Source organism: Limanda limanda, chromosome 8, assembly GCF_963576545.1.
Source record: "Limanda limanda chromosome 8, fLimLim1.1, whole genome shotgun sequence".
NCBI classification, from domain to species: domain Eukaryota; kingdom Metazoa; phylum Chordata; class Actinopteri; order Pleuronectiformes; family Pleuronectidae; genus Limanda; species Limanda limanda.
Window position 1 is genome coordinate 18165303 of NC_083643.1, and position 121896 is coordinate 18287198.

Here is a 121896-nt window from a genome sequence, read left to right on the forward strand (position 1 = left end):
AGTGTCACTGCAAGATCCTGTCGGCATCAGTGCCAAGTTATGCCTCTGCCAGCGGATGCTCTTAACAGTTGGATGTCCTACCCCCCACACCCCAATGCACCTCATGCAGAAACCCTAACCCATGGGCACAAACTACTACAAAACATTCACACAGATTTGCTTCTTTATGGTCTCTTCAGTTTATAAAGACTTTTCACTTGATTTATCAAAACATGCTTTAAAGTTTTGATGTTGTCTAACAAGTGGAAATAATAAACTTAATTTAGGGCTATATAATTTTGACAAAGGAGCAAATTTGGCCTGTGGGCCCTATGCTCTCCTGTTCTAGGGTTCGGACTGACCTTTAACTTCACATTATATAGTTTTCCTCTGTGTATGTAAGGCTTTATTTTCTATTGGGTGTCCTTGATTAATATGTAAACATACAATTTCACTTTCTTATCTCTCCGAGAACAAAATGATTTCTCCACTCGAGTACTCCTATAATCTGTTTATGTTTTGCTTCAGAGGCAGAAGATAATGGTGATTCTTTAATTGCTGTTTGGCTTTTCCTGCCTTTACTGCCCATGTGCTGCTCCAGGTCAAACAACCTACTGTGACGTCAGATGTAATGGGATGGCCTAATAGCTTGTTAAATAGCTTGGCGTAAATGATGGCAAGTGAAAGGGTTGGTGGGGGTGAATGAGCCTAACCTGGCCCTGTGACAGCAACGCTTAGGCTCGGGACCATCATTTATCAGCTTCTGCCGAGGACGAGATCCCCTCTCCCAATTCATGATTCGAATTGCCATTTAATTGCACGGAAAGTTTCCACATGGTCCAAGCAAAAAGGGTTTGATCTCGTTCACTGTTGTGTGAACACTTCGTGTCCCAGCTTTATCTCTCTGGTCGTCTTTTAATATTGACTCTAATAAAGAAAAGCATAGCTTAGGGAGCAGGTTAATTGTGGGAGAGCACATTGCTCATGTTTAATTATTGCAACTAGATTTTTTTCAGCAGAGAAAAATGTTTCCTCCTCCTTTCATTGTGGGGAGTGGAATTAATGGTGTGATTTACAAATTCAATGATTAATTTCATTTTAGCTGAATAATATTTTATTCACTAATACCCAAGGACTAAATGAGCAGTGCAAAGCATTTCAAGTAAATTACTGTTCTGTTAGATCTCTATGCACCGTCACTACGCGTGTGTGCGTGTGTGTGTGTGTACACATGAACCGATTAAGACCAAACATTGTGTGATTATTCCTTGGGAGGATATATCCAGATGATTTCCAGTTCAACAATACTGTGGACAGAAAAACACATTTCCGATACCTCTGTAACTAATAGGGCTATTATCTCAAGCTTATCATATCATATGATTACTGACATCGCAAAAAAGTCGATGAAATTGTACAAAGATACATTTTCCAAGGTACCTCTACTTCATATCGAACTATAGATGCAACCTAATGCTTACAAAGACCCTGTTGACTTTTTACAACCAATAACAATAGAGAGACTACCAATAATTATGAAACGGCATTATTACAAAATATAAGTTTCCATTGCCTGAATGTGGTATAGAGCACACATGCAGAGCATGGCCAAAGTTTTTCATTTTAATGTATTTATGCTTGGAGCAGATGGACCATGTGTAAATGATTTTTTACCACTAATACGTAAACCGTATGTGTCAATGGACTCAGTGTAGGTTACACAAAGACTTTGCTCTGCATTGGCTGTCACTGAGCTGCCAGGGTAGGACTTGATCATTAGCTACCAGTCATTAGTAGCTTGTTTAATTGAACTCATTTGCAGGCTATGCTAATCTGCTGAGGTGACCTTGATTCTGCGTCTGGGTAATGCTTATGCCAGTGTGTCTCTCTCTCTGTGTGTGTGTATGCCATTATGAGCACAAAATGCAGTTATCCCCGTGTTTGGCCATAAAAGACTGCACTTCATTAGTCATAATTACCTTTGCTGTTGCCCACAGATGTGATGAGTTTTTCGCGCGCTTACCAGACTGATGCCAGGAGAGCAAAACTCATCAGCAAAGGTGCTGAGGGAATGAAGTGCTAAAATCTCAGTCCTCATCTCTGCCTCTTTTTCTTTCGGGTCTTTTTTTCCCCTCTTTCACTGCTCACTGTATATCAACCTAACCCCCCTGCCTGTGAACAGAGAGGTTGTAAATACGGGGCGGGCATGCAGCAAATGCATAGTGGAGGAGAGGAATGAAGGTGCTTGTTGGAGTGATGGATTAATGAGGCATGGCCTTGTCTGCAAGGGGTGTGTCACTGCCTCTACATGGGTTTATATTTATATCTTCCGACTGCAGCCCATGGCTCCTATTCGCCCTGTTTCTGTGGTTATAACCTACACCAAGGAGCTAATGTTACAGTGCCGTTTTGTCTGATTGTTTGTCCGTCAACAGGATTAAGCCAGAACTATTGATCCGATCTGCTTGAAACTTAGCAGAAGGTCGGAGTATGGGCCAAAGAATAACCCATTTAAATCTTACTTGGACAAAGGAATCCGGGAATTTTATTAAATCACATTCTTCAACATTACAAGATTGGGGAATGTTTGATATTCTCACTGATTTCCCTTGATCTATTAATCCATGGATCTTAAAGAAAAATATTCTCATGAGTCTTGACTGTTTGGACTGTTGGCGGAGGTGTGTGGTCTATGGAGTGCTATTGTAGTTTGGATTTTTAAATGGGTTGTTTGTTTGTTTCTTATTTTGATAGATATTGTTGCATCTGCAAAGGAGGTTATGTTTTCATTTTGTTTGGTTGTCTTTCTGTTAATTAACAGGGTTACACAAAACTACTGGACAGATTTCTCCATAAATGGGAGGATTTGTCTCCAATTTGTGTTTCCCACAGAATTCAGCAGTAGTCGGGGTGTGCATGCAGAAACATTGATTCCGAGTGACAGCTGCACAGATTAAAAAGTGAAAGACAAGTTCTTGCATGAGAGAAAGAACTGCATTGGTCTGACTGTCGGTGTGGATGGTTATAACTTTATGGATCAAAGATGTCTTATGTTATTATGAGAAGTGTAAATACATATTTGGGGTTGTAATCAAAGTGCGGCTGGACAAAGGTATGTTCTCTTCTAGTTCATGTTAGAACAGATGATTTGGCTCAGGGCTACTAAATACAATTATAAAAGCAGTAGTGAATGACCAACAAATACTGGATAGCGAGTAACGTTACTGTGCAATGCACTACAAAGCAAGGCATATACTGTATGTTGACACAGTGACACAGTAACACAGTGACTGCTACACACACTATTGACTCTTCTGGCTAGTTACCAAAAACAAACACAGTGCAGCGACACAGAGGGAGAAATAGATTTTTATTCTCTCCAGCTCCCTGAGTTGAAAGAGAGAGCTTCCCTCAGGCCAAGAGCCAGAGACTTACCATGCAATGGGGAAAGAGAATAAAAGATAGAGTAGGAGAGAGATATGGTGAGTAACAGTGGAGGAGCGTAGGAGAAAAAAGCAGGGAGAGAGGGCAATGACTGTGAAGAGGGCAACCACAGAGAAAATAGATTAGATGTACAAAAAACAACCACTGGAACGGTATGGAACGCCAGAAGAGGAGAGCAATTTATGGCAAAAGGCTTTAGATAAGAGAGATAACATGCTACTCTGTCAGTGCTACAGAAGCAGAGTTGTCCGTTTCCCTTACGGCTGGTGTAGGACTTGGGAAGAGCAGGGTAGTGAATATACAAAGAACATAAGCCTGTGATTGGCAGACACATTTGTGATGGAGACAGACAAAGAAGGGAAGCTCCGTGAGCACAGTCAATAGCGATTTGGAGGAGACGAAGTGAGAGATGACAGCTGAGCAGAAGGGTGTGAAGAGAGGAGGATGAATGAATGAGGGAAACGCTGGGAGGATGGGGAGAAGGGAGTGGGGGGAGGTCCTATTGTATATTGTGGTAGGATGGGACTGTCTTGTGACCTCCGACCTGTAATTGGATCAATGAGTGTTTGGAGCACTGTGCTGAAGGACCTACAGTGAAGGATTGGACAGGGTTTTACATTTTTTGTTGTGAAGGTGTGGCTGTGAGTTTGTGTGTGTCTGCGTGCGTTTGTGCACGTGTGTCCACTCCAAGCTGTAAATTACAGCCTCATCATCGTGATGATGATGGTGGATGGTGGTGAACAAGGCACTGCTCTCTTTGTCATTGGTTTTCATAATTAGACATTTAAAGTGCGCAGTGTCCTTTTTATTGAAGGCGGAATATAAAGTCAGGAAACAGATTCCACGGAGAGACGGCACATTATCATCATCCGCTCTGCTGTTCAGTATTTCTCGGTTATTCACTCGTAAATCAGTGTTACGTGCGGAAATTCACAACAACAGCTGTGTGTGCGTCTGTGTCACATTTGCATGTTAGCGGGTTTCGCTTTATTAAGCAGGGCCTCATCATTGATTGAGTCCCTTTTAGTCAACTATAGCTGTCTGTGCATTTGTTTGACTTGTTGATCCCCTCCATGTGGGACCACCAGCTCCTGCTCTGCTGACCCATGTAATTGAGGGCAAAGGCCTCCCTCCTCTATTCATTGGGTGAAGATGAAGGCCAAATTAACACCCCTACCACCTCCACCACCATCGCCGTTTGTATCATTTCGTCTGCTCTTGTTGGTGGTTTTTGACAGTCTGAGTGTGTGTGCACGGTTTGAAAGATATGTGTCATGTCCAAATCCCTTTGGTTTACCCAGCCATGGGCAGGATGTTTATCCATCTGTGTGGGGTTTACATGCCAAAACAGCCATGATCCGTTGTGTCTCTACAGCATCCACACCCATGGAATCCACATGCCCACAGCCACTACTTATCTCCACTTGTTTACACAATGCAGCACAATATGGATTTGGCTTTCAGCGTTTGTTGCGTTTAGCCTGTGGAGCGAAAACCTTGATGGTAATAAGAAGGCTGTGGGCCAATGTGGTGTCTGCTATGGAATTCATAAACTCCCATGACAACCGGGCCTTCCTCTAATTGGCATCATTCGACCTGCCACAAAGTCCAGCATAAAACAACTGTGGAATATAAAATAGAGACAGTTGAATTTGTTACAGCAGAGTCGCACCAGCACACTGAATTTGCTTTACAACCCCTGCCCCCTCTCCAGGTTGATTGCCAGGTGTCAGGTACCGGTGTGGTCCAAAAAAAATGAAAGCAGAAAACACGGTGGGCGCAGAGCTTCTCGTCCTGGTCTCAGGAGGCCCGGTATCGGTGGGATGGGTGGAGTTGAAGAGATGGATGCTGCACAGCCAGCTCTTTGTGTTTCTCCAGAGTGAAACCTTGATCAGGGATATGGGAAGGAGGCGGGGAAGGAGAAGAGCTGGGAGGAGGAGGATGGGCTCTGAGAGGGGGTGTGAAGCTACTGGTTTAAAATGAGATTTTCACTTATTTATTTATTTAGCTGAGCTCATAGCTCAAGGCTGTCTTCTTGCTTTTTGTTGTGTGCTCCGTGGCCTCAGTGCCCCCTTTCCCCCTCCCCCTGCTGTGTTTTTAATACGAGTGTATCCGCAAGTGCAAATACTGTAATGTGTGTGCACTTGCACATTTACACGTCTGCTACTACTCCATGTGTGTGTTTGCACAGTGCGAGTAGAACAGTGTTTCTGAGTGTGTATTGGTATTTTGTCTCAGCTATCACTGCGTGAGTCCGTGCACTCTCCTTGTGAAGCGAGGGCCTGAGCTGGTGTCTGGGGATGAACGGCATCTTTTGGGATATATCTGTTTTATTATGTGTATCTGACAGCCAGACATTCTTCCCATCTATTTCACACACAAAAAGGCATCGCTCCCAGTCTGCTGCTGAGCACAATGCCTGCAAACAGCTCAGATTATGCAGGATATAGCGGAATGAGAACAAGAGCTGTTTTGTATTACTTTTTCACGGACATTTGCACCGACTGCATTAAAATCAATATCATACCTGTGAGGGTTTAAGATTTTATACGAACACACAGGGGTTTTTGGGTGTGGATTTCAGATGGTGGGTGTGATGAGCAATTCTCTATCATCTTCCTCATTGATTTTCAGCCAAACTCAAAGCTTGTGTCCTCTTGAATGCAGATAAGGGTTTGGGGCTAGGATGCTGACAGTAGGAAAACTCATTGATCCCTTTTTATACAGGAAACTAGTGTCACGTCAGAATCATTTAAACAAACGATACTTCAGGACCAGAAATACACGGACGCCCCTCTGAACAATGAAACAATTTCAGTGATTGCTTCCACACACTCTGCTCTCGAATGCCTTTCAAACACTAGCGTTCCTGTTTTTCTTGACTCTTGGCTGTGTCCCACATAACTTCTACCTCCTGTCCCTCCTAATAGATGGCATGCTGGACATTAGAATTGGTAAACAGCTTTCCGTGGTGTCAAACCACTCAGCACTCGCTCCGTCTGTCTCTGTCACAATGTGGCCATGTGTCTGTCATCTCCCATGTCTCATATTCCTCAGCTTGTTCTTTCACAGCTCTGTTACCATGACTGCAGGATGCGAGGGGGGGTGGTTGCTGTGATGACTGTGAACTGGGAGCTGAACTGAAAACGTGGAGTTTGGAGAACAGATTTTGTGTCTAGCAAATACTAAAGAAGTATGAGACCAAGAGTGTGTGGATGCAGGCGGCCCTCAGCGTGCACTTTGCCATGCTCCGAACTCAGAAAGAACTGTATGACTCACAGCTATTGAAAAAAGAACCAGACTTAAATGATGCCAGGTCATGGGCCTCCACCGTTTAAACTCAGACATACACAGACAAACATTTGCTGTAGCCACTGCAGACAGTAATGTTTGTTAGAACCACTTTTTCTTAAGAAAAATCATGGGTTCAGAATTTTGCGGCTTAGACCGAGCTGGAAGAAGTCCATCAGGACCACAATGTGCACGTATGCACTCGTTCAACCTGTACTTCCTGCAAAACAGAGCTCCTGCAGTGAATGATGAAAAATGCACTTACCTTTGTCTGGCAAGAGAGAAAGCCTAGATGGAATATGTGCACATGGTCTATACTCAAACCTGCTATAATTAATATTTTACAATATCAAATGTTTTAAATGACAATGGGAAAACAGTGTGACTGAAATGGATTTGCTCGTATGCCAGAATTACGATTGTATCAGTATGAGTCAGTGTTTTAAGCTGTGTCCCCATTCTTCCCTGTACACTGATCGATTTGGAACTTTGTACTTTACTACTCATAGATAAAGTTAAAAATAGTTAAAAATGAATTTATCCTAAAATGTATTATTAGAATATATTATTTGTACTGCATTTACTATTAATTAATATCAGAAAACTATTTTTAAATGTTTTTAACTCTTTGGTAACTTCAAAGTTAGCCACTACATTAAGCCAGTAATGACAATAACGTGCCGGAAACCATTTTTGAAATGAGAAAAGAAATCACAGCTCAATAATTTTGTCAATTATTAAGAAGAGAATGAGATTATTTAAACAAAATGTGTGACATATTGTTTATGTTTTTATTCAAAGAAGCTTACACATCTTTCACCAATCTTTGAAATGTTCATAATTAATTGATTCTAATAATAAATGTATAATAACAATAACATATCTCAAGTCATCCTCTTACATGAAGGACTGGCAGTAGGGCGAGTGCTAAAAATCTGTGCTGTCTGTTGTATGTGTGTCTTTGTTTTGTATTTCTTTTTTAAAAGAGAATTAAAATCCAAACTTGAGGAATTGGGCGGTGGCTGCAAAGGCCAATGCTGACCTCTGAAAATCTTGGGTAATAGATGACCAGAAAATCAGTCAACACATTGTTGGTTCTTCAGAAGAAGACTTGTGTGTTTCATTAAATAGTTGTAGAAATGCTCAGTGAGAAGCAGTCAACTTGAAAGTGTGACTCATCTCTGTAACAAATGAGTCTTAACCACAGACTAAAAAACTTGCTTGTCTCAACACTGTCGAGTTTTCTCTGAAAGGAGACATGTTGTTTTTGGCTCCTCACAGGCTAGGCTACTCTACAGGTCATAATATTTAAACTTTACTCATGGCCACTTTCAATTCAATTATGAATATTTTTTTCAAACAATTTATTGTTTCAATTAATTTATTGAAAAATAACATTCTTAACACAATAAACAGAGTAGACTTAACATTGATTCAACGTGATGCCTTAACAATTTTTATTTATTACCTGTTTTCTTTAGCAGAAATTATTGCCTCAGTAATTAAAAACAACTGACGCACCCCTTTTATCAAGATTTCTGTCCTGTTAAATTCTCAGACACACAGTCACTTAATTGTTATCTAATTGTCTCAGCAAAGAAGCAGCGGTCTCACTAAGACAGCTCCCTGGCCTCTCACGTAGCACTCAGTGAGTTAAACCTGTCTCCTACAAACAACAGATCCGAGTCTGCAAGTCAGTTAGTTATGTGAGTGTGTAGAACCACAGTCTGCGGGCGAGGTTGATCCTATTGTGTTTCAAAGGATGATACTCCACTCAATCTACAGGACAGCTTAATTTGTCAATGTATCAGTGTAGCCACTTCCAGAGGCTCTCAGCCTAATCTGGGGTGGAGGAGACAGGACAGGGGCCTCTTATCATCCAGGGCGGGGGTCACGTGTGGAGCTCTGGGAGCCTAATGACTGGTTTTCTGCCTCCTGGAAGAGCAGAGTGAACTTTACAGTACTATCCTGTGATCACTTTTCATGTAAACGTTTCACTATTTTTAGATATTTTAAAGCATAATTATGTTTTCACTCAATTTGTCACTTAATCCCTCAATAACTGAACAATGCTATTATGTGATCAACTGCTTTAATCATTTAAGTGTGTGCGAAAAATGCAGAGAAATATGTATTAATATTAAATAAGCTCACAAAATGAAATGAATAATTTTCCAATAAAAAGCGTTCAAGAGTTATACATACCCCAGTCAGGCAATCCTAACTTTCTTTGCCTCGCCGCCGGCCGGGTTCATCACTTATGAACGTGGTATCTCAAGAATTTCCACAAATTTAGTAGAAACATTTACATGTCAAAATATCAAGGTCACATTACCTCACATTGTAGTGAACATGATATTTCAGGACACTTGGACTCAAGGATGATCTTATTAGATTTTGGCGGTCTAAGGTCAATGTCACTGTGACCTCAGAAAGCAAATTTTTTTGTTTAGTGAACATAATATCTCAAGAACTTCTTGAGGGAATTCTGTCACATTTGGCACAAACATTCGCTTGGACTCAAGGATTTAATAATTAGATGTCGGTTTGCAAAGGGCAAGGTGACAGTGGCCTCTTGAACATGATATCAATGCTGTCTAGGGAACTTCTTTGAAATTTGACCAGTTGTCACTTGGACTCAAAGGTGAACTGATAAGAATTAATTGGTAAAGGTAAAGTTAATTGTGAGCTAATATGAATCTGGAAACAGAATTTATGTCTATGGAAACTGCACTGGTTTGGGCGGAGGCATACATCTACATTGTGGTATACCTTGTATTATAAATGCCATTTCATAATTACTTTTTCATGATTTCCCTGCGCTGTTTCCAATGAATTGCCTAGTCTTTGACAGCCTGCCGTTGTCTTTGTCACACCATAGGTTTAATAATGATGTGAAATTTTTTTACACAAAAGATCTCTTACTTTCTTGCCATTGTTTACTTGTAGAGCTGTGTACAGGGCTTTGACCCGCAATCCCTGTCTTTCTGTCACAGTTAGGCTGACCATCAAAAGCACTGGGAGACATCCCACCTGGGCTGGCTGTCCGTTAAAACATCCATAAAGATTTCAGCGCTCTGAGCAGGCAGGTAGATTTCAACTTAACCCCCCCCCCAAAAAAAAGACTGATCAGCTCCAAAACTTGATCCTTAACCCCAGCACATAATGTAATGATATCAAGTGATTTGGGCTGGATGTTTTAGTAGAAGAAATAAAGGTTTACACAACATTGACGAGGCGCAACAGTTTAAATCCATCCAAGACCTTTTACACGCCTGTGAACCCATTTTAATACATTTTAAATTATTTTGGAACTTTTTACATTCACTCAGAGAAGAAGTAGTAAATATTTAGTATTTGTGTATGTACTGACTTTGAACCATTGTTTCGCAAGTTTAAAACTGGTGGAATTCTACAAGTTACTGTAAGATACTCATTTGATTTTATGTTTCAGGAATTTAAATTCTGTGTTTTTATGGAACAGTTTTTCGTTGGGAGCAGTTCACATGGAAAAAGACTCTCCTATGTGTAGTGATTTAAACTGGCTTGGTCACAATGGAAAAACACAAGACATGAACTTCTGTGTCAGCAAACCTGCTCATAATAATATATCTTGCTTTTTCTTCAGCTGTGGTGTTGTGTGCAGTCAGATCTTATATTTGCAGTTATAAAGATAAATCTGTTTAGTGTCAGTCACTAAAGCAACACTGTGTCTCTGTCATTTATCGTATCAAGTCACTCAGATGTCTTTGTGTCAGTGATTTCAGTGCATGTGCCCACTGCTGTGACCTGAATACCATAAGTTCTTGTGTGCTGCCCAGCGAGACTCCTGATGTCTGTGACTGCAGCCCTCCATCTGTGACAAGGCTTTGAGTTTTTTGGGGTGATCCTGGCTGGTTTTTACACATTGAGCACCGCACCCCTCCTTAAACTCCTTTCAGGGGGGAACGAGCTTTTCATGGGACTAATTGGAGTGTGCAAACCATCACAGCTGAAGTGCTCCCGCAGGGCCTCTCTTTCTCTTTTCTTTGCCTTCTCCCCTCCTCCAACACCCATGCTTTTATTATCATTTGCCATATTGAATAAACAACCTGTTAGTGTAAATTAGGGTCCAGTGAGTGATGAGGCGACACATCCATCCCCTCTTGCCTCCTCTGCCTCTGCTTTCCCTTCTTCCCCTTGCCGTCACACTCTCCATCCCTTTAAGCTCTTTCCTCTTTTGTGCCCCCGCCCTCTGTTCTGCCTTGTTTGGCACGCAGCCTTTTCAAAGACAGTGGTAGTGATGATGTTGGTGATGTGTGTGTGTGTGTGTGTGGATGCAGGGGGTCTGAAATGAAGATTGAAGCGGACAAAAAAGCCCTAGCGCAACCTTGAGGTGGAAATTAATAATGATAAAAATAATTACTGCCCCACTCCCCTCGCCCACTCCTCCCCGACCTAGTTTTCATAATGGAGAACGATAGCCCCCAGTCGCACACTGTGTGTGTGTGTACGTCTAAGTGTGTGTTAGTGTGTGTGCTCATAGGGGAAGGGTCTGCAGAATCGCCATGGTCTAAAGGGAATGGATGTAGGACAGGACCTACATGAAGGAAACACAGAGGCCACCAGGTGCCGTGATGTGTGTTGGTCTTATTAAAAACCTCTACAGGTAAAACAGATGTTAGCCGCTGCACCCTCTCTCAGCCTCTGGTGCAACAGAAACACCGTGTTTGCTCAAGTGCCAAGGTTCCTCAATTTCGGGAAAATATATTTGTGTGTGCTGTGTGTATGGATTTTTTTGTGTATATTGGATATTCATATCTGATATCAGCCAATATATATATGTTTTTAGAAAATCTAAATGTCCTAGAATCTACAAGATCCTAAAATCTTGTTTTCAAAACCCTTGACAAAGAAATGTAACTAAGTTTATATATATATAAGTTTGTCTTAGTTTATATAAACTTTATTATTAATAAACAAAAAACACAATTTCAACCAGATATATAGAACATGAATTAAGTCATTTTACAAGTCAACACACAACATCTCTTCATTGTTTATTCTGTAAAAACAAATCTGCATAATACATATCGGCAAACATAAATGCTGATACAGCTACGTTTATTGGGCAGATGATAAATTGGTCAAGCTCTGCTGAAAATAAACACGCATTTATATACAGTTTATTTGGTGAATTATAGACTTCTGTATGTGTGTTGTTGTCACAGGATAAAAGAATAATATCTGAGCTATGAGGTATTCATCCTGAAAAACAGGCTTGCAAATATTCATGTAACTCGTATAAGATGACAGTGAACTGCACTGTGGAGAAAACTGAGCCAGGATCAGCGTGCCTGACAAACCTGAGGATTTATACATCAACAAACCCATTATGTCAATGCAGAGGTTTCCGTGAAATGAATGAAGAGACTTTGACACAGAGCTTTTGCCTAAATAAGTGGGGCTAATTAAGTATAATGAGCTGCGTGGGTTGTGAGTGTACCAGCCATGGAAACTACTGTGGAAATAGTGGTCATCCAGTATATAAACATGCTTTTGTACAAACAAAATAAAGAGGCTGCACTTGATTGATTTGAAAGTTTACTGGACTGAGTTGGTCTGTCACAAGTAAACATTACACTTTGTAGTTATTGAAAAATATTGGGAGATTTCTGAAATGTTCCAGTGGACCTGTTTATGTACTTTTAAGGGCAAGGCTGGTCCCCTGTGCCGACCTGTCAATGCTCTAGCAGAAACTCTATGATGCCAACCAAAGGTTAAGATGGCCCCTGGCTTATCCTAGCCTGAAGGACTTCTTCTTTAGCTGGAAAGCTTTATCCATCACTGTGACAGTTACTGAAAATCTTCTGAACATTATCTATTCAAGATTCATTTTTCCAACGTCTCTACAGGGAAAATCCCCCATGGGGCCCCACACAGTTGCAAAAGGAAACACTCTTATTCTCAGAATGGGCCACAGGACCATAGGACTAACAGCTGGGAGCAGAGGCTGATGTGTTAAGTGTTAAAAGGTCTCAGGTCAGTGTAATACAAGGAACACTTCTGACTGACACACCCTCTGTACGCTGGCCTATGCTTCTGGAAATGGGCCGACCATACTTTACGCATTCCGGGTCCGCTGAGGGTTGCGTAATTATTCCAGTCACACGTACATATACGGTTCCCTTCATACTAAAATGAGGGTCTGCATCAGTAGTCGTCCAGGCATACCTGATCTAACATAACATTCCATTCCAGTTCGTTGATATGTTGTAATAAATATTGGCCTGTATGTGGTCGTCTGAATGGGGGTCCATTTGGACCCAGGCATAGTTGAATGGCGTCATTCACGTCTTGAGGACCATTGTGGACCCCGGCAGACATGGAAACTTTGACTTGTCCTTCAAGGTAACGAGCTCCACTGTGTTATGGTAATGGTCCAGTGTTGGGAAAGATTCACATTTTAATGTTGAAAGATTTTTAGACTCTCTTCAATGTCCCATCTTTTCAGTGTTGTGTAGAGGTCAGTGCCGTTTCACCAGCAGAAAAAGATTGTGCAGTGCTTAGTTTCACATTCTTCTCTATTATAGATTTTAAAGTCTCTTTCATCTATTCAACGATTAGTTCAGACATGATATCATATCTTTATCACTTATCTGTAGCTCTCCAAATAAAGGTTAGACGATTTGTGTGGTGTGGTGCATTGTACTGTATTGTGTATCACTAGCTAATAATCAGTGGAATAGTCTTCATACAACCACATCAACATCGACACATCCAACACGGCATCAGTATATGGTGATGTAACTAGACATGTTGGATCCAGCTTGGAATGAACAATTCACATTTTCCATCTGGAAACTAGTGCATACTACCTACTGTACATACCTTCATATCTGGGACTGGAATGCATTGATGTGCTTGAAGTGACTACTTGCAATTGGATTTAATGGCCCCATTCCAAGTGGTTTTATCGGTGAAAACCTGTCAACACCATGTACCTCAGTTTGGCTTGGATGTCAAAACCATACACATTGTGATTTGTCATCTTTAACTAATTTGTAAGAAGGTGCCTATTCTCAAAACATCTCTCTGTGCCGTGTGGTTTTCATTTTCCCTTGAAACAACTTTACGTAAGTCTATTGTAAGAAATACATTTAACACAGAGTCTATGTCAGAACTTAAAAATTTAGGGGTATTTTTTTGTCAGCGAAGGCTCAATGCAGTAACTACAGTATGGCAACGTTTACAGAGAGGAACGCTATCAAAGCTGCACATAAGGACTTAAGCTCTTTAGGAAGTCTCACCGGTGAGTTAATGCAGTTAGATTAATTAAAAGTGTTTGATTAAGGCAATGAGGGGCTGGAAGGTGACTGTGCACGGGTGGAGAGGAACAGCAGAGGAGGACTTAGATAACCCCTGACCTCACTCTCCAATCTCAGCAGACTGGTCCACAGAACTGACCTCCTAGAACAACCGGGGAGGACACACTGTTTCTGAAAAGTTACTGACTGAGGAGGGAGTGGACAGAGTTTCTTACTGTACTTTCTTTTTCAATTTCTGCTCTCACAGTGCTGTTGTCCACATGTTGACATGTCTTAAACTGGCGTATTAAAACAAACACCTAGCAATACACGTGTTTCTTGTGAAGCTGCTGCCATGCTTTTCACATCACTTTATTTTCCAACTGATGTTTTGTTGACCCAGAAGCAGCAGGGGTCTGGTCACTGTATTACTAAGACTTTTATATGAGGAGGAAAATTGCATTCTCTTTTCAGCAACTGTGAGGCCTTAGCCTCGTGTGATTCTGGGTGAAAGCTTTTGCTGTATGTGGTGCCCATGAGGGCATGAAAAAGAAAAAACAAGAACTATAACATTTGATCTCTGTGGAGAATGGATTGCGGCGAAAAATATAAAGATAACGAGGAGAGCACTGAGCAGTCATTTTGCATTTTTGTTTCAAAGGTAGGAGAATAGTCTTTGAAACATTCTTTTTTATTTCAACAGAAATATGTGTGTTATGGTGACAAAATCTGTCAGATTACAGACAGACAGAGTACACATGAACACAAATGCAAACACACCAACACAGGCACACACACACTTTCAAACCCATTGTCATTGGTCACCTTTAGACACATTACATACTAGACTTAAATTAATTTAATTGAGACTAAAGTCACTTTCTTTGTTCCGGACTTTCAGTTTAGTCGGAACCAAAATGCCAGGCGTGAAAATTGCCTCGGACTATGGTCCTGAAACCACCGATCGAAATTTCTTCTGAAAAAAAGAGGTACTCTATTTCGAGATCAAACTGAACCAGGTTTGGTTTGTTGACAGTGTGGAAACACTTGTTTAGATTGATCTTACTTTGGGACCAATTGCATCCAATTATATACTGTTTGACTGACAAGGACGTTCCTTTTGACTGCTGGTTCTTATACAATAATAATATTATAGTGGCAATGTAATACACATAATGAAACTGTTCAATGATTTCTCAATTTAAACAGAATGACTGCTGCCCACCAAATTGACAACATTTATACGTCGACGCACGCCCATGTACAAACTGATCAATGTCACGTATGCCTGAGTCTTAAGTCTGCTCCCTAAATTGCGATGTGGAACCAAAACTTAAAGGATCGAAAATAAACAATGATCGGATCATCAGATTTGAAATAGCTCTGACTCTAACCATACACTTAATATTAATAATAATGGACACAACGTTCGTCACTAGTTGACAGGAACTTTGTCAGGAATATGGAACACACACACACACTGTGTTAACAAAAAAGTGAAAACAATATCATTCAAACTCTCTGGCAATAATACAGTTATGATTATTGAGAACTTAAGCAATAATTTAGCAATGACTGGTGTGATCTCATTGCAAGAATGTGCGCAGTTTGTAAGTTTGTAAACAAAAAGCACAGATGCTTCCACAGACATAAATTCGAAAGTTGCACAATATTCTTTGTCCAGCCCTCTTGGATGCCTGCACCTCTGTGTGGATAAACATGCTGACTGCAGCTGGAATGGGAACAGCAGCTGTCCTGGCAGGTGAACTACACCGCTTGAGCCAAATATAAATCTTTTAAATACTTCTTCTGTGTCTGCAAGTGAAGACATGCAAGAAATACTATATGCATTTTATATGTGTTTATTTGTAAATAAGAGCCCACGTGCATTTTGCTGCTGTGTGCATCTGCTAGTGTGTGTGTGACTGGGTTTAGTTTGTGGAAGCATCTGGCCGTGCTGTCCTGGCTGTGTGCTCCTGCTGTGGGTCAGACAGGCTGCTAGAACACGATGCACGTGTGTGTGTGTGTGTGTGTGTGTGTGTGTGTGTGTGTGTGTGTGTGTGTGTGTGTGTGTGTGTGTGTGTGTGTGTGTGTGTGTGTGTGTGTGTGTGTGTGTGTGTGTGTGTGTGTGTGTGTGTGTGTGTGTGTGTGTGTGTGTGTGTGTGTGTGTCGCTCGCTGGCTTGTGACTGTTTACGGCTGTAATGGGCACTTAACCACACAGACCCAGCAGGCTGCTAAAGAGACCAGAAGAGATGCTCAGTGGCTTTAACAGCAAGTTCTGTGGATTCTCCTCTCCAGCCCGATAATTTATTTAATGTGACTTTTCTCTTTCAGCTTTGTACCCTGGACGATATTGTGTCGTTTTTAGTGTGTGTGTGTGGTGCACTTGGAAAATTAATATATTTGTTTCCACAAGGTCTGCAGAGGGAATAATCGAGGGGGTATTAGTGTATCCTCTACTCGCAGAGGAAGAATTGGATGAGCAGGGAAAGTCAGACATGGAGGTAGTACATGAATGAAAAGTCTGAGCTTTTTAAAGATGTTTTCCTGGATGAAAAAGGAGATAGTGAGACAGGAGGAGTGTGTACAGATTCCTAGAGAAATACTGATCCATCATTTAGTGAGCAGGAACTGGTGAGGGAGAAACAGCAGTGTTACAACTGGTGTGTTCAGTGTAGTGGTGGGTTAATCTAGAGCGGAGAGGTGGCGCTCTGACAAGGGGAAAAAGTTGGAGAATCTTGTGGAAAAGGAGATTCTGATGGAAAACCCATGAAAAAAAGCAACCGTAGACGAGAAGAAAAACAAATCTTAGTACCGCCGAAGACAAGAGGAGTAACTGAGAGGTCTGGATTTGGAAAAAGAGGGAGACGGAGATTGAAAGAGGGGAGGGGGACTGAGGGAGAGACCAGCAGAGAAGGAGGGGAGAAGAGGGAGGTGAAGAGATCGGAAGAGGGAGGGAGAGAGGAGGTGTGATAGTGGGTGGGAGAGGAGGAGACAGTCTGGTGGATGGGCAAAAAAAAGACAAAGGAGAGTGAAAAGGATCTGTCAGAGGGCTGGTTAGGGATGAAGAAACTAATAGATGCATTGAGATAAGACAGCCAAGGTCTCAGGAGAGGGATACAAGAGTGCACAGTGGAGTAACACAGTCATTTAGTGAGAGGTAAAGAGAAGGAGAGAAAAGAGAGAGGTGGAGGAAGAGATTTAGGAAAAAAAGCAGAGTGATAGACTGGCAGAGAGGGAGAGGAGGGTGGAGAGAAGAGCTGGATGAGAGAGAGAGGAGGGGAGGCCGTCTCGTAGAGCGCGTACAGCATGCGTGGAGCTGGTGTTAGAGCGAAAGACAGACTGAGAGAAGGGAAGGAGGGAGGGTGGGAGGAGAGACGGAAACAGAGGGAGGGGTGAGGTATTTAAGCGCCGGAGCAGGACAGCACAGCCGAAGCTCTGAACTCCCCTTGAGTGAGTGAAGGTAGGACAGGGAGAGGGAGCAGAACAACAGAGAGCTTACAGTTTTCCTCACAGCCAAGCCCACACACTCACACCCTTAAATTTCACACACACTCTCACGCACGCAAACACTTTTGGACTTTTGACTCATCTGTGGACTCCAAGAGCTTTTCCTTTGGGAACTCTACCTGTGCCGTCCTTGCTCTCACTCATCACTCTCCTCACCCCCATCCACCTCCTCAGCCCCTCGCCTGGTGAGGGGATATGGCCACGGCGCGGGCCTCTCTCGGGGGTGCCTTAGGCTGTGCTCTGCTGGCCCTCGTCTTGGGGAGCAGCAGCATGGATTTCGGGGCACCCCCTGCGAGCTTCTACCCACGTTTCAACCCCTTCTTCTTCCTGTGCACCCACCACGGGGAGCTGGAGGGAACCGGGGTGGCAGAAGGTGGGGAAGAGGTGCTGCTCACCCTCCAAATTACGGGCAGCCCCACTGCCTACACCCCTGGACAAGAGTACCAAGGTGAGCGCACCCCCAACTATGTCCACTTTATTTTTTGCTGCATGCTAAGAAGAATGGGATTTATTGTTTTTTGCAATTAATTTATTTGTAATTAAATCATGCAATTTTTAATTTCAGTGGTTGTAAAAATACAACTTAAATATTTTTTTGCCACTTTCCTTTTATGAAAGAAATTCATTTTCCTTGATGAATTCACAATTTTTTGTTCAAAATTTGTTTTTATGGATAATATGCATCAAAATAAATATATTAAGCCGTCAAACCAAGAATTACACACGCACTTCATTTTCTCCTGTTTTGTTTCACACGTGCTGCGGTGGGACTGTGCAGTTTGTGTGGGGCGGCTGTTGTTGAAAACCAGTATTTATGTAACTGTTATCAGTGTAGTGATGCTGAGTGGGACTCCTATTCAGTGCTGTGAGCAGCTTTGGTGTTTCACTGAGCTGTGGTCCTGGTGCTCCATGTGTAGGTGGCTTCTCCACGGGACTAAGAGCGAGATCCCTCCGACTGAATGGGAGTGAGAGTGTGAAAACTGCGTGTGCGAACGGACAAACGGTGCGCCACAGAAAGAGATCCTGTGACTGATGATTACAAATTTAAAAAGAGGAGACAGAGATAATTGCCTCCTTTCCAACACTGATGCGCTGGCACCTGGTCTTGGAAAATATATCTCCTCTGACCTCCCAAACTGTCTCCAGATTGCTAAGTCACTCACTGGCCACTTAACACTGGGGACAGTGACCCACTCAGGCCACCACAGAGCAACTAAGGTCACATTCCCATGCAGCTGTCCTGTTCTCCAAGAGTTTGATGTATAAACATTTTATTTATATTACAGATCTTATCTATCTTGCTAAATACACACATTTTGTGAACATTTCCTCTAGCTTCTTAATCCCATCTTTGTTGTTTTCTACCTAATTTGAAAAGATAAACAGGGGATGTACTGTATTACACTGTTCTTGTGCTGTTAACAACTGCCTCCAGTCTTCATGGCAAATAAACCCCTTGCTAAAAAGGATACGTGCTGCACTGTAATTGTATATATAGAGAAAAATGATACGAGGAGGCCAGGATAACAGCGCAGGAGAAGAGAGGAGTCTGGATGAAGCAGTATTATCCTCTGTCTGAAAACAACAGCCCGGATCAACCCTTCAGCCAAGTACCTTTTAACTGGGGCCGGGCTTGTAGGGAGAGCGGGTGAAGAGAGATTTGAATAACTAACTGGTGGATGGGAGGGATAGAGCGTAGGGAGAGGTTTAAATAATTAGCATTAGAAATGTGGTGGACTGGGAGGAGGGAGAGATTTAAATAGGGCCACGGCTGGGATCGGATGGTGTAGGGGGAGATTTAAATGACGATGAGAGGATTGAGCTGATAAGATACCAGCAGCGGGACTTGCACGGGAAAAAAAAAAAAGACAATGTTCCAAGCTGCTCACTTTTTTCTTCCTTCCGCTTTTTTGGCACATGATGATAGCAGCTCATTGTGAAATGTGTAGGGTTTTGACAGAGTTTGCTTGGGGATGTAAGGATGAATGGCAAGTGAGCGAGTGAAACGTGGCGGGCTGTTTGTGCGTAGCTGTGCACGCAGGAGTAATCCCAGTTTCCTGCATCTCCTCCACCTCTCTCTCATCCCTCAAACTTTAATGGTTACATCCATGTTAACATGTCCGTACCGCGGGCACAACCCAGCTCATTGTGACAGAAATTGGGTGGTTTGCGGGCTGTTCCATGTATTCGCCTACTTTGAAAACGATAAGAGACAAAGATAGAGAGAGGGAAAACGGTACATCTGGTGGTGATAGAAAGAAAAGGGCAAAGAGAGTATTGCAAAAATTCTCATTCATTTCAGTGAATTAACTTTTGTATTTCCGCATTCTTCATTTATTTGGTAAATTTTTTTTTTCCACCATCATTGCTTTTTATGTGCTCCCAGGGTTTTAGTTTAGGATTACATTTGGTTTAATCTACTAAAAGCAACGTGTGATCAAACCACTGAAAGACCTGCGTGTGGAAATGGTGGGCGGAAGATATTAGAGATGCTGGCCGTGTGGTCGAAGGGCTGAAAAGAAAACGGGAAAGAAAGAGCGCGAAGGAGAGAGGTTGTTTGTGGAGGAAGGGAAAGTTAGAAAAATAAGAGAGACTGATGATCCCTTATAAAAGAGACAGGACACAAGTGTCTCGAACAACCACCTCGGCTTTGGTTGCCGAGCACGAGGGAGATACTGCGTGGCCAGTTTGTCTGACAGTAATTGGGTTTTTGACCTGACCTCACTGCCTCTTACTTGGCTGTTGCTTTTGAGTGATATGACCGTGTGTGGGCAGCGTATCTGTGCCCTGTGTGTTTGTTGTTGATGTGATTGCTGTGTTAGCCTATCGGAATGAAATGACCGAGAGAGGTTGAGTTACTCTGTTTGAAATGTTTGAGAGGGTGGATGTATTGGCAGGGTCACGGTGGACCATATGAAAACAGAAATACTGAAGAGATAGCCGGAACTGCTGGGAAAGAGAAGGAGGAGAAGTGAAAAGATTTCTAGAGTTGTGCGTACTTGCGTTGAGTCTCTGGGGTCAATCCTTAGACCAGAGGAATGGAACCCAAGTGACTGACACACTGCCCACATACAGCCTTATCTTTCAGAGGACAGAACGAGAAGAGAAATGAAGCAAAGTCACTCTGGGATTTGAGGTCTGTCCTCTAAAAAAAAATCATGTGACTCATTTGAACTACTTTTGCTAAACTCAGGAAACAGTCCTTTTCTTATTTCTTCTTTTAACACTTTTGTAGGAATGTGATATGTTCTCCATACAGCAACCACATGTTTATAGGAAGCAACACCAGAATAAAAAACTCCAAAGCCCTGTTTGTAAAGAGTAAATCAAAGAGCGTTGTTTTTCATTCCTGTTGTTTCTTGCTCTCCTGCTTTGGAAACATTCCATGGTGATTTTCACAGATGAACAACCGTGTTCAAGGAGGGATGGTGACACAGCAGAGGTGCAACAAGAAGAGGCTCCAAACGGGCTGTTTTAGAATCAGAAGACACGAAGCAAGTTGGATTCAGATGCGAGTGTATCGGGGGACATGATTCTACGCAGTTAAACAGTCAGATTAGAAAGCACAATGGAAAAGATTGGTAGGGGAATGGAACGGCAGTGCTGTGTCCTCTGCAAGTCATTGGAGAATAGCTTGAAATTGAGGTGCATGAGCAGAAATGGGGCCAGTGAGATTGATTAAGTTTCTTTGTGTGTCAAGGAATTTATAACATTTCTTTCTGGCGAGTTCACCCCACTTGGTAATGATGAAAGCTACAGTTGTGTTTATCATGCCGGTGGTTTTCATGCGGAGCACATGTTTGGATAGAACATGCTGTTTTGTCTGGTGTCAATTAGTCTGTTATTTTTGTGCTTGTATTGACAGAATTTGCATTTGCAGATGAGCTTTTATACATTTCAGTTTAAAGCACTGAATGAGCCATTCATACAAGTCCCTTCTGAGGCCAGCAGGTTCAAATTGGTAGCGTAGCTCTCCCTCGCACCATATTCATTGTCCACACAATTGTACACGATTGAAAAAAAATATATATTTAATAGTTTTCAGCAGTTTGTCTCCACCAAACTACCACAATAGAAAACAGGAGGCAAAACAGAGGTACAGGAGAAAGGGACAGAGGCTAAAACAAGAGGGCTGCTTAGAGAACTATGTGACAGTACAGGCTGAAATGACCATTGGCTATCTGTCAATTTCTACTGCGGTCCCTGGAACTGGGGAAATATTTGATGCGTGCAAATTATTGATGACAAATTAGAGACTTTATAAGGTTCAAGGAGATTTGGACATTGCCACTAAATGACATTTTTAATGGGAACTCTGAGATAAATTCATCCCCATAAAATGCCATCAGCTCTTCCCATGATAACCTATCAGATTAGACATTGCACATCGCTAGAGGAGCTCTCCTGCCAGCCTCCAGAAACAACTCAATGTGCTTCACAGTGGGAAAAGCCCTTTATCTATCTGCAAAATTGATTACTTTTCGTGGTTCTGGGATTTTTTTTTACTGATTTTGCCATTCACTGGTGCCTGTAGAACAACAAGTCAGTTATGTTGAAGTGAAGGTCATCGACTCAAGGCCCCAGAAAGGCTGTAGAAAAGCAGATGTTATCTTTCCATACACCGGGTCGTGTCAGTGAAGCCTCAGCGGGTCTTCATGGAAACACAGGGCGGATCCCTAAGTCTTTACAAAAGGTGCCCGCAACTGTCTTTGTCTTAAGTTTGAATGCCAAGATGGCATCAATCTGCTGTGGGTATTATGCAGCCTGTTGGATGTTATCATCACCTTCTGCACCACTTAACCTCTGAGGGGACCAATAAAGGTCTGCTTCCTGACCTCTGACCACTTCTTGTCAGTGCTGCCATGCTTGGAGCTCTGTTCTTACAGAGTGATTAGATTTGGCTGGTGTCTTTACTCGTCCTGTCCAACAGCCATGTGCTCCTTATGTGTCTTTTCAACTTACATTTACTTTAAAAAGAAGCAGTAAAACTCTTAGTATTTCTTACGGTGCAGCAAGCATTGGTCAGTGAACCATCAAAAGACTGGCCTAGTTTTTATGCAGACATCCCGTTTAGGGGAGCAGGGACACTGAAAGTACGAGTGAGGAAAGAGTAGAGGGGATAGGGGCTAATGGTTTAATAGGGCTCTCTTGTGAGCCAGGGAAAAGCAACATGCGGACTGCACTAGCACTTTCAAATGGTCCAAATCTGTGCATTCATTAGCTTCCCAGCTCTTCAGCCTCTCTGCCTCCTGCTGCTTTGTCTGAATAGGTCACTTCACTGAGTAGAGGGAAGTGTGTCAAGTGTAGTACTGTTTGCAAGGGCTTGCTGGGTGTGTTTGGATGTTCTGTCTTTGTGGACGTTGAATGATGAACCATTTAAAGAGCATTGTATTCACCGAGATATGCCAGTTTCCTTTATACAAGGGAGCAATGAGAAATGAGAATGGATATTCATCGGGAATCTTCCCTTTGTCACACATGCACGCTTGGCCATGCACACAGCACTCAGCTCTTAGTGGGTGATCCATCATGACATAGAGACAGGTCAGATGTTACGCTGGCTAAACACGAATGTCCTGATCAGCAGGCTATTACGATCATTCGTGTCAATGTTACAACAGGATATGGCATGATAACATGAACATGGTTGGTATTTTCCGCCTTTCAGGTATTAAATGCCTCTGTCAAGTTCACAGGAACATACTTTTGCTATTATAGCATACTATGACAATGTCATGATGGTATATCAAATGGGTGGCGACAGATATATTTGTTGTTGGTTCTTTTGATATCTCCTCAAAGAATCTGTGAGTTCCAGCAACTCAGGAGGATTTGAAGACAGGATAGTTGAGATGGGCCGGATGCTGCATCTACAGAAAATTGATTCCCTGCGTCAGAGCACAGCAAATCAACTCAGATAACAGTGACATTGTTAGCTTTTGCCAGGCTGGTGCCACCCTGATGGCAGCATGGGACCAGGTGTGGTAGAAAAAGCTAAAATTGAAGGCAGTGAGTGGACCCATGCCAGGCAGCAGTGTGTGCCTGTGCCAGCCTGATCTGGGCATGTGGCAAAGAGCTTTTACAATTTTTATTTTCAATTTCCTCAAGGGGTTCATTTTCTAGCCAAAACAAGAATGCTCTTAACAGGCAAATGTGAGCAGTGTTTTTGGTAACTTTCATGAGTGGGTAGACGAGTGAGCATAAGTATTTTCAGGATGTTGGAGTGTGTGCTTGCCTGTTGGGGGTTTGCCTGATTTGGAGTGCCCGCTGTTGGTAATACAAGCGGGGGGGAGAGCAGATGCTAGACTCTCATTTGCCCTATTGCTAGCTGTTTTTACCATGTGTGCCTTTTCAGGTGTCCGGAGGGTTAAGTTGTAGATAGGACAGACTGAACTCCAGGCACAACTTTAGCAACATGTAAACCACCAAGACATATTTTCTTTTCTTTTTTCTGTACCTAAAGCAAAAAAACAATTGGTTGTGTTCTTGTTGTTACTCTATTTGCTGTTGTTACTGAAGAATAAGCACGATGAGCAATGCTGTATTTCAGTCAACGTGAATAAATCAGTGTGGTAAACCATTTAGGGAAGTACAACAGCTCACAGACGTACACTACAAGTCCTACGGGTGAGACACTGTGTTAGATTTCTAACAGAAAACACAAGGGACACACCCATCCAGAGTCTGTTTAAATATTTTTTATTGCCACATTATAGCCTCCTCCCTCTTCTTTTGCCTCGGCCTCTTTACTTTTATTTAACAAGCAGGTTGAATCAATGTTTTGAACTTGTCAGAAATCTCCATCAGCAGATCTTCGTGTGACATGTCTATGCAAACTCATGCTAATGTTCCCAACCCAATCAACCTCGTAACAATGAGCCAGTGTTCATTGTCCTTAAGGAGTACCAAGTGGCTCTAAGCCGGATTTTGAAAAGTGATGGATCCTTTTAAATTCTCTTTTTCCCTGCTTCCCATCCTTCCTGCTGGACGTGTTGTTCTCATGGGGTGGTTTCCCAGCCGCCGTTGATTGGCGTGTCAGCTTTGCCGATGGCCTCTTCCTTCTAGAGAATGGAGCTCCTGTTGGAGGACTGTGTACCTCCTCCTCCTTCTTCTCCTCCTCTTGCTCTGGATCCTCCTACTGGCGGCTTCATTGAGAGAGCTGTAATCCCTGCTCGGGGCCCAGTGTGTCGTCTGTGCTGATAGCATTCAGAGGGCCTTGTAGCGCTCCAGTGGACCCACTACAGAGGAGGCGGCGTGGTGCAACTGGCTGGGTGCTGGGCACACAGCGCGTGGCACAGGCGGATTAGCTCCAGCCCTACCCCCCATTCAGCCCCGGCCTCTTTCAAACAACCAGACCCTCTCTGTTCAGAGACACAGCAGGCTGGCAGAGGCAGATTACACGTCCACACACACACACACACACAAACTCACACATATTTCTGCCGAAAGTGACAGCATGGTTGAGGGGGTTGGTGTTTACAGGGCCCCTGATGCTCTGTTGTGAAATCCCACATTTATAACCTCATACCTCCAGCCCCCACAGGTCCATGTGTCATCGTGAGCTCTGACTCAGGGTTAGCACATTCACAGAGATTCTCCCAATAGACGACAAGAAAGATTACATACATATATTAATTATATACATTTTCCTGCTTTTGGGGTTTATCAAATTCAGCAAGATTTATGAAATACAAGCATAAATAGTTATCCTTTTTGAAATGGTGCATCAACTTATTCAGTGAAATATTAGATACACTTTAAGGTGGACCCAGTGGACCAGAGTATTTTACACCACAGCAGATCAGGTTTTTGATTTGACCTCTTTTGGTTATGTTAGACAACAGCAAGAGACTTCACCTTTCTGCCTCAATACACTCCATAGTCACTGACTGGTTCCAATGATAGTAAAAACATTCTTCTCTCAAAGATCGATCTCTGTCCTCAGTCAAACTATTGCAGCAAAAATAAATAACAAAAACATGAAGCAGAGAATGTGTTTGTCACCTGGTGCTCAGAAATGAGACACCTCGACTTTGACCACAGCCACCTCTGGAGATGGCTAAATCTTGTTTAGTACCTCTGCCAAGGAGGTTATGTTTTCATCTACTATTGTTTGTCTGCTTGTTAGCAGGATTACACAAATCGACTCGACAGATCACCACAAAAGTTGGAAGAAAGGGACTTTTATGAGTCAGGGAACCCATTACATTTTTGTTTGGATCTGTATCAAGGGGCGGATCCAAAGTTTTTTCTTTGACTTTGTTTTATTATGAAAAATAAGGCATTTCTGTTTCAAAGATATCTCTCTGGATCTTGATGAAAACATGGCCAATGCCAATACAGCCAGAATAGCGCAGATCACTTTGTCTAAATAAAAACAGTTCGTTGTCTTTGTCTGTTGATGATGTGTTGATGACTCAACACATTTGTTTACATGCAGACGTTATATCATGACAGCAGAGGAAATGGAGTGATGCAGTCATTTAATGATCCCATCCTTCCAGTGCAAGCAAAGGTCTGAGGTAGAGGTTAAGACAGAGAAAAGCTGGGATGAGAGAGTGGTGATGGATGCACTATTAATTACACCAATGAGTGCATTCTTACCAAGCTGAGCTGGTGTGATTAAGACTAGATGTCAAGGGAAATGTTCCCCATTGATCCACTACCAGTAGAGACCATCTAGTCTTTCATTACTGCGACCAGCTTGTTAATTAGAAATCAATCTTTCCATTCTGTACTCTGCAGCCCCCTCCACACCACTGTGCTACTCCTTTTTCTACACAAACATTCATCCCTAAGGGCCATGGAAGCACATCAGGCTTTGAGTAATGTCAGTACTTTTTCACCTAGTTGGCCATAATCTGAGGCCCAATATCCTGCCTTCCTCTCCAGCTCCCAGGACATTAGCCAGACTGTAGGATTGCTTTCAAACTGAGGACTGAATTCAAATTTATGAGTCGATCAACATTCGCTGTCTGTTATCTGTGACTGTACAGTTTTATATTTTAAGGATCAAATCTCTATCCTCAAATTAAACTCAGTTACATCAGTTGATTTGTTTTAATATGGAATGAAAAATCTGGATCTGTTGTTGATCTGTTGACCCATCATGTGATTATCTAATGTATTACTCCTCTGAGTGAAAATGAAAGTGTCTGTAAAAAAATGAAAGCAACTAAAAAACTGTTTTACATGAATGTTTTTAAATCTCTTAAATTATAGAGTGGAAAAAAGGACAGCAATGATGTAAATGTTGTGTAAGTGAGAATGAGAGTGGACAGTAAAAGAGATGCTGAAAAGAGCTCTCAGAGTGGACTTGTAAATTGAACCACTCTGTAAAGAGTTATTATTATATCTGTGAATGGGGCAACATGGTCGGAGCTGCTGTCAGCCTTGAATTCCGGGGACAGCTAGAGCCAGCATGTGTGTGTCTGTGTGCACATATACATGTTCATACAATAATGTCTGTGAATAGCCAGAGCAGATGTCTGGGTTTGCAAAAGGGAGATGTCCAGATGTTTCAGGACAGTAAGCATTCTCAACTAGGTACAGATGTGATTATGTTACAGGGAGTAATTTACAGACTAATGTTGTCTGTCACTTTTGGGAAAAAATCTAATTTGAACAAGGGTAAACTATCGCAAAAGTTGTTAAAATAAATTCAAGTCTAATTCATGGACCAGAAATGCAAATTGAGAAACGTATTGATGAGTATACCAAAGTATTGGTAGTCTTGTCGATTTGCTGTTGTACCACTCAGGTCTCACTTTCGTGGAAAGCTAGCAGAACAGTACTCAGACTTGCAATCATTGTAAGCAGGGAAGTGCTTTTTTTATTTTAACAGTGTCTTTGTTGGTCATTATGTTTATGAGGAAAAATACTTTCAGCCTGCTACACATGCCAAGAACCCTGGGTGTGCCAGCTTACAGGCCGGGGTACATTTATATTGATTTGATATAAAACTGATTTGATGGTTGGATTAACTGGAGGGACCTTTGCTGTCAGTCGCCTGCTCCAAACATTACAACAAATGTGTTGCTGATGATCCAATTGGAATATTAAGTAGTTTTTTGGGCCTATAGGTTATGGTTTGTGTTGGCCATGTTTCCTTTTATCTGATCAGCGGGGAGAAACACTCAGCTATAAGAGCACCCACAGACAGTAAAATAAATTGGGGTCTATGATGAAACTACTTCAAATGGTTGATTCCCACTGAATTAATTCAATATACGGCGCTAACAGGGGTGCACGTGCATAAGCACGAAGGTCACTCATGCACTACAGATTCCAAATGACAGGTACACAGACTGAAGAGTGAAAGTTCCTGCATCAAAGAAGAACTGCATTGCTTTGAGGTTTGAATATCTGCGTGGACAGTAAAATTGAGGTTATGGACCATAGGGCAAGTTTGCGTGAGCGAGCACTTGTCAACTTGTAAAGATCTCATATGTTATTATGAACAGTATTAAAACATTTGTGGTTCTTTTTGAAACTCTGGCCGGACAAATTGGAATGGTGAGCCACAACAATCTAGATAATCAATGGGAAGCACTGGGTTTGATGCACTTTTAGAGTGGGAATTTTAAATTCCAACAGGCTATTTACGTTAAAATGTCTATTTTCTCCTATATTGGAATGAATGTTTTTTTAATAAAGAAACTGATGGCTGTAGGATCTAATGACATAATAGCACTATTGACAGCAGCCCCTAGAAGCCACAATTGTATTATGATAATAAGCCTTGTTGAATATCCATATGTACACTGTACAATTGCTGACCAGCATAAAGTGAGCACCATGTCTTTTGCTGTTCACGAATTTCAAGCTGTTCAAAAGTCCAGGTTGATGGTCTGATAAAATGTGCAGTTTGATGTGTCAGCCCATGAGGACGGCTAAGATGAGGGCAGGTGCACCTGGTGCTAACATACTTACTTATTCTCTTTCATGTCATGAGCCCGACTGGGCTTCGAATATTCAATGTTTGAGAAGCAGGAATGGTAATTCAGCAAAAAAGACTCTTTTTTTAAATATATTTTTTAATTTCATCAAGAAAATTAGGTACTTACTTTTTTATGCCATTTTATCTGATGGAAATAATTCAACAGAAACACTGTAAGTCATTTGAATAAAACATAGACTGAATAGCTCCAAGACACTGACATTTATTAAGTTTAGTCCATTCATCTCCTTTAATATGAGGAGAGGTACATGTTGTGCATTCACAACGACAGCCTGTCTCACAGCTCAGAAGTAGGACAAGAGTCCTCTACACTTAATTCATTTAAAAGCTGCTTCTCCTGCCCTGTACGCCTGCCATTTCTACAGTGACTATTAATTCCTCTCTGGTTTCGACCACTTGACACTTAACATACATTACTGTTTATCAGGTTATTAAATGCCAAAATTTGAGGGTTTCAAGGTCAATAATTTTTGCAATAGTGACAGAAAGAACCTACTTTAGAAAGCAGGGATCATACTTTTGTACGATCAGCAATTGTTTAAAGACAGCAAAATGTTGTTGCTCTTTTGATTGGTATGACATTATTCAGTGATTACGATTGAGTAGTATCTATGGCTCAAAGCGTGAATCAGAACCTTGCGTTGCTACAGTTTATCTTTGATTGAAGTATGAGCGTGCGATCTTGACAGAACAGAGGTGTAATGACAGAGGTTATTTGGTGGTCACTGTCACATATTACATTGCATATTATGGCCAATGGGAACATTTTACAAAACATTTGTGCAGAGACAACATTGGCCATAATGATGCAGACCTCTATGATTAAGTTGTTGTTGACTTGGCCAATTAAGTGGTGTGTTCCTAAAGTGGCTTCCCTGCAGTTATTGTGAAGAACATTACTCATCGTCTCTCTCTCTGCTATCTTAAAGAGCTGCTTTCTTTTAGTTCAAAATTATGTGGGTATGATCAGGGCCGGCCCTGGCAATGTTGGCGCCCTAGGCGGGATTTCAGAATGGCGCCCCCCCAACATACACACGCAAATTGTCATGCATCCCCAAGAACTTTTGGACTGTATACAGATGCACACACAGGCAGACAAAATTCTAAGCTATAAAAAATAATAAAAATATATAATAAAAATATAAAAAGTCTGAAATCAGCTGTACTGACAGCATATCATGTCATGTCGACAAAAATAAACATTAATGATGTCCACAATTGGGGTGATTCTACCTCTATATTGTTCTTTCTTCTCCTCCCCTACTTTGCTGCGCTTTCTGAATCGTGCACCTGATAATTTAATCCTTTTTTGACTCATCTTCAACTCTTACCACAGTCTAACACCAGGTCGGTACCAGGCCGCACAGAAAGAATAAACATTTTACATGTTATCTGTTTTATCTATTATCTGGTAATTTTTCAAAATAAAACCGTTTTATTTTGAAAAATTACCGGATTCTCTAAGTTATGACTCTTGCTTTATGCATGTCAAGACGCTTGTCTCGGTCACATCACTTTTTCGCTGAACACAAACCAGCACGGTATTTGTCGGACCCATTTGTCAACAAACCAGGTGAATCCAGCATGTCTGGTTAAGAAGAAGATCAGCTGCTGGAGATTGCAAATGACGGCGGCCTTAAAAATATAAACAACTCTGCCGGTGTCCTGGATTAAAGTCACGGCAGATTACCCTGAGATCGCCACAACAGCACTAACAACTCTGTTGCCATTTACGACATCATAACTGTAGTGACATGACATCGGTGGAATTATTTTTAATTAACGAATTAATGTTTATCTTAAATAACAAAGCAACCTCTCCAAAGCGCACAGAAGCGCGTCGTGTGCGTAATGGAGTTTTGGGATCCGTTCGTCTCCGTCTTGCTTGTAACTTACCACGCAATAATTAATTTGAGGCCGCATATTAACAATTCGTTAATTTCGTTAAATTAATAAAAAAATCTACCGATGTCACCAGAGTCCGTACATTAAATGCTGGTTACCGCTAAAAGTAGTGGAATTACAGTAACTCGTTACACTCCAAACACTGGGATTAAGTACATAATTGAAGATGGGGACATTTTTATCATGTGGCGGCAATAAACAGGGAAATTAAACTCCAGGAGAACAGCGGAGAAATCGAAAGTATGGGGTGTATATTTAATCATGTATATAATATATCACTTATGTTATATCGTTTGAAATATATCAATTTTCAATGTGTTTTCCGGCCCGATTTGCTCGCAGCGAGCGAAAAAAATAGAACAGACCCCGAAACCATCGCTGCAGATCGCGAGCGGCCGCGGCGCTGCCCGCAGCTTCCCGGCACGACGCTGACGGTGCGAACAGCCCAATTATTTAACATGGGCGCGGAAAGGAAGCGGACAGCTTTCGCGGTGCTTCTATCTCCGGTGCGTCCCCGGGTTTAGAAGATGATGTTGTGATGTGAATGTATTGGTTTATATTGCATGTGTCACGTCATGATAAATCAGTCCCTTGTGCCGCCCTCTCGGCATTTTGCGCCCTAGGCAACCGCCTACTTCGCCTATGCCAGGAGCCGCCCCTGGGTATGATGGTTGTTAAAGGGATGTAAATATCTTGATAGGTAGGTTGCAGTGGTTAGAAAGGATGTGACTCTTTTGATGCTGCTCTTCCTAGTCCGAATTTTCAAGGCCTTGTTTTGACAAATCCAGATCATGATTCACTTCGCTGTGAAGTAGTATGTGGTCGGCTGAGGGGGGTTCTGGGAGGTCGGGGACAGACCAGCTGTGGCGCAGGACGTAGAGGTCATATGGGCTAAGTAGCCTTGTGTCCCTGAGGCAATGAGTCTATATAGGCTGTGGCTGACAGCTCAGCCTTCATTGCTTCCTTCCTGGTTCCTGTCAGGGCAGCACCCACTAGAGCAGGTGAAATGGAAGGGGGGGTTTTTAACTCAGCAAAACTACGACAAGTGTTGTCATTTTTATTATGTTTACTGTCACAGCTGGTTTACTGGTTGACTATATATGCCCGAGTGGGTGTTCATGTTTCCATAGGAATAGGTTAGCATGGGATGAGTTCACATCCATCCATATATGTGCTGTTATGGTGTGTGCTAGTGGCTGTGGGTTGTGTGTTTCCTTGTGTAAGATGCTGTGGTTTGAGCATGACAATAGTTTTTGAGGCAGCCTAGTGTTTTTTTACATTCCTTGAATTTTCTCTCGGGAAGGCTGTTGCAACTTTTCTCCCGTAACCTGTGCTAGTTATTATATTACAAGGTTCATGGTTCTCTTGTTAAACACTTTGACTTTTGATGAAGAATTAGCATGTTCAGTATTGATAAGTGATGGGACTGCTTTGCTTGTCATGGCTAGTTGGCTGAAGCTTTTTCTTTGTCTGCACACATGGATGAACACATGGTGTTGATCATAAGGACAACTCACACTCCAGTCCTGGCAGTCACCAAGCGACAGAGGGAAAGAATCATGGCGTTCCTGAACCCTATTACAATATAACCTTTTTACTGTAACCACCAATTATGTATCTGATGTTGAGTGCGATTCCTTTAATGTTGAAAGTTCTGTAAAACATACACTTATAAGGTTGGTTCAGTTAATGTTTAAGCATGATTCCGTCCCGCTGCGATAGGTCTCTGATTATTGTATCAAGCTGTCCTTTGTTCTTAAAACCTGCAGTGCTTCCTTACCCCGTCTCCTCTCATACTATCAACTCTTCTTCAAAACCGATCAAGACAAAGTCCAAATAACTGAACTGTAGCTGATCAAAACCCATTTAGTGTCTCACAACAGAGATCAGTACTTAGCTGGGTTGTGCATGCTGTTTGAGGCTCAATGATCCTATGAATAATGTTGAAAGACCTGAGAGATGATTTTCTATCAAAGCCAATCTCAGGTAAAGAGAATAGCCTTTGAGTTGTCACAGGGTGATGTGCTTCCTCTGAAACAGGCAATGTTCCATTAGAAACTAGGAAAAAATGTTCTGTCATGACTGATTTTGCCCTGTTGATTAGCTGTAGAGGTTGTGTCCTTCTCACAAGTCAAAGTTCAACCTTTTGCCACATAGTTAAGAACAACGTATATATATAAATATTAGGGCTGGGCAAGTTAACTCGTTTCAATAATTAATCGAGTTAACTCATCACTTGAGTTAACTCGATTAATTATTTTATCTCGCATTAACTCAGGTTTGATTATTTATTGTTTTATTGTGAAAGTCAGGCTTTTATTTTGTGAAAGTCTGTTGCTGACTGCTGCAGAACAGGAAAAAAGAAAAGAATTGGCGGATAAACAATCGAGTTAACTCATCACTTGAGTTAACTCGATTAAAACGAGTTAACTTGCCCAGCCCTAATAAATATGTACATATTTATTGAGTATATAATTTGCAGATTATATGTATGTGTGTGTTCCTAGAGTACTGATTTAAAAAAACATTCAAATCTTATACTCTGGAGACTCAAGAATAGAAAAACTGAGGCTTCTGTTAGAATAATTCATACACCTGTGCTTGCTCGTGTTCAAGCATGTGACACAGGCCTATATGGTTGTAAACAGACACACATACACTATCGTATAAAAGCGGCACAATGAAGTGTGATTTTGAAGCAGATTATGTGTGAGGAACAGGATGCTTGTGATAGAACTGCCTCTTCACTCCTGTTTTTCTCCACGGCTGTCGGAAGGGTGAAGCCAAGTTGGACAGGCAGGAAGGCTTCAGCTCCACTTCTGAGTAGAACCTCAACAAAGCAAAGTGGACCAAGATCAATAAAAGGCTGCACGTTATAATCTCTGGTAGCAATAAAAAAAACTGTAAAGTTGTTTTAAGAGGTCAATTTAGCTCGTTTGCAAAACATGGTGGAGATGTTGTAGATAAGCAGACCTGTAGAAGCTCAGTGGCTCATAGGTTGTCTGTGATCTAGTGTTTCACAGCAGCAGATGGCAGTGCCAGCAGGCCAGGATGGTGCCAGAAGGTTACGCAATGGAATGATTCCTCTAAGACCTGACTGGTACACCGCATGACACATGTGCAGAAACACACTTCCCACACCATCTTCTGAAACTGTGGAGAAGCATCCATACTTACGTGATTCTGTATGTCTGTCTTCAAAATCTTGAACTTGTCAGTCTAAAGGACTGATCCTTTCTTTCTCGTACCAGTAGAAACTGGGCCTGATCTTGTATGGCGTCATGCTGATGACTGACAGTTTGAACCATTCAGGAAGCTCAGAGTGAAGCGGCACCCCGGCACTGGCATGACCGCGGAAACAGATGGAATTATAGCTTCCCCCTGGTCTGGCCTTCATTTCCTGGTCCTCTCTGGGGCATGTGTGTGTCTGCCAGTGGGATATGGGTCAGATGGTTGGTTATCTTTATCCAGATTGTTGCCAGGAAAACCTCCATTCATTTGGAAACAAAAAGGGCATCCTCCTGGTTCACTGGGAGAAAAAAATGGGGAATTCATTCATGATATGTTCTGTAACAGTTTTCCTTTTCTTGTCTTCTACAAATTATTTCAGCCACTATGTAGCTTGTTGTTACTCATGTGGTACAGGGCTGACAATTATATTTTCTGTCTTTGGTTTTTACCTGAGTGTTACTAAGTCCAATCTGGTTAGAACCTCATCTCTTTCCAGGTTTAAGTACTTCATGTTTTTCTGAGGAGTAATGTGTAGGTGTGGGGAGGTCAGGTGGGTGTGTTGGTACACAAAGAGCAGAAAGAAACTGTTCAGGCCATGCCAACCACACAGCGACTTCAAAGCAAGTAGAGTAAGCTTCTCCGTAAATCAGGTCTTCTATTAGAGCGTACAGACTTCCTGTCCAGCTCCCGCCTTAATCCCTCACCACGCTGTTTTCTAAGAATGAGCTCATGACACCAAGCTTTGCCAACCACAGTGTCGACTGTGCTTCGCTACACTATAAGAAGACATTACTGTTGCTTTTAGGATGCCACTGGGCCCAATTTTTCTGGTCCCTAACATGATTACTGAAGCGGCACACAGTGAGCCATTCACATTAGTTTAGAATTTCCAACATGAGCAGCACTTTGGTCTGTTTTTCACAGTTCCATATGCTTGGTCCTTATTCTTGAGGAACTGGCCAAAATACATCCATCAATCATCAACCCTACCCTTACTGCTGTTATTATAAACAAAGGATTGACAGATTCTCAGTCTGACCATTGGTACATTAATTTCCCAAGGCAACAGCACACATCTTTGGGACTAGTTTAAAATGTACTCAAGTATCTTATAAAAATTGAATTCTTTCTATACCTTTTTTTGTGCTGTGTTGACGATACGTTTACAGCATTTGTGCGTTCACGTAATACCTTAATGCAGTCAGAAAAAGTCTGAAATATTAAGGCTAATATTAGGAGATGTTGAGACAAAATAAGGAATACAGTGTTCTGCAGATAAATAAACTGGCATAGAAAATATTTTGTAAGATAGAGTAGATTTTATTTTTGCAGAATAGTTTGTCACACAACATTAATTTTCCATTATTGATCAGTCCTCACTTGGTGTATTCTGCATGTGATTGAGATCTGAGTGACCTTTGCATTGTGTTTGTGAGTGTGTGTTTTGTTGCACTGTGAGTTGAGTGTGGTGCCTTAACATTACTCCTGGTGGATCCAGAGAAGTGAAGAAAGCCCCCGGCCCATCAATAGTTGAGTAGGAGCACGGTTATGTGTGTCTGTAATGAGGCATACCACATCGCATCATTAATATTACATGCTGGCTTGGGGCCAAGGGATGTGCTCTGTGGTGTGTACAAGTATAAAGTAGGAGCAGTTGTATGTGGGTATGAGCGCTCTGCATACAGTGTAATGACTGTTTTGTAATACTTAAGTGTAGGTTTACTTCCCGGAAGTCCGGTTTGCGTAATAGATTAATTTGCTGTAAGGTTTATTAGACAGCATAATAAATACTCTGCAGCTGTTTATAATACTCACACACAGAACTTTACAACTCTGGAAAGTTATCAAGTAGCAACTTTGGAGTGTGGACATTACAAAGCAATCCTACTGGCCCTGCTAGATGATGTTGTGTTGTGGAAATACTTCAATCATTGTTTGGCCCAAGACACTCACTTTAGCACCCCCCTGTTCTAATGGACAGCCTCCATTCAACATTCTCTATCTCTAAACTGGCAAACAAATACTGTGATTTATCGCCACACAATTAAAGTATTTATTTGTGTAACACTTTGATTTAGAAACCAGATATACTGTATTATATCCAGAATTAGAGATATTCAGATTGTAATTTATTTGTTTTAGAAAAGCCTGTAATGCACTTTATGTAGCTTTATCTTACAACTGCAATTCATCTTAGATGTTCCATATTGAAACCGTTACTCTGTACTGTGTTGCAACAAGAAAAAACAAAAAATTCAGTCCAGATGTTTGCATCAATAATGCGAAACAAACACCTGGTTTGTCTACACAACTGAACAAATCACACAAAAGTGCACATAAGTACACACACAAAATTCGTTCATGTGTTGGATGAGAGTGTTGGTGATAAAAGTTCACCCCCATTCCCGCCTCGTCCCCCTCGGCCAAGTGAACGGTTCTCAGAAATGAGGTATAGATCAGAATGTTAAGGTCTAGCATCAAAGGCTGCCAGCCTCGTCCTTTAGAGATGTGTGTGGGTGTGCGTTTTTGAGTGTGAGTGTGAAAGAGAGTATGTGTGTGCGTTTGTGTGAAGTACCCCCACAGGTGATTGGATCTCATCTCATCTGATCTCACCTGATTGGCTCATTCGTCTGATGCGTTCCACAGGCGAGTGAGAAAAGGGTGTTAGAGGCATGTCTAAATAATTTAAATCTTTCATTTGTATTGATCAGGTAGCGCAGCTCTCCATGGGCTACTCAACTTCTCCCCATCTCTATCCTTCTTCGCCCCCATTCTTGTTTTTTTTTCTTCTAACATTATAACCTTGTGCCCCCAGCTTTGCTTCCTCTACAGTCTTTCTCCCCTCGACCTCTACATCAAACAGAGTTCAGGTACACTGCTGCGAGGGAGCAGAAAACGCATGAGAAGGGAGTCAATAGGGAAAGTGAAGGAGAGAGCATTTCTTTAAAACCATGATTTCTCAAATAGGGGTGAGGCTGAGCAAGAAATGTGTAAGCGGTGGATAAAGAGAGACATAGCGTGGTGAAAGCAGCAAAAACATCTTTTTTGTGTGTGAGTAGCTCACTGGCAAGTGTCTATGTGGCTTAAAGGAGTCTGTGTAACCTTGGTGATGCAGGTCAGTGGAAATGCAGAAATGAGCGTATTGTGTGTACTGAGGGTGTTGAAGCTCAGTCCAACATAGTGCATTAAACCCAGTCCATTACTCCATTAAATACTGCATCATGCCTTGGCCTTGGATCAATACAACATAATGTAAACACTGATAGCATGTCTCACCACACTCTAGATTGGACTGCTTGAGTCGGTAATGCATGCTGTCAAACGGAAATGTCACAAAAGATAAGCACACATATACACAAAATGAACATGATAATTGCTTGTTTGAATGAGAAGGATTTTTTATCTTATTTCCCCTGCGTTCTGTGGGTATTGCGGAGAAAGAGATGCACTGCAACATGGATAGAATATGATAATACTTCTGTTGCCAAGCAAAATATCTCTTTCCCACAATACGGCTTCGTGTACACACTGTACACACCGATATCATTTGGCAGTATCCTTCGGTTGATGAGAAAAGGAGAACACAGGGCAGTTACTTGTTGCTCAAAGCATTTTTTAAGAGCCATTCATACAAAAGAGAAATATCTGCACACAAATTACATTTTGTATTGCGCTCTCTAATGATAGGTATATATTTCAATCGCAGGAGGTTTTGAATAGGCCAAATTGTATACAGCTTTCTTTTCATCCATTATCTATTATAGCAGTAAATTACATTCTTCTTTGTCAATGAATGCTCTTTGTGTATGTATTCATGCTGTAGTGGAGCATGTGAAATACAGTGTTAGAGCATCAGCAACATTTTTGTATTAATCTGTGACAGTTGAGGAGAGGAGGAAACGTCTGGTTATAATAAAGACAGTTGTGGGATGAGTTATTGTGGCTTTGATATAGAGGCGAGCTGGGCTGAACTCTGCTATTAAGACAGGGTGTAGCACATCCAATTTAAACACAAACAATACCCACACACACACACACAAGCTGGGCGCCTTGTGTGAGTGTGTTAATGTAGTCACCCAGACAGACAGACAGACAGAGCTGAGAGACTGGGCCACACAGGAGTCTGCTCTGCCCAGATTCCCACATCGAAACACACCAAGCCCAGAGGAATGAACGCCCCAAGCCCAAACTGACATGTAGCTATTGTTACTAAAAACACACCAGCGCCGCGGGTGTCTCCTGCTTTTCCCTGTTCAGTTTCCCCCCTTAAAAAACAGGGGGATTCCAGGTCAGGAAATAACAATGCCTCCATCTTTCCCAAGTGCAAAGGATTTTAACCTCAATGTAAAAAATGTTTTTTTTGGTGTGTTCTCCTCTGAGCCGCAGAATGTTCCCCCGTGCTCTGATCTGTCTGGCTGGAAGCAGTCCAGTGCCTCGTCTCTTTTTTCCTCCAGTGATGTATCGGGCTCTGTGGTCCCGTCACTCAGGGTCTTTGTTTACTGGGCGGATCGATAGTGGACTCGCTGGTGGATAGACTAAAACTATAGATCTGTAAAGGTAGATAATAGAGGAGTAGTTTTCTCGTCTCCTGCTTGTTTGTGTTGACCTGTGACAAGTCGAGGCTTAGTGAGGCTATCAGGGTTACAGCCAATTAGCTCATCACTCCCCTTTAATATGATTGTCAATAAGAACAGGCTTTGATTGAAGCTCTGTAATTTGTTAAGGTTGAGTTAGATTCCATTCTGGTGCTGTTTGCTGTGAGACCGACACTAAGGAGACGTGAACATGCTGTTTTCTTGTTGGTTCAATTACTTTAAACATGACTTGAGCCCCCTGTTAAGCAGGTTTTCTTATTCGGTGTGTGTATGTCTGTGAGGCGTTGTTGCTGTTGCTTTAACACCTGCCTGCACATCTGTGCTCTCTCCTCTGCTCCCTCCTGCGGGCATTTGGTGTCATCAGCTTCCCAGTTAATGGTCACTTTATATTTCTGTCTGTTACCACCTGAGCTTTAAGCTCATTAGCAGCAGGCAGGAGGTTAGGGATCTGGATATGTCATGTGTGTGTTTACACTTCCAGACTTCCTGTCCACACGCATGTATATCACACATGCACGTGAACATAACTAAGTATTTGCGATCTCTGACAACTAATCAGCTAACCAAGTACAACATTTGTTTATATTCCCATCCTCTTGTGAGTTATGAGTAAAGGGTGGCTAAAACATTAGCCGTTGATATATAACATTTAGCACTTTGGCCTCACAGCAAGATGGTTACCAGTGAGAGGAGTTTGCATGTTCCCCTGTGCTTGAGTGGGTTTTCTCCGGTACCAAAGACATGCAGATTTTAAAACTGACCATAGGAATGAGAATAGCTGTTTGTCTCTATATGTGAGCCCTGTCATATGCTGGCGAGCTGTCCAGGTGTACCCTGTCTCTTGCCCAATTATGTCAGCTGGCTCCAGCTCCCTTCATTACCCTCAAAAGGATAATCAGTATAGATAATGGTTGGAGGTTTTATTTGAGGGTTATTTGACATAATCATGTCAGATTCTATTCCAATGTTAACCATTCTCCTTTCTCCCTTTCTTCAGTAACCGTCTCTACCAGTGTATCATTTGATGGTCTGCTGGTGACTGGCCTCTACACCTCCACACCCGTCCAGTCAGCTCCCATCCCGGCTCCAGCCGCCTTCGGCTTTGGTAAGTCTTCATAAGATAACACTGTAAATTTGGCTTCCTCACCCATTCTACTTGTGCCAATAAAAGCTCTGCGCCGCCTCGGCCCTCATAGCACAAACAAACCATCAGATCCTGTAAATCGTATCTCAGTGCTGGGAGTATGGTGTATCACAGCAAGCACAGCCCAGCGCAGTGATCCACATCCGTTCCCAGAATGAGTATTAGACCACTTCCTCGCTCCCATTGTGACAGCCCATGATGGATGAGGAGTTGGGGATGATGTGACCATGAGTTCTGCCAGATGGGTTTTCATTGATGTTTGAGAGAAGAGAAACAGAAAACTGGAGGTTAGATGAGGTGAGGACGTTGGAGAGCAAAGCAGAGAATATAAGTAAGGGCCTTAGAGAGACAAAACTAAACTTCCAGTAACAAAGAGCAACTTATTAATAGTCAAAGGTTCAGCGGGGTGGAGTGGTGCAGTTGAATAGCACAGGCATTTAATTTACCAAAAACATATTTGCTTCTTATTACAATAATGAAAGTTTTCTATGAAAACAATTCAGGAAATGATTGTGTAATTCAATTTTGGTCGTTTATTAAAAACGCAGATCCTTTATGACATTAATATTGTAGTTGTTGAACCCAGATTTTTGTTTATATTATCAGCATTCCAGCATTAGCATCCATTTGGACTGTCTGCATGTGTTGCTGTGTTATTAATTTGTTTAGTCTCAAAATTGTTTTGACAAGTGCATAATAATTAAGACAGCAGAGGCAACTAGAATAAAGTTAAGTGTTTGAAGATTTTTAAACTTGGATGAAGTGATGGCGGATGGAATCCCTGTGTGACGGAGTGGGGGTTCTCCAGGGTCAATGAACCAGCCATAAAGAAGTCCTCAGAGAACAGGGCCACTGGCCCAAAACTGCTGCACAGCGGGCTCACTTATTCTGACTAACTCCACTGTTCCTAAGATGCTGACTTCACCCCAGCCAGGGCAGCTCTTCACTCTTGGCAGCACTGTTTACTGGGGAGGCGTCCAAGCAAGGATTGCATCACCTTTGCTTCACTCTCATTAATTTGAAAAGTTTTAAAGGAAGGGCTGCACAGACCGATAGGCAGCAGCCTGTGGGACTGTGGGTCTCTGCATGGCATGTGAGTGCAAAGCCTTCCGTTACAGTATGTGTAGCCCGCTAAGCAGAAATGCTGTCCAGGTTTCACAGAGCAGTTACTCAGTCTCTCCTCAGCTGAAGAGCACTCTCTACTGTGTAAGGCCCCAAGAACACACAAATAATGTTTTCATGAAGAAGAAACAGAAGGATGCTGTCTTACTGCCACCATAGTCCCACTGTCCAAATTGCTATTTGATTTCTTCTTCATTTAATTAATCTGCACATCCTGCGCAACGGGACTGTTCCATAGGCTCAGTCAAGGAAGCAGAAATGATTCGTTCACTTCCCTACTGGGTCTTCGGGTACGAGTCTTTGGATCATTTATCACGTGACCTGCATTGGCTCAGTAGAGGAGCGCTGGAGCTGGAGCAAGGGGCGTTCACTGTCTCCCGGAGAAATGAACACTGTGTGTTTTTAGTATAGAAAGACGTGAATTATATTCGTTCACAAGTCATAATGACTGGTTTTGTTATTTACACTTACAGTTTACTGCAGATCATATTTTTTTACATAAACCTATTAATTACAGTACAACATTACAGTTTGTATGGTTTGAAATTGTCATTTATTATCATACTGGCATTTAATTATCACAGCAAACAATTACACTGCACTAAACTGTAAGTGTTAATGTAAAGTGAAAATAACAAAACCAGTCTGTATGACTTGTGAACGAATATAATTAACGTCTTTCTATACTAAAAACACAAGAGTGTTCATTTTCTCCGGGAGACAGTGAACGCCCCTCGCTCCAGCTCCAGCGCTCCTCTACTGAGCCAATGCAGGTCACGTGATAAATGATCCAAAGACTCGTACCCGAAGACCCAGCAGGGAAGTGAACGAATCATTTCTGCTTCCTTGACTGAGCCTATGGAACAGTCCCGATGCGCGGCCACAAGAAAATTAACGAATCTCTCATTGAGAGGACTCGTTACTCCCGAGTCCTTGTAAGGATTCGTTCATAGTGAACGAATCGTTCACGACCGACACATCACTAGTACTGACATACTACTTCAGTTGGTACCCTTAATAGTACTGAGTTTGGTACCCAACCCCGCTGGGACTGATATCACACACAAGTGTGTACAAATTTAATTGAATTCAAGGGGACTGTTCGGCCTTGGCGAAGGTATGCGCTCTACTGAGTGCCATTTTTGTTTTTGCTGGGTTGTTGTTGGAGAAGTAAGAGACAGATGGACATGAGGGAGTATGAATGGTTAAAATCAGAGAGAAATTAAGACAGGATTGACAGATAAAGGCAGGGAGTTGTGGAGACAGAGAGGTTAGTGTTTGTACACTGTGCCGGGGTGTCTGGCGGTTGGTGTGGTCAGAGCTGTGGTAGCAAGCAGACAGGATGACTGCATGCCAGCCTCTGAAGAGAGAATTCCCCATTCCCTTCTGTGTCACCCTTCACTGCTTTTTTATGGGAAAAATCATAAAACCAGTGCATGTACATGTCCACACATTCAAATACAAATGCTGTATCACTTGTCCTCTTCTTTCCATTGTCTCGTGTGTGTTTCCTGTTTTGGTCAGACTTACACAAACTCATACACAAACACCATGATGCGGAGACAGAACTTAGAATTTTACTAGATTCCCTACGAATAACAATGCACTTCACAATACTTCTGTAGTAAAAATGTGACGCTTTGAGGGACCGACTTTTTTTTACTATGTCGTCAAAACTCAACACCCACTCATTGTCGAATTAGCTGAAATGCAATGGGGCAATTTTTGCGGTAGTAAGGGTAGTCGGAGGAATGCTGTAGTTTTGACTCCTGGGCTGAGCTGCTCCTCCGGCTGCCCAAGGTTCATTCCTCCTGTGCCTGAAGGCAGTAGATCCCCCATTACAGGGTAGCTTACCTCAAACCTTTATTACGCTGTAATTACTTATGACTAGCGCAGAACCAGGCAAAAAGGAGCTAAAAACAATGTTATGTTTGGGCGCCGCGTCCACATGAAGGAAAGAGAATGCAGGAGTGTAAATTGAGTGTGGTTTATAAAAATGTGCCCGTGTGCCTGATAAATATGTCTGGCTGAGGCACAGCTGCAGCACTTATTCTATTTTAACGTGCCAGGGACTCGCAGAAAAGCCTCAACATTTCAATTTAGTCTTTACCTCGTCACAATATATAGTTAATGGACAAGGTAGAGTGTGCAAAGTGATTCGTTTTGTTCTATTAGGTAGTACAGTTTGACAACCAAATTAGTCATTAGAGACCTTTGCAGCTTGTTTTACAGTGAAACAAACTCTCTGTTTGTCAGTGTGTGTGTCACATGTGCGTAGAGGTCGTGTCTACACACATAACAAGCGTCTGGACTGACTCAGCTGCTGGAGAATTCCAAATGCTTCGAGTTTTTCCCTAGTTTGACTTTTATTCCATTAAGAGCTCTTTTCTTTCCGTTCCAGCCCGTTTGCCTTCTGAAAAAGAACTCACACCACGTTCAAACTGATGTCTGCAAAGATATTCTGATGAAAAAGATGCCCTGCATACGTTATCGTGATCTTGATTTATTTGTTTTGGGAAGAACAAAGAACTGTTAACATTTGCAGCAACGATGAAGTGATGTATTGGGCCGCAAGAGCCAGGAGGGAAAGAAAGATGTCACATGTGGTCTGATTTGTGGTGCTACACTAATGGGAAAATGTTTCTCTTCCCATCATTATTCATTCAAACACAAAGACAGGAAATGTATTCATTCTGAATGTCTTTAGCTAAGTTGTAATTATGACGGTGAACAAAAAGCACTTGAAAGAAATAGAGAGCTTTAAAACAGACAAATGGAATGGTTTAAATGCCAATATGGGGCTGACAAAGTGGTGGAGATTAAGGGGATGAGTGTGAGTGGAGAGGGAGACAAGAAATGGTTAGGAACTTTGCATGAAATATGGCAAATGGGGACCAATGAAAGGGAGTCGGCATGTGAATGATATACGTAGAGGGAAGGAGAGAATGAAGATGAGAGGGTGGCGTTCCATCACTCCCTCTGACGGAGTGGCTGATTGGTGGTGCCTTGCCATTGCTGAGCTGCTGAAAGTGGTCATTGATGGATGGCTCGTTTGCCGGGCGATGTTTATATTGTCGTTAATTTGCATATTTGTATGTATTTGCCGGGCGGTTGGCTTCTGCTGGCGAGGATCAGTCCCCGTCTTAATATGATGGATCTGGCTGTCTGACAAAATGGACAGCTTAGCGACAGGGACATCCAGCCGACACTCCGTCCCCATGACGGATGGGCTCATGCTAACACACAGCCCCGATTAGAGATGAAATCCTACTGCACCTTGACCTGTGGAGGAGGGGCCGGAGAGGGGATGCAGCCAGGAGTGTAATCATGCCACCCACACATTTACCAGGACTCATGCCGTAATGAAAAAAAAAAATATATATAAATATAGGAATACGCAATAATAATTGGTCTTTCTTTTCTATCATGCACAATTATACATTCAAATAGAGATATCTACACATTCATCCATTTCAAGGCTAAAGGTTGGCTGTCTGCACCCTCATGCCATGAAGCTAGATTGAATGTCAGCCAGAATGTCAGCGTATGAGAGATGGCAGCTCATCATGTCAGTGTTTACAGAGACACGCTACCTCCTCCTGAGCAAAGCCTTGTTTTGGAACCTGTGCGTTTTCTCAAACAGTCCCGGGAGAGAGCACGAGTGTGCCTCCGCATACCCCCCCCCCCCTTCCATCAATGGGATGAAGAAATATTTAGAAAGAGATGCTGTGCAGGGGGAGAGATGGATCATGAAGAGGAATGATATAAAGAAAGGGTGTTGCGGGGAGGAGAGAAGGGGCAAGGGAAGAGGTTCCCATGGGGAGAGGAGCTGTCAGTCCCTGGGAGACTTCAAACACCCTGCATCCCTGTGATCAGCCTGCTCCCTGGCTCTCAGCTGACAGCTCCCTGACTGCGCCGCTTAGACTCCCTCATACAAATGCATGCATACACACATACATGCACACTTGCTTGCTACCATAAGAGCTCTCACACTCCCTGACTTATCCACTCATACCACAACGTATTCAAATTCCATTGACATGTGCATACTCATGCTGATTCTCACACTCGGGATGCGCATCTGCGACAGGTTCCCCCCTCACATCCGCAAAATAACCTTGAACACTGCCAAAGTTCCCCCGTTGCAAAACTGTCAAGGACACTGCAAAGTTCTAAACTGTTGCTCCTGAACTATTAGCCGAGCGGAGGCAAGGTGGGGCTGCGGTGGTGGTTGTTGATGTTGATAATAATGATGATGACTTATCTAAGCCATTACTCCTTTTCTGCTCAGGGCTCAGGCACCAAGAGGCAGATCCCTCCTGATGATGAATTCATTAGTGCAGAAGATGAAATGAGTTGTCAGTGGCAGGGTTATGTATGGGAGGTGATTTGTGTTCTCAGCGGCACAGTATTAGATCAGACTCCAGATCAGCTGGCCGGGCTCGCTGTAAATCTCCATGCTTTGCTGGCACAAGGCTCCCACACCCCTCTCGCGCCCTCTGGACCGGGCCTTAGTTCTGCCTCTCCCACTCCCATTTCACACCGCCGGGTGGCTGCTAACAGGTGGCTGAACATTTGGGTGTCTCTCAGAGTCCAGAAGAACGCTTGGGCAATTATGCATGAAAAGCCACGCAGCTTCTTTCCATGTGCAAAAAAGCCTCTTGAGAAGCACAAAAGCAAAGCCACCTTCAAAGAATTCAAACAGAAAACAACATATTCCATTATTAATGTAAGGCAGAGCCACAACCGACTCTGAACAAGTGCATTAGTGTTGGCCATACATCCCACCAGCACAGGTCAAGCCTCTCAGGTGCGATGGTGCTGTCGACCTGCTGGAGCCCTGCTGCTGGGAATTTACTGGTTCACTTCGCACCAGCTCTCTTGGAAAACATAGTACCTTCTTTGAACTCCCACAGCTTCGCTAGGAGCGCTTACATTTCTATGTGCATGTAGTGTTCACTGTGTGTGACTATGTTCTTCCATGTGCGCATTTGTGTCTGTGTCAAGGTTTGTGTGTATGTCGATGTTTGTGAGAGCACACAGATGCACATGCTGAGCATTTGAGTGCTTTTTCCTTTCTCCTCTGTACTTTTTGCATCCCAATGTATGGTAAAAAAGGTCCAGGGTGACATAGAAAGCGGGGATAGGACGAAGCAAAAGATGGACTGCCTCTGATGGAGATTTCAAAATGGTGTTTGAGTTGTTGGGCAGTTTTATTTTTTTATTTCTATTTTATATATTTTTTTATCCTGCAAGAGAGAGCAGCAGGCGTAGGCTGTTTCTCCCATGTGTGGCCTCTCTTGAGCAAAGCAGCGTTATTTTCTGCCGTGCAGAGAGGTTGGTAACATGCCAGAGAGAACGAGAGAGGAGAGAGGAATATAGATAGACTAAAGACAGAGAGAGCTTTGACTCAGAGACTGCTCAGTTTGACACATTTCTGTGAAAACCAGTGGGTTTGCATCATTTCAACACAGAGGCAAGCTGACTTTGAAATTAATCTTTGTTCTGTTGTGATATAAAACTCCATATTTCCTATACCTCCACATGCACTGTGCAAGTGTGTGTGGGCATCTGTGTGCTTTGTGAGCAAACTGAGAGAGAGAGTGATTTTAAAGTCTTCTCCACAAGGTGCATGCCATCCAGGCTGCACTCTGAGGTCTATTCATTTTTAAAGTTCCCTTACAGAGAGTATGAGAAGTGCTCTCTCTCTCTCTGACTCTGTGAGATGAGGAAGTTTAGTAGCGCTCCTGGTTTGTCCCTGTTGGGCCTTGACTGGATCGGGGCTCTCTACTCTCTAAAAGCCTCAGAGAAGAATGAGAATGCTCCACTGCCATTTTTATTTGCATTATACACAAGTTATCTTTCAGCAACTCACCCAGATCCAATCTGACCCACATTTTGGCAGTGAAAATAGTTGGTGACCTTCTCTATGTTTCGCCCTCCTTACGAGAACCAGGCTGTTGCCGTGATTAGTTTGCTGCCTCCCAGCACTCCTCTGTCAGTCCAGGCTCAGCTCCAGCCTCCTCCGTAAACACACATTTAGATACACACACACAGTGTGTAATTACACATGCATGCAAATGCAGCACAGACGCCATGCCTCGCTTTCCCAAGGCCTCCACTGGCTCCTCACCTGTCGCCCCGGGTCTAAGTCCCTCATGCTCAGCATGTCTGTGTGTGTGTGACAGAGCCTGCAAGACCTCGGCCTCACCAGTTTGTTTGTTGCATTGACGGGTGGAGAGCAGGGACGTGGGTGCAAGAAATTAGCACAAGTCAAATCAGATTAATTAATCCTCAGCTCAAACTATTAGCCGAGGAGTCGTGTTGAATTAAAAATCAAATTAGCCCTGGCGCCTGCCGGTGAAGCTGTGGTGTGTTCCTGCCAAGCTACAATGACACATACCCACAGAAGGCAGCTGCTCATGGGCTTTCGCTGATGAATAGACATATAGATGGATAGATAGATGGATGGATGGATGGATGGATGATGGAAGAAGAAAAATGTGCTCAAGGACTCGAGAGATGAGGGGAAAAGGAAGTGTAGTGACTTTGCCACCCAGTATGATAAGCTTCTCCTGAGGCACGGAGCTGGCTGTCCTCCACTGGGTGCTGCTCCACAGACCTCACACCACTACCTACTCAGCAGGCCTGGCTCTGTCGCTCCAGCTTTCAGCAACACTTCACCCTGATGGTTAACATAACAATATACACAATGAGAACTGAACCCACTTTTAAACACACTCCTGTTTCTCAGCAAAAATATGGGGGAAAGGGAAATTGTTTTTTTTGGGCCCTATTTTCTGAATCTTTGCCATCCTTCCTTTCAATGATAATAACAATGTGCTTACCTAATTAATTTCTGAGCTCTGATAATGTGGCAGTATTACTACAAATAATTCTAACCTCAAAAGAAACACAACATCCTAGATGATGGAACAGTTCTCAAACTAATCCTGCATTTTGACACATTTACTTGGAAGAGAAAATTAAGATGATTAAAATATTACCCAAATTATCTCTTATAAAGATCCCTTAGCTTGACCAACGTTACATATGTTGTTGACTAGGGAACTAACATTAACCAAAAGGTTTCCAACAATGTTCAAACCCAGAGAGATCTGCAATTTTATTCAGTGTGATGGGTTGTTTCATTTCTGCTCTTACTTCCGAGGCAAACAACGTATTAATGAAGGGAAAAAAAGGTGCTAGCCTGTAAGCCAGTAGGCAGTGTTTTCCTTCCACTGTTTGTATTGGTCACTTTTATTGGATAATGATTCATTGCTGTTTGCTGCACGTTCTGTCCCTGAAGCTTCCCAGTAAAGCGTAAAATGCACTGGGGAACCAAGCAACCCAAAAGGATATGACAATGCATGATTAAACAGCCATGATCAATCTCTGCTTAATGACGTCATCACACTTTCGTTATTGTTTTGATTAGGAGACCCAAACCGGCTGAAGCTACATATTGTACATTTAAGTAGGCAGCTGGCTAGGTAGAAATCACAAAAACTTACTAACAGAGCCTTGAATTAATAAACAACTTACTTTTTTCCAAACTGTCTGATCATCCGAGTAATCTTGTTTCTTGTCAGACCTCACGTTTGCATATGTCTTGGGTGAACTTTACCATATATTTGTTAGCGAGTCTGTGAGTGTGCCTCTGAGATGGATTGTGTGCCTGTGCAGAGAAGTAGAAGTCTCATCGATCATACACTGTGTGACTCAAAAACACACAACACTTGTTTGATTCAGAACAACATTCATTTCAATTATGACACATTAGCTCAGGAGGGTACATTATGCTGCGCTGGTGCGCCTTTATTCCATTTATCATTCATGCTTGTGTGGCTTGTAGCTCCTGAGCACTGAGAGAAAGCAGTGAGCAGGTTAAAGCTATTAGCATTTGTTTCTTCAGTCTTTTAGTTTTCAGTTACTGGTGTTGATAGATGCAGCATGTATGGGGCATGGTGTGTGTGTGTGTGTTTGTGTGTGTTTGGCCTTGTCCTTAGCAGTTTATGGATGATGGATGATGGCTGCTGTGAGATACAATGAAAGCCTAAATGAAAGAGTAATTGTTCTCATAATATATGCATATGGACAGAAATTGGTCTGGTTCTTCGAGCAAGGGCATTGATACAAAGAATTTTTAAAAGCACAAATTGTTTCTTTCATAGAACAGTCAATTTAATGGACCCTTGAAGCACTATATGAATGTACACATATACACATGCCCGTAAGTCTCCCATTGTTCACATACTTATAGCGTCAACACTTTTTTATTCAAGTGGCAAAGCTCTCCCCCTCACTTTTTCCCACAGTCTCTTATCCCCCCATTCCCCCCTGGCCACTGGCATCTTTCACCACCCATATTATCACACAGCTTTCTCCTGGCAATGCTGTTTCGGACCCCTGCCACCACCGCAACGCTGCCAACCGGTCTCCATGGCATCGTGATTGGCAGATGTTAAGATGGACATGCGTTTCAGCCAATGGCCGATCAGAGTCAGGTTGTCATGCGTCTCGAGACCCTGCAGTGGTCCGGCTGACCAGCGGAGGATGGCGTTGGGAAGAAATGCAAACACAACAGGCACACACAATCACATGCACACAGAAACACACACACACATAGCATGGGATCATTCAGCAGCACAAAGCGTATGGGGTCCCTACTTAGGCTGTCAGTGCTGTTGTGATGTATCATTTATGTTGCCATTGTGTGGCCTTTTCCTGAAACATGTTGACAGAGGCATTATTATGGCTGCTGACAGATTCCCATACATTCGCCAGCTTTTAATAACACATGCTAATGCTCCAATAGCTTTATGACAGATTTTAAGAATTACCACATGAAATATGGGTCTTTAATGGGCCTGCTCCCCAAATGATCTGGGGTGGTATACTTTGAATTTCCTAGTCTGAGCTAAGCGGGGAAATGTACACACACACACACACACACACACACACACACACACACACACACACACACACTTTGCTCTTTAAATGAGACCCACTTTTCAATTTTTAATCAAAAAGTATAGAGTGATTGCTGACAAACACGAATTAACTCGAAAAAATAAAATAGCCTAATCTCCTTACACCACAGTACGCTCCGAGCAAACTGCTATGCCTCTTAATAATATACTTGTGGTGGTACTTCTCCGCTTTGTGCAAACATACACAGTCATGTTAGGCTGTGTTTGTGGTTCTGTGTGCATGCTCTCTAGCAATAAAAGCGTACATGACTTTTTTGTTAACAACTGCTCCAGTAAAGGGAAAGCTGGACCAGTGCAGTAGATGTATTGGTAGAAGACAAGCACCCAGAACCCTCATGCCTTCAGGGAATGAAATGTATTTTCCGAACCCCTTCTTTACAAGCATTTCCGTAGCAACAGAGAGAGCAAATCAGTAATCTAGATGAAAAAACATGTGTAATTGTCTTGAAATCATCTTAAAACCACAGAAATTGATAGTTAAATCAAACAGACAGTTTCTGCAAACTACTAATTTCCGTTTGCTCCAGAGCCAGACGTTGCTGAAGGACAGTTGTGAGGTGACCGCAGATTCCAGTAGCTAGTTGGTGCTGACCAGATGTCAAATGGTGTGCATAAACTCTGAATGATTCTGGTAAATGTGCACATCAATTTGAATGGTGCCTCTCGAACAGACTCAGCCCTGCCACCGAGCCTATCTATCAGTTCTAATGCCAGTTAGACCGGCTCCTGCTGGTCCTACAGTGTGAAGTCACTGCCAGGCTGAGCCACCGATTGCCCATCTGCTCCATCAGGGAGAATTCTCACTCCATCTATTTGACTTGTTTTGAGCTTGGCTGCTGAAAAGCTCATTAGCTTTGCAAAGTGAGTTATAAAGACGGATCAAAATGGCACTGTCTAAACAGATATAGATGTTTTAAAAAATGTTAAAGTACGCAGACAGATGTAAATTGCAGTGTTTGCATATTTAAAAGGGAGACCAGACGGGAGGGGAAACAATGTGTCGAAGTCTTTGTTCCTGGAGACTGAAAATGAATAAATAAGAGGTGGTGAACTTCCTGCTTCCTTATTATGTGGTGCTTTTAAAAATGCAGTGCAATAACCAGCAGAGATTGATGTCGGGGTGACGGTCCTACAACCAACATGTGACCCTTAAAATCCAGACACATCCATTTCCTGTGTCTGTGAGTGTCTGAGTGAGTTTGTGTGTGGGTTTGCGGGTGTATGTGTGTGTGTGTGTGCGTGTGTGCTCGTGTGCGTCCATATTTATGAAACATGCTTTGCCCAGTCATACCGTGGGAGTTAGCAGGTCATTCTCTTTGCCATTAATCACTGCCGACAGCTCATAAGTGCCCAATCTGCATGTCAAAGAACTGTGTTGTGTGTGTGAGTGTGCGTGTATTTGTATGCTTCATTTGACTATGGGTGTGTGTGGTTGCAACAGCCCTCCAAGATCCCCCTGTGGCTGCTTACTGAATCAGAAGTGGCCTCTGATGATATTTATCCTACATGCAGCATGAATACGTGACCTGTGGCATTTGGGCTGCAGCTACATCTGTAGGCATCGTCAGCTCAGTAGGTTACTTGTGCGAGTGGCTTATTGTGATAACAAGTCCATATATGGAGAACCAACAGTCAGAGCTGATTAATCAGAAAATGTGCCCGTTAAAAGCAAAAACCTTTTAATATTTATTTCATTCTCATGAATGATTCTTCATTCACCTCTCGGTTAGATTATTGTAATTGCCTGTATTCTGGTGTAGAGCAGTTGTCTCTTTGTCGTCTGCAGTTAGAAAAACATGCAGCAGCTTGAAAAAGAAATCCTGATCACATTACAGCAGTACATGGCCTCTCTTCTCTGGCTTCCTGTCATTCAGGATTTATATTAACATTTTACCGCTTGTTTTGATGATTCATTTAGCTTTATTTCATTGAATTGTTGCACCTCTCGTACTCCATCGCTAGCACAGAGGTCGACCAACCTGCTGCCTCTGGTTGTCTTGAGATCTAGGCTCAAAAACGAAGGTGACCAACCCTTTGGAGGGACTGCTCCTAATCTCTGGGACATTTTAACTATTCATATCAGAACTGCTTAGACCTTACAAATGTTTAATATCATTGCTAAAAACCCACTTCTTCTCACTGGCTTTCCATTCAAGTTGAGCTTGAAACATTGATTTAATCTGCTATTGTGCAATTTTTTCAATCTGATACATTAATTATGTTTGTTTTTATATTTTCAATGTATTCTCTCTACTTAATAGATTTGTATATTAATTCATTTTCATATTTTAATCTTGTTCAGAACTTTGGCCTTGGTGGTTTTAATCGTGCAATATGGATACACTTTTACTTTTTTGGGCTTGATATCAATCACCCAGTAACAGTAGTTTTGAATCAATACAATTGCATCAGGGGGATTTAGGAGGATCCAGGGGATTGAGAGGGAGAAAGAAGGAGATAAACGAGGCACAAATCATCGACAGGGAAGAAAACAAGCACATAAAGCAAAGTTAACATCCATCACATCTGTTAGTTTCCAGAGATGTTGCAAAAAAAACCTCAGAGGTCAAATTAGTCAAATAATGTTCATTCATTTATGCTTTGCTCCTGCAGTGTGTGTGCATGTTAGGATACAGGAAAGGCTTTGTTATACATTTTCATTTCACAGTGACAAAAGAGCTCTTCTCTCCGTTTTTCTGCTCATCTCCCTGAACAGAAACAGGGATGTCAGAGTTTTTCCTTTTTTTCTCTCTCTCCAGGTTTCACTTTAGCTTGTTGCTTCACTGGAACATTTGGGATTTGGAGCTCATTGAATAATAGTGATTTTTTCTTCTTCTTCTCCCTCGCCCTCTCTCCACAGCAAGACATGAAAGGAACTAGTTTCGTTATTTGCATTTTTACGCCTGAGTGTATTTTTCAAGTGGGAATAGAAATTCTGTGAGTGGTGCTGAGTCCCAGTGCTGCCGTGTCCTGGAGTGCATCAGACTGCCTTTTCATCTTCGCCCTAGCCATACTGCTCTCTCAGCCATACATCAGCTCCTACCTCTCTCTGTATAACTGTCTTTCTATATATTTCTGTATTCTGCTTTTTCACTTATTTCTGAAATTTCTCAGACAGTTCTGCATTTGTTTCCCTTTTGAGCAAGAGTAACAGTAGCCTGTGGAACATCAGAGAGTTGTACTACAAGAATTGTCATTGGTGCTGTTCCCACTTTTCTCTTTCTCTTGCTCATGGGCAACAGCGGCGTAATCATACATAACTCCTCTGAATGAGTGATTCATTGTTTCTGTCCGTCTGTCCACTATCGCCACAGCCCTTCACTTTCTTCTTCTGCTATCTCCTCCGCTCAGTCTGCCGCTCGGCTCCGATCGACACCCTTCTCTCTTTCTCTTTGTCTTTGCGGCTTTGCGGGGAGTGTTTTCGGCTGCCACAAGACCTAAGCTTGTTTTATGCACATCTGCAGGGATTCTCAAATTGCACCATGGCAATGTGATGAGAAAGATTCATAGCACTTCGGCTTCTCTTCTCCTGCCTCCCACAATTGGACAATTAGTGCCAAAATTGTTGTCTCGACTGCCTTGGCCGTGGCAGTAAATTTGTGGCAAAGGAAATTGTTGTGAAAATGACAATTGTTTGTATCAGAGGGGGTTGAGAGAAAAGAGGAAAGATCTATGGGTATGTCAATGCTTGCTGCCCTGAGTGCTTCATAAACACCGGCACAGAAACTAGTTCTGCTATTTCTGTATGCTGCCTGTAAAAATGGGGGTGCTTAGGGGATCTTGCTCGAGCAAACAACACAACAATAACCCCCTGACAGTAATGCGTGTTTATATGTGTTGGCCTGGACGAGTGTGTATGTGTTTGCTTAGCGGTAAATCGCGGTCATTACGCAGAGAGGTTGCAGCCGAGGTGATTGGAGAACAGCAGGACTATTAGTGGGTGATTACGTCTCAGGCTGTTATTATACACCAGCCACTCCTTTAGCGATATATAGGGGGCTGCTTCGCTCGGCACCTCGTAAATCTGACACATTAGGACCACACGCCGCATGCACTTCCACATAATGTGACAATATGTAGTTGCCATGTGAAAACACCCCCACCCCCCCGTAAATCGCAGAGCTTTGATGATTATTCATTTTGAACTCCAGTTAAAGATTTAGATTTTCCTCCACATGATGAGAAAAACTCCTGCGTCGAAGAAAGCCTTCGGAAACGCCACAGGGTCAAATAAATGCACGGTGCTCAATCTCAAAACATCCAGCAGCAATGATAACTAGTTTTGTTTGTACCACGGCACACTCATACACATTGACGTAGGATTTCTAGCGGCCCAAACAAATTAACACACACACACACACACACACACACACACACACACACACACACACACACACACACACACACACACACACAGCCGAAACAGAAACATTAACCATCATTGTGTGTATTTATGGATGCAATCTGTGAATTCAAATTCATTACTGTCAGAAATGGGCGGAATTATTTCTCTTTAAATAATTAGATTTGCACCACACACACACACACACACACACACACACACACACACACACACACACACACACACACACACACACACACAGACTCCCAAACACACACACACACACACACACACACACACACAATCTTTGCATATTGATTTGCACATTGAGCCAGGGGATATTAAAGCTCCGATGTTATTAATCATCGCTGATTATGTTTTCTGTGAAGTGAGTGATGACTGAGGAGAGGAGAGCAGAAGTGAAGAAAGGAGAGAACTGTGTTTGCAGGTTGTAAAAGGGAGGAGGCCGACCACCGGGGCGCTGCAGCAGCTCTGAGCATGGCGTCATACAAGCAGATGGGACATCACATACATTTTTAAACTGGCTGAATGTGTTTGCTCCATGTGCACTGGACCACACAACGACTCCGTGTTTTTGAATTATAACTAATGCCCAAATGATCTGAATGGGAGGAACGCGAGTCTCTGTGCAAATGCGTTCTCCAGTTGAGGTCCTTTCATTTCCGCACAGTTTGGATTCTTGCAGTTACTACAAAACTGTTTATACATCCATCCACCCATTATCCACATCACCTATCCTTTGTGGGGGTTCAGCCTGGACAGGTCCCAGCATATCGCAGGGCCAACATAGAGAGACAACCATTCACACCTATTGTCACAGTGTCCAGTTAATTAACCCCATTCTGCTTGTCTTTGGATTGTGGGAGAAAGCCAGAGATTTGGCCACAAACCAAACCTTTCATGCTGTGAGGTGACGGTGCTAACCACTGCACCACGCTGCCCCCCCCCCCACACAACTGTTCAGCTAAGTAAATTATTCAACTGCTCTGTGCGGCTGCCCAGTGATTGATGCGTCTGGTGGCATCGTGCCCTTGCCCTCCGTGATATGAAGGAAAGATTGTGTAACATGATGTCATTCCATCGGTGCAATCATAGCCGGACACAGACCCTCATTAATATGAGCAAAGTTAGGTCGTGTCAGCTTCACGGGGAGTGAGGAAAGAAGGATCCGGTGAGTTCAGTGAAAAACATGAAAGGAGAGAAGAACAAAACAAAGGAATCAAGGTGTAAGTGTGAGGCAGGAAGTAATGAAAGAATAAAGCGAAAACAGTAGGACGCCAGTGGATGGAATTAATAAAAACAAAGAAATACAATGGCATGAGATCAAAAGTAGGACTGGGTACGGTGGAGATTTATGTGGAACAATGTAGACATGTGTAGCTGCCAAATGCCTTTTTTCCTCTGTAATTAAATTCTTATAGAGACTGTTTTCACATTCTGGACCTTTTACTTAAAACCAAGATCCCTTGAGACCAAAGTCCAGTTTGTCTCAGGCAGGGTTCATGTGTACGCTGTAGGATTCACATCAGGTGTATTGTTGCCCTTATACACTCTATATTACCAATGCATTATTGAATTGTTTTTGAAGGTGAAAAGTTTGACTCTGCATATCATCTTGCACTGCACCACTTTTGTAATCTTTCATTCAGTGCCACGTAAACTCAGACTTGCGAAAAATAATTATGTTTATCTAACACAGTTTGTTGAGACAAGTAACTGAGTGCGCAGCAATGTAGTCAAGTGTGGATACATTTTTAAAGGCTGCTAGTTGGGAACTAGTGGGAGCTCAAAAAAACCAATGTTTTAATGTAACTGAATTCGAATCCTTTACACCTTATCTAAGTTTTAGTGATCTTTTATCTTTGACAGATATTTGTTGGTGTCTCACTCTCTCTCTCCCCCTCTCCAGGTGTGATGCCGGAGCGTCAGTTTGCTGGAACCCAGTTTGTTTGCAGTGTCGTCGCTTCCCACGTCAGCCACCAGCCCTCCACCAGCTTCAGCTTCGTCTGGATCGCTCCACCGCCTGGCACGGGCTGCGTCAACTTCCTGTAAGTGCGTGTGTATGGGAAGAATAGAAAGTATCTGAGAGAGAGAATGAGCCCAAAAATTTCGGATAGAGTCTGGGACCTTCACAGCTGCCGCACGTCTAACCCTGACATGGTCATGGAAGTCGTAAAAACTGTTACGATAATATCTGTTAATGTTTTGTGGCCGCGTATTGACCCTGTAGGACTGAGACAGGGGTAGTGGGGGGGGGGGGGGGGGGGGTTTGTCGAGCCGCAGAAAGGATGTACAAAGGCCGACCTGTCAGAGAGAGCCTGCATGCTGACTGGAGGTTAAACCAGGGACAGAGAGAATGTGGGTCATTATATCCCAATTACCTCGCCTGACACAACATGTGCAGTGGCAGGTGTAAATGTGTTTGTGTTTATCCTGCTGAGAATTAACACCACATGCACACACACACGTGCACTCACAGCTTTTTCACTCTGTGGTACAAAAACCTTTGAATAGGGGCTTTATTGTAATTTTTAGCTCGTTCCACTGCAATGGTTTGGAAATGCATGAACTCTGTCACAGATATGTCTGGCGTCCAAACAACACATTCAGAGCTGCTAAAACAGAGAAGTTTGAAAACTCTGCAGAATCGTTTGAGTCTGGACCAGCTACCAGTGTAGAACACAACATGAATCATCATTTACAAGCGTTGCTGACCCCGTTGACTTTGCAAACAGCTGCTGCGCAGTTAAATTCTGCATTTTACAATGATACAGATGCTAACATGCGGAGCTCAATAGGACGTGAGGAGTACACCGGCATGGCTTCCTGTCCACACTGGCACGCGCATGCCCTCTCTACATGGGAGGTCACGTGATATGCGTTTTCAAGCCCCCCCCACTACTCTGGTTTATCTTACTCTGCATCATTTTCTCCATGTCTAACTGTTAGGAACACCCTCCAACTCTCTTTCCCTCCAGTTCTCCTGGCTGGTGATTTACAGTGCAAGGCAGATAATCAGTCAAAATGCAATTAGCAGCTGTTGCTGGAGAAGCCAAGACGAAAGGGGAGTTTTCTCATAACGCTGCCCCACACAAAGTCACAGCCACTGAGCACTGCATTGCAAAAGATCATTGAGTAAAAGTCTCCCACAAATATTTGCATTTTTATAAATTTGACTAGTCAGACTTTAATATCCGGAGCAGCTCAGTGTATTTTTTAAATTAAATCCGTGGATGAAAACGTTATTATCATCATATGAATTTAGTGACTGGAAAGTCAAATCAAACTGCAAACTAATCCCTTCTTTTTTATCACCAGTCATCCTCTTCCCGCACATGAAAGACATTGCAAATTGCAGCACATCAGTGTTTCATGAAAACCACAACAAAATGAAACGTGTTGGCAGGGGTTGTACAAATCCCTCAGTGTATTCCTGGAGGAGCTCCACAGACGATCCGACAGAGACTTTTATGGACAGAGTGTCAGGAAAGGATTCAGTCGGGGAATTTGCTGAAGTGGAGCTGCCATTTAGACGAGTTCCACGGAGCCAAACAGATTCACTGCCTCTTCTTTGTCTGCCAGCAAACACATTGACTGTGTTTCCTCAGTGTTTGCGTGTCTGTGCATGTGCTGTGCATGTGCGTATGTATGCGTAAACCACTCAACAGCAGTGTGCCAATGCTGATGACAGTGGGGCAGGCAGGGGGCCATGACTAAATGACAATAGGGGCCCCTGTGGCTGACCTTATCAAAGTCAGCCAGTCACACTCCAGTCGGTTGCTGCTGCACTCACACACACTCACACACACTCAAGCATACACACACAGACACAACACACTTCATGTAGATGCTTTCATACACAAATTAACTTGTCTATTTTCTTTTCTCACATGCAGAGACATTCCTAGATGCCACAGTTTTGGACACACATCACACATCTGCAGTTGAACACTCAGGCCTAAAAACACAGACAGACTCAGCCTCCATTTTCACCAGTATATCTTAATCTCGGAGGATTCAACACCCAAGGCCCTTCTAGACAAAACCAAGACGACCTTTGGTTCATCCATCGACTATCAATACCGCTTATCCCTTGAGGGTCGAGTGGGGGGAGCTGGAGCCAATCCTAGCTGACATTTAGCAAGAGGCGGGGCACAGCCTTCACAGGTCACCAGTGTATCACAGGGGCAACACAACGAGACAAACAACCATTCAGCTACGGTCAATTGAGAGTCTCCAATTAACCAAATCCCAGATTGCATGTGTTTGGACTGTGTGAGGAAGCCTGAGTACAAATAGAAAAGCATGAGTTCCTGAAGAAAAAGGATTTGAACTACTGCACCACCATGCTGCCTTTAGTGCCGCATCAAATTTTCCAGCGCTGCATTGTCAGTGTTGTTACTCGTCAGGTTGAGATGCGCAAACGGCCATTGTCCATCAAAGTTTGCTCCTGCAAATAATTCTTTTACATGATCAAAACTTATCGCATACATTGTGGTTTTGTAACACGACTCTCAGTTATAAGTTAGCCGAGGTAGTAAAATATAAGTTCTGTGGATGAAAAGACATTTGTCGCGACAGTCCAAAATGTAAATAATGCAATGTCCTCCCCTTGCCCTCCCATGATGGATACAAGGACCATTTTCCACAAGCCGTGTCCATGAGCGTTTAAATTAAAGCCACAGACATCCAATGTCCTTCAAAGGGCTGGAGCTGGTCCGCCGCCACATTAATATGGGGGCCGATGAGCAGTTTTATGGGCGATATTGTGGGAGTGTTCCTGGTAACAGATCACCAGCAGGAGAATGATAGATATGATAGAGTGCAGTGACTTGGACATCCAGAAGAACTCATTTTCTGGGTGGCAGTAAATTGTCAGCTAAAGAGAACGGGAGGCCTTGGAGGAGGAGAGGAGAGGAGAGGGACAGAGGAGAGGGACAGAGGAAGGAGGAGGTGGAGGAGAAGGGAGCGCACACTCACATGAACAGAAAAAACACACATCAACAGAAAATGAATCAGCAAAAGTTTTAACAATGTATTATAATTGAGCCCTTTATCAAGCAAAAATACAGATAATAATCAGTTTTTTTATTTTATATAAAAAACAAACACTTAGAAGTTGTTACTCTGGTCTCTGGGAAACTAATATTTTATGACAATGAATAGAATACATTTTGATTTATCTATATCTTTATCTGTATCCATAATTACACAAGCAACTATTAGTTATTCCTTCAAAGTTGTGTAGACCAAGAGATAATCCTGTCTTGCACATAAAATACAAAAAACAACGCTCGGTTTAATGATTGCATAAAACACTGTTGTGCCCCACTTTTGATTCTTCGTGCACAGACATGAAAAAGTGTCTGTGCACTGAATGCTTTGCTGCACTTAGCAGAGGTGAGAATGGTTAATAGCTTCCTCTGGTGAATGCAAGGATGCATCGGTGTGTCTCTTCCTTTCTTTGCCTTTATTCTGCTTCACTTACAGTCTCAAAGCAGCCAGTGCAGTCGTGTGTGTGTGTGTGCGTGCGTGCGTGCGTGCGTGCGTGCGTGCGTGCGTGAATAGGGTTTTATATGTAACTACAGCTTGTGTATAGAGCGTAACAGTGACCACCCACTTTTACAACAGCTCTGGTTCCAGATGTCAATTTCCCACTACTTTCTCTATTAAACTTTCTAAAAATGATTTTGAAAAGAGACCATCTACGAGAAGAAAATATCAGAAAAGGCAAAGGTACAAGAATGTGTACATAATTATTTTAAAGTAAAGGAAATTCACATCCCATAAACCATTGCGAATGATTCCTTTCCAGCTACTTGTTAATGTATCTTTATACATACCAATATATTGTGGTTTGTGACTTGTATAGTGTTTCATACTGTGTTAAGGACAGTAACCTAGTGTTGTAGACTCTTTTTCTTATCTTTAAAAAAACTGCTGCATCTCAGAAAGGAAAATGTGCTCACTCTGTGGTAAACATAATGTAACACGACACTATCTGATCGCAGCTGAAATGATTTTCGTAGATGTGGTAAACGAGTGAGCTTCAACAATCAGAGTTTGCGTTAGACTTGAGGATTGTGGGTAGTGTACATTGCAAATAAAATCTGTTTTTCTTAAAACACAGTTGATATCATGTAGACTGCTGGCTTCTGCAGGAGCATATACATTGTTTCACAATCTCATATATTGTATTCAGTTTTCAATATCAGAGCTAATCATAATTTTTACTTCTGGAACCTCACTGTTGAGTTCTGTGTGGGTGTATCTGGGGACTTTTTGACCGTGCACATGCAGCTCTGCATTAATAAATCCACGTGTGTCTGCGTGTCTGTGTCTCCGTGTGCGACTCAGACGGCTGCCGGGTTGGAGATCGTTTTAATTACTACATCTGAGGCGGACCTCCCCCCCCCCAAAGTATTCCCCTGAGGAGACGGGGACCTAATGGCTGCTCCTGTATGTTGTGGCATCCTGTGTGTGTGTGTGTGTGTGTTCGTATGCATTTGTTTGGAAACATTTCCTTTCTTTTTATACATTTCTTAAAAACGTGTGGTTCCTCTGTGGAGTCCCAGACCGATTGAAGCCACTTGTTGGCGCAATTAGGGAGTGAAATAGACTTGAAGAGAGAACGGGCAGGTGGGCTCTCGAATACTCTCTTGTCTTGTTAGCTGTAATTAAAAAGGAATGGTTAATGTCCTGTAATTATGCCTGGTGCTGTTGTGTAGTTGATAGTGCCATCTGTTTGGAGGAGACAGACTTGTGTGAGGTGAAGTTTGCCGCTCTTTGGTGTGCTGCAAAAAGTTCAAAGCTCACCGGTTAGAGATCATCAGAGCCCTGAAAGCAGAAAATATTTATGTGACCACAAAAGCGTACGGTAAAGAAGTTCTTTTTGAATACAAGGAAAAACTGAGCGAAAAACCTCAAAACCTTTTACATTTAAATTCACTATATCCAGGTTTTTATTTGGATCTGCACCACATTTTCACACTCATGAATACATGTCCCCTAAACATGCATTTTTTTCATCAAGACCCATGAATTATTCTCCCAGAAATCTATTATAATTCTAAGATCAGCCCCTGATCAGTATCCCAGATCCATACTGCATTCTTCCACCACGTTTTGTGGAAATCAGTTTTTGTGTTATCATGCTCACAAACAAACCAATCAAAAAAAACTAACGGACAGGGTCAAAAATAAACTCTTTGGCACAGGTAATAAAGTGATAAATAAAATTGTAATCCAACATTTAATTTTATAAGAATGATTAGCAGCCTGTTGAATTATTCCAAGGACAAAGGTCAGAGTTCAGACATCGGGCTGACAGATGACCTATCTCACCCAGCTCTCAATTTCCCCTGGCATAAGTCTTCTGCATTGATTTCCTATTATTCCTGTCAATCTTTGAGTCTGTTTCAACATAAAATCCACTGTTTAATGAGCTCCGCTCATCATTAAAGCTCCAAACTGGCCTGTGGCTGTGTGGCTGATTCACTGTAGACATTGGCCAGAGAACATGAATTATTGGTTCAAGGTAATCACATTTTTTGGCATCAGTGATAAAGAAATATGGGTGAAAATGCGAAAGATGACAGAGCACATAAATCGCATCCACCTTTTTTTTTCTCTAGAGCTGCAAATCTGACTCAGTTCACCCACATAATTCTCATTTTCATATATCACACATTCACATTTAAGACAGCAAGCCCTATATCTCTCACACGTAAGTGTTTAACCTCTCTGAAACTTTAAAAAGATGTGTCTTTTCTGAGAATTTAACTGTAAATCATATTCTTTTAGTCAAACTCCTCCACACATTGCAGCCAAGGCTCCTGTTGCTGTTTACCTTAAAGGTCTCTACATCCATGATGGGGTCTTATTTCCCACTGGACAGTCCATGACCCGTGTAATTCTATACATGCACCTGTGTCCGCAGAGACACATATATGCACAGTACACACCGGTCAATACTCTGATCAATAATGCCACGAATCGTCTGCCTCGCGTCTGTGTGGCACCGAAATCAGCCAAACCCACCTGCTGAGACATGTGACCTCGATGAAACTGGGGTTTGGAGATTGAAAAAGAAAAGCACTTCATTCTAAATGCAGCAAAATGAGCCATGCTCCGGGGACACGGGGGTCTGCTCCAGATGTATTTTGCGCGAAATGATTGCTTGACATTTTGCGCTGTGTGTTCCTGTAAAATGTGCTCTGCTGACAAGACAAATAACGGACAAGTCTTACTGCAGGGATTCATCTCGCTGTTGTTTACTCCGGGTAAATACAGTTGATTATTCTCTTTCTCCTCCTCGTCCTAATCTGACCTTCGCTGAAAAAGTGAGGAAAGGAGATAGAGTTTTTTTAAATGGCTGATTTTCTTAGATATCCATTTTTCAATGCAGCGTTTTTTTAAAGACGGAAAGAAAGCACCTGATCCTCAAAATAGGCATAGAGAAAGGCATATTTTTCATACACATATTAACCCTTATAAATACTATTGTTTTTCCTAATCCCCTCTAATTATAACTCACAAACAGTGTCGAGGTCAATGGCTCTTCTCCTGCCTGTAAACTGAGCAGTAACTGTGCTTCTTCAGGCTGTATCCGAAGCCCTAACTCCATGACCCTGTGCTAACAAGCAGGTAATTTGCCAAACAACTCCCAAATCCCTCCTCTGTGCAGCTTCATTAAATTTGCATGTTCTCCGAGAGCCTTTTTCAATTAATTAATTTAGAGGCAGGGGGGGGGAAATGGGAGGGAGTAATGTAATTTCACATATCCAGTTGCACCTTCTCAGCTCCGATGGGTATGACAATACCAAGATTCGGTTGAATTCCCAACATTTTCTAGACGTTTCTTAAGTGATCGGATGCTGAGTCAGCCTCTCTTGTTGTGCTGTCTTTACTTCTCCGTCTTTCTGCCGCTTCAGTTTTAACTTGTCACTGATTGTGATGCCATAACCACAGCTGGTCCTCAACGTGGGGAATATATAAACCAATTAGGGTGTATTATTTTAAGGGCTCGGTCCAATTGCACCAAATCAGCGCCGGCGACTGGAACTGCACCCTTACTGCAACTCCTCCGATTAATCATGATTACCAACGGGCCCAGTGAGCCGGGATAGCAAATGAGCTTTTAATTGGGATTTGAGGTGAACGGGATGAGAGTGTCGTCTAACGAGGGAAGAGGAGCGTGGTGACGTGTGTCTCCTCTGCCCTCGGATGTAATAGCGTGTGTGGGCATGGAAATTCATTTTTTTTTATGGTCTTGTATAAAGACTCTTGCAAAAGTTTGTCTGTGTGGTCAGGATTCAGTGAAGGCTGTGGCTATATTTATCATGTATGTGGTTTTATGGTAAATAAGCGTGTGTGTGTGTGTGGGTGTGTGTGTGTGTGTGTGTGTGTGTGTGTGTGTGTGTGTGTGTGGTTAGCAGGGAGCTGTCAAGCTGGTTCCTGGGGGATACTTATGGCCGACAGCAACATGTAATCTAACATGGAAGACATGCTTGGTAATTACCCACTCCAGGCCCTTTTGGGAGCTCTTTGAGTGACAGCCTGTCCATCTGCGTATATGTAAAAGCTCATACATGGCTTGGAGTGTGTGTGTGTGTGTGGGTCGGGGGGGCTGGATCCCTGCCTTTCCTCGCATGTCTTGCAGTTTGACAGTAGATCGTGGACTTTGAAGACAAGGCCATCTAACCCCCATCTCTATTTCCTCTGACCACATCCCAAAGCCCCCCTCCCCCTCCCCCTTTATTTATTCATTTATTTCCTTCAATCCGCCTCTTTTTCTCAATCCCTCTCTCTTTCCCTTCCCTCAGATTTGCTCCTCCAGACTAATGAGAGGGGGGTAAGGATGACACGCGATAAACGATCATTCGTTTGAATCAGAGGAAGAGAAATCGAGGGGTGGGGGGAACATCAACACATTTAGGCCCTTAATTGCTTTTTTCCCCCGAAAGAAAGTCAAATTAACATTTAGATGTTCAATAAATGTTCAGAGTGTATCAGTGCTGTTCCCTCCGTGTGTCTGTGTGTGTGGCTCCCAGAGTGGGGACAGTAATGAGAGGCACATGCTGAGGAGCCGCTGGAGTGAGACAGCAGGACAGATGCTGGCGTCTCGCTGGGACGATCACACACTCCCCGGCTCAGACTAAATGCCCTCTCCTGGCTGCTGTTTTAATGACACACACGTTATTAAGTCGCACATATAGTCCGTCCACTAACATGCACACACTTGAATATGGCTGTTTCCCTTTGATTATATCTCTTCTGTCATTTGGTTTGTGTTTTGTTTTTATCAAGGGGAAGAAAAAACATCATTAAAAAAAAGACAAGTATTTGCAGAGTTTTCAAAGAGAAAACTTGGTGCATAATTTACTTTAGTTCTTATTTACAAATTTGAGGTGCTGTTGATTGCATTGCATTTTTATGTTAATTTTCCGTCTACTCACTATTATTTAACCGGCAACTAAAATGACACTCGGTAGAGAGCAAAAGTTTGCCAAGGACCAACTCAAATTTAATCAAACTGCAGCAGATTGCACACACTCCTAGATATCAATCCTCTATATGTCTGATTTTATTTGTCCATGCATTATTCCCTGGACAATGTCAAAAAATACCTTTACAAATACAATGACATATTCCTGCATCTGCACCTCTGTTCGAATCTGCGTCAAATTTTCAAACTATTTGCTTAATGCCTCTGACCAACAAACACACCAATGGACAGGGATAAAAATATAACCCTGTTTGCGTAGGTAAAAAAATCACCCTAATACTTTCATCTGTGCAATTTTAATTAAGATTCTAAAACTAATATTGATCTAATATCTATATCTAATATTGATAAAAAATAATTATATAGTAATAATGATAATATATTTTGTTAATTCAAAGCTTCTCCAACGTGGTTTCCTGGGTCATATTTCACTACAGAATCTGTTGAGTGAACTCGAGCTCCGACCGTGTTGAGTAAATATTTAAGAGCCTTGTTCCTACATTCCCTCCCGCTGTTCTTTACCAACCATCTTTTATTCATAAATACCAAACTCAAATTAGTTTCCAGCCAATTCTGAGATATGAGTGTAATTATGTATGTTTTCTCCCCCAGCTCCGCACATGCACTGGAGCTCTTTACTAATTGATGAGGGCCACTTTTCATTATTCATGAGCTGAAATGAACGTGTAAATGCCTCAGCACACATAAAGGGGCTGAGTCTGCGTGGTGCACGGGCCAGAGGAGGGTAGAGTTTGGGAGGTGGAAGGAGAAATCCAACGGTTTGTTAAAAGTCTTATTTATAGTCTTAATTACCTATTGCCAATTCACTCATTTACACACATTCACTCATTTACACACATTTATACATTTCCCTGTCGTACATCACTCTGCACACTGCAGATCACACACATCCCACTGCAGACACAGCTGTCAGGGGCCATTTGGGGTTCAGTATATTGCCTAAGCCCACATCAGCTTGCGACCTTATGGTTAGTGGATGACCCGCTCTTCCACCTGGGCCACAGCCACCTCATCCTTAAGAAGGAGTGATGAGAAAGCAGGAGATGGACAGAGTGTGTAAAATAGAGTCAGGCCTCACTAATTCCGGCCACTACATCCAATCTTTGCCTGTTCTTAATCCTCTCCTCCTGTTCATCTGTATTGTAATTTATAGTTTTGACCGGGTGTGGTGCAACACACAAGAATTGTCTGGATCTCTCCCACAGATGTGGTCATGCCGTGACTTTGAAATTGCTATGAGGTTACCCAGAACTCTATTGGTTCCGCTTAGATAATAGAAATGTTGTGTAATGTCTGTGGATCCTGGGAATACCCTGAACACTGAGACAACAGTGTGTTAGGAACACAAGTGTGTCCTTACATGGCAGAGACCAAGTGAAAGACCTTTTTTTCCCCACATGTGCTCCTTGAAGGGGCTTTTCTCGCTGCATGTGGGTGGGAGGCACAGCTCTGTGTCAGCATGTGTGTGTTTTTAGTGAGAGGTGGCTCAGATTTACAGGCCACAGATGATGTTCATAATTAATACCAAAGCCAAATTGAAACATTAAAAAAGTCTGCGTGCCAGACAGAGGAGATGAGACTCCTGACCGCTCTCCTTGATGGACGGTAACGCTGCAAGCCGTCCCCAAGCAAACCGTCGCTGCTCTGATATTTTTCCTCTTTATTTTTTTGACCTCATTCCCGCTCCAACTGTTCCCCCTCTGTGTATTATTGGAAAATTGGGAAAATGCAGATCAAACTGCACAAGTGGTGCAATACAGCTTTTACAGACCAGCTAAAAGTGTAGTGCTGTCTCCTCTTGTCTCCTTCATTTGAGCTTTTTCTACACCGACGATTTTGCTGCTGCCACTAGACTGTGAGTTACAAAAGGCTCGAAAACTTTTTATTCCAATAACTCATTTTCAAGGACTTTGAAAGTTGTTGCTTATTTCAAACCCAGTAATATTTTCCTCCCCTCCTTTGTTCTCGCTCTTGTTTTTATGATATTTTGTTCTTTTTTTTTGTATTTCTATTTCCCCCTATTTTTTACAGGAACATTATAACCACTAGTGATTCATAGGAAGTTAACTAGTTAATCTATGTTCGGGAGCAGGGCCACGCCTCCACCACATCATCACCTGTCAAACCTTTACCTGGTCAACCCATCACACTGTGACCTTCATCCATTCACTGTTCTACCTCATCCCTACCTATGCCCGTCTTTACCCACATTCATTCATCCTCCTTCCCTAATCCCTACTCTCAACCCCTTTGCCCTCCATCCCTCATCCTCCTTTCCTCATCCCTACCTTCATCCCCTCGACCTCCTATCCTCATTCATTCATCCTCCTTTCCTCATCCCTACCTTTATCCCTTCATCCTCCTTTCCTCATCCCTACCCACATCCCTTCACCCTCCTTTACTCATCCCTACTGTCAACCCCTTCGCCCTCCTTCCCTCATCCGTACCTTCATCCCCTCGACCTCCTATCCTCATCCATTCATCCTCCTTTCCTTACCCTCAACCCCTTCATCCTCCTCTCAAAATCCTTACCCACATCCCTTCATCCTCCTTTCCTCATCCTAACCCACATCCCTTCACCCTCCTTTCCTCATCCCCTACCCAAATCCACTCAATCCTCCTTCCTTCATCCATTCATCCTACTTCCCTCCCGTGCGTACCTTTCACATTTTTCATTTGAAATACTAGGTATGCGTAATGAGCTTGCGTCCAATAATCTTTCCTAAACATCCTACATTTTTCAAACCTTCAAATCACATATTGTTGAGTTGTGGTTCTTGCTATGGTAAAATGTGTATTTATTATTACTACAACTGTTGCAGCAGCTTCCTCAGTATCCACATTTCTCACCATTGTTCTGGTCTTGCCTATGAGCGCAGGTCTCTTTCCACACGGCCACAGCACAGTGGAGCACGTCTCGCTTATCTGCGTAAAAGATCCCACTGCACTCTGAGCCATTTCACCCTCTTAGATTTTTGAAAGATCTCTCCATTTTTCAATTGAATAATGCATTTCTCGGCCACTGGATGGATTTCATATTCCATTCCATACATACGCAGTAGCACGCAACATAGACTACATGTTAGATTTACACTGCTTTGCATGAGGGGAGTATAGTGGTGAAGGGGACTGGTGATGATGATGTAGGAAGATATTTTTTTTTTCGGTCTGAGGACTTAATGTTGTAATATCGTTAATGCAGCGATGATGTGAATTAGGAAATATTTCAATATGTGAATAATAAAAGGACAATTATCCCCTTAGCCAGAGGAAATGAAGTAATAGAGGGACCTCCAGCTTTGCCCACATGTAAACATCATCCGCTCCCACACATCCTCAGAGAAACTAGTTGATCTGGGGGGTGTTTCTTGTTGTTTTTACCTCACATCATAATGAACTTCAGAAAATGTCCTCTGATGGAGCACATTTTATCGGGTTTTAGTGTGAAATGATGCCATCTGTGCTGGATTAATCTGCACATATTGAGGACAGACCAGTTAACTTTTGCGGTGGCGCTGTTTGTGCCGGTGTCAACGCTCCGTCTCTCCTTGTCGTTCCTCTCCTGACATCCCTCTTTTTATTTCTCTTCCTCAGCGCCACGGCAACACACCGAGGACAGATCCTTTTCAAGGATGCTCTGGCCCAGCAGCTCTGTGAGCAGGGAGGTGAGTCCACGAACACGCATCGCTCTTCCCCCCTCTATGAACCACGCGTGTGAATATATGGCTCTTGACAGGCAGATATATTCACACCTTCACAGATACATGCATGTTCGAGCACACATGTGCACCTGCCCCCTACTTACCTCCTATTACCGTCAATATTATGCATATTATGAGTGTTCTGGATGACACAGTGGCATGTTTGATACGCTGCTTCTTCATGAAAGTGGCATTGCAGCACTTCTTGGCTCTTTTTCTCCCTAATGATGCAGCCAGAGCCGGAGATATTTGGATGTCCTATATTGCCAGCTTAATTTCAGCTTATGCTAAACTCAGCTTTTTCCCCCCCATCTCTCCCTCCCTCTCTCTCTCTCTCTCTCTCTGTCGGAGATTTACGCTTTATGGCCAACACTTCTTACATCCACTTTCTGTGACAGCCTTAAGTAGCTATTGACAGACAGCGCAGTTCCACTCTGCATGCTGAGTGTGTATAATTGCTTGTTTACAGGAAAGAAACCTCCTCCTCACTTACAAACTCCTCCCTGTAGATCAAATTTGACTTTAAGGCTGAAAGTGGAATACACGAGCAACTAGTTTTTTTAGGGGGGTCCAGGGTAAAAATGAAAATTTCTACATTAAAATATACTTAGTCTTCATTAGAAAATAATATTATCTCTGTGGCTAGTCTCTGGGGCCTCTTTAAAAGTAGTTTGACCCCTAGCAGGTCATTGGAGACGCCACCCCTGCACACGCCAGACAGAGTGCTCAACTTGATAGCTCTATGCTACTTGGAAAAGGGCCTTCAGTCAGGCCTGGAAGAGTGACAGAGAGTTAGTGACAAGGCTTCTCTCTTCTGTCTTCTCGCCCGAGAGCTCATCCTCTCACCACCACTGCCACACTGCCTGGATCTTGTCCCTCTTCACAGGAACAAATCTGCAGCCAACAACAGTCACTTTAGTTGTTCATTGCCAAGGCCCGGCAGTATCACACTAGCAGACCTCTTCTACTCACAGCAGACAAATGAGAAAGCAAAGACTTAGAGGTTAAAAGGCCTCAGGGGACTTGAGCTGTGAATGGGAATTGGCAGAGAACATGCAGTGAAGTCAAGTAAAAAAGATTTCTGGAGTGAACGAGGTATAATGGAAAATTGTGGGAAGTGGCGAAGGGTATAAAGACATGACAGTCATAAAGGATCCACAATTACAAGTCAAATGTCTTAAGTGAGTCCATGTGAGAATACAAGAAGAAAATTATCAAAATATTCAGCGAGTGGGCATTTTGATGACATTTCTAACATGCAATGAATGTTAAACTGATGAAAAAGAGAAGCCATTCACGTAGAAGATTTAGATGAAGATGTCTTTGTCGATACGGGTAAATGCCCGTGTTGATGTGCTGTTAACCAAAAACAAACTGTTTCATGTCCTGCCTCCTTCCTGCTCTATCCAGGCGCCACTCCTCACCTGAATGTTCCGACATTTTCCTGTTGTTGTGAACGAGTCAGGACAATTTCCTGCTGCATTCTTCATATGTGAAAGGAAAACTCAATTAAATGTCCAGAACCAATTTTCCAGACATTTTCATGTGTAAAAAACAGCTATTGTCTCTTCGGTGCAGAAGAGGTGGGAGGTTTAAGGAAAAGAAAAGATGGGATGATGAGATAGTGTTAATGAGAAACTTGAAGGTCATTAATTGCTGTTGATTTGAGTTCAGGATAGATGTAATGTGGTGATTAAACATCATTAACCTAAAACAGTGCTGAAAGAGTAGACGTGAGCGGACGGCCGACCTTGTTCTAGGCTTATTCCTTTGATGGCCAGCAACACAGCACTCGCTCAGTTGCCGGAATACACCAGAAAATATGAATTACAAATGAAAGATGAACATGCTGCAGGCAACATAAGGCAAAAAGAGACTGGGGAGAGATGATAGAACGGAGCGAACAGACACTGAAATGAGTCTGATCATTTCTGGTCTCTGGTGGATTGTCAGTTTCTCGTTTCCTCCTCCAGAACCAAAACCTGCAGCTTCAATAAACCAGTGCAGATTTAAAAACTCATGAAATTGGAGAAGGCTCCTGACACATAGTGAAACTTGAGAATGAATACTGTGCTGTGGTAAGACCACTCTATCACTGAATAAAGAAGGGTGATAATGCAGAAACTAACTTTTATAATTGTCTTAATTCCCTCAACAAAGTCAGACTTATCCAGCCGGTGAGGTAGAGGCCTGCAGACGTTTCCCTTCTAGCAGGATCAAACAAGTTACAGTCCAGTACTCAGCTGCAGAGTGGCAGCGAGAGTGCAAGCTGCTCAAATCAAGTTATTAGCATTCAAAGTTGAATGTAAGACCCGGGACCGGCACAAGCCACCTCAGAAGTTCATATTCTCAAGACTCAAGCTTTGAAGAGGAGGAGGAATGAAAGCTATCTAAAGCAGGGTTATCATCCATGGAAGGGAAGGAGGGAGAGAAACAGAGGGTAGGCTCCTCAAATAAGAAGGCAATCGGGGTTTGATCAGCCAGGGTGAAGACTTTAAGAAAAATTGGACAGATTAGCAGCGGAGCTTGGAAAAAAGACGGTAACAGTGGAGTGTGAGTCTGAGCTTAGAATGATAAAGAGGTGGAGGGAGGCAGAGATAGTCCAATTAAATTCTAATGTAAATAAGAGATTTAAGGATAGAGATGGAAGAGGAGAGATATACAGTAAGTCTTTGACATTGCTTCTAAGTAACAGAACGCCTCCTTTTAAATTCACTAACACAGGTGTTTGTATCTAAAGCCCCTTTTCCACTGTTCAGTACAACACAGTAGTTTGAAGCAACAATCATCACATTGCCAAATTGTTTGCACAGGCTCCTGGAAGTTATTTAAATGTATAACAACAGACAGACTGGAGGATGAAACAGAAGAACATTTCTGCCCCTACTGAGAGATCATAAAAAATACTTAATAAGCCCACACGAGAGGAGCCAAGTCAGGGATGAGGAGAGGTAGGGGTGCGTGAGGAAAAGGGGTTCATGTGCTGAAGGGCGGAGTCGGTGGTTGTGGGTGTTGAATGGCACTGCAGGCCGTCCATCAGCTCTATCACCTGACAGCGTGGCCAGCAGTCGCTGCTTCCTGCCCAGCATCGCCAGCTCCGCTCATTCCCAGCGCGGGAATAAATCAGGCCTTTATGGGCCTGGCTGAGTGTGCTGCACCTCAGATGGATTATTAAAGGCACATATAACTCAAAGAGGCCACTGCTCCCTGAGGGACGCCTGATCACAACGTAACAGAGCGGGACGGGTGGCCTCCACGCTCCTACCTCAGCGGCATCCACCCAGTCCAAACACCAGCGCGCCTGCCATCGCTCACCAGCAAGAAACCTTGAGACCTCAGTCGTCAATATCTCATCCTGACTGTCTCCCCAAGTAATATTTTCTACACTTTTTTCCTGTCTCTCTTCCCAGTCTACATGTCTGTCCTCCGGCTACTAAAATCTTTCCTTTTAGTTGCTTTTGTAGTTTCTCCCAATCTCTGACATACAGAAAACCAGGATATCTTTCTAAGTGTCAAAGAAATAAAGACAGGAAGCCAAAAGATTGTGCACAAAATAATAGGTTTCGTCTTTACCTTGTTGTTAACTTAAAAACAAGAGTAAGAAAAGGTAGCAGAGAAATATTATCTTTGCTGGCCTCCTCTCCACTCACCTATAATTATTATAAAGATGCCAATCAGTTGAAGGCCCGACTTTTCAATAAGTGCAGTGAAGTGTGTGAAAGTCTGACCTTGGAGAACCCCTCTCTTTTTCAGCTTTCGCAGAAGAAAAACAACAGCATCTTGCTTCCTAGTGAGTCAGTAATTGCAACCGTCAGTTGGACGGGAGCGACTCGACTTCAAACGCAGTCCACACTGCGAAGGACGTGAGTCAGACAGAGGGGAGAAAGAGTGAAAAGAGAGGAGGACGAGGGAGATCGGAGGAGTGGGTATGGTTTACAGGGTGGGTGAAACAGGAAAAAGAGGGGAGAGAGAGAGGAGATTAGAGCAGGAAGATGGAGAGAAGAGGGGGAGAAGATTTAACATGACTTGTGCCCTGCGCTCTTTGTGCTGAGACGTCTGAGTCTGCCAAAGCTTACGCTCGTTTAGTCCCCGACCGGATCACCTCAACCCGGCTCATCAGCACCCAACTGATTTCAGTCATGGTGGAGTTTACTGAGAACCCCCTCTCTTTGTTGCTCTGTTTATGCGCGTGCATTTGTGTGCGTGTGCATAGCAGAGAAATAGCAAAAATGGGGTGGGGTCATCTGTGTGTATGTGTGTATTTCTGCGAGTGTGTGTGAGTGTGTGTGTCCCACTGCATGCTTGTGAGTATAAGCCCCGGCCAGGGAGATACAGGCATTAGCAGAGATGAGCCGCTAATAGAGGAGGCAGTAATTGAAGTCTTTAAGAAAGTGAGAGGGGATTAATCCAAGTGCAATGAGCGCCACAGTCTGCTCCCGATGCACAGAGGGCTTCGGCAAAAGAGAGACAGGATGGGTGTGGATGGAGGGGGGGGGGGGCAGCGGGGAGAGATTGGGAGGAAAGTGCGAGAGGCAGCAGGAGAGTGCGATGAAGCACACAGAAAGAAAACTGTAAATGAGGCCTTTTTGGAAGCTTGAGGGGATTATCCAACATCCCGTCCCACCAACCCCAAAAAAAATCTTCTGGGCCTTTCTCCAGCCAAATGGCCTCACTAAGAGGAGCGAGCGATTTAGAAGGGTTTGTTGAGACTGTAGAGAGACTGTAGAGAGCAGAATATCAACCAAGCATTTATGTCAGAGAGAGAAGGTGGATTACCAGGAATGGAGTGATAGTGCACGCTTTCTTTTCAGGTCCAGTTTGTATCATGAACCCATGCTCACGTAAACTGAGCCAAAAAGGGTATGTTCTGGTTTTTTTATTGCTTAATAGAGATACACCACAAGAAAGAGAGTTTCACATACTTGAATTGATAGCTCCTCTAAACATGTTTTGAATCACCGCAGGATTAGAGGGGGAGGAAGGGATGGAGAGAGAGAGGGAGGGAGGGAGGGAGGGAGGGAGGGAGGAGGCCTTTTGATCTGCTTTTAATGGGCTTCATCGTCGAGCCTGAGCCACAGCCGTGGAGTGGAGCGTCAGGGCCCACCAGCGCAGCAGCAGCAGAGCAGTCACACCCTCTGAACCACCCAGCTCTGTCACACAGGCCACTAAGACTCCAACTTCTACAGTCAGCGTGAAACTTAACCACCGCCCGGCGCATTGTGAATCCATTTCTAAGAGCCCAGCATTAAGATCCACGAGGGGAGAAATTAGTGCAGCTAACTATCACCGAAGCTTGAGCTCAAAGTTTGAGGATTCCCGTTCTGTTGTTTATAGGTGAGCTCTCTCCAATGTAAGCACGTCTCTCAGAGGAATCATTGAGAACAGCTCTAAGGTTTGAAATAGATTTTTAAGTAACTTAAAAGGAAACTTTGGAATGAGTCCTCAGTGTGTTATCGCAGTGAGTCTAATCGGGGGGGCAGGCTCATCCTGGATGGAGAACACTGTGGCAGATTATCCTTCTCTTCAGTCTTTTCAAACACCTCACCTACCAGAGGAAAGTAGAGAGGCTCACAGAGACTGAAGGGTGACATGTTCACTGAGGTCAAAGCTACGGCTTCGCTCAACAGTGATTGATCTTAAAATAAAAATGACTTAGATTCCCTAATATGAATATCTGGATATTTGATCTGCAAGATAAAACAACTGTGATTAAGCTTTCTGCTTCATGTTCTGAGAGACTAAATCTGAAATATCACAGTCAAATTCTACACCTGATGCAACTGGCATCACGTTTCTTTTACCAGTATGTGACAACCAATAAATAGTTTCTTGTTTTCTTTATTGTTAGAATAAGGCCCTTCAACGGTGACGCAGATAAAAACAAGAAATATCAAATATATCAGCCAGACTATTCACATTATGCATGATGCAATTTAGAGACGTAAACATTAATCAACAGATGGAATCAACATCAAGATAGAGATACGACTCAGGTACTCCTTTTATTTAATAACAAAAAAAAGCTTGTTATGCAATGGTGAAATATTGATAAAGGGAGGAGAACCTGTTTAGTTCAGGAACTCAATCACAGCCACAGAACTTATTTCAGGATGTCGTCAGATAATTTGAAAAACTGGTCATAGTTTTGTCTTATATAATAATTTGAAAAAAGGTCCCTTTGGTTTATAAACAGTCCGAGCTGTGCACATCTGGTTCGTTCATCAGGAGTTAGTCTCCTGTTGCTTCATCATAGCAACATCATGTCCTTTGAAAGACAAATATACTGTGAGCAGTGACTAAAGACAAATTAAAAAATTGACTGGTCCAGGAAGTTGTGCTACTTTTGCTTCACAATGTGATGCATTCTGAATTTGATGTGAATGTTCAGGAAGCAAAACCTTGTAAAAGTAAAAACCACAATACCGCTCAGTGAAATTTCATCACTGAATACAAGTTCGAAAAATAATAAAAATGCAAATGAATTGCTGTGCCAGGCTTTTGAAGCTCACTTTGTTCTACCTCCTCCATCTTTTTAGGCACCATCACTCTAAGGCAGTTTGCTCAAATGTGAATGCAGACTCTTTTGCAAAGTGTTTTTAGTAATTTAGCTCCAAAGTAAGACCACTGTTTTTTCTTTTTTTAATACCCATGTTTGATTAATTTAGTCTTAACACTCACTACACCCTCCGTTCACCTCCCTCCACATCTCAGAGCTGTGTATCCCCCAGGAGAGACTGATGCTTGAGTCTGTTAGCGAGGCAGTGGCCACAGATTACAGCTCACAGGCGCCCCTAGGGAGGATGGCGGTTAATTGCCATTGAACCGTTAATCATGGCCGCCTGGTCTTTCATTACTGAGAGGAATTAACATCAGCAGCCAGGAGACTGCAGATGTGACGGGGCCAGGACACGGGGAAAGTTTGTTTCACTCAGAGATGATTTTAGAATGGCACCATATTCCTGCAGCTAAGACATGTGGCTCACAATGCAAAGCTGCAGAGGTATGAAAAGTTGTAATGTGTGCGTTTCCTGTGGTTGTTCCTGTGTTACTTTACTCACCTGTATTCTCGTCTCCTCTGTTTCAGCTCCAACCGAGTCCCCTCTGAGACCAAGTCTTGGTGAGTCTGCGTTTCATTGCATGCTCTTATTTATGTGTTAATTTCAACATGTAAATCACAGTTATCACACAGATTGTGTCTAACTCTGAGCATATGGTGCATGTGTGTGTTTAGTGGAGCTACACGGCAAACATGCTGTGCTGCGTGACGACTTTGACTCCAACCTCCAAGCAGAGCTGGACCCCAGTATCTGGTATGTGAAAAGGTTTCCTGTAATCCAAGGGTGCAGTCACAAACTACTTCTCCTTTTATCATAACTTTGTCTTATATTTCTTTTCCTTCTCCTAATTCTTCTTCTTCTTCCTCTCAGGTCTGAGTGCAGTAACTGTGAGGTGGGAGAGCTGTGTGGTGTGCTGATGCACGGCAGAGCGGTCACGTTCTGTGAGCCCTACGGAGAGCGAGAGCTGGTAACTACCAAGTTTGACCACACTGCAACCACTTTACATGTTATGGCCCATTGACTGTAGATCCAGCAACCAACCGCTCGGTAGCCACAGCCACCTCTGCAGTAAATCTTGTACTTACTGTAACCACAGTAAAGTTTAATGTTTAAATACACTTTACTTTGCACTGTACAAAAACTCACTGTTTGGGCTCTTTTAACCAAGGATTTTATGATCTGGGTGAAGGGCTGGACATTTGCATGACCCTAAAAACAAAAGCATGGTGACTGTCCAGATCTATTTGTGTAAATCAAGGAACTGTGCTCCTTCTACTTGTAGACAAGTCATTTTATTTGTTTCATGATTTTCTTATTTATTTTTAAACTTGTGTCAGCAGGTTACATTAGCTTACTTATAGTGGCTAAGTACTTTCCTCTCTTTCTTCATCTGCCAAGAGACGTATGTTGCTCATATTCAGCTTGAAATTATTTATTTGGAAAAGTTTTACCTGATCTAACTTCAGCACACACATCACTTTCCATGTACTGTCCATTGCTGCAGCTCCTCTATTCAGCCTCTGTCTGAAACACTCACTTTTACCTCCTGTCAGCGTCTGCGCTTGCTTTCCCTGTCTTTAAGTAGACATGTCTGATTAGCTGCTATGCGTGCATGATGCAAATGTAAATATAATATCTGGAAATATCAGCTGGAGTACTGACATAGAGCTTCAGGAGTTTTCTGTGGGGGAGAGGAACTCCCTTTACCACAGACTTTGTGTTTTTTAACTTTCCAGAACTTTTGTTTACACAAAAAAACAATAACGCTAGAGTAAAGAGAAAACATGTCTCCTATAATTCAAAAGTGCTGCGTTTGTGGCTGTTTATCAATTTTTGGCTTAACATGCAGTTTTTAGCCAAAAACAACATTTCCAGTTGCTGCAGGACATAGAGGTTTATGAAAATGAGGCAGACTGCTGTGTTTAAAAGTGAATGTGAAACCAGAGAGATAACAGGAGGGAAAATCATACGATCATTTCACAGTAAAGTACAGTAGTATCATGTATGAAGTGTGTTATATACGCACACTGCTAATGAAACCCATTCATGCCCTTTGTGTGTCGTTATGAAGTTAATTTCAAACTGTTCACGCTGTAAGAGATGAAAGCCGGTCACCAACAGAGGAGCTTTCAGTGCCTCATGATTCTATTTACTTCTCTGATAAGCATTTGCTTTGTCTGTCACTGTTCCAAATGTTTGATGCAGCTAACTGGCTGCTCTTCTGTCAAGTGCAACAAGCATGAACATCCGGAAACACAGAAACGTTTACACACTGACAGTCGCCAATAAAACAGCTCCAGCTATCAGAGCACACACATCCAACATTCTGTTTACTCTCTGTCTCTCACAGACTCACATATTTGTATTTGTATAGACAGAAAAAAAATACAGTAACAGATATGGAGACGGATTAACCTTAATGGACTTTTTTTTCTATCTAGTAACTTTACATGATGAAAATGTTTGTACTCTTCTGCAGTGCTTCAGGTTGTGACATTTAATGCAGTGATACACACGTGAAAGGTTGAATATCCTTGACTCCATTATTAGATGTGGCCCGATAACATTAATTCAACCAGAGGATATCAGTGAATCTGTGCTGTTCAGCTCTCACCACACTTTACTACTTAAGTGGAACAAATCTCAATTTGCAGTCTTTCCCCTGAGTTATTTGTGGATATTGTTTCAATCTTTACCGAGATTTAATTATTTGTTGGTGACACATTTATTGGTGTATCTTCCCCAGACAACTGTTCCTCTGAACACCAGCACAGCCTCAGTCCTGCAGTTTGCCCTGGGTGAGTATTAGATCTCCACATGAAATGCAAACAATCACCACACGAACATATCGTTTCCACAGAGATCAGAGTCAACCGGAAGTGTATTAATTTCTATGGCAACCACTGTGAACTCGAACATGAACATAAAATGTGTCCCCTTTGGTATTTTTGGTACAGAATTTGCCTCCATGTATGTTGAAACAATTGGACGTATGCCCTGGATTTCTAACATGCACTTTTATGCCATAGGAAGTTAGCATTAGATTGAAATAGCTAAGAGGCTAATCTCTTTAAAAAGATACTCAGATGAATTTGCAGAATCTGTAGAGATTTACTAAAATGTCACCTGGACCTATAATATCTTCAAAAAGTATCGCTGTTTGTGTTTTGTTTCGACAGCGAAGACTTGGCGTGAATAGTCCCTGTCCAAACTGCAAACACCAAAATATTGACCGTTGCCCCCAGAGACAAGTTTGTCCTCAGCCAATACTGAGCTCTGAGATTGCTAAGAGACCAATTCAAGTCAGATGTTGGTCGTTGTTTTTACAAAAACTGTTTAATTGTATAATTAAATATAAACTTATTCAGCCGGTTTAACACATTGTGAATTCCAATGTTATATTACTACAAAAAACTTAAATTAAGTTAAATAAATGTGCAAGAGTTCATTATTAACTTGTATTTGTATATGTAAATAGATTTATTATTCGTAATATAATTGACATAAACAATCTGTTTTAACCAACAATCTGAAAGCTAAAGATTTTGTCCCAATATTCTTCCAGGTTTACATTCCACAAAGCCTTGCAGCTAAATTCTCCCATGACTGCAGTAGCATCTCAGCAGAGTTCATATCTGTCTGTATTACAGGCACAAGAAATAACCGTGTAAACGAGGCGTGAGGCAGATTTTGTGGAACTGACAGATATGTATGAGACATCTTAAACCCTGTTCACATATCGTCGCCCTGCCTGCAGCCATCAGAGCCGGGACAACAGATGTCTGTGTCATCCACAGGCATCTTTTGCTCTGTTATATGTCAGTAAGCCAACTGGTACACAGGATGTGTTCCGCCTAACGTTCCCTCTCTGTCTCACTCTTCTCTCTCCTCTCCTCCTATCACAAGAATGAATGATTTACAGTTTCTGGAAAGACACCCACAAGGCCATGGCTAAGTTTTTAGTGGTGTTGTATTTTTCATGTCCATTACATGCATCCGCCAGTTCTCATGGGAACACGGCTGGAAAGAGGAGTACCTACTGTGTCAACAACTCCCAACAACCCTCTCACCATTCTCTCTACTTCCCAGTGTCTTTCTCCTGTCCTTTCCTCTCTCTCTCTCTGTCTGTGCTTTACAGGTGATTAATAGGATTGTTTGTGGCGGTATAGCGTTGGGTATGGAGTGGTTCAGTAGAGCAGCACAATCAAGTGGTGGCAGGTTAATGCACAGCTGTATTCAGTGGGGATGGAACAGCACGGCAGGACACGGAGGAGACATGGACGCTGCACACAGTCAGGAGGGGGAGAGCGAGGGAGGGAGGGCAGAGGAAAGGTGGCGGAGTGGGGATTTGCCTGCTTGGTCCATTAGCGACCTTTGACCCAAACCTGCTCCCTCACCACATTTTGAGGTGCAAAAATAGTCTGATCCAACCTAGAAATGCACAAGAATATTCACATATTCACAAACTTATCCAGAGTTCACAGTCCTACAGTAGCACTCCTCCTCTGGTCGCCTCTGTCCAACCCGCTCACACCGACCCCGAACTTCTTTCAGCCTGTTAAGCTGCCGATCACTTAGTTCCACTATGAAACAATTTAGACACAATTTTCCACTCGACTAAAGGAGGAAATGTGGGAGCAATCAGTCAGTGCCTCCTTGGGGCCACACACAGGATCATTGCCCTGCTGATAACATTAAATTGATGAGAAGAATTGAACTAGCGGACATATTGTAACTGCCATACACTGTGTGCCTGTCTTCTGTGTGTGTTCATGTTCCCCAGGTTCCGGCTCCTGTCGGTTCAGTTACTCAGACCCCAGCATTACTGTGTCCTACAGCCTGGGTGGTAACGCCAACTCCTCAGATGACTGGATCACACTGGAGAAGATCAGGTCTCTTTCCTCATCCGTCCCACAGTCCTTCCATCTGTTATGAACACCCACCTTCTCTCTTTTTCCCTCATTCACACCTCCTCCTCTCAATTTGTCGTCTCATGTTTGTGTCGGGATGATCCCCCTGCTTTTCATCGCACTGTCCCTGACTCTCTTTTTGCTCTGTCAGCTCTCAGACAGAGACATAATGTAACAGATACTGTATTCTAACAACTATATTTAGCTGACTCTTGGTGCATGTTGTGCTTTCGTGGAAAGACAGAAAACGGCTCATAGGATCAAAACATTTAATCACCTGCCGAGTCATTGCAAAACCTGGTTTTGTCTCAGTTTCACTCATAGACTATATATAAAGATGACATGACAGCTCCCAAAAAACTGAAAGTAAAGCTTCTAGTTCGCCCCTGGTGGCTGGCTGTAGTAGAGGTTATAAGCCCTGCCTCTTCCATGTTAGTGGATGGGATATGAACCAAACAAAAATGACAGCATTCGTTTATCTTTTAAGTTAGGTTATAATTTGTTAAAGGATGTAAGAGGTAAGACGGCAGCATTCATATCTGGGGTCTTTTGGCATCAATCCTGGATAGTTGGAGTGGAGACCTGTTGTTCATCTTACTATAAAGTCAATGTTTTCAATCCATCATAACGGAATGTAGTACCTGTTCATGTTCTGCTATTTCAGCCTGATTTGATCAATTCATGATTAAATTTACATTGAATACCACTATCCCCACATTCACTGAGACCCTGTGTTTCTCTCTCCTAGAGCCCCCTCCAACAGCAGCACCGTCATCCACCTCCTTCCCATGCCACACCACTCAAGAGCTGAGGGCGTTCGTCTCCGATGGTCTCAGGAGGCCCCTCAGGGCCCTGAAGGCTACGAGTCCTGCTGGGGGATGGACAACGTGCTCCTGGTCAACGCTGCTCACAGGGCCCCCCTCATGGAGGACAACCTAGACCCCCCAGACACTGCTAACTGGCTATTCTTTCCTGGAGCTACCATCAAGGTATGCTGACGTGGATTTTCTCCAGCCCTCTCATTATACTGTATATGCAGTTGATCAAAGCCTAATGACCAGTGTTATTGATGAAAGTTGAATGAACGTCATAATCAAGTTATATTTTCAAAAATATTGATTTAAATTTACGTTGCATGTTTTAACGCCTGTGTTCTTATTGGCCAGCACTCCTGTCAGTCTGAGGGCAATGCTCTGTATTTCCATGGTGGTGAGGGCGTTGGCCACAGCTTCGCCACCACCAGAGACATTGATCTGCACAGGGAAGAGGGAAGGAGCTACTGGGAGGAAGACTTTGAGAGCCTGCCATCAAAGTAAGTCAAGATAATACTCATATATAACCCATTTAGACCCAAGGCACCTTATAAAATCCCTTTAAAACTGATACATTGTTTGAAAACAACCACGAAAGAGTGTTTTCTGCAGAACTCCCAACATGTAAAAATATTTATATTGTCTCAGCATCTGAAGCAGATAAGAGACATAAACTAAAACATTTGACAGTTTAAACTTTCATAATAAATAACTTCCTTCTCCCTTAAGTTCATGAACACATTAAAGAGGGAACATACCCCACAAATTCACTCCCATTGCTTAGATCAGGGGTGCCCAAAAAGTCGATCGCGATCGACCGGTCGATCGCGAAGGCAGTGTGGGTCGATCGCACGACTGGACAAGAGGCAGTCACGTGGACGCTCCGGCGCACGTACCCACTTTTTTTTTTTTTTGCCGTCGCCGCCCCTGCCGCCCCTGCCGCCGCCGCCACGCCCCCCGCCCTGGACGATGTTGCGAGCGTCAACCGCGGCGGACTGCTCGTCACGCCGGGTTCAAAACGGACGCGGAACCTCCGCCGAAGCGCGCCGCGCTAATCCCTAGAGCGCCGGCGCTTGGCTGTTCACACCGGACGCTGAAGCGCCGCGCTAATAATATCACATACTTTTGCTGTTATCAGCCTGCAGTCTAAAACGGCATTTTATCATTTTTTTCAAGCATATACTTACTTGTTGCTCCAACATTAACTGCAACACAGCCCAACATGTGTCTTCTTTGTCTCATATGTGCTGAGGATCATACAACTCACTGTACTTCTCCACTTAAATTATTAATTTAATATCATCCATCTTCAAGAACTTGTCCGCTGTTTGCTATGTCGGGTGTGGAGGGTAAATTACGTATTCTCCACTCAAACATATGTGGAGAATACGTAGTCCAGCCCCCCCCCCCTCTTTTTATCTATATGACTGCTTGTGGCTGGGCAGAGGGGGACATTTAATAATGTGATTGGTAAAATTGGTAAAATTAAATCTCCAGGACAACAGAAGGGGAATACAAACTATGGGATGCATATTTAATCATTTATATCATATTAAATATAAAATATGTTATCAATATCGTTTAAAGTCTTTTTTCAGTGAGTTTCCTGGCTCGAAAAAAGAGGGGGTACGTGCGCGGGGGTAGATCTTGTTGAGCTGGTCATTTCAAGAGTAGCTCACAAGCCTATAAAGTGTGGGCACCCCTGGCTTAGATCATCAACCAATATCTGAAACTCAGCGATAGAATATTTTTTCCAGGTTAAGAGCGCTCCCATAATGCATTTTGCCTCTCCAGAGAGTATTACAATGAGTCACGATGTATTTCAACAGTGTCTTGAAAATGATGAAATCAGTGGCGAAAATTCAACTCCCATTTTCTTGGAGTCTGTACACTTGAAAGGGCAAATAAAAACCACAGTGATCACAAGTTGAACTCTGGTGAACTTTGACCTGCGATATTCACTTTGCATTCACATATGTGCGACCGTGCAATAGGTCTAAATGGTCCCCACCCAGCTGTCTTGATCATCTCCTATACATTTTGTAGTGAATTGAATGAGTCACTTTATTTCTACTGCACCCTTCACAACCACAGGGTGTACATTAAAATAGAATGCCATAAAAGTACAACAAAACAATTACAGGAGAAGGTCAAACAGGGTAATTAAAGCTGAGTATAACCACCGGATTAATACTTTATAAAAATGCCAGTCTATACAGATTTATAGTTTTTTTTAAAAGGCTTTTAAAATTTGGCAGTGACTCAGCTGACCTGATGCTGAGGGGGAGTTTAGTCGACAGCAATGAAGTTAATGCAGTAAAACTGAAATTTGTTGCCAGACCTGAGGCGCTATCCTTTTATGGTGTTAAATGATGAAAATATATTACAAAGCCAGACTATATAAGTTTTGAAAGGGAGAGCTGATGGAGAGGAACGTCATCAGGTGCTCTGGGATTTCTCTGGGTTCATATATACATGAGCTCTGACACCTGTCAATTGTCATACGTCAAGCAAGCAACATGCAGCGTGTTGCGTCATGCTCACACAGGTGAATGCCCCAACTCTGACTGCGGCAAAGACAGCAGCCCATCTGTTCAGAGTGCGACACACACACACATATGCAAGCAAACACAAACACACTAATACACACCGGACAGGGAAAAGCAAGGAAACCCTGTCAGAAGCACTGTGAGAGGTGGAGAGAGAATCGAGACGGATGATACATCGTGTTTCTGCCTGAGAGTAATTAACGGGCCTCATGCACCAGGTCTGTCACTACATTTTCCCATTAATGAGAAGGACCCTCGAACAAGAGTGTGTCTCCACAGTCCCCCTGTACCCTCACGCCTTCCCTGCAGCACGCCAACACGCTGCACCCGCATACATGCTCTCCCCTGCCAGGGTTTTATGGTGACGGCACACACACCTGTGTCATTTAACCCAACACCAGCTATGACAGAAGCACAGCAGCCTATACGTTGTATGACAGAGAACAGAGAGGGAGCAGTGGGGGGGAGAAGGAAGGAGAGGGAGGGGCAGAGAAACGCAGGAGAGGGCTGACACACTGAGTTAACTTCTGTCAGTGCTAATGAGGAGCCTCTCTCCGCTGTGCGTCTGCAGGTGTGTGTTCTTTATGCATCAGCTGTCTTTCCAGGTGAGTTATTCAGTATTTCAGGGATTGTGTGTTTGTTGGCCGGCAAGATGAATTCTGACAACTGTTTCCTGAATTCAGTAAGAGTCCAGAGGAGATGATGTGTAAAAGAGGAACTATGAACATAAGTGTTAATTAGGGTTAGGTATTGTTTTTTTGGGGGGGGGAAACCAGTGCTAAATCAATACTTGAACAACAGTTCCATTGTCTGAACAGTGCAAAAAAACACAAAACTACTTTAAACTACTTGAAATAAAATAAAATAACTGTTGAAAATTTAAAGTAGACTTAACTAAAATATACATATATACATAAGGGCAAAACTCTTCACAAATGGACATAACTAAATATATTTTTTAAACTAACTTAACTACAATAATTTGACCCTTAATAACAGATTGAGTGTTTAATAGAGGAAATGACTCCAAAGCTCCAAACTCGTCATCAATTGTCTCGCCACCGTTGGAGCCTTGGACCTACGTTACATATGCTGCCAGAGCCATGTAGAAAGTGTGTTACCACCACAGCTAAATATTAAGTACAAATGTGTGGTGATGTTTATGTTGCCTGTAAGCAGTACGCTCAGACACTGAAATGAGGCACCAAAATCTGAGTTGTGATTCAGTATGTTAGTGTTAAAGTTTATATTTTGCTGTGCTTCAAATTCACAAATAATGTTGTTTCCTTTTCTGTTTTTTATCTGTATATTATATATGCACTTTCATCCGCTGACTGTGTAAACATGCATTACCAATGAGATACCTATAGGTTGTGACGAGTAACACATCATCTACAGTACTTTGCTTTAGTAACTTTTTTTCTCATTATTAATGTTGTTGAAATCCTGTCTCTTTCCATTTTATTTATTGATTTATTCAGCAGGGACAGTGCACATTAATAAACATTGCTGTAAATGCACCACAGTTAGCCAAGAGGCTGTTTTTGTCAGTTACAAAGTCACCCTCAAATCAGAATATGTAAATATAAGATTAAAATTACAAAGTCGTCGAGATCGTTTATAGGCATGACGAGCAAAAATAAAAACAGAAGAGAAAAATAATTATAGCAAAAAACACACTTCAGGACACCATTGTGTTATATATTCCAGTAATATTTTCTGACAGGCAACACAGCAGCACGTAATACGTGACAGTTTTAATACTGAGCGATGATGAAAATGTGCTGATTTACAGTCAAGGACTTGACGTGTTCTTTTCTTCAAAGACTTTAAAAGTTTTAGCGTTGCTGGCTTTCAACCAGGTTGTTAAACAGTCAGTGATGTGACCAGAGACGACATGTGCATCATACACTCGAGGTAACACCCACCTCTAAAATAAATATATAGTATTTTCCTTACTCAACCTACCCGCCCTGTCTGTGTGTTTCATCCAGCTGGGACATAGAGGGAGCTGTTTATGGGACCCAGTGTGGAGAGATTGAGTCGGGCTCGGCCCTCGTGTTTGAGAAGGAGGGCCGGAGGCGGGTGTGCACCCCATACCTCGACACCACGTCTTATGGAAACCTCCGCTTCTACTTCACCATGGGTATGGAAACTCCCCCATTCCATCATTCTCTGTCATTTATTTGGGTCAAGAAAGAGTGAGGTTAACATGTACTAATACATCACTCACACTAATGATCTTTCTCCGTATGGCAACTTCACTGGTATTTTTCTTGCACTTGTGAGTTACTTTGCATGAATTTATTAAGGTGTGTTTGTGTTTAGGTGGTGGCGACTGTGATCCAGGAGAGTCCCATGAGAATGATGTCATTCTGTTTGGGAGGTCTGAAGGCAGACGGGAACGCGTGGTGCTAGACACACTTCCATACTCTTCTTACAGGGTGAGACTTAAACAACATATTTACACTTGAAAAAATGTCCCTCAAACGTCCAGTGCCAGTTTATTTCTATGAAGTCATTCAAATTATTTAAACTTTCTAATTTATCTATGTATCCATATGAGGCTTTATGTTGTAAACAGACTTTATCGATAGTGTATATTGCTGAGCTGAACATGTTATTGTCCCAGTTACTACTCAGTGTGAATTTGCTGCTTTTCTTTATATTATGTCATTAATTGTGTGCAAATGTCCCCACTGTGTGTCTAATGAATTATCTTATCTTAAAATGAATATCATATGGTTTTTAGAATGGAACTTTGGGGAATTGTGATTTTAAGTAATTACAATTTTCACTAAATTTTGACATTTCGTTAATCAAATTATTACTCGATTGAGTAAATAAGCAGCAGATCATGAATCATAGATTTATAAAAATGACAGTTGCAGTCCTAATCAGCATCTTCTTTTCTTTTTTCCTTATATCGCTCATTCCTCTTCTCAGAGTCCTGCGGAGGTATCGGTGGCGCTGCCCACTGAGCTACAAACACCAGTCACCCAGTTCTGCATGGAGCAGCGATCACATGGGGGGGCCAACCGCCACGTCTGGGCCGTGGACTTCATGCAGCTGCTCCCTGTGCTGCCTGGCACGCAGACACATGTCGCTCAGTTCTCCATCAACCTCGGCTGTGGGTCGTACCAGCCGGCCAACAGGTGAGGCACACTGTAAACTGGGGGAGGCAGTGCTTCTTCTGAAAATATGGCCTCCTATATAGTGAAAATCACAAAATTCTTAAGCAACAAAGGTTATCTACACATCCGAAGGTTCACACATGCATTTGGTGGTAAAAATAGTAAATGGTGCACACAAAAATGTGATAGTGAAAATTCTATAATGCTTCTGAGAATCAGTATCTTGCAAAAAATTGACAAATTTGGCCTGAATTTTTAGCAACTGCAGCCATTGAAAGCAAAAGTTGCAGAGGGCAGATTGAAAGAGACAGATATTACTGTGTAGTCTCACAGGCATTTTCTGAGTTCCTGAGTTCAGTGATCAGTGGAAATCAAATTCTGTTTTACAAATGTTGATCTTAAAACCTCCTTTGTTCCCGTGTATCAGCGTCAGCCTGGAGTTCTCCACCAACCACGGTCGCTCATGGTCCCTGCTTCACACTGAGTGTCTGCCAGAGCTCTGCGCTGGACCCCATCTGCCTCACAGCACCGTCTACTCCTCCGACAACTACAGCGGGTATGAACGGGAATGCACATCTATCGATCATTTTCTGATGATATTGTGTACATCTACGTGAACATACTGTCACACTTCTGCAGATGGACAAGAATCTCGATCCCTCTGCCCAACGCTGCTCTGTCAGAGATGACACGGTTTCGCTGGAAGCAGTCCGGCACTGGAACGAGCAACATGTGGGCCATAGACAATGGTTAGAACTAAACAGGTCACATGGTTCAAGTGTTTTTATTGTGGTGGCTCAAGAATTAAGGTTTTATTATCCAATGCAGTTACACTGTGAAAGGCCTCGAACAGGCTCCAACTTGTAACTGCGAAACATATTATACAGTGAAACATTAGGATAAAAGGAAATTCTACCAACATGTCACCAAGGGGTAAATGGAGTCACGGTTGCTACACCTTTTTTTCCATTGTCTTCATCTAGACACAATATCTTCTCTCTATTTTTCATCTTCTTAGATAATACACACTGTGGTTAGGGCCATCAAAGATTATCATAGCTCAACCTCACAGAAAAAATATTTATGACTGTAAAAGCTCATTTATTTCTCTTCATTTATTTTTTTTCAGTGTATGTTGGTCCGGCCTGTCTTCGTTTCTGCTCCGGGAGAGGACATTGTTCCCGCACAGGCTGCAAGTAAGGATCTGCTTTTTATTAAACCAAATAACACCAGTGAGAGTCTGCTCATTATCCACCTAATGCCTCCAAGCACCAATCACCATTCAAAATTAATCAAATTGTATTATGCTTGCGATTTATTAAGGGAATTTCATTATCTCTGTCTACTTTTTGTCATTATATTCATCAATCTTTTTAATATCTTACTCCTCTCCTCTCCTCCCAGATGTGACCCAGGCTTTAGCGGCCCAGCCTGTGAGCTTGCCTCCCAGACCTTCCCAGCCTTCCTGTCCGAGGGCTTCTCCAGCCCACGCCTCTCTTCCTACCACAGCTTCTCTTCCCTGCGCGGGGCCGAGGTCAGCTTCGGCTGCGGGGTGCTGGCCAGTGGCAAGGCTCTGGTCTTCAACAGGGACAGCAGGAGGCATTTGGTCACGGCTCCGTTAGACAGCTCCCAGGCCAGGTAATGGAAAAGCTGATAAATTACATATTTTTAGAATCAATTAATTAGGATTATCATTTTTTGTCGAAACCAAAATGAGCTTGTTTCATTAACATGCAGGCAAAAGATTAAGAGGAACCCATGTGTATGCTCTTGTGCGAGTATGTTGTTTTCAATAAATGCACACAAGGAAAACATCTTGCCATCAGCAGATCACTTGTAAAATTGTGTCCTCTCTTCAGGTGCTATCCATTCTCCTGCTTCATCAATCCCCTCTTTCCCTCATACTCTCTTGTCCTCACTGGTAGATGGATTATGATTATGGGGAGGGCTGCAGATGAGAGGAGAAATGAAAGCACGGGATAAATGTAAGAGAGAAAAAGAGAGCAGGAGAGATGGATTTGGCTACGGCATCTGTGCTGGATTGATTATGCCTGTTGCGGCTCTCAGCGTGCCACCTGATGGCCGTGTTTAATGCTATTTTCCTGGTTGATTGAGTGAACAGCTGCATGAAAGAGGAAACTGCAGCACTAAGGAAATTGCAGCTCTGCCAAAGACAGAGAAAACTAGAAGGGGGAGTGTGACTGAAAGTGGAAATTATTATAAATATTACATTAGTGAAGATTATAATATTACTGCCAAAACATGAATAAAAACATAAGAATTCCCAAGCTCACACTACATCAGGACTCTGTGCAGTTAACATGAATACACAGATATGAACTCTGACTCTCATTCGCACTCTCTCTGTCTTATTCTTTCCTTTCCTCCACCTACTCTCATCTAATTTTGTCCTCATTCATTTAATCATCTCATCCATCATCCTGCCACTTTCCTCCCACCTCTACGCTCTACTCTACTGTCTGTTTATCTACACTTTTACCTCTCTCTCTCTCTCTCTCTCTCTCTCTCTCTCTCTCTCTCTCTCTCTCTCTCTCTCTCTCTCTCTCTCTCTCTCTATCTACTCTCCTTCCTGAACGCACTCTTACTCACCTTACTTTCTTCTCATTTATCAACCTGCCCTTTCCTCTCTTACTGTGTCATTTCCATTTCTGCACACTATGTTCGTCTCAACCACTGCTGCCCTTCATCCCAACCGGTTCTTCCCGTCCTTGTTTTCATCTCCTCACTTGACTTCTTTGCAGGTACCTGCAGTTCACTCTTCGGCTGGGCAGTCGCAGCACCCTGAGCTCATGTCCCGCTCCAGACCAGCCCGGAGAGGGCGTCCTGCTACATTACTCCTCAGACAACGGCATCACCTGGACACTGTTGCAGCACTACGCTTACCAAGGCTTCCATGAGCCAAGGTACCTGCCGTGTGTTAGAGTGTGTGTGTGTGTGCACAGGCTGGTATGCTTATGATTCTATAGAGACACTAAGAGTCCATTAACTCACACGTTTGCACTGCTAATGGTGTACTGAAGGTGTAAGCCACTGGGACCCATTGAGTCAAGTAAAGCTATAGTGAGTAATGAAGACAAAGTGGGCTGACTTCCAGATGCACAGCCCAGGTCTCAGAACTCTTCATCAGCCAACAGAGGAAGGCCAACGGGGGTCAGTGAGTCAGGGGCAAGTTCTAGGCACCAATTTAGTGAGAGGCACAAGAACAATTTCTTACTATATAGGGTTAGGGCCTAGACCCCTCATGATGTCATCATGAGGGATGACATCATGAAAGGGGGTGTGTTCATAGTATAGGAAACCCTGCATCGCATTGTTATATCCAAGTCAAAACCTGAGTCTACGCTCAGTCAGTGTGTGATTAATCCCAGATGAAATGTTCAGCATTATTGTTACTGCCAGCAAATATACCCTCCATCTTCACATTTATATCATTGTGGCCATTAAAGTCCAGTTTTACAATCATTTTTTTCCCAAAAAGGATTGTATCTGTTGAACTCCCGGCTGGTGCTCGTAAGTTCGGCGTGCAGTTCCGCTGGTGGCAGCCGTACCACTCGGGCCGCAGTCAGGACGTGTGGGCCCTGGATGAAATCAGCATGACCTCTGTGCTGTTCAACACCATAAGTCTGGACTTCAGCAACGTGCTCGACGTCACCCAGAGTCTGGGTTTCTATCTCGGCCACGTCCAACCGTACTGCCAGCATGACTGGACTCTCAGGTAAGAGGCCTCAATGCTCCGATAATATGGTTCAGTAGGGATAATATATGGATCAGCAGTTGGTAATGTGATTCAGATTAGCTTGTTTTTACTTTTAAGAATAGTGTAAACTGGGTTTGATTAAGTACAGGGTTTCCCCTAGGTTCAGTGTGTCATAGTTTCTTGCAGAATCTTCAAAGTCCTGACACTTCGGATTGAATTGTCTAATATTGTATTTTGTTATTTGTGAAACTTGCTGGCTTTGAGGTTATGTTTAAAAATGTCTGACACATGATTTCCTCCCGGTCATCCTCCAGTTTCTCTGGTGAGCCCAGCCCCGGCTCCAGCATCCGTTATGTGGAAACGCAGTCGATGCAGATCGGAGCCTCTTACAGTCTGCAGTTCTCACTGGTCATGGGCTGTGGCCGCGAGCCCTCTCCTCACATTGACACACAGGTTCGCCTGGAGTTCTCTACGAATCACGGCCTCACCTGGCACCTGGTCAAAGAGGTAGGAGCATTACACGTGTCCACCCTGGTTCCTCATGACAGGTGTTAACATCCAACCTTTGTTTATAACTAGCAGACTTGTAGAAGAAGAGAGAGGAGGAAACTTCTCATTTATTCATGAACATGAATATTGATTTACCTATTACAGCCTCAGTAATAATGAGTAAATAATTACAACTCTTAAATGTGACACTTTGTTTCAGATGAGAAATCATCGCAGTTACTTTTGATCATCCTGCTATCAGCAAATACATGACAACACTTGAATCAGCAAGCAGATTATCTTCCCATGATTCAACAAAGACTTTCTGTGATCACAACTGGCTCATAAATATTCATAAGGCGCCAAAGTATCTGCCAGGATTTTTAATTCCTTTGAAATTGAATGGGGCGTAATGAATCAGCGAGTTTTCTCTAATTCTCTCGTGCATGGAAATGCAGTCATCTGGCAAGTGCAGAATGTAACTCTCTGGATGTCCTGTCCTGTTAGTCCTCGTTTGTCTTCCAGTGTTCAAGGTCAGAGATACTCTAATCCTGAATTAGCCTTTTATTTGCACATACTGAGGGGCTGATGACGCCTAATGACATTTAAAGATTATTGTGTTGTTTTCAAAGAAGCAAAATCCACAATAATAAATATAACTTGTTTATTGAATTTTGAGAAATGAACATTTTGTGAAGCATATAAAGTGTACTGTAATAAAACCTCTCATTGCCTTCACCTAGGCCTGTCTGCCCGGCATGACAAGCTGCGCTGAGTTTACAGCCCCGAGCGTCTACCACCCGTCAGAGTTCAAAGACTGGAGACGCATCACTCTGTCTCTGCCTCAAAAGACATGGTAAGTCCGTACAATAGACCCAGATGAAAACATGTTCTCTGATCTGAGTATCATGTTATTATTTGCAGTTAACAAGCACAATCACTCGGAGAAACTGCAACAATCTGCTACAACAAACACTAGAATAGCAGGAGAGATCAAACCTGGATCTGCCCTCTCATCCAGATCCGCACCAAAATGTATCAAGTCCCCCCCCCCGAACCAATACCACATCCTTCCACCAAGCTTTTCAGAAATATGTCCAGTCCTTTTTCTGTAATGTGGCTAACTAACAGACAAAGAAGGTCCAACAGCCAGATTTAATATACATTTTTTATATTAATATATTTGATAATTAGGTCCAGATTTTGATTTAGATCTGCACTAAACTGCACGCACATTTTTCTTTAATATCCATAAATTATCGCCTGAGAAAGAAAGCAGCAGATGACAGCAGCCTTGTCTCCAAAGCTTTTCACAGTGAGTGCACAACAGTTTCAGTGACACATCACACTGGGCTTTAAATAAACACTAACCAGGAAATTCCTACCTGCATTCCCATGATGCAAAATGCTTAAATGTGCCCAGAGCATAGCCACTAAAAAAAAGCACTAAAACGTGGCTTGTGTGCCATTTGAATACATCTGGTATTTAGTGTAAAAGGCTTAGTTTCTGTGTAACTTCATTACTAAAATATTAGCACTTTAAGGAAGAGCACAGTGGCGATCCACAGTTTGAGTATGGTGACATAGCCACAGCCATAAACACTCATGTTGTGGAGAGAGGAGTTTGAGTCCTGGCTTGTTTCACCAAGACCCACTTGGATGTGTTTAAATTTACCCATTTCCTGAGACATAATCATATATGGAGTGAGAATGTTGACATATGTTTTCAGTTTGGTTCACTACTACTTACTTAGTGTAGATCGCTGTTGCAACAACTAACTGGAAGAATACAGTCCTCCCACACAGGGGGGTCTGAATCATGTGGGAGCCTCTTCCAGCTCCGGCTTTACATCTGTATTTGCCATACCAATGATTCTAGCTGTGTGAGCTGCTCCGATCTGACCGCCCTGGTTTAACTCTCAGCTGCTGATACACTGGTACCCTGTTGGTGCTCTGGCTGTGCCAACACAAAGACTGTAATTAGTTTGTATTAGGCTAACAAGACTTTAATTATTCACTTTAAAGCGCAAGCAGGAGAGAAACTGTCTCTTTTTTATGGTGAGAAACACATCTACTGTTACAGAATCACATATAAATCAACTCAAATAATAACATAAACCTTCCCCACACTGAGCACCATGACCTCCACCTCCATCTCATTCTACTCCCTTGCTCCTACAGTAAATAGCGGTGGTCACATTTCCTGCTGTGTGGGATTAGAGGTCACCGGGTCATGGCAGTAAATGGTAGTAAAACAGCCATGGTTGTAACTCTATATGATCAGGAGGTGGTCCGAGTTGATATGGGTTACCGGATCAGCAGCAACGCAAAACCTGCTTGCTACATAACCCCTGATATACCTGACTATCTTCACTGCTAACTCCATTTGTCATTACTGTACATGCAACAAACAGTAAGGTCACATGCACAAACATGTACACACGCGCACACAGACGCACAACCTACATTTAACAGATGATGTGATTATACACACACACACACACACACACACAAACACACACACACACACACACACACACACACACACACACACACACACACACACACATACACACCGAACAAACACACACACACACATGAAAACCTTAATGAGATAAGGTTAATCTTTACTTGCTGTAAAATTCAATCAACAACTATCCCTGGTAGAGAAATAGATTAGTGACATAGTGTTATTGTCCCTATACTAGATATCGCTGCCATTTGATTTTTAATGTTTTTTTTAAAAATATATTTTATCTATGCATTATCTATACGGCTTAGCCCCTCGAGGGTTGCAGGGTGACCTGGAACCAGTCACAGCTGACACTGGGCGAGAGGGGGGGTTACACCCTGGTCATCAGTGTATCACAGGGCCAACATCCAGAGACAGAAGACCATTCACACTCACATTCACATTCACACCTCCAGTCAGTTTAGAATCTCCTATCAACCTAACCCGAACTCTGCATGTCTCTGGAATGTAAGAGGAAGCCGGAGAACACATAGAAATCACACACAGACATGAGGAGAACATGCAAACTCCCTTTTCAACTTGATGATGTTTTGAATATTTTTTATTTATAGTATTTTTAATGTTTTTTTATATAACTGAGCAGCCAATTACAGTAGCCCACATGTGTGTGTTAAGGTCCAGTGCCACACGGTTCCGTTGGATCCAGAACTACTATGGAGAGCAGGATGAGTGGGCCCTGGACGACATCTACATCGGTCAGCAGTGTCCGAACATGTGTCACGGACACGGCTGGTGTGACCATGGACACTGCAGGTCAGCATCCACACACACACACACACAGCCTCACACACAATAAAACTTCCTGAGGTTTTGCTTTATTACTTTTTTTATCACACTCAACATGGAGGCCCATAAATATGTTCAGCTACCACATTAAATCATAGATGAAAGATAAGAAATTCAGCCTCCGTCTTCTCCCGTAGGTGCGACGATGGCTTCTCAGGAACAGACTGCCAGCCCATTACCTCCCTGTCCTCCAGTGTGCTCTCTGACTTTGAGTCCCAGGATGCAATGCTGGCCACTTGGCAGGAGGTGATTGGTGGAGAGGTGGTGACCCCCGACATGGGCTGTGGAGTGGTCTCATCTGGATCATCTCTGTACTTCAGCAAGGTACAACAGCTAGAAAATCTCCCCCAAAAAGTTGCTTTTTCTGTCACTTGCATTTTTGTTATTTAATAATGTAGTTGTTCAATACTTTGTATCTATACTTACTCATATTATATTGATACCATTGTATTGGTTATTGAAAAGTGGCTGTGATATATAAGTACTCTCCACAAATAACCTGTACAGTACTTCTTGCTTGTCATAGGTATTATGTGCTACTTGATAAATGAACATGCGTGTTGTTGTCAGGCTGGGCTGAGGCAGCTGGTGAGCTGGGACCTGGACACAGAATGGGCGGAGTTCGTGCAGTTCTACCTGCGGGTGGGCGGAGACTGGGCCGAGTGTAACCAAGCCGACAGCAGAGAAGAAGGTGTGCTGCTGCAGTACAGCAACGACGGAGGAATCAGCTGGGGTCTCATCGCCGAGATGTACTTCACCGACTTCACCAAACCCCGGTGAGAGACCTGTGGCTGCAGAAAGGGGAAAACTCATATTTCACCTTTTCACAAAGATAACAAAGACACATCGTGTAATAGATGCGTTCATGAATGTACATTTTCAAAGAGAACCTGTCTCCTCTACCACCCTCAGCTTTGTCCACTATGAGCTTCCCTTGGTTTCGAAGACGCCCTCCACCAGGTTCCGTTGGTGGCAGCCTCTTCACTCTGGGGAGGGCTACGACCAGTGGGCAATTGATGACGTCATCATTTTGTCAGAGAGGGAGAAACACATCATCCCCATGGTCAATCCTACTCTACCGCAGGTCAGGAATCAGTTTGAGGAGTTATTTTCTGTTACTCCTTTTAATTTGTGCTCTGACCTTGTGCTGCAGTCTTTGCTTCATCTTGAGATACTGCTTGTTTTGCTGTAATGGAAAGTGTTTGCCAAACTGAGATAGAGCTGGTATAAACTCTTTTTGCAGAAGTGCACCATTAATCTTTTGAGAAATATTTTCCACTGCAGACACTGATACCTGTTAACACAAAGCACTTTGCTAAACTCGTCTGCCTTCTGTCTCTAGAACTTTTATGAGAAGCCGGCATTCGACTACCCTCTGAACCAGATGAGTGTGTGGCTGATGCATGGTAATGAAGGCATGGAGAGGGAAAGCAACAACAGCTTCTGTGCCCCTACGCCCTCTGCCATGGTGTTTGGGCGCTCTGATGGGGATAGGGTAGCTGTCACGAGAGACCTGGCCTTGCGATCTGGCTACACCCTTCAATTTAAGGTAGCCATATAGAAAGTGTAAACACTACAAATGGACGGGCAATTTTAAAGGTGCCATTTTAAGAATTGTCTGTACACTGTTTCTCCTACCAGTTGAACATTGGTTGTGAGTCGGAGTTCAGTGCATCTGCCCCGGTCCTGCTGCAGTATTCCCATGATGCCGGTCGCACCTGGGCCCTGGTGAGGGAGGGCTGTTACCCAGGAACCCCGGGGGTAGGGTTGTGTGAGGGCAGCGGTCGTGAGCTCAGAGAGCCCACTGTCTACAACACCGGAGACTATGAACAGTGGACCAGGGCCACTGTGGTAATACCACGCAATGTTGCAGCCAGGTAGCTATGGTAACAAGCATGCAGTTGCTATGTTGAATAAGAGTTTTTGGAAAATGTCTAATTGAACTTCATACTAGTTGCCGAATAGCTTATATTTACCATTTCTACCACCGGTGTAAACTCCTGCTGTATCCTTCCCTTTACTGAACCCCTTTCGTCTCATTTCCCAGCAAAACCAGGTTCCGTTGGTTCCAGGAGAGCAGCATGTACAGAGATGCTCCAGCTTTTGCCCTGGATGGGGTCTACATCTCTGAGCCCTGTCCAAACCACTGTGGGGGACATGGAGATTGCATCTCTGGAGTCTGCTTCTGTGATATGGGATTCACAGGTGCGTTGCCAGATAGATTCTCTTTCATAATTGTTATATTTTTGACATATCTTTATGTTTTATCATACGATTCCCTTTTTTTCCCCACAGTGGAGCAGGATAGTTGCGTACCATCTGTAGCCAGTCCCCCGGAACTGACCGAAGGCTTTGAGGGGAAGCTGAGTCCTCTGTGGCAGAGCCTGAGTGGAGGACAGATAGGAGGAGGCTGTGGGATCATTGGTGAAGGGAAGGCCCTTTACTTCAGTAGCCCCGGGAGGAGAGAAGCACACACAGTGCCTCTAGACACTACCAACACACGGTGCGTGAGATTCACGACTATAAACCTCTCATGATCATCGTCCAGACAACCCAGTTAAATTGCGGCCCATTGGTTCAAAGTTGAAATTTGACGTTTCTCTTTACATACAGGTTGGTTCAATTCTACATCCGCATCGGCAGCAAAAGTTTGGGGCCCACTTGCACCAGGCCTCGCTCCCGCAATGAAGGTAATTATCTGTCGTGCATTAGAGCAATGAGGCCCTCTGCTGCATTCATGTGGCTGATCCTTAACAGTGCAGTCTGTGGAGAGCAGCTCCACATCTGTTCTGGCTTGTTTCCAGCTGTTCCTGATCCATCCTGTTTCTTCCAGCAAAAGCTTGTGTCGCTACAGATCTGATCCTTATCGAAAGTGTTTTTCTTTGCAATGAAGAGTCAGAGTCTAGGGTTGTCTGTTGTGTTCATCAGTCAGCACATTGTGAATCTCTAGCCTGGAGCAGAGTTGGTTTCTTTAGCGTCAGATAAAAACCTGCTAAACTGTTGAAGTCATAATAAAATCTTTTGGATTTATTAAATTTTTTTGTATTTACAGCTAAGTCTATTCTGTATCTATGAAAGAGTTGTCCCCACAGTGTGATCAACTCTCCTCTCCCAGGAATCCTTGTGCAGTTTTCTACAAACAACGGTGTGCAGTGGCAGTTCCTGAGGGAGCTCGACTTCAGCTCCTTCCTCGAGCCTCAGGTGGTCACCATCGAGCTGCCACCTGCAGCGAAAACCTCCTACACAGTATTTCGGTGGTGGCAGCCACAGCAAGGTAAGTGCACGATTAACCACGACAGTAAAGCACATATTGAATTGCAATGTATTTTTGATGTTACAGTGATTATTTAGTTTTTCATATCTACTTCTTTCTTCCTCTCCTTTCTCGTAGGGAAACACTCTGCCCAGTGGGCGCTGGACGACGTTTTGATCGGTATGAACGACAGCTCCAGAACAGGTTTCCAAGACAAGTTCGACGGCACAACCCCACTGAGGCACAACTGGTACCGCGTCCAGGGTGGAGAGGTGACGGTGGACTGTTTGTCTCTGGACACAGCACTTACCTTCAACTCTGAGGCCATCGACAGTGAGTCATTATAACACATAACTGTTCACAGGCGCATGCACTCCCTCATTTAGAGACAAGGGCTTAGGACTACAGGGTTGTCAGTTTAAACTCCCACACTGGCGAGGAAATTGTATGCTCAGAAAGTGAGGGAGTAACTCAACACACCCTTAACAATCAGTGTCAGGTGGCGCCTGAGTAAGACACTTAACTTCAGTGAAGCTGCTGCATTTGTATGAGCAGCTGAGTATTGTGTGTTGAAGTGAATGAATGCAAAGTGGGATGTTACTACAGCTGGACGGCAGGATGAAAACAAAGGTCAACATATATATATACACATATGTGATTAGAGACTACAACCACAGACACACACTGTGATTTCACTCAGCCGTGCTCAAACAAACCACAGAAGAGGCTGTGCAGAGACATCACAGTCTTACACACACAACCGGCTGAAATTGAATCACCCATTTACTGCAGCGCACAGGGTCCTGCATTATGAATGAGGAGCAGACCTGATTGAACATCCTGCCTGTTATTTATGCCTGCACCAAGCTGTGAGCCGATTTACTTTGCACAAATATTGCATTACAACCGGGCTCATTCATTAGGCGCGCAAAGCAAGAGCGATTTGGCAACACATCGATAAACAAAGAGCTCCCGTGTGAACACATAGAGCATGTGGATGGTTTTTCCTATATGCGCTGAATCATACACACAATTCACACATAACTCAACAGTAACTATGACATTCAAGGTTGCATTGACTGTGATTTAGGAAAGAATTTATTTGACGTGGCACTGATGTGGAAATTAAATCAAATAAAGTCTTAAAGTAACTGAATTTTTTATGCACAGAAAAATATTCCATTTATGTGGTAACCAGGGGAGACTTCTAGCAGCTGAAACATGCTGATTTATAAACATGAGTCTTGTTAATGTACTTTGAGTAAAAAAACGTTAAATCGATAGCTGATGAGTCTCCACTTTCTCCCACTGTCAAGAAATGATCCAAAATATTCTAGAAACAAACACTGCAGTCAGGGGACGGAGCCTTGGTAGTGAGGCCCCCCCGTTACATTGACCGGACGAATCATGAATCAATCTTATCTGTCAATCATCCTGTTCAACCGTGTTTTTATAGCATCAAATAAGAAATTAAAACTTATAAGAAAAATGACCATCGAATTAGATAAGAACTACCTTCAATGACAGAAAACATTATATGACTTTTTAGCTTGGTCCATGTCCTATCAGCTAACATGGAAGAGGCAGGAGTTTTTGACAGAGACATGCAGCCAGCCACCAGGTGGTAATCAAGACACTTTGGCTTCACTTTGGTGGAGCTGTCATGTCATCCATCCGTCCACCAGTTATAATAAATACTTACAGATATAACGTTGCTGTCATGCTGTGTCTGCAGAGAAGCCGAGGTACGCAGAGAGCTGGGACTTTGAGGTGTCCGGCTCGTCTTTCCTGCAGTTCGAGCTGAGTATGGGATGCAGCAAGTCCACTTCCTTCTCCCACGGCGTGCGGCTGGAGTACTCCTCAGACTGCGGCCGTCACTGGTCTCTCCTCACTCCAGAGTGTGTGCCCCCAGCCATTGGGTGTGCCGGTTATACCCAGAGTTCCATCTATACCTCGACCCAGTACAAACACTGGAGGAGGATCACCGTCTATCTGCCCAGTGCTGCTAAGTATGTGTTTTATACATAAAAAAATGTGGACAGCATTTGCTCAAAGTACACAAACTGCTGAACCGACTGTTTGTTATAACTTCCTGTTGAATCTCCTTAGCTCCCCCAGAACCCGGTTCCGTTGGATCCAGACCCACTTCACCCCAGGAGCAGAGGGATGGGCTCTAGATAACGTGCTACTCGCCCCTGGCTGTCCCTGGATGTGCTCTGGACATGGTCTGTGTGACAATGGACGTTGTGTGTAAGTATAACATTTTTACATTTCTTTTTTTTTCTAAGTAAATGTTACGTACCCTTACCTTTTTCTCTCTTTCTCACACAGGTGTGACAAGGGTTATGGAGGCGCACACTGTGTGCCTTTAACTCCTCTGCCATCTGTGCTGAGGGAAGACTTTAATGAGAACCTGCAGCAGGAGACCTGGCCCGAGGTGTACGGAGCAGAGAGGGGAACTCTGAGCGGAGAGCCTCTTAAATCTGGCACTGCCCTCATCTTCAAAGGGGTAAGAGGTCTTGCTTATCATGCAGACTGCATCAAGAGGGGTAAAAATGCTGTTAAAAAAACTTCTTAAATCCTGTAAACCATGTTTGTTTGCAGGATGGTCTGCGAATGTTAGTGTCACGGGATCTGGACTGCACCAACACTCTCTACATTCAGTTCTCCTTCAAATTCATCACTAAAGGTTCCACTTCACTCTTTCATTTGTATTTGTGTAGCTATATTTCTGTGTGATTGATTAAAATGTGTATATATGTGTTTATTTCTCGAATATTGGTGTAACAGTTCATCTTGTGGCCTTTTCTTCAGGTGTCCCAGAGCGCTCCCACTCAGTGCTGCTGCAGTATTCGGTGAACGGAGGGATCAGCTGGCTGCTGCTGGATGAGTTTTACTTCCCAGCCTCCACTGACACTCTCTTCCTTCACCTGCCTCTGCCAGCCAGTGCTCAGACCAACGCCACCCGCTTCAGACTCTGGCAGCCGTACAACAGCGGTGAGTGGACACACTATTTGAAAGCAGTGTAAAACTCTCCTGACTGTTGTTCTCTCATGTTTCTGAACTGTCCTTCACTTTACATCTCTCCTCCCCTTAACACGTGGTCACATTTGCATGTTCCCATACACGGCCATCTCAAGGACAAATTTCCTCAGTCAGTGTGTAATAATCTCTTCAATATAATGCCCTTCAGGTAAGAAGGAGGAGGTGTGGGTGATAGATGATCTCATCATTGATGGCAGCTCCTTAAACAACCCACCAGTGGTGATAGACAGCTTTGATGAAGGCCCCAATGAGTCCAACTGGCTGTTCTTCCCCGGAGGAAACACTGGCCTCTACTGTCCCTACCAGAAGACTGGCCTGTAAGACAAAAACATCACTTACCCTCTTAATGACGTCAAAGGAGGTGTCGTGATTTGCATGTTTTGTTTTTGCGTCAACCCAAATTATGATAAAACTGTATTTGTGTGTGTGTCTGCTGCAGGGAGCAGGATGAGTCAGCCATGGTGTTTGTCTCCAGCGAGCTTGGAGAGCACTCTATTACCACCAGGGACATTGATGTAAATGAGAACACCATCATCCAGTTTGAGGTGAACAAACGAAGCCTTGATGACGTCTTCTCCAAAGCAGCAATGAAAATAATGATTAATTTAGGATGTTAATCATGGCTTATCATCCTTTTTAAAGTGGTTTGTATATTAATGTTTCTCCAGATTAATGTGGGCTGCACATCTGAGAGCTCCTCTGCCAACCCAGTGCGTCTTGAGTTCTCCCGGGACTTTGGTGCCACGTGGCATCTTTTGGTGCCTCTTTGTGCTGGAGGGCCACACCCCTCATCCCTGTGCTCCACAGAGCTCCACCCTGCAAGCATCTACTTCCCTGGCACAACTCAGGGCTGGAGGAGGGAGGTCATTCACTTTGGCAAGCTTCGCCTTTGTGGGTAAGGACGATACCTACAGCTGATGAGAAAAAGATAACAAGGGAAATCAGTTCAGGAAACACTTTAAATTGCTTCTTATATCATCTAATAGCATTTTCCCCTCCACACAGGTCTGTGAGGTTCCGTTGGTTCCAGGGTTTCTTCTCAACCGGCTCTGCTCCTCCAACATGGGCACTGGACAACATCTACATAGGCCCTCAGTGTCAGGACATGTGCAATGGCCACGGGGCTTGTATTGGTGGCTCCCACTGTGCATGTGACCCTGGCTATTCTGGACCAGACTGTTCGGTGCCTGACACCCCCAACCCTGACTTCCTCAAGGAAGACTTTGAAGGTACACTAACATGCAGGTGCTCAGTTCAGACACCTGGTACACACACATTGATGATCCATTTCAGGTCAGATCTCTAAAACCACTAGTGGCCTGGGACACATGTGAACACAAATGCACCCTGGGTCACATTGAAATTAAAATGTGATGCATGCTATTGGAGTTCAAAATAAACTGTAACACTCATACCATTAATAATATCTTCATAATTTTGATCATATATTTAGTTTTTCTTCTTTTTTTATATATAAGATATTGCAATATATATTTACACATTTTATGTATGCTTTGCAATAGTTTTAGATTGATTATAACTTTATTGAACCCATCTATTACTTTCCTCTATATACAATAAATGCTGAATTTATGATTGTGTGTTTTCTGTTTTGTTGCTTTCCTCGTGTGTGTTTGTGCCTCTAGGCGGAGCTGTGAATGCTGAGCGTTTCCAACAACTCAGCGGTGGTAAACCATCCAGGAAATGTGGCATCATGTCGAGTGGGAACCATCTGTTCTTCAGCGAGGACGGCCTGCGGATGTTGGTGTCTAATGACATGGACCTGTCAAATGCCAGGTAGAGCCATTGTCATACCATCAGGAAAACAGATGTTTATTACCAGCTTTACAACAAAATACCATTGTTGTTGTTGAATTTACAATTTTCAGTCGTCATCTCATGTTTTAATGTTCTCACTCTGTAGGTTTGTTCAGTTCTTCCTGCGTCTCGGCTGTGGGAAGGCGGCTCCAGACCCTCGCTCTCAGCCTGTCTTGCTGCAGTTCTCTGTAGACGGAGGTCTCACCTGGGGACTCCTCCAGGAGTTTCTCTTCAGTAACAACAGTAATCAGGCACGCCTGGTGGCCCTGGAGATCCCCCTGCGTGCCCGCGCATCATCCACTCGTCTCCGCTGGTGGCAGCCCTCTGAGAACGGACACTTTTATAGTCCATGGGTTATTGACCAGGTACGTTAGAACATCTGTCCAATCACAAGGCTTTTAATCATGGCTGCAACGCATTCCATGATTGCTTTAGATTGTTTCATTCCTCTGTCAAGCCCCATCTCCATTCCCTGCATCAACTATGCAATTCATCTTTGATTCCATAGGTGGTGGTAGGTGGAAGTGCTAGTGGCTGGGGACCTCTGGAAGATGACTTCTCCTCGATCGATGGCCGCTCGTGGCTCCTTCACCCTGGAGGAACCCGGATGCCTGTCTGTGGCTCTGATGGACCTGCTTTTGCATTCATAGAAAAGTCCAACACTCGCTATGCTGTGACCACTGACATCAGTTTGGGTCAAGACGCCTTCATCCAGTTTGAGTTTTCGGCTTCTTGCTCCGTCACCAACTCCTGCTACTGTAAGTAAAAATAAAAATTTGTGTTGCATCTTGTAGCCATCTTCTAATTTAATAATGAAATTATTATAATGATTTTAGTATTTGTTTGCAGATTGAATTCAAATAATTAAGTATTTGTATTTGTCTTCTCTCTATGCAGCTGTGGAGTTGGAGTATTCCCTGGATCTGGGTCTGACCTGGCAGCCTGTGGTCCGAGACTGTCTGCCCACGAGCCCTGACTGCTCCTCCTACACGCTGCAGAGGCTGCTAGTGTCTGACACGTTCAACAAGTGGGGACGCATCACCCTGCCGATCCCTTCATATGTCAGGTCAGCACTGTGCTCTACTTACACACAGGAACACACTCGTGCCACTTATAATCTGATACTACAGTATGTTACAAAAAATAAGTAAGACCTGTTTCAGCTGCTTCTATGAAAACACAGGGCTACAATATTGTGTTGACACAAATCCTTAAGTTCAACATCAGGATTTAACTTCATCTTTGTCACGTTTTTGTGACATAAATGTATTTCTGTAGGTCTCCAGCCACCAGGTTCCGTTGGTTCCAGCAGGCTCCCTTTGACAAGCAGCAGACGTGGGCTCTGGATAACCTCTACATTGGAGACGGCTGCCCGGACATGTGCTCTGGACACGGCCGCTGCCAACAGAGCTCCTGTGTGTAAGTACCAGCAGCTGTTGGCAATGAGCAGTGAGATGCGAATGAGAACTTGAAAGTATTGGGGCAAAACAGCCAAAATTCTATTGAAGTTCAAATAATTTATGTGCAGACAGTTTTTATTGCATTTTATTGTTTGTACTTGATGTTTTTATTCAATCACATAAAGCTATTTATCTTTTTATTGCAACATTAAAGCCAATAAATGAACAGATTAATCACAAACATGATGGCCACTTTATCTTTGAATATGATTATTTGCATCTGACTCATCCGTCCTCCAGGTGTGACCCAGAGTGGGGCGGAGAGTACTGTGACGAGCCCGTGGTTCCTCTGCCGTCCCAGCTGAAGGACAGCTTCAGCCGAACTCCCTCACTCAGCCACTGGCACATTCTCACTGGTGGGAAGCTCAGCACGGTGTGTGGAGCCGTTGCCTCTGGTGCTGCCCTGCACTTCAGTGGCGTAAGTATACATCTGCCTCTGATTTTATTATTATTATGAAACTAACACATCCAGGGTGTAGTGAAGCATGAATTGCTTTAAATGGCATGTTCTAGCTGTCAAATTCAAAAATACAGTTTATAAAAATCCCCTGAAGCATGTTATATATGCACTGGTTTGTACAGATTGAAAGGCTCAATCCACATTTCTCTCAGACATTCTCCTCTTGAATGCTCTTGTTGTTTTATTGTCAGGGTCAGGATAACTATATGTGAACACCTTAGTAGAGAGTAAAAAAACGACTTCTTGAAGGAGAAGAACACTCAGTAGACTACACACCTCTTCCAAGGGCCATCAGTCCCCTTAATACACCACATTCAAATTGAATAGATTCAGATTTTTACTTGGATCTGCACCAATTGCACACATTCATAAATATCAGCCCCCTGAATATGACTGATTTTAATCAATATCCATGTATTATTCCCTGAGAAATTGGTAAAAATATTTTAAATTGTCCTACTTAATGAAAACAAACATCCTGGATCTGCCTCCTGATCAAGATCTGCAATAAATTGTAATGGCTCTTTCCCTGAGCATTACCATACCAGATCCCTCCAAGTTTTGTGGTAATATGTCCAGTAGTTTTGCATATTACTGACAAATATCAGACAGACGGACCCACCCTGACAAAAACATAACCTCCTTGGCGGAAGTAATTAATGCTGCAAGAGCACTGACCTGTGCTGATTTACTGGGGCAAACAGATAATAAAGAGATTGTTAGACAAGCCAGACATCTAATAACTTCTGAAAGATGTGGCCTCATGTATTGATCCATTGAAGAAAACACCACTAAGTAAGTAGATATCAGCCTTTATGTGCAGTTTAGCCTCTCAGGCATTTGCTGCAGGGCAGTATTGCAAATAGACACCATTGCCCGGCTGATGCTGATATGGAAAGACACCGTCAGAGAAGCCCCTCAAGACTGAAGGCCTTCAAGATAAATTGCTGGAGTGTTTGAAGTTGAAACTCAAGTCAGTTCTATTCATGAAATGTACTGATCATGCTTGAGACTTTGGGGTTTGAATTTAAATGGATGATCAGTAGAGAAATAAAGAAAGAGACTAGAGACCAGTGGACAGGCTTCCATCCATCTCAAGCATCCATCATTAACAGCTTCTCTTCATGTGTCTGTTCACAGAGTTGCAGCCGTCAGCTGGCGACAGTGGACCTGAACCTGACCAACGCCGAGTTCATTCAGTTCTACTTCATGTATGGCTGCATGATCCCACCTAGCAACCGTAACCATGGTGTACTCCTGGAGTACAGTTTGAATGGGGGAATCAACTGGCACCTACTGACAGAGATCTTCTACGATCTGTACACCAAGCCTGGGTGAGTGCTTCTTTTTCATCTGCCACACATGGAAATAACTACCTGTGTACAAGTAAGTGAAAAATTAAAACCTGTCACTTTCTGATCCGTCTTCAGGTTTGTGAATGTGCTGCTGCCCCCTGCTGCCCGGCAGGAAGGCGTGCGTGTGCGCTGGTGGCAGCCACAGCACGAGGGAGCAGACCACAGTGACTGGGCTCTGGATAACGTCCTCATCGCCGGCTCAGACCCGCGTGCACAGATCTCTGACACATTCGGAGGAGTGGCACTGCCCAACCACGAGAGAGCTCCGGCTGATGAGACCTCAGGGAAGATCGGTGAACTGAGCGAACAGGAGGAGACGCTCATCGGTATTTAAATCAAGTCTTGAATCTCAGTCTACTGAGCGCCTCATTACCTCTAGTTTGATTACCGATAACGCCAAACAGTCCCCTTATGAAACCACATTTAAAATCAATCAAGGGAATAAGAAATTCTTTGATCTGCCCCCTGATCCAGATCTTCATCAAAACTTTATTAGTTCTTCCTTGGTCCATGTCGCATCCTTCCACAAAGTTTCGTGAAAATCTGTTTTTGGGGTAATTTTGCAGGGTTGAAAACATACCCTTCTTAGTGGAGGCAACAATCTAACCTCATTTCTTATTACTTTAATGCTCAACATAACTTCTTAGCTCTATAAGTTTCTAATCGTTGTTTCTCTCTCTTCTCTCTCAGTGAGCGACCACTGGCTGTTCTCAGAGGACTGTGTAGTGCAGCGGTTCTGCAGCTCTCCTGATGGAGTGATGGTGTGTGGGAATGCTGATGGACGGGAGGTGTACGCGGTCACACACGATATCGTTCCCGACAAGGGCTGGGTCATGCAGTTCAAGGTAATTAATGAGCCCTGAAGTGGAAAAGGGAATATCTAGCATTTTTTGTTGTGTTGATCTCCTTTCATTCACAACCATGTGTCGTGTGATTTAGATCGCAGTAGGCTGCAGCGCGCCAGAGCGTCTTACAGACCGGCAAATTCATGTCCAGTACTCAGTTGATTTTGGAGTGACCTGGAAATACCTAATGGCCCAGTGCCTGCCTGCCGATCCCCGCTGTGGAGGTCAGGTCTCACAGCCGTCAGTCTTCTTCTCTGCTGAAGGATGGAAGAGAGCCGTCTATCCCTTGCCTGACAGCCTTGCTGACACGTGAGTCATTCTACCTCAGATCTGCCTCATAAGCACACAAAACACTGAGTCCTCTTTCATATTTAATGGTACTACCGTTGCATGCTTGTCCTAAATTATTGATCGAAACAAATTAGAGTCCTCACGTAAATTATTAAAACCACTGTCTTATAAATCTTGAAAATGGTGTGTATGTTGTTCAACTAACCTGTCCTGTGTGTTTCTCAGTGCGGTGCGGTTCCGGTTCTACCAGCAGCACTCAGACATTCAGTGGGGTGTGGAGAACTTTTACATCGGCCCAGCGTGCCACAGCCACTGTGGGGGTCACGGGGACTGTCTGGATAAGCGCTGCCTCTGCGACCCAGGCTTCACCGGACCAAACTGCTACGCCAGCACTGCTCTTAAGGTAGGTGATTCTGGTTCTCATTCGGTCTTACGTTGTCTTGTTAAAAAACAGATGAGAAGAGAGTTTGACGATGAGAATATACCTGTTTTGAGATGATCCCTGTTTCAGAATCTGTGTCTTTTTCCCTCTAGGCGTCTCTAAAGGAGCGTTTTGACTGGGAAGGGGCAGCAGGACCCCAGTGGCAGGTGCTGGAAGGCGGTCGGCCCTGCACAGACTGTGGTGTGCTGGTAGAAGGGACGGCCCTGTACTTTGGAGGAGCTGATGCCAGACAGGCTGTCACTGCGGATTTGGACCTTCGCGGAGCCAAGTCAGTACACAACTTCAGATGTTTTCTGCCTATCTTTGAAGGAAACTAATTATATATTAATACATATATTCAGGTTCAGGTTTTGATTTGGGTAATTACTTAAAAAGGTTTACATGCTCATATGTTCAGAAAACACAACAGTCTCCTGAAACCCTCTATTACTGCAGCGCCTCTTAATTATAGCTCCTGTCTCTTAAAGGCCCCTCTCCTTCCTTGGCCTTTTTAATTTCCGATACAAACATAATAAAACTCGTATATCAAACAAGACTAAAGGGAAAAACTGACAAGGAATAATATGCCTGGTTTAAATCTTCAGGTAAATTATAAACTGTGTGTTTTGTGGACAGGTTTGTGGAGTACTGGGCCAGGATTGGCAGTGAAGATAACATGACCATGTGCCATCGTCCGACGTGTCGTAAAGAGGGAGTGTTGCTGGATTACTCTACTGACGGAGGTAAAAACAACAAGAACAACACACATTACATTGTGTGTTGATCTATTTTTCATCTTCTTGTCTGTTTCTTTTTTCATACTGTCCACATTGTTTCCTCAGGTGTTTCCTGGACGCTGCTGCATGAGATGGACTATCTGAAGTACGTGTCAGTGAGGCGAGACTATATTGTTCTTCCGGAGGGAGCTCTGACCAATGCTACTCGCCTCCGCTGGTGGCAGCCATTCACCATTTCCTCTGGCCTGGCCAGCCCCAGCCTGGAAAGAGCCCAGTGGGCTATAGATAATATCTTGGTGGGGGGGTCAGACATCAACCCTCCCACCCTGCTAGACACTTTTGATGACGGTGAGTTTGTACGTGCCGAAATAATCAGAGCCGAACAACTAACTGAGTCTTCAGGAAATTAATTGGACTCTTCCTCCTCTTCTGGTTTGGTTGTCTTTCATCAGAGGGAGTGTCTCATGAGGAAAGCTGGAGTTTCTACCCCAACGCTGTACGCACAGCTGGCTTTTGTGGAAACCCATCATTTCACTTGTACTGGCCAAACAAGAATCAGGACAGGACACACAACATCCTGGCCACTCGGGAGCTCATAGTGCAACCTGGATATATTTTACAATTCAAGGTATGGTACTGCCAGAGAGCCACAGGGCCTAATTGACAGCTGTGATTTGTCCTGTACACTGTGGCCTCAGTTCTTAACACCTTTCCTCCTGTTGCAGATTGTTGTTGGGTGTGAGGCAGACACCTGTGAGGATCATCACTCTGTCCTGCTGCAGTACAGAAAGGACGCAAGGTAAGAAAAACCAGATGAGAAACAAAGAACACTCGCTCATAATAATAAACCCACAGAGAGTTACCAGACTCTGCAGTTTCTCTTGTTCTTATCTTGTGTTGGACGTTCACTCACCCTGCTACAGTGTTGTTTGGGGGACAGTTGTTTTCAATAATACAGAGTTTAAACCTATTATACACTACCTGTCCTGTACCAAACAATAAAAGGCAGCAAAAAGTACCTGACTCATTGAACATCCTGTTACAAAGTATATATACTGTTTACTCTGTTTTAACTATGTATACTCTGTTCACATTGTATATATGTTATATCTTTCTCCCTGCCTTCATGTTATCCGCTTATTTATTTATTTTAAATTATGTATTGTTATTTTTAAGTATAGCCCTTACTTCTGTAATCCAGCAAATTCCCAATAGTGTGACTAATTCAGGCTTATCTTATTTTTCTTATCTCATCTCATCTCAGCTCAGCTCAGCTTATCTCATCCGCTTAATTGACCTTCACTTAACTTTCCACTAATTACAAGTGGCAAAAATAAATTATTGCAGATTTAAGGGGAACGTTCCACCAAGTTATAAAACAAGTATTTACAACATATTTTGATGTGTCTTTGTTTATCTTCCGCACTTATTACGACACAGCTTTAAGAATACTCACATTTCAACTCGTGGATTTTGTTCATAGGAACTATTTTACATGGACTTCTCTTTCCCCTCAGGTCGGATTCGTGGCAGTTGGTACAGTCGGAGTGCCTCCCCTCGTCAGTCAACAACGTGGGCTGCTCTCCCTTCCAGTTCCACGAGTCCACCATATACAGTCCGGTCAACAGCTCAGCATGGACAAGAGTCACTGTCCAGCTGCCAGACCATGTCTCCTCAGGGTAAAATTCTAACTTTACACATATATCCAGAACAATGATAATCGGTTTTTACACTTTTTATGATTTGTTGAATTTTTCCAGGGCGACCCAGTTTCGCTGGATTCAAAAGGAGGGGACAGGCGAGCGTCAGAGCTGGGGAGTGGACCATGTTTACATCGGAGAGGCCTGCCCGGGGCTCTGCAGTGGCCACGGCTACTGTACAAGCGGAGTGGTCTGCATCTGTGATGAGGGATACCATGGTGGGCCACAAACACCTTATTACATTCAAACAACTTTATATTTTCAACTTTTAAACAAAGATTTTTTTCATCAACACTCAAAGTTTTAGACAGCTCTACTATTGAGCTCCGTTATCCAGCACTTTCGCCTTGATAATCCGGATTCTCCCTCTCCTGCGTCATCTCCCCCGATCAGGTGATGACTGCTCCCTCTCCAGCAGTGACCTGCCCAGCTCCATCAAGGACAACTTTGAGTCGGGCAGTGTGTCTCAGGAGAGCTGGCAGCTGATCCAGGGCGGTGGAGTCGGCAGCGGCTGCGGGCAGCTGTCACCGCACGCCCACGGAGACTCACTCTACTTCAATGGCTGTAAGATGAGGCAGGCAGTGACTAAACCACTGGACCTCACAAGAGCCAGGTACAGGTACTACCGAAACATAGTGCACACAAACATGCAGCTACATAGAACTTACAGCTTTGCCAAATTACCTGTAGTGTCATTGTCTGTATTAACAACCTATAACGCTTTATGTTTCTAACCTCTCCTTTACCTTCCTTCTCTGTGCCCCTGCAGTAAGATCATGTTTGTGCTGCAGATAGGCAGTGTGGCACAGACAGAGAGCTGTAACATAGCTCTGGATCAGGCTGACACAGTGGATAGAGCCGTGCTGCTGCAGTACAGCGTCAACAACGGAGTGAGCTGGCATGTCATCGCCCAGCACCAGCCCAAAGACTTCATAAAGGCCCAGAGAGTCTCCTACAACATTCCACTGTGAGTGGCACACAGAGACATGCAGATTAGACTCTCAGTTTAAAGCAGCACTGTGTAACTTTCCCTGAGTGATTAAGTGGTTTTCATTTTAGAGAAACAACAAAGCTTATCAATCACTGTACTGTTTAGACCCGCTCACTGAACTGAAACACAACTGATGCTGGAGATCACGATATTCCTCATGATCTCCAGCATCAAAATATCTGGATAATGATATCTGGAGATGATACAAAATACATCATTATTTTGTATCATCTCCAGCATGATCACTGCTGGAGATCATGATATTCCTCATGATTAAAAGAAGATATTCCTCATGATCTCCAGCTTCCTGAACCTGTAAAAATTATACCGAACTCTGTTAAGAGAAAAGTTTCCTCTCTGAATATTGCTAATAAACACTGTTTTTTACTGACTTCATTGACCTTAAATATGCTGGGTCTGATACTGGTAAATGTTAACGATGACAAGCTATAACTTTTATAAATGGTACCTTATTAAACCAATATAGAAAACATCATTAGGTTGTTTTGAAGCTACAGCAGTAAAACACTGGCATGTGTGTTGACCCTTGCTGACCTTTCAATGTTCCCATGGTCTCTCCAGAGAGGCGAGGGTCAAAGGGGTGATGATGCGATGGTGGCAGCCACGCCACGAGGGCGCAGGACACGACCAGTGGGCGTTGGACCATGTGGAAGTCGTTCTGTGAGTACCCAATACCCAGCAGGCCCCCCGGCCCCCCCCAGGCCGGCCCCGAACAGAGCCCTTAATCTGCCCCATCTCCACCTCTGCCCCAGCCTCACCCGTAAAAAAAATAATCCCATATACTCCACACAAACACTGAGATGCAGTATATGGACAAATAAAACTGCAAAACACATCCACCTGCGTGCCGCTGACCAACTACAACAAACGCCGCTCAGCGCTCGCTCGTTAGAAACGGTCATCGCAGCTTCTGAGGTCAGGCAAGCAGGGTAGACAAATGACTGCAGTGTGCTTTGCTGTGATGGGTTCTGTCTGTGGATGGCTGCTCTGTGTCTGACAGATCAACTCCTGCTGTCAAATCCTCCTATTTTCAGTGTCTGGCAGAACACATGCATCTTCCAAATGAACAATTTGTACAGAATTATTATCTGCAAGCTTTCAGAAGAAGTGCACAAATAAGTGGATTGAAGACTCCATCCGTTTCTGTATAGGTATCTAACGTTGAGTATAAATGAGCCAGTAGATGTCATCATCATTATGATAAGTTTAATCATTAACTTTTTTATAAATAACTATGAATAAAAACCAAAAACACAAATATAACCAAATATATAGAGCTTGAAATAATACAGCATTCTTTTCTGTACTTGAACAAACACGAATAAACGTATTGGCAATGATTAGCGCTGAATCCGATATGTCTGTGAAAAGTTCATATTGGCTTTATGGTTTTTTAATGAGTCAATTGATGAATCAATCAGGCTCTGAACCAAGAATACAGAAATAGTGAAGGTGACCTCACATCTCTGAGAGAGTGTCTTGAAATGGCATATTTTAGTTTTGTACTTTTCATGTAGATTCCATGCAAAAGTTTTCCCAACATTTCTTTCTACAGGAAAAAAATAACAATTAGATTTGATGCAACTTAAAAAGCATTGTAGTTCTCAGCCTCCAGCAGTGATAGATTCTGTCGGGCACTGAAGATATGAAGATGGCCTCAGCTAACATGTTCTTAACATGGCAATATCATCAAGCGTTCTGAATGCATTTCCTGCACGTTGCTGTGGGTCTCAGAGCAATGCTGATTGTTCATTTCAATGTGTACCCGATGCATTTCAAATGCTGCGCACAACAGTTGTGTCAGGCGTGCTGATATTTCATGTTCAGATGCACACACACACACACACACACAGTTTAACACACACTCACGCCTAACCTGAGCTGTGCCCTGGTCTATGTGGCCGTGACCTGCCCCACTCCTCACCCTCCCTCCCCTCGCACTTGCACGGTTTTCGACAGTGTCTGCTGAAAAGAGTTCTCCGTGATCCTCAAACTTTGCTCTGTTGTTTATTTCTCTCTGTTCACCACTCCTCCTCCGCTCCTTCACACATTCCTCCTCTCACTCCTACACCCACTCAATCTTTTCTTTTTATTGCTCCATGTGCCTCTCCTCCCTGCCGCTTAATGTCACCGCTGTGTTCGATCACTCCTCTGCTTGTGCCGCCTCGTATCCGACCTTACGCCATCCTCCTCCTCCTCCTCCTCCTCCTCCTTCTCTGTCCCTCCTCAAATCTCTTTCCCTATTTTCTTTTCCTCTGTACGACAACGGATGGATTTCTGATGTATATCTTGCTCTCTTTCTACACCTCTAACATTTTTCTCACCATCCCTTCATCTTTGTGACATCCTTTTTTTCTGTCTCTCACTGTTTACTCTTTTGCCGTCTTTCACGTTCTCTTATTTCTTCATCATTTGTCTCCTCCTGCTAACGTTCACTCCTTCGTTGAACCTCTGACTCTCTTTCCACCTCTTCTCTTTCTCCTCTCCTCCTCCTCACTCTGGGCCCCTGCCTCCCCAGGCCGGGGCTCCTCCCCTCCCAGACCTTTCTGCGAGACAGCAGTCCCCTCCTCCTGCCTCCCCCCTCTCGCGCTCTAACCTCTGCTCTCTTCTGTATTCTGCTCCCTCTGGCATGGCTGTAGTGTCAGGTAAGTTATCCGCCTCTTCCTGAATTCAGCCCCCTCCCTACCTCCCTCACCCTCCTGCCAAACCATCTCTTCTCTCTCCCCCCCCCTGTCACACTGCGCTAAACCTCCCACAATTTCACCGACGCACACAACCCCCACCTCATTATTACCACAGTCATCGCCATACCCTCGGCTTAAAATCGAGCACCAGGCGATTCAACATGCAGACCAGCTGTTCCCCAGGTGGAGGTTCGCTGATCAAAATTATCCACAGATCAACACTATATAATATAAATATAAACCATTTAGTTTGACAGGTGACAGCAATTTTTTTATCGCCCTTTTTCCCCCCTAAAACGATTCGACACAAAGTCACCGGATGAGAACAGCTTCCCATTAAATTGCGTTGATTCTAAATGTGTCCTCTAGGCCTTTTAAATGCACTACACACACACACACACAGAGGTGTTACTGGTTCTGTGTTTGTGTTTATATGTGTGATGTAATCCATCACATTACCTGTTCCTGTTTGTTCTGTTCTGGCTACAACCCCTGCTACAGCAAACACATACTGTATATTTCACTGATCCTAATTGAAAAATAGCACTCAGGAGAGCACATACCTCCATCAAGGCCCAAGCGTTCCCTTAAATCCAATCAAGCTGCACCAAATTCCACACACTCAGATATACCAGTTGTCTAAGGCTACATCCACAGTACTAAGTTTTCATTTCAAATCAGCATAACTCTGCTACGGATGGTGCTTCCTCACCAACTCTCCAGTGCTGAAATTCAAGTGTGGACGAGCAGAAACTGAGATGTGGGAAATGATAGAAAAGCCGACACTCACAACCTCTTGCTGATTGGGTTTTTTCAGTCATGTCTTAATCTTAGCTTGTTCGCCAGGCTCCTATCTAGGGTTGCAAAATTCTGGGAATATGCAAAGTTGGAAACTTTCCATGGGAATATACGGGAATATACGGGAATATACGGGAATATACGGGAATTAAGGGGAATTAACAGGAATTAACGGGAAATGTTGCGGGTAATTTATACTAACTGTATTTACCTTGTCATATACAGACATAAATATAAACATTTTGTTTTGTCATAGGCTGATTTGAGCCCTGAGGAAACTCTGGGCACTTGACTATATGCTTCGGCATCGTTGTGTCATTCTTAACATAGGTCTTTGCACAGTATTTTCAAATGTACACAGCCTTTCCTTCAACATTGGATGGGGTGAAATGCCTCCACACATGAGATAGTGCACGTGGCATTGTTCTGTAGAATAAGATGAGAAAAAATGCAATGCCAGAGATATAAATAGTTAGCCAAACAATTGGAATCGTCTGTAAAAATATTTTATAATTGATGGATAAATCAATGGAAATAGGCTAGATGAACAGATGAACAATCCTCAATCAGCATGCTAATATATTTTCCCCAGTAATATCATCGAAACCTGACTAGTCCTGCACACTACAGCAGGCCTCAATAGCCCTGCTGTAGTGTGAAGGATGCTGGGAGTTATCTGTGCATGTGATGGAAGAATGCACAGTGGAGGGTTGAAATGCAATGTGCAGTGTGTGCTGATTCCCATACATCTTTAAAATAGAGTTTTGAATGATGTTTTTATTGCTCAGAGTTTAATTTGCGTGTTTTTGTTTTTTTTTCAAAATTCCCCAAATTCCCGAGCTTAACTTCTCATGGAAAGTTTCCGGAAAGTTTCCGGAAATTTACCAGAAACTTTCCGCCCCTTTGCAACCCTACTCCTATCACATGACCCCTTTTCCAGAAGAAAACAACCGAGATTAGTCTCGGCTAGAACGCAACATGGATAATCAATAACAAGCGTGACTTTTGGCTGTTGCACAGATCATGATATGCGTTTTTAGTCGGGTTACTTTGGACAGGGATTAAAACTGAGCCAGAGGGATTGTGTGGACTTGAGTTAAAGTAGTTGTATAGACGTAGCCTAAATGGGCCTTTTTCTTTTTTCATATCCATGAATTATTCTCTGAGAAATCCACGACAGGCCCATCTCACAATTTTAACGAAAGTGACAAACAAATACTGGCATTGCCCCTTGATCTAGATCTGCATCAAAATGGAATGGGACCAGTACTGAATTATTGGTTAATCTTACTCACAAACAAACTAACAAACCAACCAACAAACAGACCGGGGGTTTATCTCACTCTTTTGTTAGCCCATTCACATCCCAAAATCAATCGCTGTTTACAAATGAGTTTCATTGGACCAACAACCTCCATCCAGCTCCTTGCATGGCTTTGTGGACCAACTGTTGTGACAGCTCAGCATTCCCTTTTCACTCATGGCTGTGGGACTGTCAGAGGACAACAGCACATGACCCTGAGCCGGGAGCTCCCTCCTCACTGGCTCTCTGACCCGTTCAGACCTGATGTTATCATCCGTCCTAGGTGATCCAATCACACGTGGTCAATGCTAAGTTCAGGTCTAGATGAACCCAAACACATCCTCAGTGCATCTTCAGATCCAATCACAAAAAGCTCATTGGGATGTGGTCCTGAACGCATGTGTTGGAGGACCGCCCACTTCACTAACATCTTCTGACCTGTCGCAGTTTCTCAATGAGTCAAATGTATATCTTTATGCTTCTCAGTGCCCATACGATCAGATGGTTGTGGCCACAATATCAACACTGACCAACACATATTCTCTCTATTTTTTTCAAATGGGTAAAGTCAGTGTCGATCTATGCAAATCATCAAATCTGTTCGCTCGATATATTCCTCTCTCTCTCTCCCACTCGCGCCAACAAACACAAACTGGGTAAAAACAACATAATTTGGTCTTCCAGAACACAAATGATGGGGACGTGATATCTGAGGGAGCTGGAGTCAAATTAGGACGCATTTCATTACCAGGTGTGAACAGACGAACTTAGCACTGCCCACTTGTGATTGGATCTCTCAGGGCGGACGTTGATATTAGGTCTGAACAGAGTCTCTGAGTTCTGACCTCATGTTAGGAACACACAACCAAACACACACACACACACACACACTTTCAAACGTAACAGTTTACCAGCCATCCCTCCCATCCCACCTCCACAGCCATCTCTCACTCACACACCCACACACATCATCCCCCTACCCGCCACCCCCCACCCTTCCTGAACCCCTGCTTCGCAGAGGCCCCTTGCCTGCCCTGGCTTCACTACTGGCTCACTGGCACCGCCCTGCTGGATGGAAGAGGCAATGAACAGGCTAAGCAAGCGAGATCTTCCGTAGCTTTTTCTGTGTCTCCTTAGTTTCGAAACCCACCCCCGTCTTCGCTCACGAGCCTTCACTCTCTTTAGTTCTTTTATGTTCCCCCGGTTTACTCTGACCTCAAACACTCATTGTTCCCCCTCTAGTGTCTGTGAAAGTTGATGTTTGTAAATATTGTGTTGCGTGTCTCGTCCTGTGACATGTGGTCTGCCATTATGTAGCTAGTCCTACTGCAATGTTCACTGTGTAGCCGCCTCTCATTCGTGCAGAACAAATTCAAGTTGTGTAGCGTAGCATCACCCATCCTCCGACCCACAAGACCCGTGCAGTGTTTGAGGTTTTGGCTGAAACATGTTTATTAATACCAGCATGATGAACCTGGATGTGTGAGAGAACACGACAGCCGACCAATCATGTGTTTGCGTGCATGGATTCAGAGTGTGTGCATGGAAAGGTGTGGATTCTTAGCGCCCTGTTCTCGGTCACTAACGCTCACACTCTCTCCCTTCTTCCCCTTTCACTGTGTTTTTATCCCCCCCTTCGCAGCACCCGCAAACAAAACTACATGATGAACTTTGCCAGACAGACCGGCGTGCGTCACTACTACAGCCGCAAGAGGCGGGCCCTGCGACTGCCTGCCTGAACCCGACCCAGAAGGGATCCGCTCTCTGACCTGCCAAGCACACATCGACCCGCCACGCACACATCCTGCTTTTCTCCTGACGACGTATCGCCCTGCTGAGTCCCATCCACCGGTGGACTCCAGTCAGCCTTAGACCCCCCGCCACCACCCATCTCGCCCTCTGCCCTCTGCCAGCAACACGGGCCATCCAGTCAGTTAACGCCGGCCCACCCGCGGCCTTCCCAAACACACGGGTTGGCGGGAATGAAACTCTGAGGAAAAGGAGTGAAGCAGACATTTTGTTAAGTTTTTTCTTTTTCGTGGATGGTCGGGGGGGTTTCTAGTTGTTTTCTAATTGTTGCCGTGGTCCCCGGTCCCCTCCCTCTGGCTAACCTCGCCCATCACTCCCCCTCCTCTCTCCTCACCCTGCTTTTCCTGCCACACTGTGAAATTAGAGAGATAAGAAAAAATAATATATCACTGCTGAACTGACCAGCCAATTGGAGAGTCGCCTCCCTGTGGAGCGGGAGCGGGGGGGGCGCACTCCACTCCACTGCCGCCAAACTAGTCCGTCAGGAGAAAGACCACAATGATGATGATGATGATGAAGACGATATCGACCCATGAAGAGGAAAACCGGTGATGATGAAGAAGAAGAAAAAAAAAGTACTGTGTTCTTGCTGTTCTGTGTGTCTGTGGGTTCTTTTCGTGATGAGTTGACTGTGATGTTCCGTTCACTCGTTCGTTCGTTTTCTACTAATTCATATGCTTTTAAGGTGGGGGGAGGGACAGAGGGAGGGAGGGGGGGTGCTGGGTTCCGTTTTCCTTTTTCCCTCGTTTTATCCAGGACGGACGTGGGTTGGGGGTGGGCGGGGGGGTGGGGGAAGCCCGGCCTCCTCTGTGAGAAGGAACGACAGAATGATTTGCACGACAGGAAAAGGAGAAAATACGAAAAAAATAATTAAAGACTGAACAATGGTTTTCTTTTCTTTTTTTTTATTTGTTTGTTTTTTTATAATTTTTTTATATATATATGTTGGTTCCCGAAAATACAGATATTTATGGTAAATGGTTCTTCACGTAACCTATTTAAGATGCACTGTGCGTGAAATCTGTACGTTATTTTTTAGTGTTAAGTTATTAGGCAGCTGAGTCCGGCTCTCAGACTGCATCATCTCCCCTCTTCCTTCTTCTCTTGTGCTGTTTCCCCCCTTTCCATCTCTCTCTCTCTCTCTGCTGATTTTCTGAAACCTGGAGGTGAGGCTCTATTAGTGTTGTTTTTTGAAGTCTGTGTAATATGGACCCTCTTGCCCTCAGTGTAACTCCAGTATAGCAATCTCCTGTATATATATGTATATCCACTATGGGGAGACCCAGCAGCCTTATAAAAGGGAAATAAAGAACTGTCCAAACCTCATACTGTACACGTTGCTTCAGCTGCTCTCTTTCATTGTATAGGATAAGCCTGTCGGCGTGTGTGTGTGTGGTGTCTATTTACATTGTCTTACTGTCAACAACTTGCCCACTTTCCTTCTGTCTGTCACAATCCTCCAAGCCCAGTAAACCTATTGGGTACTAATTTAAGCTGCAGAATAATATACATTGGTTGCTCTATTGAGTATTAACATTACCAGGATGGTGAGTGTGGTTTTGACATGGTATATGGTCTGTATTCATAAAGTGTTTAATGCATTACAAGTAGCATTCACAGATTCATGCAGTGCTACTAAGTGCACAGCCATCAGATGCAGTTTGGGCTCAGTATCTTCAAACCTGGAGGAGCCGGGAATCAAACCACCTCTGTATCCGCCTAAGCCACAGTCACCTTTAAATGCTGTTGGAATAAAGCAACTTGACAGTGTAGCTTGCTGACATGTTTGTATAAACCGGAGCAAGTTAACTCAGAAGAATAAGTTACATTAAGATGTGGAGACACAGACAAAGCTTGATTGTGTTGGATCAGCAAAATACAGAATTTCCAGCCATACTTCCTGGACCATTTTAAGCATAAACCCTACAGGGCAAGTCAGGACACTTGGTTTTAAACTTGAATTTAGGGTTAGGCATTTAGTTTGGATGGTTAAGGTAAGGGGCTAGGGCAGGGGTGGGCAAACTTTTTGACTCGCGGGCCACAATGGGTTCCAAAATTTGCCGGGCCAGGAACAGATGGATTGAGTGTTTTTGTGAACTAATATAAATGACATGGAAAAATCATTAGATGAAAGGATTTGGCCTTTACCAAGTAGCAAAGCACTTATTTGCAAGGCCATTTAACATAAACCCGCCTTTAGAAAAAGGTTTGCTAGCCTTTTCTATTTCGAATGCCTTCCAAAAAAGATGCCTTGGTAGATGACTCTTTAATCGCAGTTTGTCTGTGAAAAAAATGTTGCTGAGTCTGTAAATTAGGCAAAGATTAAAAGTGATGGGAGATCATGTGCCCTTTCGAGCCCTATACACCACACTCCCGGGCAAATTTAATTTAGCTGACGCTGTTATCCAAAGCGACTTACAATAAGTCAGGGGCGTTTCTAGGATTGAAAGAAAGGGGGGGCTTAGCCTCTAAGGATGCTGAATGTTTGTGCACGCAGCGCGCGCACAAACATTCAGGTTGACAATTTTTTTGGGGCTCATTTGGGGCTGCGGATATCCATTGTTTCAGACAGTCAGGGGCGGCTCCTGGCATAGGCGAAGTAGGCGGTTGCCTAGGGCGCAAAATGCCGAGAGGGCGGCACAAGGGACTGATTTATCATGACGTGACACATGCAATATAAACCAACACATTCACATCACAACATCATCTTCTAAAACCGGGGACGCACCGGAGATAGAAGCGCAGCGAGGCGCCACGAAAGCTGTCCGCTTCCTTTCCGCGCCCATGTTAAATAATTGGGCTGTTCGCACCGGCAGCGCCGCGGCCGTCTCGCGATCTGCAGCGATGGTTCCGGGGTCTGTTCTATTTTTTTCGCTCGCAGCGAGCAAATCGGGCCGGAAAACACACTGAAAATTGATATATTTCAAACGATCTATCATGTCATTACAGATATGATGTCGGAAATGGCAACAGAGTTGTTAGTGCTGTTGTGGCGATCTCAGGGTATTCTGCCGTGACTTTAATCCAGGACACCAGCAGAGTTGTTTTCTCAAAAATACTTTTAAGGCCGCCGTCATTTGCGATCTCCAGCAGCTGATCTCTTTCTTAACCAGACATGCTGGATTCACCTGGTTTGTTGACAAATGGGTCCGACAAATACCGTGCTGGTTTGTGTTCAGCGAAAAAGTGACGTGACCGAGACAAGCCTCTTGACATGCATAAAGCATGAGTCATAACGCAGAGGATCCGGTAATTTTTCAAAATAAAACGGTTTTATTTTGAAAAATTACCGGATAATAGATAAAACAGAAAACACGTAAAATGTTTATTCTTTCTGTGCGGCCCGGTACCAAATGACCCACACATGGGCCTGTTGCCCTGTTGATTACAATAAATAGGTCTAAAAAATATGTTTATTGTGTTTGACTGTTCAGTACTGTTCATATTCATCATTACATTTAAAAAGCAGACATAAAGACGTGTTAGACTGTGGTAAGAGTTGAAGATGAGTCAAAAAAGGATTAAATTATCAGGTGCACGATTCAGAAAGCACAGCAAAGTAGGGGAGGAGAAGAAAGAACAATATAGAGGTAGAATCACCCCAATTGCGGACATCATTAATGTTTATTTTTGTCGACATGACATGATATGCTGTCACTATAGCTGAGTTCAGACTTTTTATATTTTTATTATATATTTTTATTATTTTTTATAGCTTAGAATTTTGTCTGCCTGTGTGTGCATCTGTTTACAGTCCAAAAGTTCTTGGGGATGCACGACAATTTGCGTGTGTATGTGGGGGGGGGGCGCCATTCTGAAATCCCGCCTAGGGCGCCAACATTGCCAGGGCCGGCCCTGCAGACAGTTCATAGATTGGTTAAATCAGAAAGAGTGTGATTTTTCTCTGTGTCTTTGCTTGCATTCATTCAGTATAAGATAACAGAAGAGACAGAATTTCCATCACACCGGCTCCTTCAGCCCTGTCAGTCTGGGTTCAAACCCAGAACAACAGGAATCAAGAAAGTACGATTTCTTGAAAAATAAAGCAAAACTACAAAGCTCTATAAGCATGTGCCATTAAAGTGCTACAAAATTGTTAGTTCAAAAAAAAAAAAAAAAAATTATTTAATTTCAATTTTTTTTTTTTTTTTTTTTTTTATCTGGACAAGTTCGGCGGGCCGGATTAAAAAGCCGTACTTTGCCTGTGGGACTGTCAGAGGACAACAGCACATGACCCTGAGCCGGGGGCTCCCTCCTCACTGGCCCTCTGACCCCGTTCAGACCTGATCTTATCATCCGTCCTCAGGGATCCGATCACAAGTGGTCAACGCTAAGTGAACCCAAACACATCCTCAGTGCATCTTCAGATCCGATCACAAAAAGCTCATTGGGAGATGAGGCGGGCCCTGCGACTGCCTGCCTGAACCCGACCCAGAAGGGATCCGCTCTCTGACCTGCCAAGCACACATTGACCCGCCACGCACACATCGTGCTTTTCTCCTGACGACGTTTCGCCCTGCTGAGTCCCAGGATTAAAAAGCCGTACTTTGCCCATGTCTGGGCCGTACTTTGCCCATGTCTGGGCTAGGGAATGCATTATGCCAATGAGTGTCCTCACTAAGAAAGAGGTACAAATGTGTGTGTGAGAGAAAAGTACCTGAAATAAATTGAAAATTAGTTTGACACTCATTACAGATCACACCCCCGCCCAAGTCCAACAGTCCCTTTTTCAAATTTAAATTAACTAGATCTGCATCAAATTGCACACACTTGTAACGAGATCTGTACCCTAAATATGACAGATTATTTTCATAAAGATTCATGAACGATTTTCTGAGAAATAAGGGGAACCTACATACTGAATAGCAAACATTTTTACTGGATAGATTTGGAGATTTTTCAAAGTAAAGTCCAACACTTTCACTGTGGAATAGATCATTTCAGGATACTTCAAAGTACTGTGTTAAAGAAGGTGGAGGGAAAACAGCCTGGATCCACCTCCGCCTAAATGTCATAGGTTATTTCCAGATCTACAACATCCTTTCACTAAGTTCCTTGGTAATCCATCCAGTAGTCTTTGTGTAATCTTATAAACCAACTGACCGGAGGGTGGAAACATAACCTCCATGGCGAAGGTAAAAAAAATAACCACAAAATTTTTGGGACATGGTTTTTGTGCAAAAAGCAGGCCTCTCTTTCAGACTGTATGTGTAGTCAAAACCTAAAAGCCCATGTTCTTTGTTTTGAGAAAGCCACATGCCGCATGGGCTGGAGCAAACTCAATCTCCCAAGAAGCCACAGGTTCCATTGTTCTGAGACATTCAAGAAACTCAGTCTCCCAGGGGGCCTTCTGTTCGGGACATC

At 43.3% G+C, this 121896-nt stretch overlaps 1 protein-coding gene across 1 annotated transcript; it reads left to right on the forward strand.

The window, feature by feature from the left end:
- The first annotated feature begins 17492 nt into the window (after positions 1–17492).
- Positions 17493–117222, forward strand: reln (reelin). The gene is made up of 64 exons (XM_061076671.1): positions 17493–17959; positions 39200–39307; positions 55734–55872; positions 67947–68017; positions 75138–75170; positions 75285–75363; positions 75481–75577; positions 77357–77408; positions 79394–79502; positions 80269–80509; positions 80687–80832; positions 84876–85027; positions 85210–85325; positions 85828–86036; positions 86443–86571; positions 86655–86764; positions 87145–87211; positions 87420–87653; positions 88778–88939; positions 89515–89751; positions 90048–90240; positions 90966–91078; positions 93371–93508; positions 93679–93865; positions 94112–94317; positions 94454–94625; positions 94884–95090; positions 95183–95418; positions 95589–95746; positions 95837–96044; positions 96155–96231; positions 96657–96815; positions 96933–97127; positions 98530–98803; positions 98904–99044; positions 99126–99303; positions 99399–99483; positions 99609–99791; positions 99988–100156; positions 100279–100384; positions 100508–100734; positions 100845–101068; positions 101486–101636; positions 101764–102022; positions 102166–102415; positions 102555–102723; positions 102936–103076; positions 103358–103535; positions 104718–104911; positions 105008–105258; positions 105623–105777; positions 105872–106086; positions 106294–106471; positions 106603–106778; positions 107126–107232; positions 107332–107574; positions 107679–107854; positions 107952–108025; positions 108744–108905; positions 108987–109144; positions 109320–109539; positions 109696–109893; positions 110500–110598; positions 116366–117222. The coding sequence occupies exons 1-64, from the start codon at positions 17707–17709 to the stop codon at positions 116460–116462; spliced, it is 10431 nt and encodes a 3476-aa protein (XP_060932654.1). The 5' UTR covers positions 17493–17706; the 3' UTR covers positions 116463–117222.
- Positions 117223–121896: the final 4674 nt, after the last annotated feature.

Coding starts and splice junctions, on each gene's coding strand:
- reln (XM_061076671.1), top strand. CDS start 17,707: ATGGCCACGGCGCGGGCCTCTCTCGGGGGTGCCTTAGGCTGTGCTCTG. Junction 85,326..85,827: donor TTCCATACTCTTCTTACAGG/GTGAGACTTAAA, acceptor TCCTCTTCTCAG/AGTCCTGCGGAGGTATCGGT. Junction 93,866..94,111: donor CATCTCTGTACTTCAGCAAG/GTACAACAGCTA, acceptor TGTTGTTGTCAG/GCTGGGCTGAGGCAGCTGGT.